At 33.9% G+C, this 144,179-nt stretch overlaps 3 protein-coding genes, 1 long non-coding RNA gene and 1 pseudogene across 5 annotated transcripts; 3 read left to right on the forward strand and 2 right to left on the reverse strand.

Annotated features, from left to right (window-relative positions):
- The first annotated feature begins 34,761 nt into the window (after positions 1-34,761).
- On the forward strand, positions 34,762-53,349 carry LOC145242209 (uncharacterized). Of its 2 annotated transcripts, none has more exons than XM_080105205.1 (3): positions 34,762-34,860; positions 40,626-40,683; positions 51,007-53,349. In XM_080105205.1, the coding sequence occupies exon 3, from the start codon at positions 51,066-51,068 to the stop codon at positions 53,229-53,231; it is 2,166 nt and encodes a 721-aa protein (XP_079961331.1). In that variant the 5' UTR covers positions 34,762-34,860; positions 40,626-40,683; positions 51,007-51,065; the 3' UTR covers positions 53,232-53,349. The 2 variants fall into 2 exon arrangements, with proteins under 2 accessions (XP_079961331.1, XP_079961332.1); XM_080105206.1 differs by having other exon boundaries at positions 34,786-34,860; positions 40,629-40,683.
- A 1,435-nt stretch (positions 53,350-54,784) lies between these two features.
- LOC145243102 (5S ribosomal RNA) lies at positions 54,785-54,905 on the forward strand (annotated as a pseudogene).
- A 10,610-nt stretch (positions 54,906-65,515) lies between these two features.
- LOC145242220 (uncharacterized) lies at positions 65,516-85,352 on the reverse strand. Its single transcript, XR_013862670.1, has 2 exons — positions 85,220-85,352; positions 65,516-69,233 (listed from the first exon to the last, which is right to left on the reverse strand). It is a non-coding gene; the product is annotated as an uncharacterized LOC145242220 (long non-coding RNA).
- Positions 85,353-85,501: 149 nt separating this feature from the next.
- On the forward strand, positions 85,502-105,033 carry LOC145242214 (uncharacterized). The gene is made up of 2 exons (XM_080105213.1): positions 85,502-85,626; positions 95,880-105,033. The coding sequence occupies exon 2, from the start codon at positions 95,965-95,967 to the stop codon at positions 96,916-96,918; it is 954 nt and encodes a 317-aa protein (XP_079961339.1). The 5' UTR covers positions 85,502-85,626; positions 95,880-95,964; the 3' UTR covers positions 96,919-105,033.
- Positions 88,142-88,537, reverse strand: LOC145242780 (general transcription factor II-I repeat domain-containing protein 2-like). The gene has a single exon (XM_080105916.1). The coding sequence runs from the start codon at positions 88,535-88,537 to the stop codon at positions 88,142-88,144; it is 396 nt and encodes a 131-aa protein (XP_079962042.1).
- Positions 105,034-144,179: the final 39,146 nt, after the last annotated feature.

Genomic DNA, 144,179 nt, shown 5'->3' on the forward strand with positions numbered 1-144,179 from the left:
AAGAAAGTTGAAAAAAAAAAAAAAAACTCCTCCAAAAACAATAGAAATGTTTTTTGTTTTTTTCAAATCTAAATCTTATGTCTCCAGATTGAGAAAGTATACATTTACATATGTTGCAAATGAATCTCGATAGTCTACTTCCAGCTCATTTTTAGTTGTCCTCTTCTTTTTCCATTAGAGCTTGCCAAACTTTCACGAGAAACTCTCGTCTAGCTGAAAACACGATTAATAATTTCACCCACTCTTTATCTGTGCCTAAACCTAAACATAGATTCCATGAACAAAGCTTTCTTCTTAGAACTGCACACCTGTGGATATCTCTTCTGTTTGCCTGCTTTCCTGCTGACTACAATATGGTCGTCTTCAAGTCCAACGTAAACAAGTTCTTAATGAGCTGTTCCCCTTAAGTAATCCAATTTACCAAATTTCCACTACTAATAATTACTACAATGTTATCCCATTGACTACTGTACAGTCTTTAACCCTTATCCTCGAGTGGCCTTTGGGCTTTGATGACTTCTATGTAAAAAAAGGAAAAAAAAAAAAGAGGTCTATTGGAGAACTTGGATGGCAATTCTGTCTGGGGCCAATCTAAGGGTATGTCTGAACCAGCCTAGACATTGTAGATTATTGACGGTACTACCTGTTGGTTAGAGTAGTCTCTGACTTCTTGGTTGGTAGTTCGATCATTCAGTTTAATCCTTCTAAGTTACTTGGAATCAAATGCATCTGATTTCTTCTCCTGGCTGATTTTCAGATGCCAAGTTTCACTTCCATATGGCAATGTGGACAAGACGTTGCTGTTATAAAATCTTAGTTTAGATCTAACGGTGAATTTGTTATCGTTCTTTATTATCGTGTTTTTTATAAGAAGAGAATAAAACTAAATATATGGATATCTATGTACTTCATCAAGAAATCAAATGCTGACCTCATGAAGGGCTCCCTTAATATCTGAGAACTAACGGAGTTAAAATGAAAAAAAAAAAGTTCTTCTGCTTTTGAAATAAGTTTTTTTTTTTGTTTTTTTATTCCAGTTAATTCTTATGTTTCAAACTTTTGTTTTATCTTAATAACATTTCGGCCATCACACTCTCTGGCCTTCTTCAGTTCAGTGCAAAATAAAAAAAGGCTGTTTCCTCATGATATCTGCAGTTGGCACATCTCTCAGAGCTCTAGTTTGAAAATAAATATCCAAAAAGATCACAGAAAATAGAATTTGAATGCTTACTAGACACTGTCCTTGTGTGTCTAAGTTCTATCTGTACAGGGGTTTATCAGGACCACCTGGCATGAGGATACTTTTTCCTACAAGTAAACCTAATTAAATATTTAAAATCACATAGTATTCACAGCTTAAATAAAATCTCTGTATGGCTAACCCACACTGGGTTTTATGAGAAATGGTGAACTTTCTCCAAGTGATACATCTCAAGTAACAGCATGAAGCTGGATACTCCACCAGACTAGATGAATTCTTGTCCTGGAATCCAGTAAGACCAAGAGACCACAAGGAAGATATACTATAACATATTTAAATGCTCAATTGGATAATTATGTTCCAACTTCTTTATTAACCCAGCATTTAATGGGTGAAGGAGAACTTTAATGCAATCTTCAAATATCTATGTATTTCATATAGAGATCAAGCGTTAGCTGCAGGAAAGGGGGGCAGTTGGTTTCTGAGCACTTTGATGCGAGTAAAATGAAGTAAAAGAGAGAAAATCTAGTTCCGCCTTTGAAACAATAGAAATTGTTTCTTTTTTTTTTTTTTTCATATTTATATATAGATGTCTCAAACCTGAGAAAACATACAGTTTTACATATGGATGAGAAAGTTTTCACAAAGCGCCATCTTGAAACTGCATAAAGTGCGAGAGAGATCCAAACAATTGCATTAAACTTGATTTCTGAGAGTCAACTGAGTTAAAATAGGTAAAAAGAAAACACAAAAATTCTTCTGCTTTCAGAACTATAAGACTTTTTGGTTAAATATACTTATTTCTTTTTGACATCCACTTCCTGTTTAGCAGAAGTTTTGTCAAATCTTGTTGGTGTGTACTGAGGAAATGTCCCTTCTAAATAATACTTACGTAATTCCAATTTAATTTTAAAACTCTACATAAAAAAAACTAGTCTTTACTTTTAAATTCTTCTTTTTTGGAATGATCTTCTATATATATAAAAGCGAAAATGTATGTTCGCTTTTTGTGTATGTCCAAGAAAGGCTTTTTTCAGAGAAGCGGTCGGTCGCCTAACAACTTTTTAAAAACTTTTTATATCACATGTAAATCGTAATATCTCCAGAGTTAACAATGGAGCTCGCCTGTCTATTTAATTTGCTCGACTTCGGGAAGATAAATATTCAACAATTTTCGCTCGCCGCATGTAGGTTAGGCCTTTTCCTATAATGTTTCCCCCTACCCCCAACGTCTTGGGGCAAAAAAAAAAAAAGCATTCCCGCTCTAAATGAAATGCTACCCCGCAGTCAAAAGTTGACCTCATTAAGTCATTAAAACGTGCACCTGCCAATTTAAGTAATTAAATAAATTCAAACGCGTTTCTGTCAGTATGTCGCGGTGGCGCAATGGTTAACGTCACATGTTTTTGTTTTTCACACTTTAATTTCCAACTTTGCCTCAAGGGTTCGGGTTCGATCCTCATACTTACCTACCAAAACTTTTTTTTATTTTAACCCCCCCCCCCCAGGAGTTTTGATTTACCCAAAACCACACGCACATCCAAACACCCGGGCAACGCCGGGTACCCCTTGCTAGTCTATATTATAAATCTCACCTGTCTGCTTAAATGTATGTTTGTATGTCTGCCTAAAACTTTCGACAAAGGTGACGGATTTTCACAAGATCAGTATTGTTTTGAAGCTTGACCCTTCGGACGACTAATATTAAAAAATTGGCTGAAAACATTAATTCTTTCACCCTCAACTGGGCACTTTTCTACAAAGAGAGGTCACTTTTTTCACCAATACTTTTGAAAGTCATCCCCTCTTTTCGATTGATTAGCCTTAATTTAAACCTTCGCCACTTCCAGTTTGGTGATGGATGCAACAGCAAAGACGTCACTTTTTTTTTTTTTTCACATTCTTTTCCTCCTTTGCGGTGCGAATTCAAGCCTGCCTGCCTACAACCACTTTTTCTTTTTACTCAACACACATCTCCAAACACCTGGGCAATGCCGGGCACCCAGGCTCGTATTTTTAATAAAATGTTATAACCAAAATATATTTTTGTAGTTTCGATTTTGACAATTATTTATTTAGAATTATTTTCTATATATATAAAAGCGAAAATGTGTGTATGTATGTATGTGTATTTGTATGTCTCGCAAAAACTTTCGACAGGGGTCACGGATTTTTGCCAAATCGGTATCATTTTAAAGTTCCAACCTTCGCCCGACAAATATCAAAAAATTGTCTAAAAACATTAATTTCTTCACCCTAAAATCATCAGTTTTTTACAGGGAGGGGTCAGCAAAAGCCGTCCTCTCATGACAAGTTCGCTTCTATGCATGCATCATACGATGTCGGAACACGATTTACTTTAAATATTTGAAAAAGCGACACAATTTCCTCAACGTCATCTTAGCTCAGTTGCTTAGAGCGCGGCCTCATTATCTAAAGGTTTTGGGTTTGAATTGTGGTGTTTTTTTTTGTTTTTTTTTTCGATTTTTTAAATTCTAATATTGAAGCACGGTTATTTAAGCCATTTTTCACATGTTTTTTTTGGGGGGTGTTATTTTTCAAATTTTTTAACGTTTGTTTTTCTGTTTCACGTTTTCTTTTTTTGTTTTTCCGATTTTTACATTTAACATTGTTCGTTTTTTTTACTTCGCTTATTCTTATGTTTTGATTAACACCCTCCACCCCCGCCCAAGCACACACACCTCTAAACACCCGGGCAACGCCGGGTAACCCCCCCGCTAGTATATATATAAAAAATATATTTTAAAAGTTTGCAAAAAAAAGTCTTTACATTTAATAGTTTTTTTTTAATATCTTGTGATAAAAATATATTTTTTAATTAGTTTTTTAGCATTAAAATATATGTATTAATTTAAAAGAAGCATTTAAAGACTATTTTTTATGCAGAGTTTTAAAATTAAACTGGAATTACTATAAATCAGGAGAGACTTTTCCTCGGTATATACTGGCAAGACTTACAGAAGTAAAAAAGAAATTAGTCTGTTTTACATAAACTTTTTATATATTATTTTTTTTTTTTTAATCCTTTGAAATGAGGTTTCATAATTTGTGTATTCTTTTTTTTCTTTTTCTTTTTTTTTTTTTGGAACTGTTATCCTCATCTTTATGGTTGTTGTTGTTTAATCACATTTCGGCCAATTCATCTTGTGTCCTTCTTCAGGTGGTTAACTGCAACGTGATAGGAATACTGAATCTTTTAACTGTATCCCCAGTAATTACTGCCTTCCATAGTTGTTGTTGTCTTATCACATTTTGGCCAACTAATCCTCTGGCCTGCTTTGGGTAGGATTGAAACTGCTATCTTCAGAACGCTCACGTGGAACCATAGAGATTCAACACTTCTATCCACTGCACCATAGGTCTCAAAATGGATACAAGTATTGTTCTTTGGCATTTGGGCTAGGAGCAAAGTGTAGTATCTGTTCTGACACTACACTTCACCTTTTCTGACCTCAATCAGTGGAGGAGAAATCCTTCTAGATTGAGACAATTTTTATTTTTGTTCCTATCCAGAATGCCCGTTTTTGGGAAGCTGAATTTTCCCCACATTAAAAACCAACCTTGTGTCTAACTCTGCCCTTGTGGGGCGGCAAGTAAATAGGAACAATAATTATGAAGATGTGGATTGCAGTCTGAAAAAAAAAAAATTTTTTAAATTAATGCAAAATCTTTTTCTTTTTTTTTTTTTTAGATCTAATTCTTATGTTTCAAACTGCTGTTCTCTTTCATATTATTTGGATTCTTCAGATTGCTGTTCTCATTTTGACAACGTTTCGGTCGATAAAACCTTCGACCTTCTTCAGGTGTATCTTGTCAGACTCGGGAATGTTTCTGTCAAACTCAGAAATTTCGACGGAATTTCGACTGGAACCCTTTATTTACTTCACGGGGGGTACACTCAAGATGAGAACAGTAGTCCAATACATCCAAATAATGCAAACAACCAATCCTCATCTCAAAAATTCAGAAAATGTTGTTCTCATTTTAATTATTCTCATCTTCATAACATTTTAGCCATTACACTCTCCAGCTTTCTTCGGTTCAATGCGAAATAGTGAGGGGGCCATTTCCGTGTGACACCTGCAGTTGGCACGTCACAAAATTCCAGTTTAAACAGTTGAATACAAAGACATCACAGAATTTGAACGCTTACCAAACACCATCCTCCATTGTCTTAAAATCTTTCTTGGTGCAGAGGTATGTAGAATCTCTGACATCATCATACTTCTCCATACAAGTAAACTCTAATCAAATATTCAAAACAACATAGTATTAGGAGCCCAAATAAAATCATCTCGGTATAGCTACACATATGAGGGATAGTGCACGGTTTCCGCAAGTAACGGAACCAAGCTGGATACTCCACCAGACCAGATGAATTCTTGTCCTGGAATCTGGCAAAACCAAGAAAAAAATCATTAGGGAAGGGAAAATTAATATTCTTTATTAACTTCAAATTCCTAGAGGTAGAGGAGAATGCTAAATAAACACATGGATATCTATGTATTTCATAAATAAATCAAGTGTTAACCCCAAGAAGGGTGATCGTGATTTCTGAGAACTCTACATAACAGTAATACCTCATCTTAGAATTATTGCAAATTTTGATCTACTTGTTTGCTTGTTTTTTATTCAATACTAGCGAGGGGTACCCGGCGATGCCCGGGTGTTTTGAGGTGTGTGTGGTTTTGGGTAAATCAAAACTCCGGGGGTGGGGTGGGGGTTAAAATAAAAAAAAGTTTTGGTAGGTAAGTATGAGGATCGAACCCGAACCCGAACCCTTGAGGCAAAGTTTGAAATTAAAGTGTGAAAAAAAAAAACGTGCGACGTTAACCACTGTGCCACCATGACATACAATGGAGACACGTTTGAATTTATTTATTTAAGTATTAAAAGCTGCAATAAAAGTTAACTCTGCTGCTTCTATTTGACCTAATTAATGAGGTCAAATAGGAGTAACGCAGTTAACTTTTGCTAACCCAAATTTGACTGTTTTTTTTTTTCCCCAACAGATGTTGGGGAGGGGGAACCCAGCTCCCCATTGTCCAGATTGAATAGCTATTGTCTGATATAAGAGGAGTTTGTCCCCACATTGATCAAAGCTGATCGCTTCTGGACGTTTCCCGGCGCGATGCCGAGAACCGCACGGTTTGAATTTAGTTTCACTTTATTTATACTAAAAAGCAGAACAAACAGGGGACAGAGCGAAATAGCGCGAATCTCATAAAAGTCGACGTAAATAAATGTAAAGGCGATCCGCGTTCCCAAATCATAGATATTATTATCTAGGGGCCATATAAACAGTTCTGAGCGATCGTAACGACCCCGGAAGCGTGTGCAAAAGAAGCCTTTGCGAGACATAAACGAAATGGTCACACATTTTGCCTTTTATATATATAAATAGATGTTTTATTTAAACTATAAACATATTTTGAATAAATCTGATGTAGCAGAAATAAACTGGCATTCTTATATCATCACAATCATTACCATCATCATGATCACCACCACCACCATCATCATCATCAGTTTAATACCTGTTTTTCATGTAAACATTTTAGAAATTGACTTTAAAACTATCTCTAGTCAGGTGTTCATTCCTCGTTCTCTCTTTCCGGTGATTCCGATTGAACCGAAGGAGGGATGCTTTCTCAATCAGAATTCCTGGGTCTTCGAACAGACTTACAAGTGAGGTAATAAATGCACCAACAACACAACGATTTAAGATGAATTTGGACAAGTAATTCATTAAACCCATGTTCTAACAGATAAAATAAAAAGCGACATAAAAACAAACAAATATTGTGCATTCAGGCTTCTTCTCCATATCCAACACATGATACCTGGAGAGAGTTTCAAGATTGGCTACTCGAATGATGCAAGGTTTATCAGATCTGCCCGATGAAAGCCGACTCAAAAAGCTTAACATTTTCTCCCTTGAGTGCCAACAATTACACAATGATCCAATTTTTGGTCTACAATCTCCTCAACGGGCAATATTATATAACTCAGGACCTATTATTCGCTCCTGTGCCAGAAAGAGGTCTATGCAAACACTGCAGGAATCTGTTTCACTGTTGATTTCGATTGAACCAAAGGGGGGACATTTTCTCAATCAGAATCTCTTACAAGTGCGGTAATAAATGTACCAACAAAACAACAATTCAAGATTAATTTGGATTTAAGTGTTGAACTAATGCATTCTCTTCTGTGTAAATTTCTACCTCCCTTTTTCCTACATGACAATTTTAACATGATTGTTTTATTTTTTTGCCAAATAAATTGAATTGAAAAAAGTCAATCCTCCCATGTTTTCCTTGGCTTTTCCTCATGAACTAAACCTGCTAATTCAACTGTTCTACAAATCCAAGAAATCTCATCTATTCTTTCAACAAAGCCATATCATCGCTGTATCCTTTTCTACACACACCTCCTTATAATGTCAGATTTAATCTTCCTCTGACATCATCAGAACAAAACCCGTCTTTACGACTCACATTACACATCTGTCATATCATTTTGCTCCGTGTAACACATTTTCTCAACCTGCACTGGCCATATTTTATTTCCATACACCATCACACTGCGTACACATACTTTGGTCAACAGCAATTACTCTTATCATACAGATTTTTTTTTGTTGTTGTTTGTTTTCATGGGATTCCAGCCGATTCATTCTACAGCATTCTCTTGATAAAATTATATCAGACGGATTTTAAAGGTTACTCCTAAATAGCATTTTAGCTGATAAATAAAACTTTCAAACTATCGAATTTTCACTTTCTACTGTTGTACCATGTTAATAATATAGTTCACTTCAATACATCCTGCTCAGAAAATCTATATTAGGAATGATCTTTAGCGAATGTCCCAAAAGTCAAAAAAAAAAAAAAATGCGCAAGGGCAATAACTCATATTTTTAAGTGAAGAGTTATCTGCCTTTACAACTAATTTTTTTTTATATATAATTTTTGGAAATGAGTCCGATAACACATCGATTACATCATTTTGCTACCCGCAACGCTTTTCCTCAATACTCACTGGGCAGATTTTATTTCTGTAAGCCATCATACTGCGTACACATGCCTGATAGACTTTTCGGGTTTGTATTACTGTACACATAGATTCGAAAAAGTTGTCAAAAACAAATATATAACAAATAAATGTTATCAAAGGCAAGATAAGTTACTTTTCTGCCAAACTGGATATATTTTTTGTGTTTTTATTCAATGTAACATGTTTATTCAGCTCGAAAAACATACAGTGTTTACCGATGTATTCGAAAATTCAAGATGGTGTCTCACAACCTCTTTAACACCGTAAGTTTGGAAAAAGGTGTTATAAATAAAAAACTATACAAAATACTATTAAAAACCCGCCGAATATATGTCAATCTATGTCACGGTAACATATATTGAGCGAGTTTTTAACAGTATTTTATCCGGTTTTTTATTTATAACATCTTACCGCGTTAAAGAGAGAATCAGACGCCATCTTGAATGTTCCAATACATCGGTAAACACTGTATGGTTTTCGAGCGGAATAAACATGTTAGATTGAATAAAAACACGAAAAATATATCCAGTTTGGTAGAAAGTAACTTATCTTGCCTTTGATAACGTTTATTTGTTATATATTTGTTTTGTTTTTTGACAACTTTTTCGAATCTATGTTTACAGTAATACAAACCCGACTTTTCTTTTGCTCAACAGTGGTAACACTCTTTTGATTAATAATGGCAAAACTTCATTTAACTTTTCATTTATTTATTTATTTATTTGCGGACTATTATCCTCATCTTTATAATTGTTGTTTCACGACGTTTCAACCAACTATTTCTCTGGCCTTTGGTCAACTGCTACAGGATAGGAATGCTGAATCTCTTAACTGTATCTTCAGTAATTACTGCCTTCCATAGTTGTTGTCGTCTCACAACATTTTGGCCAACTAATCCTCTTGTTGGCTTTGGGTAGGATTGAAACCGCTATCTTTAGACAATGCTCACCTGGATTCAACGTTTTTACCCATTGTGCCATAGGCCCCAAAAGGCGATCAAGGTTGGATTTTTTGGTCTTATAAAACCAAGTTTTTTTGTTATTTGCTCTTTCATTATCGGGTTCATACCAAATGGAATTCTTTGAGATAAGTAATTTGTATACATTTTTTTCTCCTGTTATAGTCAACTACCTGACAAAGGCCAGAGGAATAGTTGGTCAAAACGTCGTAAAACAACAATTATAAAGATGAGGATAATAGTCCACAAATAAATAAATAAAATATACAAAATACTCATCTCAAAGAATCCCTATAATAAAATAATATCATTGAACTTATTCTATCCACTCCTAATTCTTGTAATCGCATTAGCGCCTGCTTCTACCCGTGCTCAACTGGTATCATGAAGGTAGCAAAATTTTTAAACAATCTCAACTTTGCCATCCAAATATATTTTCTCCACATCTGAGTACTCTTCATTATATTCTTCTTGCACGTAAACTAGTCATCATCTCTCAACCTATCATTAGCACTTGCGTATCCAATGCTTGCAAGTATTAAAAAAAAAATAATAATAATAATTAAGTTGTCTCTGACTCCCATTTCTACAAACTGAACATTATATTGTTTTAAAACATAAGATATGAAAATAATTTATTTTAAAAACATCAACTCTCTAGTTAACTTGACTTTTAATTTGAATATATTAAATGTATTAACCTTTTATTGCAATAACACTAGCACCTGCTCCTCCCTGTGCTCCAATATGATTCTTATCAGTGTCAACCCTAACTTCTTTGAAAATTATTTCAATCACTTTGAGGGCATGTTATATAAAAAAGAAAAAGAGGGCTGAATAAAACCTGATGAAGGTAAGTTAATTTGAGATTCAATTTAATAATTATACATGCATATGGTTGTAGGGAACTCGCTTTAGGATCTTCTGTGGATACAATCACTCAGATGCTGACATTTAGTTTTTAAGAGAGTTTGTTGTTCAGAAAGAAACAGTAATAGAAAAGAACAGAGAGAGAAACCCTGGTTTAAGAGTGGCAGAGTACTTATGCAGAATAAGGACCTTGCTATCATCGGAATTTTCTGGACAGTTTATGTAAAATGCTGAAAGATGCCAAACAAAAGTTTGAGATTTTTTTTTTTTTTTTTCGCACACATGCTGGCTAATTTTTTTCAATAAAAAATATATTTCTGCTATTACGAAGATAATTTAATGAAAAATGAAAATAGTATTCATTTTGTTGTTACAAATAAAATACAAATAATTGTTATACAATTTTTATGAAGTCCTAAGAAAATTTAAATTCAAATCAAGAAAAAAAAAAAAAAGTTCATTATAAGCTAAGTTTCATGAATAATTATTTAAAAAAAAAAATCTGATGGCAAACAAAAATTTTTTTGACATATTTTATATGATTTTTGTTTCTATGATTTTTTTTTGGGTTCAAATCAAAATAAATATTTATTATTTTTATAATAAACCAAAAAATAGCATATAAATGTTTTCTTAAATGATATTGGCTGCTGTGATTTCATTGTCTTAGCATTTTATCACTTTTCAGCCTTTTGTATAAACTGCTTGGGAAATTATGATGACAGTATTGTCCTTATTCTGCATAAGTACTGTTATATTATCAAATACAAGATTTTCATCGAGCTTATAATAACAACATAAACAAAGCACAATATACATCAGCAGGAGCCAAGTACCAGCAGCAGCAGCCAATGATACCAATAACAGTGACACAGTAAAAATGGCACCGATCTGTGTTTCACTTCGATATTCAATCAACTGCTAATGATGCATTAAGTTGTTAGAAACTGTTTTTCATACCCATCCTTCCACTACGATATACAGTTCATTATAGCAAAGAATTATCGTGCAAAGCATATTGCCCAAGAAAATAGCTACTCTAAGAGAGAGGAGGTCAGAAAAATTAGAGAGATCAGGTACGGAAATATGTGATAAAATATCTTTAACAGGACTACAAGTGACAAACTTAATCTAATTTCTCTCACACTTGTTTGAAATGCAAACAAAACAAACATGGAGTCAGGAAAACCAACATTACTTACAGCAAGATTAACCGTACCCACAAGACACATCCAGTGGTAAGGTCCCCTATTGTTTATACCTGAGAATATGCTCTCAGCTATATCTGCTGCATTCACTATTAAAAAAAGCCTTGCATCATCAGCTGTCAGTAGCAGTTGGTGATGGAGATTGTTCAATGTCTCGCATGGATATTACTCTCTTTTTCCTAACAAAAGTAGCAGCTAACACGAACATTTTCGCCCTTTTCTTCTCTGACAGTGGCGTCAACAACTAATGTGAAAGCCTTCGCCCACTCTTTTTCATTGCAGCAGAAGCCGTTCACTCAATGTCAGCAATAAAACATATCAATGACAGGATTTTGCAATTTTTCTTCTCGGAACTTTTTCATCAACAAAAGAGACAGTTCTAATTAATTTCAATCTACTTCCAGGACTTTGCTGTTTTTCTTCTCAGAACTTTTTTTTTTATCAACAAGGAACAGTTCTAATTAATTACAATCTAAACTTCTTGGGACTTTTTCATCAACAAGAGGATTTTTCATTTCATCACGTTTCATCAATAAACATTTAATTTAATATTCTGTCTGTCTTTCTTGCTACCATACGCTATTTTTATTATTGTGACGGTTGTTATCGGGTATTGAGATACAGTACCTTATAACACACAAATAGAACACTGGTGTCATACGTAAATATAACAACAACGACTAAAATTGCTAGAAGCCATACTTATCAAAAAACTACAGCCCTTTTTTAACTGGATCTCATTTAACACCGGGACAAATATACTAACAGTATTTAATAACTAACAAGAAACTAAATAAACTATAAAATAAGAAAATTAAAATAAAAATAATTCGCTCCTAACCATCCTGTACCCACCTTTTTAACCAATAAAATATATTTAAAAAATCTATAAATACACCAAGCCTCAAAGGAAAAGAAAGAGAAAACGATGACAACAACAATCGCTCCTGATGATAATCAGATGCACCAACAGAAAGCGATTGAGTAGAATATGGCTGAACAACAACTTTTGGGCGCCATTTTATACAACATGCCGACTGAAATAAAAAAGACCGCTCAGCGAATCAAAAAGATATCCAGAAAAATCAGAAAAAAGAATAACTTTGTCATGTTCAATCAGACGTGCTTGAAATATAAAATCTGGTGTCATTCGTATTCACAATTGGTATCGAAAGTCACAATATTACAGTACCATGACAGATTACTTGCATATATATGCATGCAAGAGAAAGGCAAACAGATTGATAGGCAAATAATCTGTCTTGTTATAGCAAACTGCAATGGAGACAGCATCTTGGATGCATGCCCTTTAATTGAAGGGTCAACAGAGAGACGGAATTATCTCTTTTCGATTGTCACATGATTTTGCAAACTTTTGTTTTACTGAGGCCACCTCTGATCTCTAAGTGTGACATTTTGTATTTAAATAACAGCTTTCATTGTGACATTGGATCGTCTTTTTCTCATACTCACAAATTTTTGGACCACCGATTCTACAGCCTTCTGGAATGCTGAGATGCGCCATTTGCATCTTTGTTAAGTATTTTAAAGTATTTATTTGTTTCTATTCTGTTTTCAACCAACCTATTCTACAATCTTCTGTAATTCTAAATCATTCGCATTGTAACACTTGTCTGGACAATGCTTATCACATAGTTTTATTGTTTTCATGGGATTTCAGATAATCCGTTCTACAGCATTCTATTGATAAAGTTACGTCAAACAGATTTTAATGGTTAGGCCTAAAATAGCATTCGTTGACAAATAAAACTTTATTTTAGATCAATGAATTTTCAATTTCTATTGTTATACCGTGTTAATAATATATTTTTTTTCAATGCATCCTGCTCAGAAAATCTATCTTTAGCTAATATCCGAAAAAAAAAAAAAAAAAAAAAAAAAATTTAAAAGTGAGCAAGGGCAATAACTCATTAAGTTAAGAGTTGTCTACCTTTACAACTTTTTTTTTTGTTTTGTAATTTTTTAAATGAGTTTGATAACACCGTGCAACAAATTTTACGTTAAAAAAAGTACATGCCACATAAGACCTGTTTCAGTGTAAGAAAAATATCCTGATACTAAATTTGACCTTCATTTCTTTAGATTAAGCACAGTTTTCATGCACTATAAATCATATATATTATTCCTTAATTGGAATTTATTTTTTTTTTTTTTTTTTTTTTAGATCAGCATTAGCATTATATATTTTAATTTATGTTTATTTCGGACTATTATTCTCATCTTTATTAGTTGTTGTTTTTTTGGGGGGGGGGTTACGACGTTTCGGCCAACTATTCCTTTGGCCTTCGTCAGGTGGTAACCGCGACGGATAGGTACTTCGAATCTCCTAACTGCATTCTCAGCAATCACTGCCATCCGTAGTTGTTGTCGTCTCACCACGTTTTGGCCAAGTAAACGTCTGGTACGCTTTGGGTAGGATTAAAACCGCTATCTTCAGACAATGGCCATCAACCGATAAAGATGAAAAACAACAACTAATAAAGATGAGAATAATAGTCCGAAATAAAAATAAATTAATACACTATAAATCATATTTTATTATTATTGATTATGAATGGAAAACATGGAATTGTCAGTTAAAAACAATATTTGTCATTTTAATTCTTTTGTGTGTAGTGTCACCCTCCATTTTCCTTTAAAATATTTCTCCATTATTAAAATATCTTACATTTAATAAAATAAAAAATAAAATAAAATAAAAACAAATTAATACACTATAAATCATATTTTATTATTATTGGTTATGAATGGAAAATATTGAATTGTCAGTTAAAAACAATATTTGTTATTTTAATTCTTTTGTGTGTAGTAGTGTCACCCTCCATTTTCCTTTAAAATATTTCTCCATTATTAAAATATTTCTCCATTATTAAAATATCCTGATGGAAAATCTCGCCAAGTGCATCACTCACATCACTAAGATTCTCCACAAAATTCTCGAAAATGACAATTTTAAAAAAATAAAACTGTACCTAATTCAACAAAAAGAAACTCAGAAATGGATTTTTCATGTTAATTGTACATATAAAAATGGCCACAGATGTCCTGTACACTTTTGAGTGTTATTCAGTGTAATTTGTATTATTTGAACTACTGTATTTTGGCCGATGTAACCTGTGCTGCAACAGATAAATGTACGAAGTAATGTTCAGTACTAAGTAACAGTCATCTCGAGGTTGAAGGTTCAATCGTCAGTATTAGAGATTCTAAAGAATAGAATTTATTTATAAAAATTAATTGAAACTTTTTACGAAGTCATGGCTGACAAAATGAAAACAAGTTATCCCATCAATTAAAAGAAGAGTTCTGTTCGAAATTTCGTACAGGTTCCCTGAGTTCAACAAGCGGTGCCAAAAGAAAGTCCAAAGTTTCATTTACTGAAATGTCAGAATAACATTTGGATAGTTTTGTAGTTTCTATAAAATTTTGGACAATTCAACCTTCTTCATAAGAGTCTAACAGTTGAGTATTTTTTTTTTTTTTTTACACATCTAACTATAACAGGAAATAGCAATCATACACCCAGGATGAGTATGACTAAGAGAGTAATTTGCATGCTAACACTTGTTTTGCACTATTCACTCTGTTCTCTACTGTTGAATCTACTCTTATTTAATCAGAAGAGCTCAGGAGACTCCACAATCCCCACATTACGAGCCACTCATAATAAAGTGCATTTCTTAATTAAAGGACATGCGTCACTTTCTACATTCGGTCCCATGGCATCCTTCCAGACTGAGGATGATTTGCAAGCTGCAATTGAAAGTTGTTAAGGCATACAATTTAGTTATGAAAATTCGTTAACTCAACCAACTTTAATAATGAAGAACAGATACAACTCATCCCCTCCTCGGGATGGTAAAAAGAGAGAACTTGAATACCTACTAGACACTATCCTCGAGTGTCTAAGGTCTTTCTGTGCAGGAGTTTGTCAGGACAACCTTGCATGAGGATATTTTTCCCTACAACTAAATCCTGACTAAATATTCAAAATCGCATTTCACATTTGCAGGCCAAATAAGATTTCTTCTGTATGGCTAGCCCACACTGACTTTTACGAGGAATGGTGCATCTTCTCCAAGTGATGTTATCTCAAGTAACAGCATGAAGCTGGGTACTCCACCAAACTAGATAAATTATTGTCTTGGAATCCAGTAAGACCAAGAGACTACAAGAAAGATATACTATAGCATATTTGAATGGTCAATTAGGAAGAGGAAAATATTGTCAACTTTTTTAATAACTCAGTGTTTGAGAGGTAAAGAACACTAATGGAATCTTCGAATATTTATGTATCTCATAGAGACCAAGTATTAACTGCATGAATGGGATCCCTTGATTTCTGAGAACTTCATTCAACTCAAGTAAAATGAAACAAAAAAGTAAAAAAATACTTCTGCCTGTGGTCTTAGGTGTAAATAAAGTGAAGAAACAAAAATGTATCTCTTTATGGATTTTTCTTGGATTAAAAAAGGCTACAAAAAATAATAGAAAAAAAATAGCAACGCTGGCAATTCCTAGTGATAAGTATGCATAGAAAAGGGCAATAACTCTTACTTTATTAATTTTTGATGATTTCTTTTACAGCTTTTCATTAAAGCATTAGAGCAAACACTGGTTATCCATGTCATCACTTTAATGAATACAATTACATTTGTCAATAAAGATAAATGTTGCTGTTACTACATCACTTTTCCTTGGCTTTTTCACTAGGAGCAAAGTGTAGTGTCTGGTATCTGATACTACACTTCAGCTTTTTTTTTTCTGGGTCAGTGTAGAAGTCCTTCTAGACTAAGGCAATTTAAATTTTTCTCCGAATCCAGAGTTCTCCTTTTTAAGATAGCTGGAATTTTCTCACATTAAAAACCGACTTTATGTTTCACTCTGCCCTCGTGGGGAGGCATGTAAATATGAACCATTACAAAGGAATGGCCCTTTTAGAAGTTGGAGTGATGAAAGGTTTGTTGTATAGCCATTATGTAGTAGAGTCGCTGCATTTGTATCCATCCTTCTTGCCTTGTTTGATTAGAAGAAAAGGGTCAACATTTTTCAGTTATAAAGACAAACTTCTCTACGAGTTAAAACAACTTTTATTCATTAACATAAAACATAGTCCGGAAAAAATTATAGAAAACAAGAATATATGACAGGTTGGTTCGGTTGATATGTATGTCCTATTGAAATGGAATTGAGTTCAGGTTTGGGTCTTGCATCTCATTCGAATACAGGATGAGAAACAAGTCAAGTAATATAAAGTTTCTCAATGCTGCACTTGATGTCTCGCTGTTTTCAGCAATATTTCTGTTCATAAACTGTTCATAAATGAGGTGAAATGATTTGGACAGAGGTGGAAAAAAGTTGTGCATGTGCTGTATATGAATATACTTGTGTTATCGAACCAAATCACATAGTAATAACTCCGCGAGTGATGACATGCAAGGGCAAAAGAAAATACTTCCTAATTGCATAGTTGTTACGACACTAATTTATTTTCGTTATGTTTCAATCAGATGTTTCATCCAACTGTGGATTGGACACGTTTTTATGAGTTTTTTTATGGCCTTCTTTTGTACTTACCCAGTATTGTTGCTCGGTCATTCATTTACTTGCATATGGTTTAGCTTTTATTTTTTTAACCCGTCCTTCGGACTGCAAACAAAGCAATAAGTATTTGGTATTCTTTGTATATGTGGCAGTAGTAAAGCAAGATGTGATTTACACAAGTGACAGTGCTTATGTCTATTCTGTCACGTGACAGAATTAGGATAATAAATAGAAAAGAAAAAACTTTCGTTTGTAAATGGCTAATTGATATGCATATAGCATTGATTTGCTTATGAGGGGGAGTGGTTGTAATAAAAAGGATGCATTGGAGAGCACTGGGGTTGAGATTTTGACAGCTGAGAGAGAGAAAGAGAACGGCCGTTGAAAATTACAGTTGAAGTTGTGAGAAATAATTTTAACAATTGTTGTTTTTTACACAAGCTGTTTTAGCTTTTTACTTTACTGAGCCATCAGAGTGGTACTTTTGTCAGTTGATTGGCTTTGTTGCGTTAAAAAGAAAAAAACATTAAAACGAATTTATTAGAACTCATAAAAACCAAAGGAGCTCATCCAACATACCTACTTCATGCTACACATCGGTTGAACATTAAGCAAATCGCACACATCTATCATCAGAGTAAACACCTTAGCATAAAATACATGTTACACTTTGCCAAATGAAAGGACCAAACTGTGTCAAAAGCTGATGTACAAATGGCAGTTAAAACATGTAAGGAGTGCCAATCAATCAATTCGGCAGATGCAGAACACTGGTGCAAGAGGAGGTTTGATGTAAGGGGCAATTGGAACAGGCTGGGTGTGGATGTCACTCATTACAGCAATGACCACTATCACACCAACTCCATTGAGATACTGTTGGGGGGGATCTCCGTCACATATGCTAGCTTCATTGCAGTCTCAAGCCCTTTCCCAGTGAACAACAACAATTCCTGCAAGACTGGATGTGTGGCTCTGATTATGATGTGCCTATGAACTAGGATGAAATGGTTTGGTTGAAGGAAGACAGAAGTGTGAAAACCATTTTAGTTAGAAAACAATGTTTCATACTCGAGTTGATTTACTGGTATGATGTAGCACCAAAAGACAGTGTTCCAACATGCCATCAAACGAAATGTACATCTACGATGTTTGCAAGGTATTGACTCTGTGGCCAGCCCTAATCTGCAAGGCGGTCCTCGATATGACCTTAAACTATATCCGATGGTGATGCCCCAGCTTGCGGGCTTTGGGGAGTGTGGAGTCACCCCTTAATTGCCATTGCTCCCAGGTCCTCTCTGACCCAGAGTGGTAGTACCTGTTAGGGTCCCAACTATGGGTTAAATAGAAACCGACTTGAAAAAAAAAATATATTCTATTAAAAATTTTTCTTCAAAATAACTGGATTTGGCATTAAATAACCTGAAAAGTGTTGATATGCTGTAAAACAAAAACAACCAACTAACCTGCAATGCGGTACTAAGTGGAAGATGCTGTTTGGCCAGAATTTTATTTAGTAGCATGCATACAAGCAAGTGCAGAATAGGATGTGTGACTGGAATCAATAGACTACACTAAGTGATAGTTGATGGAATCCCTTATCATGTAAAGATTTTCACTCTTATCTAGGAGCACATATACCATTCAATACAACGAGTGACTCATCAAAAGAAATTGAACAACCAAGGTAATTTTAATAGATGATACTTTTGATATTAGTAGTTTGGAAACTAACGACAATGATGATAGACCTCCTGACAATGACAAAGACAACAGTCTTGGTTGTAATTTTCCCATGGAGGAAATTGCTACTCCTTCACTCTGCAGAAGCACCCAGAAAAAGAACCCTGCACCCAGCTACACTATTTGTGATGACAGCATCAGAGGGGAATGTGGCAAAGGTAATGCTAGACATAACTTACACAAGCGACAGCATCTATGTCTATCCTGTTAGATGATGGGATCAGGAAAGAAAAAAGAAAAGAAAAATTTTGGTTTGTAGATGGCTCATTAATATACATATGGCATTACTTTACATGTGAGGGGAGTAGCAGCTATAAAAAGGACAAATTGGAGAGCACAAGAGTTGAGTTTTTAAGAGCCAAGAGAAAAAACAGACGTTGAAAATTTTAGTTGAACTTAACAGGAGTTCTAACAGTTTTTTTTTTGTTTTTTTTACACACTTAAAACTCACTCCTGAAATATTTCTCCCATTTTGTGTCTCCTTCACCAGACGATTGTGAGAGTATGGTGTACAGTATTTTTCTCCATATATAATGTGTGATATCCTGCATTTGGACAGAGTTCAAAGACTGGCTACTGGAATCTTAAGTAGGATGACCCCCCCCCCGTGTACTTGAGGTATTGTGGTGAATGAGAACTTTAGCTAAGATCAAGCATAGACTAGAAAAAGTACAGTGACGAGGATGACCATAGACACTCCCTCCTCTCCTATTTTTGAGTGGCCTTGTGCCTAATTTTTTGTTTATTACTGTTTTGTTGTTTACTTTTCAGAGTAATATATATATATATATATATATATATATATATATATATATATATATTTGATAATGTTTGTATAAATAAATTAAATATACCTGCTCTGTTTACTCATTGAGCACTGTTTGGTAGACACATGTTGTTTCATTGGATGTACTTCTAGGAAACTAAACTCTACTGCCATAATATATATATATATATATCTCACTTAAACACTGACTACTCAAATAGTACAGGGTCCTATAAAAGCTGATTCAAGAAACTTAAACTTTTTCTTCCTCAAGCAGCGATGATTACACGGTGATCTCATTTTGGCCTACAATCTTTTCAGTGGTTATAATGACATAAGTCAGGACCTATTATTAACTTCTGCATCAGAAAGAGATTTACACAAGCACCACAAGAAACTATTTCATTGCCAATTTCAATTAAACTGGAGGAGGGCTGCTTTTTCAATTAAGATCCCTGGTCCTTGGAATAGGCTTCGAAGTGATGCAATATATGCAACAACAACACAACAATTGAAGGTAAATTCGAACAGGTGATGGTCTACTACATCTCCTTCTGTGTAAATTACTACCATGGAATCTGAAGCATGATTGTTTTATTTTTTTTTTTTTTGCCAAATTAATTGGATTGAAAAACAAAACAATAATCAGCTTTAACTAAAATGTAATTGGCTGTTTTCCGATTAAACCTAAATGAATGAAATAAACAATAATTTAAAATGAGGCCAAACATAAAAATGCTATTACACTCTCTGTATCAAGTAAACTTATTTTATTCCATTTGAAAGAACATATTCAGATTATGATGCAATTTCAATTAAAAAAGGTGTTGCCAAGATATCCATTCAAAATCCGGTAATTTTTTTTCAGTTATATTAAAGCGATTAGCTCCCCAAAATGACTACCAAATTTTATTGATTAATTTTGTTTGATTTTGCAAGTGAGTATAGAGCTAAGTAATTCACCATATTAATTGATTTTTGTGGATTTATTTCTTTTAAATTAAAAGAAGTGATAAATGTACCAACAATGCAACAATTAAAGGTGAATTTGGACAGATGCTACTGTATCCTTCTCTGAGTAAATTTCTACCACAAAAAGTAAAACAAGCTTGCCATGTCCCTACATGGCAAGCTTGTTTTACTTTTTATATTGATTTTCCAAAATGTTTTTTTTTTTTCAATCCAAGGGAAGTAACTCTGTATTTTGCTTGCTGACACCCAATAGACCCAATTCCCTGTTGTCATTATTGTGACCGCTGTCCAAGTATACCTTCCGTGATCAGATGACATGATGCATGGTATTTCCCAGGGATAAAAAAGAAGCAATAAGGTCCATGGATAGCGTCGATCATGTGATCTCTGGCACACAGTACTACAACGAGATGTGTTCTCAAACTGTCCAGGATGATTAAAATGTAGCATTTACTCTTTCAGACTGAAATTGTAATGAGATTGACATAAATAATCTCAACTGACCTTTTTCCACACTTATCGTTTCTGGATTTGTTCTCTATTCACCAAAATCGTTAGGTCAAATTTGTGTATGGAATACTTGTAGGCCATATCCATTGCTGCAAAAATAAAAATTAAATCACACAGTTTCTGAATTCGAGAGTCATTTTCTGCAAGACCAAGAAGCAGACAATAGTTACACTGGGAACCTGTCTCTCGTGTTCAGTATTGCCAGCCAGTAGTAAATCATCTTACGTCAACTTGACTCTATTATTACAAAACAACCTTTGTTATCCTTACAATTGATCCTTTCTACTATTACCATGAACTGCAAATAACTTGCATTGTCCCCATCACACATCTCAAGGAATTGCTGTCTTAACCTGGCAACCTATGAGGTTTTACAGTTTTTTGGGTTTTTTTTAATTTTGTTATGGGAATTTTGATTTCTATGATGTTGCAGACATATTTTTTATGGACATAACAACAAAGTTAACAATAAGAATCAACTCAGAAACGTATGTACACTTTCAAGACTTAGTTCAGACTGTTTGTAAGTAGGAAGGAGAAAAAGGGACTCACTGTAAGCTGGTTAGTATAGTGGTCGGAAGTTGCAGTATGAGGGAATGGTATGAGGGGGAGATAACACTTATCTTACAATATTTAGAATTTGTCACTATTTACAATGTGATTGAGAAGTTTTTCTTTCTTTATGAGAATAGTACATTTACCTGGAATTAACTTTAGTCCGAACTTTAGAAGAGTGGAAAAAAGTTGCTTCAATGTGGGTATGTACCCTTCAAATGTTTAGGCGTGGACTAGGTTGTTATCAATACATGAGGATATGTTGACACAGGATGTAATGGTGGCTTGAGCTTTGACTATGTAGAGAGAGAAGAGTTGTCTGGCAGATATAACATCAAAGACATCCTGCCCTTTCTATATGAATGTAGTTTTCTGACAATTATATTTGTCAATGACTATTTGCCACTGTGGGGATCAAGGAATATGGAATATTTGTTTCTTTTGCCAATTCTGTGGAACAAGTAGTCATTGGTATGGAATAGGGAGCAATATCAATACGAACCTTGTTGGAGGGTTTTTTGAAATTGACAACTACCCAAACTATTCTGTTCTTGCAGATAACAAATACAAGGTTATATAGTATTTAATTATTGGAATTCTTACAAGATGAGTAATTTGCATATTTTTATTTATTTATTTACGGACTATTATCTTCATCTTTTATAGTTGTTTAATGATGTTTCAGCCAACTATTCCTCTGGCCTACAACAACAACTATGGAATGCAGTAATTACTGAAGATATAGTTGAAGATTCAGCATTCCTATCCCGTCGCGGTTAAAGGCCAGAGGAATAGTTGGCTGAAATGTCATTAAACAACAACTATAAACAATGAGGATAAGTTTGCAAATAAATAAATACAAGGTTATAAACACACTTGCTGCCAACTACAAGTATACTTGTACACTTGGCAATGAAAATGAATTGCGTAGATTTATAGCTGACAGTGAATGTGTTAATGCAGTTGGGGTGGTCACTATGATCTTCCTTTGGATCATGTATATTGATAATGGCCTCGAAAGTCTGGACAATTGAATGTCGTATATCTACTCCTGTTAAATATAAGAAAAGCAGAAGGGCAACTATGACAAATGCAAAAACTGTCGCACTGTAAAAAACGATAAGTGTGGAAAAAGGTCAGTTGAGATTACTTATGTCAATCTCATTACAATTTCAGACTCAAAGAGTAAACGCTACATTTTAATCATCCTGGACAGTTTTAGAACACATCTCATTGTAGTACTGTGTGCCAGAGATCACATGATCGACGCTATCCATGGACCTTATTGCTTCTTTTTTATCCCTGGGAAATACCATGCATCATGTCATCTAATCACGGAATTCATTTCATGGGGAAATATAGAGAATTGTCTGTTAACTAACATCAATCATGCAGGAATTATGCTCTACATTGCGACCTCAAAGCTTCGTCAACATCATTGAGTGATGACACAGCACAAAAAAAAATATCATCTACATACAGTATGAAGACAGACATTGTGAATGGCCTAATATCTTTGAATTCACCGTTTCTTCAAGAGATGCTACCATAAACAGTGCTATTAGGGTGTCATCATATACATAATCACAACATCAGTTTAATCAAACGAGCTGACTCAGAAATCTTGGAGACTTAGAATAGACACATCACATCCCCACAGCTTATGGCTTGCAGATGATTGCTCTATTGAGACAAGTCCACCAATACATCATATTAATCAAAAATGAAGCTAACCACATCCTATTTTAAAAATTAGACAAACATGTAAACAAGAACAGAAAACGAGTCAGCGATGAGGTGCTAATCCACTGTCCTCATTGCTCTCACCTGCAATGGAGTGGTACTTTTAAAGTTGTCAAAACCAACAATATGGTATTATGTTTCTGGATTTTGGAGATGAGGTTATTTGTATTATTTGGATTCATTGGACTACTGTTCTCATCTCGAGTGTTATTTTCACGTTTTGGTATATGTAATCTCCAACTTTCTTCAGGTCTATCTTGTCGATTTTGGGAATGTTTCTGTCAAACTCGGGAATTACATGTGGTGCAGTGGTTAAGGTACTTGTAAAAATCAATTGAGAAAGTAATATTTTCCTGAAGGTTGAAGGTTCAATTTTCAGTGTGTGCAACCAAAAAATACAATTACAAATTACTTAGGACCTCGGTCTAGTCATGGTGGATCGAATGAGAGCATGCTAACCTTGTGAAATAAATAAAGAGTTCTGTTCAAAATTTCTATCCAAATTCCTGAGTTCGACAAAAACATTCTCGAGTTTGACAAGATACACCTGAAAGTTAGAGGTTACATTGACCGAAACACAGTAAAAGTAGCACTCAAAATGGTAAAAATCCAATAATACAACAACATGATGATCCAAAGAAAAAAATTTAAACAGTAAGAATCAATGAATTCACCAGGTACATATTAATTGGCTTATACTGTGACTAAAACCCCTGAAATTCTGTCTTCTACCTTGCCAAACTCATTAAATAATCCAGTCCATGAGGTTAGATGCATGCATGATTCAAGGACCATGATTCCCCTTACACATGCTATGTAAGACAATTTGAATCAAAATGAAATCTGGGGCAGTTGTCACAATTTTTAGATCTCTTTTTTTTTTCTTTTCTTTTTTTTTTGTGAATGTCCAACGTTCTTTCTCTGTTATTATAATGATGATTGACATCCGTGATTTATCGTTAACAGTTCCAAACTGATCAAAAGTGGAATTTGGCACACAGAACTTTTCTCATCACCATGGTCGCATTAGAGGTGCATACTCAAACGTGTTACCACAAAATTGTGAGCGGAATATTCACAGCCATTGCTCACTTTTGCTAAAATAGAAATCAAAGGGCCATTCTTTCTACCTATCTCTTTGAAGTCAGATGTCTACAACTTTGTCGACATGCTGTTTTTCTCTCCTGAGCTGCTCTCTCTCTCTCTCCTGAGCTAGAACCAAAATTTTGTTGATGTAGCAATCTGAATTGATTTTAACCTCCTGTTCTTTGAAAATCAGAGGAGACTTTTTTTTGTTTTGGAGATGGTGGTCCACACCATGACAGAAAACGGTTTTTGATGGTGGTAAACTGTTCTCACAGAATCTTTAATGTCTGCTGAAGACTTTGCATAAACTCTATCATTCTGATTTTGAACTGAGCTTCAGTTGTAAAGAGTTTTTCGTCTGAAAAGAAAAATGACCTCTTACATTGCCATGCCTATCTTCAATTCCCTGAGAACGATCTGTGCTCTTTCAAGTCTCTTTTGCTTTTGGAGAGGTGTGAGGAACTGCTGTTTTCTCATATTGTAGGGAGACAATTGAAGATCATTTTTTAAGATGGTTCTCATTGAACTGTAGCTCACACTCATGTCTTTAGCCATTTTTCTGATGGATCTCTTTTGGTTTCTCCTCACCCTCTCTCAGACAGCCTTAACAACTTTCTTTGTTTGAGCAGTGCAAGTTCTTCCCCTCCTAGGACGATCCTCAGATATACCCAGTTCTTTAAATCAATTCACAACATGGTACATGGCCGATTTGGCAATTTTTAAGACCTTAATAATCTCAGAGTTAGTTGGATGGCTTTTGATGGAGTTGAATGATGGCTTCTCACTAGCGAAACAAAAAACACCCGTCTAGCTAAATCCACTGTCAAAAGTTTCCCCCACTCTTTATCTGTGCCTAAATCAAAATGCAGATTCCATGAGCAAAGCTTCTTTCTTAGAACTGCACGCCTGTGGAACTCTGTTCCGTCTGCCTGCTTCCCACCGGACCACAACTTGGATGTGTTCAAGTCCAACGTTAACAAATTCCTAATGAACCACCCCCGTAAGTAAACACTTAATCAAATCTCCACACTAAGGTAATGTACTTGCAATAAACCTTATCCCTGAGTGGCTTCCGGGCCTTGATAAGTGTTGATCACTGTGTAAAAAAAAAAAAGAAGATCATTTTAAACATTGCAATTGATGTTTTTTTAAAATATACTTACAGAAAAATGAAAAGATAAAAAGTTTAGCCAAATGTTTGACATATATTCAATGACATTTTAAGTTACATTCAATATGTTTAATCATAAATTAAAAAAAACAAAGTCCAAGAAATTTCTGTTCACCTTGTTGGTTGGTTGGTTGGTTGTTTTTGTTTTACGGCATATCAACCCTTTTTGGGTTATTTAATGCCGAATCCAAAGATTTTGAAGAAAATTTTTTTAATAGAATATATTTGCTGTTTTCACATCGGTTTCTATTTAACCCATAGTTGGGACCCTAACAGGTACTACCACTCCGGGTCAGAGTGGACCTGGGAGCAATGGCAATTAAAAGGTGGCTCCACACTCCCCAAAGCCCACAAGCTGGGGCCTCACCACTGGATATAGTTTAGGGTCATATCCAGGACCCCCATTGAGGGACTTTTACCCTCTGCAGGGGGGCAGTCGGCATATTCTAATGCCCCACCGACAGGGCCGCTCACCTTGTATATGAATAAAGAACTTCTTTTATTTGTTATTGAAAATGTTATAGTTTGAGACACTTGTGTTCAGTGTTGATCATCAGAAACCATCCAGTGGGGAAGTCATCTTGTGTGTGTGTGTTTTTTTTATGAAAATTACTCCAGACAAGGCATGAAGCCACTTGATGCAAGGAGCTAAAAAAACAAAAATTATTACTTCAAGGTTAAAAACTTGCCAATGATAAGTGTTTAGAAGGAATAGATTCTGACCCAGAAAACAGCAATTCTTTTCCCTTTAACAGAAGCATTTCTCATGGAATGTGAGGACTAAAAGACAAAATAAGGAAAGCCAGAGTTATGTGACTGCCGAAAGTGAACCCAATATCCACTTAATTACATTGTTACCCTCATATCCAATCTTTTCGACAAGTCTGTCCTTTTAAGCAATGTGTTAACAGTTATATCTCATATGATTATCGAATTTCTTGATGGAGGCTTCTTTTCTAAGGCAATTGCCCTTGACATATCAAAGGCATTTGATAGGGTGTAGCATAAAGGTCTACTCCACAAAATCTCCAGCTACGGTATAGCTGAAAACGTCATTTCAATTATTAAATCATTTCTCTCTGATAGGTTCATAAGCAAAAATCTGAAGCTTACAGAATTAATGCTGGAGTCAGGGATCGATCCTGGGCCCAACTCTCTTTCTGATCTACATCAATGATCTCTCAAATCACATTCTAAGATCATTTGTAGACATTTATAGCAACACTTCAAATGACCAAGTTCTCTCTGATTCTCTCTCCTCTGATCTTGAATTTGTGGTGCAATGGGGAAAGAGGTAGCTGGTTAATTTTAATGCATCTAAGACCAAACTTCTATCTTTACATCATCAACGCTCTGAGCCCCTTTTGGCATCAACTGAAATGAATGGATCTCATCTTGAGGAGGCTCCATGTTTTGACAAACGTCTGGGCCTGACCTTTACTCCTGATCTGAGATGGAACGTTCATCAAATCCGTTGCCAGGGCTGCTGGGAAAATGGTGGGATCATTCTACCATTTTAGTAGATATCTCACTGCTGATGCAAATCTCTACATGTATAAGAGCCAAGTGCATTCAAGGATGGAGTACTGTTGCCACATTTGGGCAGGAGCCGCTAGAAGCAGCTTATCCTGCCTTGACAGAGTTCAAAATAGATTTCTTAGCATAGTGGTAGATGCCCTTTTCTTTTCTCTGGAACCTTTTTCCCACAGGAGAGACGTTGCAAGCCTGTCTCTGCTTTATCGTTATTTTCATGGTAAGTGTTCGTCTGAGCTCCAATCTGTGGTCCCTCTGGCCTGACTTTCACAAAAACCACTCGGCTAGCCAAAACCACTGTCAATAATTTCCCACACTCTTTATCTGTATCTAAACCTAAACATAGATTCCATGAATAAAGCTTTTTTCTGCACACCTGTGGAACTCTGTTCCGGTTTCCTGTATTCCAACTGACTACAATATGGAACGTGAACAAATTCTTGATGAGCCATCTCCTTAAGTAATCCAATTTACCAAATTTCTAACGATGACTTACGCGTTCCTCTTGACCACTGTATACTCATTAACCCTTATCCTCGAGTGGCTTCCGGGTCTTGATAAGTAGTGACTCCTTTGTAAAAAAAAAAAAAAGACTATATTGTGAATAACTTGCTCCGTCTCTGTCAAATGTTTGCTCACCACTAATGGCCATTGATCACATTTCAATCACACATGATACTAGATTGAGGAACTATTTATCCTAACGAACCCACATCACAAATCATGAAAAAAAACATCCATATATAATTGTATCTGTTTATAATCAGTACACATTGTCCGGTTTTTGTCCAGAATTTCCCCATATTAACAAATAAAATAAAGAAAACATGCATAATGCACATATCCGGGATGAAGCGAAAATACCATAATCCTAAAAACATATAAATTGATCAACTAGTTTTATTTTTTATGAAGAAAATCATTTTTAACTGATTAATGGGATTTCGTAAGACATTACAACAGTAAATATGAATTATTGTTGATTTATCTCCCTTTAATTTTTTTTTTTTCAAAATGAAGGGTGGGACATTCACTCTTCGGATACTTATAAAATTTGATTTTCTTATTTAAAAATAAAACTACTCGATCAAGTTACGAGATTTTGGGATACGGGTACGTACATCATACATACTTTTCTTTCTTTTTTTTTAAATTAAGGTGGAATTCTAGATAAGAACCAATTTAAATCTAGATTTGGGTTTGTACACATAGATTCGAAAAAGTTGTCAAAAAACAAATATATAACAAATAAATGGGGTTTGTATTACTGTACACATAGATTCGAAAAAGTTGTCAAAAAAACAAATATATAACAAATAAATGTTATCAAAGGCAAGATAAGTTACTTTTCTACCAAACTGGATACATTTTTTCGTGTTTTTATTCAATGTAACATGTTTATTCAGCTCGAAAAACATACAGTGTTTACCAATGTATTGGAAAATTCAAAATGGCGCCCGACACTCTCTTTAACATCCTAAGTTTGGGAAAAGGTGTTATGAATAATAAACTAGACAAAATACTATTAAAAAAACACCGAAAACAAATAAATGTTAGCAAAGGCAAGATAAGTTACTTTTCTACCAAACTGGATATAATTTTCGTGTTTTTATTCAATGTAACATGTTTATTTAGCTCGAAAAACATGCAGAATTCCAAATGGCGGCCGACTCTCTCTTAAACACGGTAAGTTCGGGAAAAGGTGTTATAAATAATAAACTAGACAAAATACTGTTAGAAATTCGCTCAATATATATTACCGTAACATAGGTTGACATATATTCGGTGTTTTTTTTAATAATATTCTGTCTAGCTTATTATTTATAACACCTTTTCTCGAACTTACCGTGTTTAAGAGAGAGTCGGCCGCCATTTTGAATTGTCCAATACATCGGTAAACACTGCATGTTTTTTTGAGCTGAATAAATATGTTACATTACCTATTTACTACCTAATTGGATATATTTTTTGTGTTTTTATTCAATGTAACATGTTTATTCAGCTCGAAAAACATGCAGTGTTTACCGATGTATTGGAAAATTCCAAATGGCGCCCGACTCTATCTTTAACACGGTAAGTTTGGGAAAAGGTGTTATAAATAATAAGCTAGACAGAATATTATTAAAACCCACCGAATATATGTCAACTTATGTCACGGTAACATATATTGAGCGAATTTCTAACAGTATTTTGTCTAGTTTATTATATATAACACCTTTTCCCGAACTTACCATGTTAAAGAGAGAGTCGGGCGCCATTTTGAATTTTCCATTACATCGGTAAACACTGTATGCTTTTCGAGTTGAATAAACATGTTACATTGAATAAAAACACAAAAATTATATCCAGTTTGGTAGAAAAGTAACTTATCTTGCCTTTGATAACATTTATTTGTTATATATTTGTTTTGTGACAACTTTTTCGAATCTATGTGTACAGTAATACAAACCCAAACATTTATATATTTTCCGTATCGATATTTTATCCATATATATATATATATGTATATATATATATATATATACTCCCATGAAGATGTTGGGTCAAAAGATACAAAAATTTTCCAGCTACCCAAACCTTCGAAATTACATACGTGTGTGTGACTACTGCCGGTCTTAATATAACGTTTCTAGGTACACAGCCGCAAGGTAAAATAGTACCTTTAAATAATAATAATAATAATATTTTTTTCTTTTTTTTTTTTTTTCCTCTATGTGTCACCAAAAAACTGATGTCACACCAAATAAGCGAGGAGAGTCAAGGAGGATGGAAAGAGGGAGAAAGCACTGACCAGACCTGCTGGATGAGTGCAAAGAGGACTGAGGCCTTGGGAAGGCTTTTTTTCCACCCAAATTCCAGTGAAGACTAATGGTCGCCACCAACGAAAAATCAATGGTAAGAGGCTGTTACGATAACACAAATTCATCTGCAATGGTGGTTATTGAAATAGGTGAAGGGTACTGAAAATCTGAGGAGACTTGTTGTCACTCAGACTTCAGAGAATGCCACAAGTTTTTCTCAAAGATAAACTTTTGATGATGGCCTGTGTGACTACTCATAGTGAGTAAATAATAATAATAATAATAATAATAATAGTAGTAGTAGCAATATGAGAACTCCTTATGAGTACAAATAATAATCTGGGAGTACTTGCCACCTAGACTGCAGGGAATACCACCGGTTGTTGTCAGTGATTAATCTTTGATAATAGTCTGTGTGAGAACTCCTCGTGAGTACAAATAATAATATTAATAATAATGATGACGGTGATGATGCATTGCTCATGTAGGCCTGATACCACACAAATGATTGTCTAAGGTTTCCTTGTACAGTTTGTCAGAACAACCTGGCATGAGGATGCTTTTTACTACAAATAAACCATGACTAAATATTCAAAATAATATAGTATTCACAGCACGAATATAATCTCTTTGGTATGGCTACCCTTCACTGGCTTTTATGAGGAATGGCGCACCTTCTTCAAGTGATGTTATCTCAAGTAACAGCACGATGCTGGATACTCCATCAAACTAGATGAATTCTTGACCTGGAATCTAGTAAGACCAAGAGACCGCAAGATGACATAGTATAATATATTTAAATGGTCGATTGGGGAGAAGAAAATTGTTTCCAACTTTTTTATTAAATCAGTATTTGAGATGTAAAAGAGAACTTTAATGGAATATTCGAATATCTATGTGTTTTCATATAGAGTTCAAGTGTTAGCCCCCTAGGAAGGGGTTCCCTTGATTTTTGAGAACTTCGACTGAAGGAAAATGAAACAAGAGAAAAACGCACACGGCACCAATCGAAACTAACACATGTTATCAATTTCTTCAGAGAGACGAACATCTTTCTTTCGTTTGTGAACTCTGTAAATTATTCTTTATGAAAACTTATTTTGTACTAACGTGGGGGAGGGGGTTGCTCGGTCGTAAAATACACTTAAATATGATATTTTAATTTGTCCAGATTTCATATATATATATATATATATATATATATATATATATATATATATATATATATTATAGTCATGAAGTAAACCCTGGCTAGATATTCAGCATCACATTGTACATGCAAACCAAATAAGATCTCCTTTTTATTTTTCTTCCTTTGAAGATTGTAATGCTGGGTATGGGGCAGCCAAACCAGCTGCCAACATTGCCCCGCTTTTTTATTGAAATCAACTGAGAGCTCTTTTTAGTATCCTCGCTGTTCCCTTAAGTGCAATTGTCTGAATCTCTTTTGCACTTGGTTCACCAGGAATATTAGTTAGGTAGGACTTCAGGTTCTTCTTCATAAGTCCTGTGGCACCTATGATAACTGGTATGATCGATATCCCCTTTAGGTTCCAGTTTCTTTTTTCTTTTTTTTTTTTTCTTTTTTTTTTTTTTTTTTTTCATTTTTCTTAAACTTTTTCTTCTAGGGGATGGGACATCCAACCAGATGTCTGACATTTACCCCTATTTTAGTGAGTCCAACCAAGAGATCTTTTCAGGATTCTAGCCGTCCCTTTCAGTGCAATCGTTTGTATTTCACTTGCACTTGGTTCACCGGGTATGCTTGCTATGTACTTTTTAAAGTTCTTTTTCATAAGCCCAGTTGCTCCTATGATGACTAGTATAATTGAAACGTCTTTTAATTTCCAATTTCGTTTCATATCATACATAAGTCCTTGATACTTTGTTATCTTTTCCCTCTCAACTCTGTTAAGCCCTGTATCATTGGGTACACTGACCTCTATTACGGTCGCTTTTTTGTTTGCTCAGTCCCAAATCACTATATCTGGTTTAACAGCTGCGTTTTCAAGATATGTAGCAGTAGGGATTATGTAGTCATAGTGAATAGTGTAATTGTCATTCCCAACTGTTCGTTCGGATATATGTTCCCAGGAGTTTTTACTACACTGAATGTTGAGTTTCTTACATATCTTCCAGTGAAGGTATTTGCAAACTCCGTTATGGCGATCTGTATAATAACCGTCTCCAAGTAGGACTTTGCAACCAGAAATCAGGTGGCCCACACTCTCAACCTCAGTGCTGCAGAACCTGCATTTATTATTGTTGCTTAGACCACACATCTTTTTGAAGGCGTTTGTCATGAGGCCCTGGTCTTGTGCAGCCAATATCAACCTCTCTTGGTCGTAATGGAGGGATCCTCTTTTGAGCCAGTCCAGGGAACCATCCCTATCAATATATTTCTTCAGTATGGGTAACCATATGGGTAATGTATGTCAAATTGCAACACGAAGCTGGATACTCTACCAGACTAGATGAATTCTTGTTTTGAAATCCAGAAATGTGTTCTTTAACATATTTAAATGGTCGATTGGGAAGAAGAAAATTATATTCCCAATTCTTTACTAACTCAGTATTTGAGATGTAAGGGAGAATGTTAATGGAATATTCAAATATCTATGTGTTTTAATATAGAGATTAAGTGTTAGGCCCCTAGGAAGGGGTTCCCTTGATTTTTGATACTTTCACCTGTAGTAAAATCAATTAAATTTATTTAGGGCTCAACAGGTAACATATTAAGAGTCGTTTCTAGTGAAAAGATTTCTCTAAATAAACTGGTCAAATAGGGATAATTAAGTATTATCTGTAAAACAGGCTGGGCATGGTTCAATTTTATCATGCAAAACCAAATACATTATTAGAATAGTACAGGGAATGAGAATATTCGACAAAACCAACAGACAATCATTTTTTTATATGCAGAATACCATTTGTAAAGTTTTACTCCACTTCTCAGAGAACTCTTGCAAAAATAGGCAGGATTTATATGATTGGCTAGTCAAATTAAATTATAAATCGGAGACAAATTCTGAAATACAAAAGATCTTTTGAAAATGGATGGGGATTGTAAACAGGAAACCCATTTACAGGCTGGAGTAAATAAAACACAGCCATTTTGTACTGTTTTGTTGCTTGCTGCTGATATGAAAGTTTGATGGGATCTGATTGATTGATTCAAGTGACCATATGTGTAGAAAGAAATAAACGGTGAGTTTCTGTCACACAAGTTAAGTGCCAAGTTATTAACAGGGTTGGCATGACAAACCTATATCGAATTTCAAACTGAACCTTTTATTTAATTAACGGGTGTAGATTGTTCTGATTCTGTCAGCTTTTAAAGCCACCAGAGTCTAGGACATGATTGAGGTAGCTCGTTTTCTATTGGCTGATGTATGGTCTAGTGCAGTTGGTCCACCCTCCTAGGCTTTGCCTTCTTACCCTTTGAGAATGGACTAGTTTATTGCTAGTCCTCAGAGGAAGACCTAACAGTAAATGCTGACAGGGTTCCCAGACATTTTTTGTAGGCTAAAGGACTCTTTCTATTGTGTGCTGGCTTTTCAAACCCCACTTTCTTGACCTTGTGTCACATCTTCTCACAGTGGGAAGGAGATAAATGCCATGATCGATTGCAGCTGTTGATTTTGTTATTTTTAGCTATTATCGCCTGCAGTAAGGATCAAATCTTCAACTCTCCTGAAGACTGTCATTTAAAAATTATTGTTTTATTGCCTTTATTCGTTGCGTCACATATTATGCTTCCAAGTTTGGAAAGATGCACCTGAAAATGATCAGAGGTTGTATCAATTTAAACGTTATGAAAATAACAAACCAAATGAGAATCGTGGTTTAAATAATTGGTGCTTGTTAACATTGAATCAACAGATTGATTTTTTTTTTTTTTTAATATATGATTTTAAGCAAAAACAACAGTACTCACTTAATTGTCATGTCGAAAATAGCAATATATCCAAAAATTATGAAAATTCGAGTAGAACAATTGCTATTGTGTTTTTAGTTAAAAAAAAAGTCTATCGCTATAGGTTACAAATGTTGGAAACCATTTAAGTGGCTAAAAGATAGATAAGTATTCCCTGTATTTGCAATCTTCAAGGTGTTCACATATAAGGAAAATGCAATTTCCCCCAATTATCCATAAAAGTTACTTTTAACTATAAATCATTGATGAAAGTGCGCTGAAGGGCCACCCGAAGACTTACCTTTAAGAAGTTGATTAAGGGGAGGTTGAAAATCAGAAAATGCTTTTAGGAATAAACACTCCCAACCTCCCCATGTTAAGAACGGCTTTCAGACTAATCCATCCTCCCCCATATTAAGAACAGTTTTCAGAATAAACACCTTGTGGAGGTTGGAAAACCAGTGCATATTGACCAAATAATTTTTACTCGATGCATGTTCGTAATTTTTGGATATATTACTATTTTCGACATGACAATTAAGTAAGTACTGTTGTTTTTGCTTAAAAACACATATTAAAAAAAAAATCGATCTATCAACTCTATGTTAACAAACACCAAATAATCCAAATAATGCATACCTTTTTAACCAAATTTCTTATTAAATTTGATTTTGAAAGTTTAATTTGATCATTACGGCATTTTTGGTTATTTAATTATTAATTGAACCAAATTGTTATATAATTTTAAAGATAATGATACTCTTTATATATTTTTATTTATTTTTCTTCCCAACAAGTTTGCTCACACGCAATCGCCTAAAAAGTAAAATCTCGTGTTCCTTTTTTTTTTTTTTTTTTTTTTTCTTTTTCTTTTTTAATTTTTTTTTTTTTTTTTTAATTAGTGTGGGTAGGAGCTGAATGTATTGAATACCACAAGACAAGAAATAATAATGAAAGTGAAGGGATTTCTAGTCAATGCTTAATACTTAGCTTGTGTAAAATAATTTTTTTTTTTTTTTTTTAATTGTGCCAATTCGCTATTTTTAGACATTCAGTGAACTTTTAAATTTTTTTTTTTTTTGTTCTCTAATTGTTCACACCGAACGTTTGTTCAGAGGGAACTATTTTCGTCTGACACCGGCCTCCTGTTGGCCAGACGACGACACAAAAAGACAGGGATTTTTGTTGGTAAGTGACATTGTATTATCTGTTTATTTAATAAAAAATTCTTTGTTTCATGCTATTTAATCTATTAATTTAAATCTCCATTTATTTTTTAATATGAAAAACGAAAAAATTGTTTTTTTTTTTTCTATTTTAACTGTTCGATATATTTCTGGCCCCCTTTTTTTCTTTTTTTTTTTTTCGTTTTATTTGTTTTTCTTACCCGGTAAAAAAAAAAAAAAAGTTGTGTAAGCTTTTAAACTCACCATACATTTTTCAACATACGATTTATTCCCATAAAATTATGTTTTCTCTCTCGTTATTTCAAAAAAAAAAAATTAAAATTTCGAAAAAGAAAGATGGAGGCGGAGTTATAAATTTAAATTTATACACTGATTTGTTTTTGGGTTTGTTTGTTTTTTCCGGTATATTAAAATACAAGAGATTTCCAAATTTTCACTTTTTGTAATTATTTTATGATTTATTTTTGAATAAATAATGTGATTAGTTTGTATTGTTTTTAAGACGTTGAAAAATTCTCAAATTAAAAATTAACTGCTCTTGCCGAACTGGGCTTGGGCTTACAATTAGCTACCTTTACTGAAGCGGCGGTACGTCTTTACAATAACCCCGCCATTGAAAATGAGTCTTATATGCTAAAAATGTCCCAAATATTTTATTTTTTTTATTGTTGTTGTCTCACAATTAATACTTCACATGATGGCAAGCTTTTAAAAATCACCGAATAATTCAGTATGCTTTATTTTTATTTATTTATTTTAAGCTGCATTTACTAAAGTATTTACGGGTGTCGTTATTTTTGTTTGTTTATTAAAACTACGACAGCACAAAACGCTCACTTTTACGTTAGCGAAGCAAAGCACCGAAATAAAGGTTTACGAAGCATAAAGCGTTAAAAATAAATAATGTGCCTTTTGTGCTGCCGTAGTTTCAACAAGACGGCGACATGTGTAATGTGTAATTTTTGCATGTAACACGCTGTACTCGCCCGGAGTTGTCCGGAAATTACTTTCATTTTTGTTTCGATACCTTCCTCCCCTCCATTTGAAACCAAATTATGATTTAGGTACTTTAGTTTACTGACCGTTCCGAAATAAGGTTATTATTTAGAAACCCATTCTTAGCACGAAGTAAGGGGGTGGGGACTTTAACTATTTTGTACTTTCACCTAAAAATTTAATAAACAAAGATATAAAAATTGAGGGTTTGCATTACTGTACACATAGATTCGAGAAAGTTGTCAAAAAACAAATATATAACAAATAAATGTTAAAGGCAAGATAAGTTACTTTTCTATGTAACTGGATAGTTTTTTAGTGTTTTTATTGAATGTAACATATTTATTCACCTCGAAAAACAGTGTTTACTGATGTATTGGAAAATTTAAAATGGCGGCCGACTCTGACACGGTAAGTTTGGGAAAAGGAGTTGTAAGTAAAAAAAATTAGACAAAATACTGTTAGAAACTCGCTCAATATATGTTGCCGTGGCATAGGTTTACATATATTCGGTGTGTTTTTAACAGTATTTTGCATATTTATTTTTTATTTTAACTCCTTTTCGCAAAGTTACTGTGTCAAAGAGAGAGTCGGGCGCCATTTTAAATTTTCCAATACATCGGTAAACACGGTTTTACGGTATTTTTGTTTATTAAATTATTAGGTACAGAATATGTGAAGAAAGTTGCTCATCCCTCCCGTCTATTCTAAATAACTTTATTTAGAAAAACTAGGGTTTGTATTACTGTACACAGATTCGAAAAAGTTGTCAAAAAACAAATATAGAACAAATAAATGTTATCAAAGGCAAGAAAAGTTACTTTTCTACGTAACTGGATATATTTTTTGTGTTTTTATTCAATGTAACATGTTTATTCAGCTCGAAAAACATGCAGCGTTAGCAGTGTCAGAAATTTCGTGAAAATAGTGAATAATTCCACCCCATCTTTCCAAGCTTATAACTCCTCGAAAAATGTAATTCAAGCCCTATTTTTTTTTTTCAATTAAAGGAGCAAGGACCAAGGTTTTATTAAAAAAAAAAACAAAAAAAAAAAACAATGTGTTTTTTTTTTAAAAAAAAAAAAAGGTTTTAAACTTCGGACTTTACAGGTAAATTTCTAAAAAAGCGATTTTTTTTTTTTTTTTTGTTTTAAATTTGAATATATTATTTATTGACCTTTTCTCTTCAATTTGTGATATATAAAACTCCCCGACATAAATTAATTATTTACTGGGTGACACTTGGGGGGGGGGGGGCGTGAATTAAAAAAAAAAACGTTTGTCTAAAATATTATATTCGGTTTATTGGAAAGAACATAAAATTTCACATTGACCCTGAAAATATCGTAAAAATAGAATCAATAGAAAAATTTTGATAGATTTTTAAAGTTTAAAAATTGAAAAATATTGAGTTCGGAAAATTCATTACTGTTTTAAAAAAAAAAAAAAAAATATTTCTATTACTTTTAAAACAACTGTAATAGTTTATTTTGGAAGTATAATCCATAAAGAAAATAAATAACCCACTTTTAACAGAGAAATTACGAGATTTTTATATTGTATTCGCAGTTTCGTGTTAGGGGTGTCAAAAATTGCAGCGTTTACCGATGTATTGGAAAACTCAAAATGGCGCCAGACTGTCTCTTTAACACGGTAAGTTTGGGAAAAGATGTTATAAATTATAAACTAGACAAAATACTATTAAAAATCAACCGAATATATGTCAACTTATGTCATGGTAACATATATTGAGCGAATTTCTAACAGTATTTTATCTAGTTTATTATTTATAATAACTTTTCCAAAACTTACCCTCTCCGAGAGAGAGTTGGCCGCCATTTTGAATTTTCCAATACATCGGTAAACACTGCATGTTTTTCGAGCTGAATAAACATGTTACACTGAATAAAAACACAAAAAATATATCCAGTTAGGTAGAAAAGTAACTTATCTTACCTTTGATAACATTTATTTGTTATATATTTGTTTTTTGACAACTTTTTCGAATCTATGTGTACAGTAATACAAATCCAAAAACTATTCTTAACATGAGGATGATGGGACAACCGGAAGTGAAGTGGAAACAGTAATCGTAAAGATAACTTAAATTATTATTCTAATATTAATGTTTTGATGGCCGTCATTTTAAAGTTAACAATTCACTAAAAATTCTATTTAGAATCATCAAATTGTTATAAAATTATAACTTATCGCTGCTAAGATAACGTTTTAATCTCTCTCTAGAAAATTAGGTACTTATGCACTTATTGTAATCGTTCAATTCAATTTTTACGATATTTTTGTTTATGTAATTGTTAGATGAAAGTACAGAATATTTACAGAATACCCTCTCCTCTCAATGTTAAGAATGGATTTTTAAATAATAACGTTATTTCAGTGTGGTGGTTTGTCTTACTATACACATAGATTCGAAAAAGTCAAACAAATATATAACAAATGTTATCAAAGGGAATATAAGTTACTTTTCTACATAACTGGATATGTTTTTAGTGTTTTTATTTAACTTAAAATGCTTATTCGGTTGGAAAAACATGCAGTGATTTTACAACTTTTGTTGTTACTGTAACATATATTGGGTGGGTTTCTAACAGTATTTTGTATAATTTTTTTAGTTTATACTCATTATTCCAAACCTCACATATTTAACAGTCAGATCGCCGCCATTTGTCTTTTTTCATGTATATCGTATGATTTTCGAACCAATTAAACATTTTAAAAATAAGTAAAAACACTTAAAACTTTTCCAGATAGGTAGAAGAGCAACTTATCTTGCCTCATATATTTACATTTTTTATTTTTCTGACCACTTTTTTTGTACATCTGTAGATTTTAATACAAACCCAATCTGTCAATACATGCTGTTAAGCCACGTTCTTTTCAACAGTTTAAAGGCGTTCAAATTCGTTTCAAATTTAAAAGAATGAAGTAATCTGATCTTAAAAAGAAAAAGTTAACAAAAGTATAGGCTCAATCCTTACTCTAGGCGATAATGACTAAAAATAACATAAAAATTAACACTTCTACTCTGTCCTGGTTGACGGAATGAAAACAATCTACTCCCATGGAGTAAAGAAAAAAGGGTTCAGTTCGAAATTCCGTCTACGTTCCCAAGACCTGAAGAAGATTGGAAGTTATATTTACAAAGTTTGGGCTAATGTAATTAATAGCGTGAGACTTGTAGTTCAAAGAATATAAAAATCAATTCTCATCTCAAAAATCTGAAACTTTTTTTTTTTTTTTTGAGAATTTTGTTCTTAATTGATTATAGTAAACTGAAAAAAGGGAAAGGAATTTCCTGCAGATCTTAATTTTTGAGGTAAAGGGAAAACATGTCCTTTGGGACTATTTTTAAGTGATTAATGGAAATTTGTTAGCATTACAACATGAATCTTGCAAGTATGAATTATTGTTGAGTTATCTCCCTTCTTGAGATAGTTTTCAAAATGGCAGGCAAGACACTCTTGTTATTTATAAAATTTTGATTTTCTTAAAAAAATAAAACTACTTGATCAATTTACATACTTTTTGGAATATGTTAAATATATATAATGTGTCAATGTACAGATTTTTACATAAGCAATTTTACATTTAATTTATTCATACCATTATTATTGTGAGGTTTGCGTTCATGTTTAACATTTATAATAAGGAACGTTTAATTCATTCATACCAGTAATATCAGAATAATAACTGTCTAGGCCAAGAAGATCAAACTAATAACAAGTTTTACCAAAAAAAGAAACAATTTTTTTGTAAACATGATTAACCTTTGCATTTCAAGAGAAATATTATTAGTAAATTATAGAAATAAATGAAACAAACAACCATGGAACTTCCATAGTTTCCTAACGTCGAATGTTATCACGCTTTAGATTTTTTTTTTTTTTTTTTTTTTTTTTTTTTAAGATAAGGATTGATAATTTGGATTATTCAGACTACTGTTCTCCTCTTGCATATTCTTTTCGCAATTTTTCTGTCAATGTAACCTCGGACCTTCAGGTGCATCTTGTTAAACTGTGAAATCTAATGTAAGGCACAAAAGATATAGACGATAAGTAATAATCAGTTCTAATTGGATAATCTTCTGAAAGTTGAAGATTCACTCTTCAATGTGTGAGCAATACTAAAAAAAAAATTGAGTTACTCAAAACTTATACCTGATCATGACTGATCAAACACGTTACCAATGAACCGGTAATACTTTTTGTGGTGTTAGCTTTGGTCGAATTATTTCAGCTTCTTCTAAAGGAGGAAGTTTACATGGAATATGAAATTCACAAGCAGTTCCCAGCCACACATTTATCCTGGTCATAAAAAGATGGCATATAATTCCTAATATTTCCAAATGGTTACCCATCTTGTACTGACCAGGTTCAACGTCGCTTAACTTTGGTGATTTAATGAGAACCAATTTGTCAGTACAATTGTGTCATGCATAAGTTAAGTTAGCCTCATGGATTAAATAAAGGGTTCCATTCCAAATTCCATTCAGATGCTCAGTTCGACAGGATGCATCTGAAGAATGTCAGAGGTTACATTGACTGAAATGTTGTGTGAATAACATCCAGGATGAGAGCAGTGGTCTGAATAATACAAAGTTGATGGTTTTTATGCTTGTTCAGTCGACATAAAATTAAGAAACAAGTGCATAAATTTAATTTGATCAAAAATTTATGCAAACAAACTGAACTTGTTGATTTCTATGTTTGGTATAAATTTCTTTTTTCATCTTATTTCATGTTCCATAAGAAGTGTCCATATTCTGTTGAATGAAAAAATTGGAGTTCAGTCGAAGAACACCTCCTGGGTAAGTTTGTAACATTTTAACGTTGAACAAATGTTCGTACATCATGGTTTACGCAAACATGTGGGGTGCACTCATGCATTTTCGTCAGTGAGTGATCAAGTAGCCAGATATATCAATTAAAGTCTTTTGTATACATACGTGCATGATTGTCTTCATTCTCTGATCGCGGCTTTTCCATGTGTGGACTGTGATCTCCTTGTTGACGAATCTACTCATGCATGGAAACACAGTGGGGATTTATTGAGATTTCAAAGGTTTTGTTAGTGTTTGTTTAGAGGTGAGGATTATTTCCTTCTTACTTGTTCTTCTACTTGGGAATTGAGACGCAGATGGCAGCACCAAGATGAAATTCACTTAGATTCCTTCTCTGTTGTCAAACACATTTGTGCAGTCTCCCTGCTGAACAAAAACTTATGTTTGACTATATAGTGATTTTTCACAATGGTCAACATGTGTTAAGGCCTGAAACTGCACCGTTATCCATTTATACTGGGATTCGGCATCCCCAGGAACTCAAAAGAGGTAAAAAAAAATGACACTTTTTGCCCCATAGCATTTGATCCATCCATTAGATTTTCCTGAAACTTGGCCAAAATGTGGAGGCCATTGTTCTTAATATAAATTCAGTATAGGTGACCCTGGCAAAATTCTGGTTTGCCATCCCTCTGGGACTTTCAAGGCTAAAAAAAAAATGCCTTTTTGGAGCTCTTTTTTCATATTACTCGGGAACTTCATATGTATACTTATATAGTAGTTTTCCATGGTGCTGAATTCAAATATACATGTCTTAAGGCATGAAACTGCATCGTTTGTCCGTTTCACCGAGATTCTGCGTTTTTTTTTTTGTTTTTTGTTTTTTTTAGCTTCAATCGCTGATTTTTATCCACTTTCTAGAATGTTCTTATTTCTAAATGAAATTTAAAAATAACTAAATCTTTGATTAAATTTTTAGCCTTTTATATTTAATTGTCTCAAATGATTCCTATTTATTTATTTGACTTTTTAAAAAATATTTTTAACAATAATGTTATTTTTTAAATCTAAATAAATTGGTTTATTTCTATATTTATTTTTATTACATAATTATATACTTATCGTCCTTTAATGTTTATTCTTATTTAATGTCTTAATTTACCTTTTTATTTCTATATAAAAAAGTAAAGGTTTGTTTTACTGTACACACAGATTCGAAAAAGTTGTCACAAAACAAATATAGAACAACTAAATGTTATCAAAGGCAAGATAAGTTACTTTTCTACCCAACTGGATATGTTTTTAGTGTTTTTATTTAATATAACATGTTTATTCAGCTCGAAAAACATAGTGTTTATCAATGTATTGGAAAAATTAAAAATGGCGCCCGACTCTCTCTTTGACACGGTAAGTTTAAGAAAATGAGTTATAAATAAAAAAAAAGAACTAGACAAAATACTGTTAAAAACCTGCCGAATATGTCAGCCTATGTCACGGTGACATATATTGAGCAAGTTTCTAACAGTATTTTGCATAGTTTTTTTATTTTAATTCCTTTTTCCAAACTTACCAAACAAGAGAAAGTCGGACACCATTTTTAATTTTCCTATACATCGGTAAACACTGTATGCTTTTTGAGCTGAATAAACATGTTACAGTAAATAAAAACACTAAAAACATATCCAGTTTGGTAGAAAAATAACTTCTCTTGCCTTTCATAACATTTATTTGTTCTATAATTGTTTTGTGACAACTTTTTCGAGTCTGTGTACAGTAAAACAAACCCAAGGGGGAGTTTGTTGTTTAATTTTTGGTAATTGGGTGAAGTTCAAATAAGTAGGTACCACAGACAAGCATCGTTCTGACATTCGGGAAATTTAGGTTAACAACCGGTGAAGCTAAATAAATTTCTTCATTTTACTTAAAAACAAAATGTAAGCATAAACAAAATATTTTAGAAAATAATTTCTTGATTTTAAATAAAAATTGATTGTAAAGATTTTTTTTTTTTTTTTTTTTTTTAATAATTATTGAAAAATATTGCAGTGTTTACATAGCTGGTTCTTTGGGATAATAGGGGCGCTTGATACCTCTCTTGCAAAACGAAAAAAGCTTTAGTGTTTTTACTATTTTAAAGCACTTTTTTTTTAGTTTGAAACACAAGTAGTGGCTAGTTAACTTAAACAAAAGGACGCATGGCAGAAATTCTTCAGGGTTTAAATGTATTGTAATGCTTTTATTGGTGTCGAAAAATGTTTTTCAGCCCCCATATTACTTCCTATTTACTTGCCTCCCCACGGGAGCAGAATTAGACACAAGGTCGGTTTTTAAAGCATTTATTACTAAAAAACGAAATGGTGAAATATAAAAACAAGTTAAGCTAAAAGTAAAAAAAAACAAAACTTTTTTTTTTAAATTCCAAGAATTAAAGAAAGAAAAAAATTCAAAGAAATTTCGAACATTTATTACCAACAAAATTTTTTAAACAGCAAAGTTCAAATGTTTGTTTGCATAAAGCAGTTCAACAAATGTTTTTTTTTTTTAAATAAAGAAATATTTTTGTAAATAAAACAATTCGGAGAGGTTAATTTATTTTCTATATCCATCATTCAAAGGGTCAATAATGGTAGAAGCACCGGTGTCACATTTCACGTGACCTAACTGTTCAGATTTTTCAGAATGAGGCTCGTCTGCTGGACCTACTTATCTCAGCTGCACCAATTTGACTTTGCTTGCTTTATTTTTTTTAAATATAAAGGTTGGCAAGACAGTTTTCATTCATGTACTAATGGAAGAGTGTCGATAAAAAAAAAAAAACTTGCCAAAAGATAAGCGCCCTTTTTTTTTTTTTTTAGTTACCAATTTGAAAAAACACTGGTTTTTAACATGATTTACTTGCAATGAGAGCATTGTAAAATCTTTTTTCTTTAAGAGTTAAGTATTCATCAACTTTTTCATGGACTTGATGTAGTTAGGCTGTTTTATACATAAATAAACTTCGCTTACAAATGAAAACAATGTTACCTCGCGGCCCCTAAAGTTTCAGTGCAAATGCAAACATAACTAATTATGGGCCTCAAAGTTTTGAAACAGACAGACATCGCCTATGTATGTTATGGAATAAGAAAACTCATTAAGATAAATAAAGATTACCTTTAAAGTAGTTAATAAAATTCTTGTGCATCATATTAAATGTTATGAAAAGTTCTATGACGTTTTGGTATTTCTACACTTTATCGCCGAAACTGGAGATGCCATTTTATTTCACGCACCTGTCATTGAAATCCAAAGAAGAAATCAGTATTTTAAACTATGACTGAAGCATGAAATAAACAACAAAATTAAACTAGATGATGATTTTTTGGTTTCATTTAAATTAATTTGTTGTTGACCCTTCAAAGTTGCTTTAGTTAAAAAAAAAAAAAATGTTTTGTTAAAATTTAATTGTTCGGAAAAAAAACCCATTTTATAAAAATCCAATGTTGCTTTCATTACAAAATTGTTTTATTAAAATTATATTTTCTTACATAAACTTTTCAATAAATGTTTTTACAATCATATTTTGATAAATTTTTATACAGTAAATGTTTTGGTTTTCAAATGGCGCTCACCCAGTTTAAACAATTATGAATGTTCTTTTCATTTTCTGTTTTTAATGAAATATATATATATATATATATATATACACGTTTCATGAAAAACTTTCCGTTTTCATTAATTAAATCGAAACATTTCCAATTAAACAATTACGGATATATGTTCTCTTTCACTTTATTTACTTTTTTTCATAGTTTTTTTCCGGAAGTAATTAATATCTAGTTTAATGTTTTTGTTATTTATTTCTAACCTCGGTCATAGTTTAAAATACTGATTTCTCCCTTCAATTTCAACGACCGGTGCGTGAAATAAAATGGAGTCTCCAGTTTCGGCGATAAAGTTTAGACGTACCGACGTTTTTATCATAAATTTTTGAGAGCATTAATCTCACTTCAAACAAACAGTTCAACTTAAAAATATAAGAGAATTGTACTGAAAGAATCATAAATCTAAAGTATTTTTTAACGATGCGATTCCGATTTCCCCCAAAATACACGATTCTTACGATTTCCAATTCCGATTAATTGTCTCACCACTACTTGTTACGCCATAACTTTTGCTCCATCCATTAGATTTTTCTGAAACTTGGCGAAAATGTGAAGGCAACGTTGGCCCTTCACACTTCTCACATTCATCATTTCTTCACTATTTTTTGCGGCGTTATTTCACATGCAGCACCAGAGGGGGACCATGCACACATGGCTTGTTTATTTTTGAAATTGCAACTTTATAACATTTAAAAATCGATAGAACATCAACTCTATAATAATATATACAAAATCTGCAATAATTATAATATATTTAAGCGTACTTAACAACCTGGCTACATCAGGCATCCTTGCTAGCTTAGATAAATACTTTTGCAGTTTTAACAAGAGTTACAATAATATTAGAGCATCTCCATTTACGCCATGAATACCAACATCAATATATTACATATGAATGGGTCCCCTGTGGAGTTTCCACAGGTCCCGCTAATTATTATTTGCATCTTTTTTTTACAGCAAAGCAAATCAATTTAATAACCCAGCAAATTTATAATTAAAATAAAATTTAAACATTCATAGAAGGAAGGCACATAATAGTTAACCAAGCCCAACGCCCTCCCCGTGTTAAATGGTTTTCTAAATGGTAACATTATTATTTAGAAATGCGTTCGTAACGGGGGAGGGGGGCATTGTTAATATTTTGTTCTTGCATCGTTTTCTCATTTTACCTACCAATCGACGACTATTTTCAACTGTTTATAAAAACTTTCAAGTAGCATGTTGTATACTAACGACGAACTGATAGTATTTGGCTTGGTTTAAAATCAAAATAAACCATTTGTCTTTCAATTTGCAATACATTACAAGGAAAACATTTGAGAAAAAATATACCCGGAAAATTTCCTGGGATTTATGTAATAATTTGAAAATTTATTGGAAAAAAAGCCAAAAAAAAAAAAAAAAAGCCAAAAAAACAAATATCTAATTAAATATTTATAAATATTAAAAGAATTGGAATCGGGAATTTAAAACAGAATCGGGGGAAAATTTAGGAATCATCCCATCACTAATAGAAATTTACATAATTTATCTTGGTAACTCAATTAACAATTGATAGTTATGAATTCAAAGCTCGTTGGATGTTGTGAAATTAAACCAGAAGTCAACCTTATTGATAGCATTAAGTAGGATTGCCCATAGAGTAAATGTGGTATTGTGGTGACTGGAACTAGTTTAGAAAATAGATAAAAAGGGTGACACACAACCCCCATCCCATCACACCCACTTCACTTTGGACCTTGTACTACATCTTTTACATAATTTTAAAAATATTTTTAAAAATTTTAAATAAATAAATCAGCCATGCTGCTAGGAACAAAATATGTCTATCCGGACACTGTCCTGGTCGGTGGAGGAGAAATCCTTCTAGATTGAGGTGATTTTAAGTTTTGTTCCAATTCAGTGCCCTTTTTGAGGAACTGAATTTTCCCCATATCAAAAATCAACCTTGTGTCTAACTTTACCCTAGTGGGGAGGAAATAGGAACTACGACAGTGTATACAGAATTCAACCAAGTGAAAAATGTTTATAAATGTAGTAATATCATAATTAAATAAACAACAGGTAATATAAATCATCATCATATTCGGTTTAACATCTGTCCAACACATATTGGCATGTGTTGGACAGCTTTTAGTAATTCCCTTCCAAACTAACCCATTTTTAGCTAGGTCTTTGTTCATCCTTTTTCCTCTTGGATCCAACCTTATCACTTCCTCCTGTTTTCCTTGGCCTTTTGCTAATCGATCTTGCTATCTCAATTCGTTTATTAATCCAAAAACTCTCATTCATTACTTCATTCGAAATCTGTTCTACACGCATTTTTCTATATTGTCCAGATTGAATCTTCCTCTGATGTCATCAGAACTAAGCTTGCCTTTAACATTTTTGTTACACATCCATCATATCATTGTTCTCATATAATTTCACTCCATGTAACGCATGTCCGGCACAGATTTCACTTCCATACATTATCACACTTTGTACACATGCCTGATAAACTTTTCTCTTGGCCGACAGTAGTAACTTTTCTAATTGTCCTGTTGCTGCCAGATCACAGATCAGAATACTGGCTTTCTGACTTAAAATGAACCAAACATTAGTGTTTATTGTCTCCCCCCCCCCATTCTTTTTGCAAAACTCGGACATGCTCTGCCAAGTCAAATTCAAAAACGTCCCTTCCAAAAGCACAGCCAGGGCTGCAAATAGTTTTTTCTATATCCTCACAAATATTTGATAAGTTTATTAAAAAAAAAAAAAAAAAAAAAAGTTCTTATTCAGAATTCCCCTATATTAACAAACAAAAACAGAAAAATCTATATAATGTATGCACACATGACAAAACAAAAATATCATATACCAAAAATCATGTAACTTGATCAAGTAGTTTTTTTTTAATAAAAAAATTAGGGAATGACCACCTTGTTCAGTATTTTGAAAACGATCTAAAAATAACAAAGGGAGGTAACTCAACATTGTAAGATTTAAGTTGTAATGCCTATGAATTAATCGCTTTATGAAAATCAAATTACGTAATTTTTGGAATATGATATTTTGTAATGTAATGTGGGGGAATTCTTGACAAACACAAAAAATGGGTAATGCCAGCAATAGTGTGTTTATTAACTTATATGATTTAAAGTCTTTATCCCATGAGTATTGCATGATCAAATATTAAATTGTCAATTTTCCCAAGAAGCTGCTAAGAAATAATCTTTTCCAGATGTCATTCAACTTTTCAAGAAGCCGAATAATTCTTGAGAGAAACATGTCTGAATATTTTAGAGCTAATTTCTGTAAGTCCGAGACTAACCACATCGATTTGTCTCATTACTCTGTGAAACATTTGCTGTGAAACATTTGCTGATATCAAGTTTGCTATTAATGATCTTCAGTATGGTGCATCACATGCCCCCTCGACGTACATACTCCTGACAAGCAGCAAAATTCTACCCCTTCACTGTTGAGCTGCCTAGATGCTGGAAAACCTTCTACTCTTTCCTCGGAATGCTAGACTTTGGAATTCCCTCCCTGTTTCCTGCGTCCCTGACTGTATTAATATGCAGAAGTTTAAATGTAATGCGAACAGTCATGTTGTGGCTCAACTTCCATTATAATCTCCTGTAGACCTGCTTCCAGTTAGTAACCTCCTTATATTTTAAGTGGACATGCGGCTAGTTTGGGGGTGAAAAAGAGTTTAAAAAAATACTAAATAAATACCTTAAAGACAAAATTGTTAGCTTCGTCGCAGCAGACAAAATGTTCATCAGTCTCAATGATGACGTTTTTGAAGAGATTGAAGGTTTCAAATACCTTAGTACCATCATCATGGCCACGGTTTAAGGTCAAGCTGATATCAAAGCGTGAATCAACCTAGCATGTCATGCTGCCTGATGACTCAATTCCTGGCTCTGCCCAAGATCTAAGAAAAATCGCAACACAACAGTAAAGATCTACCAAAGATTTCTGTGAACGGTCTTCCTTTATGGCAGCGAATCCTGGGCAATGAGAGTGGAACATATTAAGCGATTTCAAATTACCACTGTATCCTCCGTTTCCAGTGACAGTACTTTGTCTCAAATAACTTGTAACTACACCTTTTACACCTCAAATTAAAAAAGCACAACTTCAAATTAAAAAACACAACTTCAAATTAAAAAAACTAAACTTCAAATTAAAAAAACTAAACTTCAAATTAAAAAAACTAAACTTCAAATTAAAAAAACTAAACTTCAAATTAAAAAACATAACTTCAAATTAAAAAAAGACAACACCAAATTAAATAAACCCAAGTTCAATTTAAAAGCACGTGACATTATGTTAGAATTATTCATACTCAAACTTTGTAAGGTAATTTGCATAACATCACTTATGCAAATTACCCACTATTACTTGTAGTTGCTCGCAACAATAAAAAAAGAAAAGTTTCTAACAATTAACATTACAATAATTTAAAATATGGAAAATAACAATGGATCTCCGGTAGTTGTGCGATCAAGTAGAGGAGTCAAGAGAGGCACAGTACGTGGTCAGTACAAACGCAATCGAAATTCTCCTAAGCGTCGGATTCTGGAAGCCGCTCGAAATAGCAGGGACTGGACAACTGTCGCAGAGAACTGTGGGATAAATAGGATCACCGCGTACGCCTGGGTGAATAAACAGGCCAAGGGGCAAGACGTGGAGGATAAGCCGCGGGGTGGAAGGCGACATGGGAAAGTGAATCCGGACATGGTCAACAACATGCTTGATATAATCGGAGAAGATCCTACCATCACTCTCAAGGAGTTGGCCTTGAAGATTTCGGAGATGCATGGAATCAACCCCCCAATCAGCATTACTACCATAAATAACCATCTCGATGGTAGACTCTTCACTGTAAAACGGGTTCACAAGCAAGCCGAGAATGTCAACACTCCGGAGAATAAGGTAAAACGTCGTATCTATGTAGAAAGGGTTATGGCCGCATTGGGAGCTGGTAAACATGTGGTGTATTTGGATGAGTCAAACGTGAACTTATTTTGTACTCGGACCGTTGGACGATCCGCGAGGGGCCAGAGAGTGGTGCTACATGTTCCAGGCTCGAAAGGTCCAAATATTCACATGGTTGCTGGTATTAGTCAACAGGGACTCATCAACTTCACCCGCAGGCGTGGCGCCTACAAGCACCCGGATGTCAACCAATGGGTTGCAGAACTACTCAATTCTGTCTTCGCAATGGGATATGATGCCGGACAGGTAGCCTTGGTAATTGACAACGCCCCGTGCCATTCCCGAGTGGAACAACTACACGACCAGGCAGCTTTTGCAGAAGTGGAGTTTATTCGCTTGCCTCCATACAGCCCGGCTCTCAACCCCATCGAAATGGCCTGGTCAGCCATCAAAGCCGTCATCAAGAGGGATCTACCGAGCGTTATACATGTGCCACAACCGGAAGATATCACAAAAGTGGAGCACCGTCTTCGTCTTGTGGAGACCGCCATCGACCGAGCCTACCAAGTGGTAACTCCTGCCATGTCTCAGGCATTCTGTAATCGGGTTCAACGCCATCACGCTAGATGTCTCAGGGAAGAGGACCTCCCTGTTGGAGAATAAATGGTTTATCTATCATGTAATAAAATTTTAATTTAATTTGAACTTGGATTTTTTTAATTTGAAGTTGTGTATTTTAATTTGAAGTTTAGTTTTTTTAATTTGAAGTTGTGTTTTTTAATTTGAAGTTGTGTTTTTTTAATTTGAACTTTAGTTTTTTTAATTTGAGGTGTAAAAGATGTAGTTTTCACTGCAAAATTAATTCCATCCAACAAATCATCCTCACGAGATGTCTGCACTGGCCGTAGTCATACTCATCACTATTCACCAAAATATTTATCAAGCAATTGGCCCAGCTTATCAACAGTTAAAGCTGATGTAGAATCCAACCTGGACACCTATTGGAACAGCAAGTGTCTAGGGATGATTCAATTCATTTTAAAGGCCAGGCTTGATTGGCTTTTGTGAAGAACATAGTGGTTAGGATGGATAGAGCCAACTTAAATGTGAGTAAATGTAGTTTTAAACATGAGTACTTAATGTCACCTGTTGACCAAAATAATGCTGCCTTTACTGCTCGTCGTATGGAGTGTGGATGATTGCAGTTTTCTTGAAGGTATTGCTCCATCACTGATGGTTGATGCTTAATGTAAATCATTTGTTCTACAGAATAATTAGAGGCTGCACTCGGAACTTGAATGCCTATTAGGCGTTATCCTCAAATGTCAGTGGTCTCTTTGTACAAAACTTCTGAAACATGAAACCTACTTATCTGAGCACTCTGGTTAATATGGTTTCAGAGTATATCTTGTTATGGGGTTCATCTCGAAAACCCTTATAAGAGTTTGTGACTTTTTTTATTCGAGGGATATCTGGTATAGATGCTGACTCCATTGTATTATTGTACCATCTTTGCACAGAACAGATACTTATTTTGATCCTCATCTGAAGGACAAGAAAGTGTATGAAAGTTTGAGTTTCGTTTTCGACATTACAGCAGCATCAGATGTAATTCATTTTTTTTTTTTTTTTTTTTTTTTTGCATTGCATCTTCAGCTCTCAGACTATCTAATCTTTTAAATAAAAGGTGATAACATGTATACAGACATGAAATTGACTTGGTCTATTCTCATATAGATTGTAAAGTTTGCATAATTTGTTTGTCTTTTAATTCCAGAGTCCTGTGTGGATGACGTGTTTCCTGGAACGTTACAGTAAATGGTCACTTGAATAAAAATGGATTCTCAACTCGATGATCAGAGATTGCACTGTGACGATTGCAACGAATCATTCTCTGAGCATTCTCTTTTTATTCTGCATCTGCTGAAACATGAATCCAAGACAACCTCAGACGACGAAATATCCGAGGACGGGTCCTCTTCTCAAGAAGACTCTGAAAGTGAAGAAGATGTACTCCACACATGTGATCAGTGCGGCCAATCCTTTGAGCATGTTTCGGCTTTAAAAATCCACCTTAAGACGCATACTAAGAAGTTGTCCACTCCTTGTGGACATTGCGGGAAAAGATTTTACGACCCGCTTACCTTGAAACGGCATATCGGGATGCACACAAGAAAACATTTTCCGTGTGAACAATGTGGGAAGACGTATGCCAACAAAAGTATCTTGCAGATTCATTTGAGGACTCACACAGGGGAAAGGCCATTTCCGTGTCAGGTCTGCGGAAAAGCTTTCACACAAGTGTCAGGCTTAAAGTGTCACATGAGACAGCATACCGGAGAACGTCCCTTTGAATGCAAAGAATGCGGGAGAGACTTTGTTCAGATGGCAAACTTGAACAGCCACATGAGAGTACATACTGGCGAGATAATAATTCAGTGTTCCGTATGTGGAGCCGCTTTTGTCAGCAACGCGGAACTAAGACAGCATGCAAAAATGCATCAACCAAAAAAGCCTTTCAAATGTGCCGACTGCGATAAATCATATGAGACAAGTGCTAAGTTGAAACGGCATGTTAAATCCCACACACGAGAAAGAAATTTCCAATGTGAGATATGTCCCAAGAGTTTTGTTCGACAAGACTTTTTTAACAATCACATCAAAAAACATGCGAAAGAAAAACCTGCTGCCCAGAGGAGTGTCTTAAGAGGTAAGTCAATCTCGCATATCAAGACTGAAAATGTGCATCACTGTAAAACATGTGATTTGTCTTTCTCTCAAGCGAGTGAACTACAAAATCACGTTGCAAAAAAGCATGTAGAAAGACCCCATCACTGTGATGTGTGCGGAAAGGCTTTTATCCGACGCCAACATTTAAAAACTCATATGAAGACACATGACAAGAAACCTTTCACATCTAAGATACGTGCAAAAGCTTTTTTGGAAAAACCTCCCAAGATTCCCAGACGAACTGGCACGCCAAAAAAGCGGTACGACTGTAAAGAGTGTGATTTGTCATTTTCTCATCCAAAGGAGTTAAAAAATCACGATAAAACTCACATCAGAAAGCGTCCCTTTCATTGTGACATATGTGGAAGTGATTTTGTTCTATCTCGTCACTTGAAAAATCATTTAAAGGCGCATAAAGAGACGCATTCCGCCTACAATGTGCGTGGAAAGTCTTCTCCGGAAAAATCTGCTCTTGAGATTCGGAAACCGGTTAACACAATGGAAAAGAGTCACGTTTGTAAGCTGTGTGGGAAAGCTTTCTTCCAAAAGCTGGCCTTAATTTTCCACACGAAAACGCACAAAGTGGAAACCGCTTTTTGCTGCGAGATTTGTGGAAAAGTGTTTCCCTTATCGTCTACGTTAAGAATCCACCTAAAGGCACATGCGGTATATAAGCGTTTTCCATGCAAAACCTGCCGAAAAACTTTCTCCCTGAAATCTAAATTACAACTTCATATGAGAATTCATGTGGATGACAACAATAAATCATTGTTCAAGTGTAACCAGTGTGGAAAGTGTTTCTCGAAGAATAAGGGCTTAAAAATGCACATGCGATTCCACACGACTGATGGAAAGCGTTTAAAATGTAAAAAATGTGATGAATCGTTTTCTTTCAAGTCAGCCTTAGAAATCCATATGATAAGACATTCGCGCTTTTTCTGTGAGACTTGTAATAGCTCTTTTAACACTTACACTCAACTAGAAAAGCATGCGAGGACTCACACCAAGACGTTATCAACCCGCCCAAAGCGCAACCATACTTACATGCACCCTTCAAAAAGACACGAACTCGCGCATAGCGCAAATTCATCATCCCCTTGCATAGCATGCGACAAAGCTGCATTTATCAACAAGCGAAAAAAACGTAAGCTTCACATAAGAAGGTCTGGAGAGATATCACTTTATTGTGACGTGTGCGGCAAAGGTTTCATTTACAAAGGAAATTTTCAAAAGCATGTGAAAAAGCATAAAGAGAAAAATTGTAAACGTTAAAGGCATTTCCATTTGTTTTTCTAGGACATTCTGCAGAAATTTGTTTTTGATTCTTTCATTAAAAATGTCTGAATTAAAACTTTGGGTTTTGAAGCAGTCCCAAAGGTGGGATTATTGATATCCTTTTTTCTTTTTTTTTTTAAAGATTGTAAAAATTTTATTATTATTATTTAAACTTTGTACCAAAAGATCAGAATAGTATATTGCATTACTATCGAATGTTGGTCAAAGCAAAGTATATTTGTATATTATATATATGTATGCTTGCATCTACATATATGCATATGTAAATTTGTAAGTAAGTGTGTCTGTGTTTGTTTATATATATATATATATATATATATATATATATACATACATACAAAAGGGAAAAAGGTGTTTGGTTTACATTATTAATGTGAGGTTTAAGTCTTTGTAGTCTCCTTGAATCTAACATATAAATAAATAGACAACCCCATAAAAATAATCTATACATGTTGAAGGCTTCTACTTTCTTCTCATGGCTAGCACTCTAAGCTGTGTAAAGGAGCAGTAAAATATTTTAAATATCAATATTTCATACTAATTCACATATTTGTGCTTCGGATATAAATATACCTATCATATATCACCATTTAAGTATGACACCAGCCAAAGTAGCATTAGAATTCTCAGTTTCAGAGGAGCCATATTATATGTTAATATGAAAGTTGACTTAATCAGCATCGAATTGCTGCAAGCCTTGTAATTACACTTTCCACTGCTGACTGAATGATTGTCTAATTCATAAAGGAAGTGGGGGTGCGGGGAGGCATTGTAGTCAATATTATCTTGCCTAAGTCCATGTCCTGACGACAATCTCCATTATTAATGATAAGGGTGTCTATTTACTTCTTTCATCTCTCTCTCTCTCTCTCTCTCTCTCTCTCTCTCTCTCTATATATATATATATATATATATATATATATATATATATATATGATGTTCTTTAATATAAATAAAATGTTTTCCGTTTTTGTGAATATAGTGATCAATATGATAGAGCATCAAAATAATTTTAGAAAAAAAATTAATTTATTTTAATGTTGACCTGCAACAGTTTTGTATTGACACTATCCTCTGAGATTGAAATGGTTAAATGATATAAAAATTTTAATTATTGTCAGTAACTTGATGATGTATGAAAACGTGTGCATTTGCATGCTTTCCTCTTTTACAATAATATAGATGTCTTCAATGACTTCTAGAGATGAAGAGGAGCATCATCGTTTTATCTCTCTGCACAGAATATCTTCAGTTTGTGGATTTAAAATCATTCTTTTCATTCATCAATTTCAATCCTCCCTCTCTCTCTCTCTCTCTCTCTCTCTCTCTCTCTCTCTCTCTCTCTTCGTCATTCAACTGATATGTCATTGATCTCATCAAGCCTTATCCCTGAGTGAAGCCTTGATACATAGTGACTCATTGGGAGTAAATACTCTTTCGTGTGTGTGTGTGTGTAATATATATATATATATATATATTATGTATATATATATATATATATATATATATATATATATATATATATATATATATATAGTATAATCACATTGATGACACACCGGTTCCCGTTAGATCACCAAAGTTAAGCAACATTGAGCCTGGTTAGTACTAAAATGGGTAACCATTTGGGAATTCTAGGTACTCTATGTGCTCTCCACTTAGCATTGCTTCCAGTCATCTTGGACTTCTTGCCATTGGACCTTGGCAGTGTCGATTCAGGAGAAGTATGGTTAGGGATTGTTCAACCTTTGCCTCACAATTACATGCGTAGCTATCCTTACAAGGTGCATCCATTGTCTTTTTGAGACTGAACGAAGGCAATGATGTGTGTGTATGTATGAAATCAAAATGTTGCCCCTTTACAGATAGATAGTAAAAATTTCTTTATTTATACAAACATTAGCTACATATGTGCATACATGTTTCAGCTGCGATATGTATATATACTGATGAGTCACTAATCAAGTGTAGAAGCCACTTGGTAAGTGTTAATAAGATAAATGGAATAAGGAGTATTATAAGAGGATTGAAATTGATGATTTGAAAGGAACAAATTTTGATTACTTATGGGTCATGAGTTTTTTTTTTTTTTTTTTTTGTATTATTTTCATGACTTTCGACTTGTCTGTTGCCATTTTGCTGGTGCTATGGTCAGATCATCATCAGCTGATACCCTTCATATCTCTGGTGCTTTGAACCATTTATATCAATGTGGGACACACTTTGAAATGTTTTGAATGACTGGCAGAGTGGCAATACCATTTGAGACATTGTTGTGCAATATACTTCCTCCAGGTGACCTGTACCATCTTAGATTATAAGATCAGTTATGCCTAGTTCAACTCCAAGTGATCACTTATCTAGTATATAAAGAATTTCCAATGTGGAATGCAATTAGGATTTAAGCTCACAAATCAAAATCTGCTTCTGCCAAGCCAATTTTCATTTGTTACTTTTGCACTGTGTTATTGACAATATATAAATGTTAACTATAATTTATTTTCAAAATTATTCTTAGACAACTACTAATAAGAAACCTGTTTAAATAATTGCCTAAAACTTTTTAAAAAAATCAACAAGGGGATAACTCCTTTTAAATTGAATATAAGTTGTCTGTTTCTGAATTTTTTAGATCAGGATTGATTATTCGGATTATTTGGACTACTATTCTCATCTGGAGCATTATTTTCACAATGTTTCGGTCGATGTAACCTCTGACCATCTTCAGGTTTATCTTGTCAAACTCAGGAATCTGCATGAAATTTCGAGTGTAACTCTTTATTTAATCCAGGGGGGGGTATGTTCTGTTAGCCATGACTGAATGGCATTACTTAGAACTTCTACCCAGAACTATGGCTGAGAGAATGAGAGCATGCTACCTCCATGAATTGGAAATTCTGTACAGATTCCAGAGTTTAACAAGATACGTCTAAAGAAGGCCAGAGGTTACATTGACCGAAACGTGAAAATGACAGTCGAGATAAAAACAATAGTCTGAAGAATCCAAATAATAGAAATTTATCTTAAGTTTAAAAATGTGCAAATAAATATTAAAAATGAAAATTACTGCATCCTGGGCAACACCAGATAGGTAGAGTTAATTCCCTAATGTTATTGGTTTGGAACCCCAATTAACTCTCATCTATGAGTAAAATAACAACTTGTGTTCTCTTAAATGTACACAATGAATTGTTTACAATAAGTATTGTGATTCTGCATTAAATAACCTATTCACAAACACCAAGAAAGGGGTTGATATGTCATGAAAACATGCCAATCAAATTTGGGTTTTGCTCACTTTTTGTGACCTGCCTAATCAGAATGTGCAAGTACACGATCACAGACTACATCTTGCTGCTGGATGGTCCCTGCTAAACGCCATTTTCATTATGAACCTGCCTGACTCTCATCCACCAGCTGAAACCTTTCAGTGCTTCTATATTGAATGAATGAAATTTGAAAATCACAATCTTGCATTTCAAGTAAAATAAATGGTACCTATGTAATTATTGTGTCGTAAATAGTAACGTACCCAAAAAGTATGGAAAATGATGAGATAGAAAAATAGTTATTTATAAAAAACAGTTTTTGATAAAATTTATGTAGGAAATAAAACTTATCCGACATTTTTAATTATGTTTGTCACGTGACGTAAACAACAGAACTTAATTATCTCCCCTGTCAACTTCTCTTTTTTTTTTTTTTTTTTTTTTTTTGTTTAGTAAATGTAATAATAGTGATTTTGCTTCCTTTTACAAATTTCTTTTTTTTTCATTAATTATTAGTTTGCTACCTTATTGTTTTTCGTAATTTTTGGATATGTTACTATTTGCGCTATGACAATTGTGTAGGCACCATTTGTTTTACTTGAAATTAAATATTTCGATTCATTCACTCAGTATAGAAACACCAACCTTTCACATTAGTGGATATAGCCACAAGGTAGCAGGTTTTAAATCTGTTTTATTCAGCTTGGATTACTCGCCTAATTTGATAACCACTATTTATTTTTCTTATAATGCCTGCTATTTCCAAAGCTGGCACTTAGGCAATTAATTACCAGGCTCAAAATTGTTAAATTTTAGTAATTGAAAATGGTTGATAGCCCTATAGTTTTGTTTGTTTTCTGTACATAATACATCCAAACCCTTCAACCCATGTGTAAATAAAAGAATTTTTGAAGTTGTTTAATGAATGTTTTTGTATCTTTGATGTCATGTGAAAATATGGTGGTGGGAGGCTTCAAATTCTACTGATGTTTGTTATTTTTTTAGTTTTATTTATTTATTTATTTTTCTTTTACTCTTTTTCATCCCAAACGAGGTATAGCGTCACTTGGCCATAAGGGGATACTATTTAAGATTGTGATTAGGCAGCACATGTCTGTTCTTATTACATATTGATTTGAAAAGTTATCAGAATAACACAATTTCAACAGAAACTTGCATTAAATACAACCAATTGCTTGAATCTATGTAAATTGAGAAAAACATCTCCGAATTTCTACATTTTTATTTCTTCGATGTAATTTTCATGAATTCAGGCTGTGGGTTTAATATTATCCATTATATGTGCGTGTATTTTGAGAATTTAAATCAATTTCAATCATGTACAAAATAAAGAACATACACAAAGTTGTAGTTGTTTACAGCTGTCCCATGGCAGTGTTTATTTTTAAATCATTTTGATGTGTAATTAATTTTCATGATAAATGGTTTTTGCCAAGGTGTTTGATAATGGATCTCTTCTTGTGATTTTCATTTTGTTTCTGGTGGAATTTGTAACTTTTTGAATATTGATTGTTTTTTGTAAGGCATCTACAAGAATTTTATTACAAAAACTTTGTTCTGAAGAGTCTTGTTTTCTTTTTTTTTTTTTATATATATATATATATATATATATATATTATGGTTTATTGGATGACTTAAAATATGACTTGAAATGGCTGTACATAATATCTTAGACATGTTCTTTATTTGGGAAATTAATTAAAAAATACTTTAAATCGTAAAAATCTATAAACACACACACACACACAGCTCTATTTCAAGGAATATTGAGCTACTAGTATTTACAAGTTGATTTATCTTCATAGCTAAATCCTTGTGGCTTTTCTATTCGATATAATTTGAAGTTATATTTATGCGTGTGTGTGTGTTTGCATATATATATGTATGATCTCTATATGAGGATAAACAATATCTCATAAAATTAAATGCATGGAGACAATGTATGAAAGACAGAAAGGAAAAACAATTGAACACAGGAAGATATAAAAATCAAACAAGACATTTCAATTTTTTCTGAGGATGGTCATTGATCTAAATGAAACTGGTCAGATCACTTGTTGGATTTTTTCTTTCTTCCTGTGTTTAATTCATTTTTCTTTTCATACATTATGTATGTATTATATATATATGAAATTCATTTTTTGATTTTGTAATTTAAAATCTTGATTAAAAAAAATTATGAATTTTACATTAGATGAATTACAAATAAAAAACACCTTCATGGAAAGAAAAGCATGCAAATTATAGATAATGTAATAATTAATTTTAATATTTTAAATGGTCTTTCATGTTTGACTCAAAAATGTATGAATATGAATCTTAACTTGGTAAAAACATTGAGTTCTTATTTTTGAATTAAAAGTTACTCCATATTAAAGCATTAACCTGAATGTCAAAGAGAAAGAGGATTGCTGGCTAAAGAAATCATTTGCATTTAGCAAGAATAACAAAGGGGTGTGTGATGTATGTTGAAATAACCGTAGCAGTAGAGGTTCCCTTTGTCATTCAGGAGAATGATTTCATCCGGACTGACTCCTAAAATATGAAATAAACCTTTTGCCAAATTAAAAATGTTAATAACTTTCGTAATTATTCAATTTTTATATGATAAGAAAAATTCATTTTTCATAAATAACGGCCAAAATATTAGAATTAAGAATTAAATAATTTGCCTGCTTTTGTTTTCTAAAGCTATTTGTTTTTTATATGTCAGATAGGTAGCCTTGTTAAAAATGCACTCATTCATATATATAATATATATATATATATATATATATATATATATATATATATATATATATATATATATATATCCAGAAAGTTTAAATAAGTCATTGGTACCATCAGTCTCAAACTTCATAATAGGGAACCGTTTTAGATCGGCTGAATAGAGCTTGATATATCATCAGGTTTGAAACCAATGACTTATCTAAATTTTCTGAAAATAAAGTTATAAATATTATCCTCTTATTTTGAAATTTTTTTCATTATAACAGAGCACTCTGTGGGAATTTTTTTTCCCAAAAATATAACCAATATATACATAATAATAAACAGGGATTCTTATTGAATATAATGTATATACTTTTGAAATGGTTTCTTATATATAAATAAGGAAAAGTTTAAGTTAAAGAATAAAAAATAATTTCAGATATTCCCAGGAAATAATATAAAATTTATTTTTAATAATTAAAATCTTGGAAATTTACCAGGATATATTTAAATACTGAAGCAAAAAAAAAAAAAAACTCAGTGATTCAATGAATTTGTTAAATAGCTTTCATATTATAATTTTGTAAATTATAAAATTTATGACATAATTAATGACAAGCTCTGAGAATCAACATGCTTTTCCATATGTACACATCTATAGTGGGGCAGATTGCTGAAACAATCTTTCACTTGGTGATACAAGCACCAAAATTGAAATTTGTCAGGTTTGCTTCTTCAGCCATCTTGAAAACTGTCATCCATCTTGAATTTCTGATGGCTAACATTCTTTTCTTAAAATGTATGTTCTGAACGTCATTTGTGCCAGTTTTGGTGCTTGTATCAGTGAATGATTCTTATGGAATATTTAGATAACCTGCCCCACTAGGATTTCAAAAAGTCAATTTATTATCATTATGCTGATGATAAAAATCATGTTTTTGCAATCTTTACTTTGGTGTAATAGGGATAATAAATAATTTTTATGTTTTTTTTTCTTTCTTTTACTTTCTTTTTACGTTTTCAGTGTTTTTTGTTCATTTTTTCTCTTGCTTTTTTATTTTCAGTTCGTTTGTGATTACGATTATTTTTTTTTACTTTACATTTATTTGTATTCATATTTTTTATTTAGTTTTAGTTCAATCAATACGCTAGGTAATGTTGACTTAATTTACATGTGTTCTGCATCATTGTTTTGTTGAAAAATTTTATTTTTTTTTACAGCTATATGTAAAGCAGATATTATAGCACATCTTTCGTAAAATCAAATCATTTTTATTTATTTTTTTCATGGTTCCCTTTCTTGAATCTGGTCTTCAGCCAACTATCCCCCACAAAACGATCTCACAGCGTAATACACCCACCACCAAATTTTAACTGTTGGAACCACATATTCACACAATGTTTGTACTATGAAGGAATTATTTAATAACGTAATGGTAAAACTTCTATTTTCAAGACTAAGGATATACCCTAAATTCTAATATCTATGACTACACTGGTCTTTTGATTAAATGAAATGCAGACTATTAATTCACAAAATATACATACAAAAGAAGTTGATTTGCAAATGATCTAAATACAAAATAAAATCTGTTAAATGCTTGAAAATATAGAACCTCACACTTAAAACACTTTTACCAAAATAAAGCTGCCATTAAATAATCCAAAACAAAAAATGCATTCATCATTCAAGCTTTCTTGCATACATCCTCGTCTTTACTTCTGACAAGTTAAAATTTGAATTCCTTATTCTACAACACTTTTTACATTCTTTTGAATATCCAATTCTTTTTCTGTTTTTTTTTTTTTTTCTGCTTACTCAACTCGCATAACAGGTTTCCTGATAGTTATGATTGCCTGACCAAATCCAAGTCCTTTTTTTTTTTTTCATGGTTGAGAGGAATTAAGTTCTGCTGTCAACTGTATCAGTGTTTTCTTCAGCAGCAATTGTCAATGTTGGTGTATGGTTCTGTTAATATTTATATCTGTTTTTAAACTACCTTTCATAAGAAATAAAATTGTAAAAGCTGAAATATGTTAGCAATTACACTGTAACTCGAGGTGTGTCATGACTTAAAATACAAAGATTTTGTTTGTTTGTTTTTTTCTGCAAAGTGGCTACAAATATGGGTGTCCAGAACGTCACTGAAAAGTTTTGAACTTAAATGGATTTTTTATTTTTGATATCTTTCTGTAATTTTAACACAATCTAAGACATTGGTAAATTGAAACAAAAAAAATTTTTTTAAATATAAAATTCAAAAATCTTTATTTATGAAAAATGTCTTGTAAATGTTGCCAATTTTCAGCTTCACATATCTGTACTCTTTCCAAAACATAATTCATGACAGACTGCAGAATCTCTGGATTTTGATTTTAAACCCCTTATTTTGTTCTTGATGTTTTCCTTCAATTCTTGCAGGGTTTGAAGTTTGACGTTTTCAGGTCTCCCAGCTCACAGAACGAAATAAGGGAGTTAAATCGCAATCCAGAGATTCTGTAATCTGTCATGAATAAAGTTTTGGAAAGAGCACAATGTGCAAAGCTGAAAATGGGCAACATTTAGAAGACATTAAGATTGTTTGAATTTTGCATTTTATTAAATTTCCCAATATCTGAGTCGGATTGTGCTAAAATTGCTGAAAGATATCATCAAAGATAAAGAATCTATTTAAGTTGAAAACTCTTTAGTGACTTTTTGGACATCCTACATGTGTGCAAGCAAAATATATATAAAACTATGATAAAAGAAACCTATCTTAACCATTAAGAAAAAAGATTAATTACTTTTTATAAAGCTCTATCTGAAAAGATATCAAGCCCTCTGTGTGTGTTTAAGACCTGCTGTCTTGATTCAGCTTTATTCTGATTTCAAAAAGTATATTTGATCTTATTGTTATACATCTTCCATATATAAACTCAATGTTTCTGTGTTCCCTATAGAAAAAAAAGGGTTAGCGAATCTACATAAAATCTAAAAATGTATTATGTAAAAGTTTACTAGGGAAGACACCGGAAGTGTTCCCAAATCTCTAAATACACCCCTAAGAGATCTACAAGGATATAACTCCTTTAAAACTTCAAATATATTTTGGGGTTTTACTATTTAAGTACGACAAATTAAGGCACAATAACTTCTGCTGATTTTGTATTCATTCAACTTAGGCATGAAAATTTTTTTTATAGCTAACAATAAAAGTGATTATAAATATGTATGTGCTCTTTCTCTAAGTAACTCATGAGGACAGAACCCGTTAAACCTTCAAATAAGTATATCTGACTTCATTGAAATGTAAACCAGATATATAAGATACTAATTCATAGATTTCCAGCATTTCAGCTTATGACTATATTAGAGTGTGAAACGGAAGGAGGAGAATAGTAAAAGCAAAAAAGTAATATGCTTTTATGAGCATGATGAAAAAGTATATAGTAGTGAACTTTGTTCATTCCCGAGCAACATCGAGTCATCCTGCTGTTATTATAAAAATAAAATCATGGATCAGAATTATATCCTACTGCGATGTAATGTTAGTTTTAAAGCAAAAAAAACAAAAAAAACTTATGTTTCTGAAAAAAATTAAGAGCCTACTTGTACAAATTCAATTTACCACGTAAATATTCCGTCTTTAGAGACAGTTTGTAGACTGAAGAGGGGATATTTATTGAAGTTTTTTTTTTTTTTTTGTCAAGTTAACATTAAATCATAGCATGATCTGATTTTGATTTGTGATTTTATTTATAGATTTATTGCAATTTTCCTTTGGAAATTCTACAAAGAATTCATCTGGACTATATAAAAGAATTGGTTTTATATTATCACGCGCGCACACACAGACACACATATCAGTTGTGATTGGACCAACTGACCTAATGAAAATAAAATCTGAAGAAATACTTGAAAACAATCCCTGGAAGATCAAGCTGGCATGGAATACAGATAGCAGCCATAAAGGGAACAGCGTATATCCTTAAAAGGATCCTTGGATATAAATTCAAATCCTAATGAAATCAAGTGTTAACTCCAGGACGAAGCCCCTTGATCTCTTAAAACGAACCAAAGTAAAATATATATATATATATATATATAGTCATCCATATACAGTACTGTTTCGCTGTTTCACAGCTCATCAGTGCGGCTAGAACGACAACTATCTCAAGCCAGGATTGAAACCCGACCGCCTGTACAACAGTCAAGGCTGTATATATATATATATTTTTTTTTTTTTTTTTTTTTTTTTTTTTGTGGAAATATTCTTTATTCACTTATATTTCCTTTTTATATATACCAATCTTTATTTAAAAAGCTCAATGTAATTACAGAGCATATAATGAATGAATAACAAAAGTTTATATTCCAAATTTCATGAAGTTGACCGTCTTACAATTTATTCCTTTAATTCAGTTGACATTTACAATTCTTGACAGTATCTGTTCCGTAGCACAAAATCAATCACTTAATTATATCAATCAATGAATCTATTTTGCTCTTCGCTCATCAGATGAAATAGCAACAGTCAATCCACCAAAAGGAAATAAAATGCGTTTGAGCATGATTAAAGAAATCCGAAAATTGGAAGAGAAACTACAATTACCTTATTTGCTTACATTACGCCATTTTGAACTTGTATATATATGCTAGAAGGCTGCCTGGCATTGCCTGGTTGTAAGATACACTTAAATATGATAATTTAATGTATGCAGATTTAGTATTTATTATTATAGAGCCAATTCTCTATTGATTATCATATTGTACCTAATATAGAGTAGTGCCACCTTCTGGCGTGACCCAGTCGTAAAATGTTTTTTTAATTCATGCAGATTTCGTATTTATCATAGAGCTAATACTCCATTGATTATTATATTGTACCCAATATATAATAGGGATTTCAAAAGTTAAAAAAATGACTTGGGTACCATCAGCTAGATTCAAAACCGAAACATATAGCATTTCAGCCATAGTTGTTAAGTTCGAAAGTTTGTTAGAATGACGTCATGACGTTAAAATTTGAGACTGACAAATTCAGAGTTGTAGTATAATACAAGATTCAAGCAAGCAAGGACGGTACACAGAGTTTTATAATTATTAAGATATGTTATATAATGACATGATATCAAAGTAAATCTTTAACAAAGCCAAAAACCTATCAATATAAAAGCTCAACACTATTAAGAGGAGCAAACAATATATATATTATTTATTTCTCTGTGGGCTTTAGATTCTTTGAAAAATTAAACCCTTATTGAAACTTATTTGAATGTTCTATTAACACATCGATTTTTATAACGCACAAATATTGATTTATATATGCATATAAGATATATTTAGAAGATATGAAATACAAGACACTAGCTCATTTTTCTAGCTTAATGTCGCTTCAGAGAAATGGCAAACCTACTGGAATGAACACCCTAACAATAAACTTCACGAAATCATGCCAAAAATAAAAAAAACAAGAACAAAATATGAAACTAAACAGAAAAGAAAAGTCAAACTAACAAGAATAAAAATAGGCCATACTCACTTAACCCAATCATATCTCTTAAAAAAGAAAGCCAACCCATCTGTATACCTTGTCAAACACCACTCACTATCAAACACATATTAATTGAATGAATCGATTCTACAAAGAAAACAATATTAAAGAGTTATTTGATAAAAACAATCCCCACACCATACTCCAATCTTAAAAAAATTTAAAAAGAACCCTTTATATAACGATCCTGGATATAACCTAAAACTATATCCAATGGTGAGGCCCCACCTTGCGGGCCTTGAGGAGTGTGGAGCCACCCTTTTATTGCCATTGCTCCCAGGTCCACTCTGACCCGGAGTGGTAGTACCTGTTAGTGTCCTAACTATGGGTTAAATAGAATCTGACTTTAAAAAAAAAAATACTCCATTAAAAATCGTTCCTCAAAATAATTAGATTCAGCATTAAATAACCTGAAAAAGGTTGATATGCCATAAAACAAAAACAACCAACTTAATGTTGCTTCACAAATTTGCCTACTTGAAATACATGAAACCAAAATGTTAAATATTAAACATTTCATAAGTTTGTTGTCAATGTTCACATTTATTCATATAAAGAGGTTAACATCTTGGTAATTTCAATACAAATCTATTTATCTTTTCAATAAGAGCACCAAGAAATGCAGAAAAAGCAAACCAATTTGCCTGTCAACCTCTACCTTTTCTGAACTCTTATGCCTGATATATCTTCTTTCTATTTATTTTAATTTTCATGGGAGGTGATTTAAATCGGCAATTATTTGGAGAAAGGTTTAATAATGTATCTTTTGTTGTTGTTTTTTTTTTTAATTAAATCATATTAATTTATTGTATTATTAAAAACACTATTGTGTGTGTGTGTGTATATATATATGGAAAAAGTAGAGCAATAAATTTCTAAATCTATAACACTAAACATTAATTTATTATGTATTGTTTAAGAAATAGCTTTGAATGTGCCTAATTTGCATAACTATGTCTTTGGAGCATTTGTTTCTAGCATAGGAGTAAAATGCCATCCAGGTAGTTGTCACACAACTTTGATTTTAAATACCTTTTAGTATTAGAAGTATAGTCTCCTTGCTTTAAAGGTATACGAAATTTGAATTGTTAAAAAAAGCTGTTAGAAAATCATACAATGCATTTTTTTTTAAAATTTAATTTTCAACCATATACATCATCAGAATTAAAGATAAGAGATATTGTATACTTTTTGCTGTTGTTTAAACCACCATTTTTTTTTTTTTTTTTTTTTTTTTTTTTTTTTTAAATGCTTTCAGTCTGTGTAGATGTTAAAACAGATTCAGGATGAAAACTTACTTAATCAAGAATTTGCGTGTGAATTACAAATGGAGTTTCTTTTTTTGTTTTAGAAGCACGGTTTATATACAGAAAATTTGAATAAAAACAAAGCAATATTTTTAAAACAAGAACACTATTTGTAATTCACTTGGCACAGGCACACGTGAGTTCTTGAACTGTCATCCTAAATGCATTTCAACATCACACAGATTGACCCCCCCCCAATATGATTTTAAAAAGGGGGAGGGTGGTATGATGCTATATCTTTTATTTTTAATTTTGAGAAGGGCATAGTCAAAAATTGAAAAAGTAAAGGAAAAAGAATGGAAGTATATTTTATTTTGGGAAACGTGTTTTACGAATGTATGTTAAGTTGACGGGTCAGATGTGGGCCTTGTGTTGTTTACTACTGGTCAAACTGTTCACCAGATTTTAATTATTATTGAACTCTACTAATGTATTGAGCACTGTTGACATAAACACTGGAAAATCCTTTAAAAAATTATTTTGATATACATATATATATATATATATATATATATATATATATATATATATATATGGAATGGCGTACAATGTTAGCCTAGGAAATTAATTTAAAATGTGGAAATATAGTGTAAAGCTTCCTTTAACATATTTCTCGTTGTGGTAATGGTTGATTTAAATTTGGTAGAATGTGTAATATCAGATAGAATAAAACGGATGCACAGAAACCTGCCAAACTTTTATATACAAAATATATATCACTTGTTATATCTGAAAAAGAATAATGTGTACATAAAATTGATATAAAACTGAATAATTTCTAATACAAAACTGGTATTTTTGATGTTTTCTTTATTTTTTTTGTTCACAAGAATTGATGAGAAAAATGTAACTGTTGAGTTGCCTTTTTTCTTTCTAAAATGTTTGTTTAAATGAAGACTTGCTGCTGCCTACATGTATGGGGGGGGGGAAACGGATCTATGAAAACAATGCGGTCCTTGTTCGTTTTTTTTTATATTTTGTCTTTATTATTTGGAAGATCCGATTTTTTCTATTTACAAGAGAAAAAAAAATGCACAAGATAGTGGGAAATAAGGAACAGGTGGTGTGGTCAACAATCTTAGGAATATTTACAATAGAAAATATAGACATAAGGGGAAGAAATAACAAAGTTATTTGGCCTTTGGGTCGAGATCAAAGTGTAGTGTTTTAAAAATTGGGCGTTACTAGGACGTCCCCCAATATGAAAGGGTGAATGCGGTATTATGGTGAAAGAAGATACTAGCTGGGAGAAACTTTTGACTTTGTTTAGTTCTGGAGTGACAAGGATGACCAACGACCCCCAAAATCCCCCCTTTTGAGTTGGCCATGTGCCTAAGTTTTTTGTTCATCGTTAATTTTGACTGTATTTTTTAACATGAATAAAAGATTTAATATCTCAAAGTGTAGTATCTGTTCCGGCAGATACTGCAAGCTATGACTAGCTATGACTAGATGTGGGGGCAACCCCACATGTCTGACCTTTAACCAGCTCCCATTTCCCACCTCTCGGGAGCTGGTCCCCTTTTTCCCTTCCCCCTCCCTTCACTCCTCACATTAAAAATCGGCCTTGTGCCTAATTTGCTCGGTGGGGGAGCAAATAAATACCATCTGTTCTTCAGATCTACACTTCAATTTCTTGTTCTCTGTCAGTGGAGGAGAAATCCTTCACGACTGAAACAATTTTTATTTTTGTTCCTTTTCGCCACATTAAAAAACGACCCTGGTGTCTAACTCTGTCCCGTGGGGAGGCATTGTAAATAGGAACAAAGGTTACTGGGTCAGCGTTTTTATTATTATTTATAAGAGATGTTGAGTAAAAACCAGGGAGATGGGAAATGCAACAATTCTTTGTAAGCTGGTTTAATGGGTCCAAAAAAGGTCCGCAAATGATGTTGCAGAATATTTAGTACTTGTTAATCGATTTTTTTTTTATGTCATTTTAAGCAAAAAAAAAATATTACATACTTAATTGTCATGCTGAAAATAGTAATATATCCAAGAATTACAAAAAATCATTGAATAAAATAATTATTTCTAGTTAAAAGTAATTTTTATGGAAAATTAAGTAAAATCGCATTTTTCTTGGACGTTATAAAGTAGGAAGTAGAAGGCTATACACAGGGGACATAACTCCGAAACGAATATTTTAGATTACTTATGCATGGCTGTAATATTTGTTGTCTATAGCGATAGACTTTTTTTTTTTTATTAAAAGAATAGCAATTGTTCTACTCTGTGAATTTTCGTAATTTCTGGATGTATTACTATTTTCGACATGACCATTAAGAACGTAATATTGTTTTTGCTTAAAACAATATATTAAAAAAAAAAAAAAAAGTGATTCGGCGACTATAGTTTAACAAGCACTAAATATTCAATAATTTATGGTGAAGATGTGTACGTTCACTGCACAGGCTGTGACTGTACATCCGTTATGCTGGTTCAGTCATTGCTCGATACTGACACCAGTTACTGTGTTACTTGTTTAGTCTTAGTGCTACAACAAAAGAATTCTCTCTATATATATAAAATCATAACTCCAGTTTAAAACAAGTAACAACAGTTTTTAGATATCCATCCTTTTCGCCTTGCAAGGGATAAAGATGAGTTACTATAGTTTGGTTATAAGGATAACACTACAGACATGGTTGAGAAAGTTACAGGGTGACACAAACAAAAAAAAGGGTCATCATCAAAAATCGAATAACTTGCTAAATTTTATTTAGATCGACACAAAACTTCAGCTACAGTAGGTCAAACCTATGTAGCAGACAACTCCAAAGTTTCAAGTTTGTACTACAAAAACTCTTTGTTTCACTAACGCTCAAAAAATGTGCTTCAAATAAGATGAGTTTCTTACTGCAGCAACGTTGTGTGGCATCTTTGCTGACTTCGGTCATCCACAATGTGATTGTCGGTTAGTGTCTTTCTTTATCTTTGAGATTATGCACAATTGCACGGGTTCTGAATTTGTTGTCATGACATCTAAAACGTTCTTTGAATCGCAATTGAGTTGCGTAGATAGACTTCAGCCAAAAATATGCGTCAACTATAAATGCCTTTTCCTTACTAGTCCATAACATCTCAAAGGTCAAATTTGGTGGAGTCTTAGATTATTAATCCTTGGTAAATCTGAAAAATAAAAAGAATCAATTAATTATTTCAAAAGTTATTCGGGTGATGATCGTTTCTTTTGTGTCACCCTGACACAAAAGAAATAGACAAGAATACAAAAATGTTTTGTCAGTAGACATTAAGTCTATCATCCCATCTATCCTCGCCGTGACTAATGGCACAAAGAAAATATGATGCCTTGGCATGTTTACATATTTTTTTTTTCATTGACTGTAGGTAAAACAGTTTGTGTGGAAGTACATCCGATGCATAAGTGTTCTGACCAGACCACGTATCAATTACTCTGCAATTGTGAACACGAAAAATAGATTGAAATGATATAACTGCTATATTACTTCCTACTTAGGCTTATAGCCAATAAATACATGAAATGCTTATATTACGTGGTCGTAGTATAACAGCTTATAACTAACGTTAGGACAATAAAATATTATTTTCGTTGTTTTCACTCTAGAGTATATATTCGACACAGTTAATCAACTGAGAAGCCCACCACTCTATATAAAAACATACCATATCAATGGATATATACTCCAGAGTCAAAATAATGAAAGGAATATTCAGTTGTCCTAGCCCTACTTATAACTAATGGTGATTCTGTCTTGTATTTGTATTTCTCTAACTGCTACAATACCAACATTTTTTTTTTGCAACCCCCCCCTCACTTCTTCCTTTTGATTACTTTTCTTCCTTTTCTATCTCTCTCATATCTTATGTTTTCAAGTATAAATAAATATTCAACAAGAATAATTCGTTTCTTATTAAATCTTTTGAATAATAAAAGACGAAATATAAAATCTCACCAAGTGAGTTAATTTGATTTCATTTTGTTGTTAGTTAAAGAGAAATAGACAACTTGATGGTGGCTTCCGGTTATGAATTTGGAAAATGAAATAAGCACTGTTTATTAGAAAATGATGCTTTATGATTCATTTTCGTCTGCTTGGTTTGACAAATTTTAATTTTACTTTTTCGGACTCCTATGAATCAGCCATTGAGAAAATTTGCAAAGAATTAATTCCAGCGTTAGAACTTTGCTTCAGAAACATATCGTTAAGAAAACTAACTCTTGAAATAGCTGAAAATATGTAGACTATAAAATGGATGGGAAAGTTTTATCTGTAATTTGAAAATTACAAAATATTCAATTACAAAAAAAAAAAAAAAAAAGTTTAATTCTATTTTTATGTGTTAATAAAAATAAAAAAAAATAACCTAAAATAACAGTTTTCTGGTTACACTTCTTTTTTATTTATTTATTTATTTTATTTATTTATTTATTTATTTTTTTTTTCAAATTCAAAACCAGAAGCTGCCATCAATTAGCCTATTTCAATTTTCCTTATATCTGTTTTTTTTTTGTTTTTTTTTTTCTCCATTTTATTCAAATGTGTGTTTTTTTTGTTGTTTTTTTCTACATTCACACAAATATAGAGAAAAGGAATCAATGCAAAAGTGGATGACCATCAACTACATTTTTGGTCAACTAATATTTATTCACGTGTATTAAAAAAGAAAAAAAAGAAAATTATTAAAGTAAAAAAAAAAACATTTTTGATCACATATAACGGTGGTAGTGGAGGTCATTTGAATGGGTGCAAAGAAAGTAAATAAGGGCTATTTAGTTCTCTCCCACTGCAAGACCTGTGACACTAGATTAGGATTGAGAAGTCAGCATCCTCAAAGAGGGGCGCTCTGACATGCAAAAACTGCTTGGGCAGTCCAGTCGGCATTCCCTGGTAAGGGCGCCTCAGATAATTAGCAATAAACTAACCCTTTCTCAAAGCCTGGAAGGGTGGAGCTCCTAGAACTGTATAGAACCAGCATTACACTGCAATCAACAGGGACCAGATCATTATAAGAATGATATAATCTGTTGATTTGGAGTCCGGGAATAAAAATCCCTAAGAAAGTAAATAGGGATTATAAATGAAGTTGTAAATAACACATTTAGATAAGATTAATTAAAAATGGTGACCGTCTTGGTCCCATAAGGTAGAAGGTACACACAAGGGAGGATGTGTCCCCCGCCCCTATCATCCCATTGTCAAATTGGTAGAAGAGCTGTGCCCAACCGAGGAAATTTTTTTACAATTGGCCACTAGCATCTCTTTTTTATTTTTTTAGTTTATTTTATTTATAACTTAAAATTTTTTTTTTAGTTTATTTTATTTATAATTTAAAAATGTTTTCATTTTATTTTATTTATAACTTAAAAATTTTTTTTAGTTTATTTTATTTATAACTTAAAAAATTTTTTATTTTATTTTATTTATAACTTAAAATTTTTTTATTTTATTTTATTTATAACTTAAAAAAATTTTTTAGTTTATTTTATTTATAACTTAAAAAAAATTTTTATTTTATTTTATTTATAACTTAAAAATTTTTTTTAGTTTATTTTATTTATAACTTAAAAATTTTTTTTAGTTTATTCTATTTATAACTTAAAAAATTTTTTTAGTTTATTTTATTTATAACTTAAATATTTTTTTTAGTTTATTCTATTTATAACTTAAAAAATTTTTTTAGTTTATTTTATTTATAACTTAAAAAATTTTTTTTAGTTTATTTTATTTATAACTTAAAAATTTTTTTTAGTTTATTTTATTTATAACTTAAAAACTTCCATGTTTAAAAATAATGTGTCCTCTATAGTATCAGACCTGACGTGATGGAATGGTTAATTGTAGGTATAGTCAGCTTCATACCCTCCAAAATATTCCAACAAAAACTTAACAGCCAGCCATGGTTCTTTCCAGAATGTGTTGCTGCCATTGCACACAGAAATTACTTTTTCTATTGCTTCCAGCATAATAGATGTATTGAGACTAAAGCCACTTTCAAGACTGCCAGCAACCACTGTAAAAGAGTAATAAAGAACGCGAGAAAGTTGTATGCTCAGTCCGTCAAGTTCAAAGTAGCTGAGCAACGGCTTTGTTCCCACCAGTTTTGGCAAATAGGTTCCTGAACAGAAGCGTGTGCTCTATCCCAACCATCATCAATGGACCTGAGGTAATCTCGTCAGCATCAGACAAAGCCAGACTCTTTGTCAAGAACTTTGCAGCTAATTCTACGTTATGGGACCAAGGCTGTCATCAAACCCCTTATTTCCGCTTGTATCAGAAAAGAAGCTATGCGACATACAAATATCTGTGCATGATATTGCCAAGCTAATCAAGAACCTTGATTCCAGTAAAGCAACTGGCCATGACGGCATTCCATTTATAATGTTGAAAAAGCTTCAACCATAACTTGCCCCCATACTTACAAAACTGTTTAAGCATTGTCTTAAGGAGAATTGCTTCCCAACACCCTGGAAAACCTCATCAGTATGCCCTGTATTTAAGAATTCAGGTGATCAGTCATCTTCCTCTCAGTACAGACTAATTAGTCTCCTGTGTGTCATGAGTAAGTTGCTGGAATCTGTATTAAATAGAGAAGTAATCAACCATCTCAGCAAAAATAACCTTCTTAGTGACATGCAATATGGTTTCTGTTCTGCTAGATCTACAGCAGATGTGCTAACAGTTAATGAATCTCTTGACAGAGGCTTCCATTCTAGGGCAATTGCTCTTGACATATCAAAGGCTTTTGATAGGGTATGGCATAAAAGTCTACTTCATAAGATATCCAGTTACAGTATAACTGAAAATGTTTTTTCAATTATTAAATCATTTCTCTTTGATAGATTCATAAGAGTAGTGGTTGATGGGCAGAAATCAGAAGCTCATACTATTAATGCTGGAGTCTCTCAGGGGTCCATCCTGGGCCCAACTCCTCCTGATCTACATCAATGATCTTCCAAATAACATCCTAAGATCATTTATTGACATCTATGCTGACGACGCTACCATCTATGGCAACACATCAAAGGCTGTAAATGACCAAGTTCTTTCTGAGTCTTTCTTCTCTGATCTTGAGCACATGGTACAATGGGGAAAGTGGTGGCTGGTTACTTTTAATGCACCAAGCTCCTATCTTTTCATCATCAACGCTCTGATCCCTATCTGGCATCAATTAAAATGAATGGCTCTCGTCTTGGGGAGGCTCCATGTTTTGACAAACATCTTGGCTTGACTTTTACTCCTGATCTGAAATGGAGCACATACATCAAATCCCTAGCCAAGGTCACTGGAAAAATGGTAGGATTCTACTACCGCTCCAGTAGATATCTCACTCCTGATGCAATTCTCTACCTATATAAAAGCCAGTCCAATGATGGAGTACTGTTGTCACATCTGGGCAGGAGCTACTAGAAGCAGCTTATCCTGCCTTGACAGAGTTCAAAACAGACTTTGTAGCTTAGTGGGGGATGCCCTTTTCTCTTCCCTGCAACCTCTTTCCCACAGAAGAGACGTTGCAAGCCTGTCTCTGTTTTATCGTTATTTCCATTGCAAGTGCTCGTCTGAGCTCCAATCTATAGTCCCCCACTCGCCAAACTTTCACAAAAAACATTCATCTAGCCAAACCACTATCAATAATTTTCCCCACTCTTTATCTGTGCCTAAACCTAAATGTACATTCCATGAACAAAGCTTCTTTCTTAGAATTGCACACCTGTGAAACTCTCTTCCGTTTGCCTGCTTTCCAGCTGACTACAATTTGATTGTCTTCAAGTCCAATTTGCAGAGTTCCCACTACTTATGATTACTATGCTATAATTCCACTGACTACTGTGCACCCATTAACCCTTATCCTCGAGTGACCTCCGGGCCTTGATAAGTGGTGATTCCTATGTTTAAACAAAACAGGCAGTAAGATGCCACATTTCAGCAATAGGGCAGAGGTTCAAGTTTAATTGCTAGTGCAGGAACTATTAGGTTGGCGACTCTTTTTTTGAACTATTGTTCAAAAAAGAAACTAGTTGCAGATGCACCAATGAGATGTGGCAGCAATACTCCATGCATGGCCAAAGAGTGGCTTTGTAGAGGTATAGGATACTCCCAGGTGTGAGTAACCTTTCAGCACAATAAAGAAAGCCCACCTTCTTCAGCACAGCCTTGGCAATGTATTTGTTCCAATTCATGTCGCCTGTAAATGTTAAGCCTAGGAGTTTGAACGAAGTATTTGAATGTAGAATGTTGCTTATTTTAGTGTAGGAGAAATGATCAAAGTTCTCAACTATAAGCATGTGTAAACTGAACATGAACAGTTATATACAAAAAAAAAAAAAAAAAAAAAAAGAAAGCTAGTAAACTGAGTAAAAAAATAAGATGCATGAATGAAATGAATCTCTGATGGATTTTAAGTTTTCAGCATGACTGTGGGAAATTATACACTGATGAAGCCTCTTCATAAATATTTGTGATACTTTATCTATCATAGAAATGTATGTTCCCAATATGAGTAAAAACGATGTTCTATTGATTAACTAACCTAGGTGCCTGGCGTTGTCTGGATGTTTGGAGGTGTGTGTTTAAAAAAAAAAAAAAAAAAGGTAGTAGGCAGGCAGGCTCGAACCTGTACTGCGAAGGAGGAAAAGAACGTAAAAAAAAAAAGTAATGTCTTTGCTATTGCGCCCATCGACAAACCGGAAGTGATGTAGGTTTAAATTAAGGCTAGACAATCGAAAAGAGGGGATGACTTTTGAAAATAATGTCGAAAAAAGCGACTCCTCCCTGTAGAAAAGTGCCCAGTTGAGGCTGAAGGAATTAATGTTTTGGGCCAATTCTTCGATATTTGTCGTCCGAAGGGTCGAGCTTCAAAATGATACCGATCTTGTGAAAATCCGTCACCTCTGTCGAAAGTTTTAGGCAGACATGCAAACATATATAACGTACATATATACATTCAAACAGACAAGTGAGATTTATATTGTAGATAGTTTATAGAAGCTCTAGCAATATACTATTGAGCTACTACATGAACCTTTGTGTTAACATATAAAATATAGATGTGTATCTATGAATATTGCAATAAATGAGTTGAAAAAACAGTAATGAATGAATATAAGAAGTCTTAATATGCCTGGAGAACATTTATTCTGCCAGGATTTACACAGAATTGAATCTCTGTATGGACTATGGTCGCCTAGTAGAAAAATAAATAAAGGGGAAGTAATTCACTTTTGGACGTGCATAAAAAGATTGAAGAGTTCAATTTTGCTTTTCATCACATTTTCCACCACTCAGGAAAGTTCAAGCTCGAATGTTTGTCTTGAGAGGGAGGGTTCCATGCACTCAGAGGTAGGTGGCTCTGCTTAAACTGAAAAAATAAAAAGAGAAAAAAACAAAAGTTCAACGCTAATAGTTTTCAGCTAAATACTGAGCATTTGAACAGATTCTCATAGAGCATCAGGGATTCAGCAGATCAGCATCTTTTGCAAATTTTCTCTGGCAATGATCTGAATTTGGGGGTGTTGGGAAGAGTAGGAATCGAATTATTAGTAGTGGCAGAGTAAGAGGAAATGTTTGATTAAAGAGCAACATTCACTATTAATTTTTTTTTTTTTACATAGGCATAACCACTTATCAAAGCCAGAGACCACTCGAGAATAAGGGTTAAGAGTGTACAGTAGTCAATTTGACAATATAATAATCGTTAGTAATGGAAATTCAGTAAATTTTTTAACTTAAGTGGAACGGCTCATCAAGAACTTGTTTACATTGGACTTGAAGACAACCATATTGTAGTCAGCTGGAAAGCAGGAAAATAGAAGACAATTCCACAAGCGTGCAGGTCTAAGAAAGAAGCTTTGTTCATGGAATCTACGTTTAGATTTAGGCACAGAGTGTGGGAATTATTGATAGTGTTTTCAGCTAGACGAGTGTTTCTTGTGAAAGTTTGGCGAGGGGGGACCAAAGATTGAGGCTCAGTCGAGCACTTGCCATGAAAATAACGATAAAGCAGAGACAAACTCACATCTCTTCTGTGCGATAGAGGTTGTAGGGAAGAGAAAAGGACATCTCCTACGAGTCTACGAAGTCTATTTTGAACTCAAGGCAGGACAAGTCCTTTCTAGCAGCTCCTGCCCAGATGTGGCAACAGTACTCTATCCTTGAACGTACTTGGCTCTTATATAGATAGAGAATTGCATCAGCAGTGAGATATCTTCTGGAGCGGTAGAAGGATCCCACCATTTTTCCAGTGGCCTTGGCAACAGATTTGATGTATGTGTTGCATTTCAGATCAGGAGTAAAGGTCAAGCCCAGAAGCTTGTCAAAACATGAGACCTCACCAAGACGAGAGCCATTCATTTCAATTGAAGCCAGATGGGGATCAGAACGTTGATGATGAAAAGATAGAAGCTTGGTTTTATATGCATTAAAAGTAACCAACCACTCCTTTCCCCGTTGTACCACGTGCCCAAGATCAGAGGAGAGAGAATCAGAGAGAACTTGGTCGGTTACAGTCTTAGATGTGCTACCATAGCTGGTTCTATCATATAGTGGAGATATGTCATCTCATCCATTATTAAAATGTACATTCCTATAGTTGGGGTTGACTTCAGGAACGTCAATGATCTTGACTAAGGGCTCATATTTCCTTCTGCATACATGACGATAACGTGATAACTGGCAATCTCATTTACTAAGTCTCTCATTTGAAGAAAAATATCCAGAGGAGTTAATCAGTTTATCAGTAGTGAATAATCCAAAAGTTTCTACATTGTGCTTTTCAGAAGATACTTCATCTTGGCATGCCATAAGGATTGAAAAAGCTCTTTAGTACCTTCCTCTAGTAAATGGGAAATTTCTGATTGAATAAATTTAGCATCAGGTAGGTTAAATATTTATTTTCAATAATAAATACAATTTTTATTAAAATATTTGGCATGAGGCTGAAAAGGATAGAGGGTGGTGGAGATGACAAACTAATGTTAACTATGTTAACCTAGCTAGTTCCCACATTCATTCTTCTCTCACCAAAATACCACATTTACATTATACATGCTTCTTCAGTCAACATGAAAAAGCGTGCCATGGCCTACCTACTTAAAGCACATATTTTTGACAATATGCAATGGGGGGGGGGGATAAAAATTTTATATACAAGAAAAACATAAAATACACAATGAAAAAATAGTGTTTAGTATCCCCTCTCCCCATTACTTAACTATGGCAGATACACTGATTTGCCAATCGAAAGAGTGATGCAGGCCCAAGTGCTTTATTAACTTGCATCTTTTATGAACATTGAGAAAAGTGACTTACATCTCTGGCCAGTCAAGTGATCTATCCACTTAATTGAGGACGGCATAGGAAATTAAAAATCTAAAATTGGGATGTAAAAAAGAAAAAGAATGAATGAGGAATGGGGAGAGACAAACTAAAAATGGGACCTAATTATATCATTCTACAAATAGTGAGAGATGAAAGGGGTTCTTCAAAAAATATTCTCAAAAATTTCGAAAGGTGACCCACATTTCTGGCAAATCAAGTGATCTGTTACCTCATTGAGGGAAGGGTAGGAAATACCTAAAATTGGGATGTGAACAAAAAAGAAGAAGAAAAGGAAAAGAGGAATGGGGAGGGGCAAACTAAGAATGGGACCTTGTTATATAATTCTACAAACAAGTTCTTGATGAACCGTTCCCCTTAAGTAATCCAATTTATCAAATTTCCACTACTAACGATTAATACGATATTATCCCATTGACTATTGTACACTCTTATCCTCGAGTGGCCTCTGGTCCTTGATAAGTGGTTACTCCTATGTATATATGTATATATATATATATATATATATATATATAAGAAAAAAAAAACAGTGAGAGATGAAAGGGGTCCGCTAAAAGGGATTTTTGCATAAGATAGCTGACATAGAAATTTATGCCCAAGAATGATTTCATAGCATAGGTTAGCCATGATCTATAGTTTAAGTTATACAACACAATATCAAAGAGCAGTTGACGAATGAGAATTGTCAACCATTATAATTCTCTCAGAACTTAGCATAAGTGTTAATCCCAACACCTTAACCTCTGTACAAATGAATGAAATTGTTTTTAGCTTCCTGTATCAATGAGCATCTCTATAGGCTCACTGATTTTCTCTCACAAAAGAACGAGATAGACTAAACAAAGAAGTTGCTTCTCTGGTGCCAATTCAACATAAATACGCCTGATAATCAGCAAAATCTCACCCCTTTGCTGTAGAGATCCCTAGATGTTGGAAGACTTTCTTAGATATGCAAAAAAAAAAAAAGAAAGAAAGAAAAAAAATTTGACAGAACTCCTTCTCCCCAATACCGCAATGCGTACCAACACCTCTTAACTTAAGCCGTAATTCACAACACTAACTCTCAACGTCTACACCCTCTCTTTCCCTATTTTTCTTGGACGTCAAGAACTCGACTCCTTGTTTTCTCCAATTCATTCCTCATATACAAATTAATGCTACATTTACATTAAGAATCCATTTACAGACGTAAGTTTTTCTTTTCTCCTTTTCCCTTCCCTACTCTCGTCACCTGACAGGGCTAACAGATGTACTGCCACTTGTGTAAGTAGTATCTTACATTACATTTCTTCTTCAACAGCTTCTTTCCTCCTTGCTATCTGTTTCCCTGGCTGTACCAACATGCTGAAATTTAAATGTAATGTGAACAACTCCCTACTGAGATTTCCCCTATGAATATGGCTCCCTAATTCGCAGTAACCCTTTATGTGTCATTGGCAATATGCCACGTTTGGGGTGGCTCGAAAAAAAATAAAATAAAAAAAAAATAAAATAAAATAAAGAAAGAAAGAAAGAAAATAAAATAAAGAAAAAAAAAAGTAATTCTTTTCTCTTTCCTTCCTGGCATTAAGTTGGACTTTGGCGAACCCAGTGTAACAAACATGAGAGAGAGAGAGAGAGAGAGAGAGAGAGATAATGTGTGTGTGTGTGTGTGTATATATATATATATATATATATATATATATATATATATATATAAATAAATGTTTAGAGGTACAGAATTTGTATATAGTTTTAAATAAAGTACTAGGCGGAAGTTTCTCGAGAGCTCTTTCGGCTATCATCTCGTCAGGAGTAAATCGATAGCAATCTAAATAATATTGTAACGAAAATAAAGAGTTCTATTGGGGAACTTATTAAATGTGCCAAACGTACGGGGACATTAATTAAATTTATTTATGTTTAAAAACGATTAAAATGTTGGCACAACGAGGGAGAAAAAAAAAAAAAAAAAAAGCGGGAGAAAAAATTCAAAGTTCCCCAAAGAGAAACAATGCGTTTGATGTTTCTTTTTGCCGGCACAAAGAAGGTTGACGCACCGCGATAGAGGCGGCCTTCAAAATCTTTAAATGGTTTTTGGAGTCCGCTCTATGTAGCACCTCGAACCAATCTATTTTATATCTATCGGCACAGCACAGGTTGTCAACCAAATGCTGGCCAATAGCAGAGTCCAAGGCTGCAGAAGGAGGGAGACCACCAGACCCCATCCTCCCTTGTCTGATCTGAATTTTCGTTACAATATTATTTAGATTGTTATCGATTTACTCCTGACGAGATGATAACCGAAAGAGCTCTCGAGAAACTTCCACCTAGTACTTTATTTAAAACTATATATATATATATATATATATATATATATATATATATATATTCTTTTTCCTTTTCCTTTCTTTCTCTTTTCCTTTTATTTTCCTTTTTATCTTTTTCACTTTTCTTTATTATTTTCAATTTTCCTCTTATCTTTTTCTTTTCTTCTTTTTATTGTAACCAGTTCAGTAGTTTCCGAGTTTTAATCGGAAATACAGAAATACAACTTGGCTTTAAGGGTGTATTTATTACTCTGCCACCACGAGAAATGTGACACTAAGATCGGAAAATATTAGAGGAGGGAGCAGCACTGCAGCAGCAGCACTCTGAAGTCTGACTCTGCAAAAGATTCCTGTGCCCAGCAGATACATCTCAGGCAGTTATGAATAAACTAACCTCTTTTTAAAGAGAAACAGCAAAGCCTGGGAGGGTGGACCTCCTAGAACTACACAGAACCAGCATTACACTGCAAATCAACAGGGAACAGGTCATTACAGGAATGGTCTTTTCTCTGTTTATTTGGGGGGGTCGATGATGTGAGAAAATAAAAATAAAAATAAAGATAAAAAAAGAAGATTGCTTACTTGGTGGCGCCGGCCTCGAGGGCGGAATTCTAATCTGAGTGGTTGAGAGGACGAGTCTCTTATAGACTTGGAGGAGTAGGGGGAGGCACAATTCTTCTGTTATAAAAGAATTGTGTCTCTGACTAGTACCAGTTGTTAATGACTTACTGGTGAACGGTTGGCACAACTTAGTTACTCGCTGCTCGCCGTACTACAATACTTGTTACTCGACCCAGTAGGGGGGGGGTCGCATAGGGCATCCTTTGCAACCCCTCGGAGCTTACGCTATCACCGGGTAATCTACTTTACCCTCTAAATAGTTTTTTTTCCACATCTTGCAAAGGATTTTCTGCTTACTCTTTCGTTGATTAACTACTGTCATGAACGTCACGAAAGAGCAGCTCCTACGCAGAAGGAAGTCATTGACTCAGAAGATTCAGGGACGACTGAAGATGTGCTGTGATGGAGTTAGGCCATCGGCGTACTCATTCTTAAGGATGGAGATTCGACAATTCATTGTCGAGTGAGAGACTTGTATCACACAGCTGGAGTTAGGCTCCTTTGATGAGAGTACACCTGCCGAGATTGAGGGTGCTTGGCTGCCTCAACTGAAGGATTATTATGAAGACTTGGGCGATTTAGATCAAGCATACCGACAGCCAGAGCCCAGCCCTTACTCAGAATCTGCCTTTGAGTTCTCAAGGGCTTCTGCAACTACCGGGAGAGGTTCTTCCTTCATTGTTAAACCCCCACGTATACAGATCACAGGGCCTACATTTAGCGGACAGGAAATGGAGTCCGACCGCATGAGTTTCAGAAACTTCTTGACTAGGTTTGAGAACTGGAATCTCTATTGCGTGTCTTTCAGGATGCAAAATATGCTTTGGCTGGCCAGTTTGAGACCGGAAGGGATTTAATACCGATCAAGGGAATAATTGGGTTAGACCTGATTGAACACCTGGACTCATTGAAGCTGATCCCGTGTTTGAATGGATGGGCCTTTGCAACCCCGCCTGGATTGGTCCCGTTCGGAGCAGTGGACTCTTTTTTCTTGGAAGATAAGCCCCTCTCTGAGGTTACTCACCTCTCGTTTGATTCGGTGATGGAACATACCCCCCAGGTCGATGCATCACATTTATGTTTTGTCCTTGAAACACAATCAACATACCTGGATCCCATGGCGGAGTGCTTTCCTGACAGTATGGTGCAAAGAGGACTAGAACAAATGTTTACATTGGAATCTCTGGGGCTTCCCAGTCAGGAGGACTTTTCTGATTACGATAAAGTGCAGATGAAGCGATTTGAGGAAACAGTAGAGCTTTGGGATGGAAGCTATTATGTGGAGCTCCCCTGGCATCACGATAGATTAGCCAGAGTCCCCTCTAATCATGCAACTTCCTTGCATGTTTTAGACTGGGTGGCAGCAAAATTGACTAAAAGAAAAATATATGATGAATATTTGGAGGTGTTTCGTCAGCAACAGGAGGACGGTATAATTGAAGAGATTTTTGTCTCCCCTCAGGAGTTCGACAAATATGTGTGGATACCACATAGACCAGTTTTCAAGTCGGACCCTACGGCAACTACCAGGATCAGACCAGTGTTCAACTGTAGTTTGAAGACAGGAGATGGATTATCGCTGAACAAAGCAGCATATTCTGGCATTAACTTAACAGGGGACATCTTAAAGTTGTTGTTGGCCTTTAGAGCCAACAATTATGTGCTACTAGCAGACATTCGCCGAGCATTCCTAATGATTCGGCTTAAGCTGGAGGCGGATAGGAACCGGTTTTGCTTTTTTCTTAAGCAAGGAGATTGTTTGCGCTGCTTCCGCTATACCACCTTGATATTCGGATTTACCTCAAGCCCATTTGTGTTGGGGTGTATCTTAAAATTGCATGCGGCAAAATACCCTCAGGATGCTTGCCGCATGCAATTTTGGAGGACCGGTTTTATGTGGATAACCTTGTGGCATCCGTGGCAGGCGCAAGTGAGCTTACTACATGTATTCCCTTGTTAGAGAGCGTTTGCTGGAAGGGGGCTTTGTTATCCAGTCATGCAACTCAAACAGTCAGGCGCTCCGCACTAGGATGAAGGAGGATGGTACTCTAAGTATCCATGAAGAGGAGTGGGAGAGAGTACTGGGCTACCGATACTCCTCACATTCGGTAAAGTGCAATCCTGACGTGACAACTAAGAGAGGTGTTCTTTCCGAGTCAGCTAAGGTCTTCGATCCATTGTCCCTATGTCTCCCGGTTACTATCCGCAGTAGAGTGCTAATCAGGTCCATGTGGAAGAATGGTGCAGGTTGGGATGATCCACTCCAGCCGGCAATCTTGAGCGATTGGAGAGAACTAGCCAGGGACCTTTCAGGATTGAGTGACTTCCGTTTTTTGCGCAAGGCGCTTATGGCAGGGCTGCCTGGAGATATGTACCTGTTTTGCGACGCGTCCAAGGAAGCATATGGGTTTGCCGTGTATATCGTGCAAAATGGTCGGTCATCCTTATTATTTGCGAAAGCGAAGGTGGCACCTATGAAGGACAAGACTTTGCCTGTGTTGGAACTAATGGCCGTTTTCCTTGCCTTCAAGTGTCTCCCCACAATCCTAGACAATTGTGAAGGATTTGTCCCCGAGAATTTGTGTATAGCCACGGATGCACAGGTGGTCTTGTCCTGGATTTTATCTCAAAACATGGCTAGCAAAAATGTTTTTGCAAAAAATAGACTTAAAGACATTCTGCAGATGAAAGTGGAGTTGGAGTCTCGCTATGGCTTGAAGACTCTCTTCAGATATGTTGATAGTACACTCAACCCGGCGGATTTGTTAACAAGAGAATTAACATTGAGAAAGTTTCAATCTAAGATGGAATTTTGGTGTTCAGGCCCTTCCTGGCTATGCGAAGGAATATCTCAATGGCCAGGACAGGATATGCCCTGTTTGAGTGAGATATGCCAGCAAATGACCCGCAGTTCAGCGAATTGTTCTTTGATCCATGATCAAGAGTACACTTCCGCCATACCTTTTCAGAGGTTTTCCTCATTCTCTGGTTTACTGACTGTTACTGCCTTGGTGTTTAAGTTCCTAGCCATCTGATTTAATCGACAATGGGACTACAACTCTAAGACAGCGATCTACCTTATGAAGACAGTGCAACGGCAAGAATTTCCCGGGGAAGTGGAGTACCTAAAGGAGCCGAGTGGTAAACCCATGCCAGTTAGGGTTCGTGCTCTGGATCTTTTTCTGGATCCTGACGGCTTGATTCGATCTCGGGGAAGAATCAACCAATCTTCCCACTTTGGTTATGAAGTTAAAAACCCCATTCTGATAGGGAAACATCATCCTGTTACCAGACTCATCACTTTAGATTGTCATGAAAGGTGTTGCCACCTTGGAACTGGGTGAACTCTAGCGGAGTTGAGGCGAAGCGGTTATTGGGTCCCGCAGGGTCAACAAGCTGTGAATAAGGTACTGGCTGTTTGTGCCAGATGTAAACGTTATAATTCAACGCCAGTGACGCCGAATGCTGCTGCTGCCATGCCGTCGCACCGTACCGATTTCAGAGTCCCCTATCAACACACTGGGATTGATTTTACTGGCCATCTTTGGGTGAGTGATGGGAAACGAGATACGAAAATGTACTTGCTCCTGTTCACTTGCTTGAATATCAGAGCAATACACATTGAAGTAGTTCCCGACAGGAGCGTACCCTCTTTCTTCCAGGCACTGGTTCAATTTACTAACCGATATGGCGTTCCCGAAACCCTTTATAGTGACAACGTGAAAACGTTTATAGGGAGTGGAAAGATTTTCGACCGTGTCTCTCTTTTTACGGACTATCAAAGAAAATACAGTCCTTGTAAGTTAAAACTTAAAACCATTCCCTTGTTCTCTCCTTGGTATGGAGGAACATGGGAGCGATATATCAAGACCATGAAGAACTGCCTATTTAAGATTCTTGGCAGGGGTAGATTGGATTACTTTACCCTTCTGACAGTGTTATCGGATATTCAGAGGTCTTACTTACCAGGTGTCAGCCGACAAAAATGCTACTCCAATTACCCCCAATATGTTCCTTAAGCCCAATCAGAGCCTCGGGCTATTGATACGACTGGATAGAGAGGATAGAACAACCTTGTTGCCTCCCAGCAGGGAGAGGCTAATTCAAACCTTGGAACTTAGGGACTAATGTCTGACAGATTTCCACAAACTATGGTATGAGGAGTACCTGCTAGAGCTGGGAAGGAAGATTCCTGGTCGATCCCGACTCAGTACAAGAACCCGCCTCCAGAAGGATGATGTTGTGCTGATTAAGAGTCCTTTGAAACCCAGACCGTTTTGGGTCTTAGGAACTATTACTTAACTGATTCCAGGCCATGATGGTGTCGTTAGAGCAGCACGCGTTCAAAAAGGGGGAGGGCTTGGAGGAAGTACATTCCCTGAAACATCTGTACCCCTTAGAGCTTTCTAGGACTCCTGAAGGACCTCCTGTTGCGGAGGGAGGGGAGACGTTGGGTTCACCCCCTAGTGTTGAGGAGCAGGTCTGGTTGTGTCCCCTGTGCAGCTCTCCGCAGCAGAATCAGAATATGATCGGGTGTGACTCGTGCGACGATTGGTACCATTTCCGATGTGTCGGTATTGACTCAGAACCTCCCAACAGGCAAAAGTGGTATTGCCCAGAATGCGCGCCCCTGAAAAAACGACGGGGTAGACCTAGCCTGCTGCCTGCTTGATTAATATCTGGACTGATCGACTACTGCTATATTGTACTAACAATTGTTTTGATTAAGTATTTTGGTGGTCTGTCATTTTGATGTAACTTTTTTCTTTTTCTTTTCTCTCTTCTACCTTTTGTTTTGTTTTTTTTCTCTCGTTTTTGTCGGGAGTGTGTGAGAAAATAAAAATAAAAATAAAAAAAGAAGATTGCTTACTTGGCGGCGGAATTCTAATCTGAGTGGTTGAGAGGACGAGTCTCTTATAGACTTGGAGGAGTAGGGGGAGGCACAAAAAAATCGTGTCTCTGACTAGTACCAGTTCTGTTAATGACTTACTGGTGAACAGTTGGTACAACTTAGTTACTCGCTGCTCGCCGTACTACAATACTTGTTATTCGACCCAGTAGGGGTAGGGGGTCGCATAGGGCATCCTTTGCAACCCCTCGGAGCTTACGCTATCACCGGGTAATCTACTTTACCCTCTAAATAGTTTTTTTTTCCACATCGATAAAGAGTATTTTATTTACAAGGGATTTTCTTTCCTTAACACCATGTACTTCCGGTGTCCCAATTAGTGTTACTATAGCGAACTCGAAGAAAAATACAGAACGTGATTATTTCAGGTAAAATAAAAAAAAAATTGCATTTTCTTAAATTTTTTTTCTTTTTTTAAGTTGAGTAAAATCTTTTTTTTTTTTTTTTTTTTTTAACTCATTATATTTTCGCTGTGTCTTCGACGTCCTCAGACATTCTTTGTCTTCATTTTTTTGTTTGTTTGCTTTTTATTTTTCTCTCTGAAGTGTACGAAATAACTGAAAAAAAAAAAACTATATTATAGTTTAAAATACAGTGTTTAAGAATTGACCCCCCCCCCGAAAAATTCTGGTTTTTATCTCTAAAATTTCGTCGCACGATATACGTTGTTTTGCTCTAAATAAAAATGAACAAAGTTTCGCACCAATTTTCGGCTTTGTTCAGCCATTCTTTACGCTATGGGAAAAATTGTCTTTTTTTTTTTTTTTTTTTTTTTTTTTTTTTTTTTAATAATTTAATTTTGTGGGTGGATACTCTTAATGGTATTAGCGGAGAATAACATCATCACCCTCTGCATTTTACGAACGCGCTAAAACATTCTTAACATGAGAAAGGGTGGGCTTTGTTAACTATTCTGTGCTTTCATTTGACAGTTTAAAGAAAAGATACCGTAAAAATTAACTTTAACTTGAAAATACTACCTAAATAAACTGCGGAAGTACCAAAACTTTGGTAATGTACTTTTTTTTTTTTTTTTTTTTTTGTTTTTTTGTTTTCCGGCGATTACTTGTGAACATTCTGAAAAACTTAGTACTAATGCAGTTTAGCAAGCACTACCAAGCAAATTAATTATTTTCATTTTAGGAGAGTTTCGTTAAGTGAACAAAGTCCCTTCCCGCCCCTTTCCATGTTTAGGATGGCTTCCTATATTTGCTGAACAAGTGTCAAAAACAAAAATGGAAATCATTATTGGCAGATATGTATTTTAGTGCCCCCCCCATAGATTGGGGATTTCCAAAAGCGCAAAAATTTTACCCACCGTTTGAACGGTGTTATAACAAATTGATTTTCTCTCTCTTTCTCTCTCTCTCTCTCTCTCTTTGTAAAGAGAATAGCACTTAGCAGTTGTTTAATAGGAAGGGTTTTCCCAAAATTGATCGAAGCTAATTGCTTTCAAGACATTCCTGGTAGGAAAGCCAGGCAGCCTACTTCGCTTTGATTAGTTTCGCTTTATTTATACGAAAAAGACGAACAAACCCGCAAAAGGATGAAATAGATAGAAGTCAAGCAAAATAAATGTGGAGACGATGTGCGTTCACAAATCGTAGATATTATGATCTAGGGCAGGCATGTCAAACTCAGAGCCCGTCAGGGCCACAAGAATCAGTTGTGTTCGCACCCCTACAATATTAATCAAAGTCGTTAAATAAAAATCATTGGTGAATATGTTTCTTTTACCAGTAATTTAGAAACATGCAATAGTTTGGTCATATTCAAGAATGCAAGTTAAAAGTACTTGTAGTTTAACAAAAGAAGGAAATTAGCATGACTTATAAATCTGTTCTTTATTTCGATATAACGAAAATTTAAAAAGCACCAACAAGTATTTGAATGCAACAAATGCAATGCATATAAATTATAATAATTCAAAATGAACATTCATGATCAAGTACTCAAACATGTTTCGTGTTTTGTCCTGAGTTATTCTTGACAAGCTTTGATATGTCTGGCTGAAGTTTCTGTGTATTTCTGAGCTTTACAAGACAAGATAGGTGTTTGTCAGTCAACCTAGTTCTCTGAGAAGTCTTTATTAATTTCATGAAGGAAAATAATTGCTCGCATAAATAGGTAGAACCAAACATTGCCACAATCCGTGTGACAAACTTTCTGAAATGTATAAACCTTTTCGGAAGGTATGAAAAGAAATCAGGTATTCCCACTTCAAAATATTTTGCTCTGAGTAAAAAATCTGACTGCATTTCTAACAGTTCCATTGGTAGGCTTTCGGCTGCCTTAGTAACATCAAAAGTAAACGGCGCTGTGAATAATGCAAACTCTTGTTCAAAATATGAGAAATCATGAAATCTTTTTTGAAATCCTTTGACAATGATTTCAGCTGACTGTCATACTTAGCAAAACTTAGTGCTGACTTTGTACTATTTTTTAGCTCTTTGCACATAAGGAAATGAATTAAATTTTCATTTGGCACTTTTGACTTCCATGATCTCAACTTTGTAATGAAGCATTCAACGTCATCATACAACTGAGTGATGAGATTGTTTTTATCTTGTAATTTCAAATTGAGATCGTTTAATTGTGCTGTAATGTCCACGGCAAAAGCCAGATCCTGGAGCCAATTTTCATCTTTCATTTTATCAGTGTTTCCACCTTTCATCTCCAAAAAAGTGATTATTTCTTGTCTTAACAAATAAGATCTTTTCAATACTTTGTGACATGACAACCAGTGTACATCTGTGTAGAATGGAACATTGGTGAACTGATTATCCATATCTTCTAACAACTGGTTGAATTGACGGTAATTGAAAGAACGACTTCTGATATAGTTCACTGTCTTTATGACTATACTAAGCACATGATCCAATTTTAAAATCTTTGAACACAAATTTTGTTGATGAATAATTCAGTGGAAATGCGTAAATGACAAATCCGGATGTAAATGCAGCAACACCATTGTCTGCCAACCATATTCGCTGCACCGTCTGTAGACAACCATACAAGCTTGCTCAAATCTAAATCATATTCATGCAGAACCCGTTCAACATTCTCAAAGATGCCCTGGCTTATTGTAGTGTCATGCATAGGGATTAGTTCAATCAGTTCTTCAGAAATGTTGAATTTATTGTGACAGGCCTTGATGAAGACCACAAACTGTGCTATCCCAGTGATATCGACAGTCTCATCAATTGGAATTGAAAACTGTTCAAATCTTAATGATTCAGCTTTCAACTGTTGCTTCAAATCACTTGACATTTCATCCATCCTTTCAGCAACAGTGTTCCTGGTGAGGGAAATATTTTTGAACAAGTGTGCTTTTTCCTGACACACAACTTCGGCCGTTTTTATTTTTATTATTTTTTTACAAGTAAGTCACTACTTATCAAGACCCGGAAGCCACTCGGGGATAAGGGTTATTGCGTGTACAGTAATCAATGGGATAATATTGTAGTAATCGCTAGTAATGGAGATCTGATAAAGTGTCTTACTTAAGGGGGTGGTTTATCAGGAATTTGTTTATGTTGGACTTGAAGACATCCAAGTTGTAGTCAGGTGGGAAACAGGCAAACGGAAGAGAGTTCCACAGGCGTGCACTTCTAAGAAAGAAGCTTTGTTTATGGAATTTACGCTTTGATTTAGGCACAGATAAAGAGTGGGGAAAATTACTGACAGTGGTTTCAGCTAGACGGGTGTTTTTCGTGAAAAATTGGTGAATGGGGGTACTGAAGCTCAGACGAGCACTTCCCATGGAAATAACGATAGAACAACGACAGACTTACAATGTCCCTTCTGTGGGAGAGGGGTTGCAGGGAAGAGAAAAGGGCATTCCTCACTAGGCTACAAAGTCTATTTTGTACTCTGTCAAGGCAGGATAGGCTGTTTTAACAGCTCTTGCCCACATATGGCAGCAGTACTCTATCCTTGGATGGACTTGGCTTTTATACAGATAGAGAATTGCATCAGCAGTGAGATATCTATTGGAGTGGTAGAAGGACCCCACCATTTTACCAGCAACCTTGGCAACAGATTTGATGTACGTGTTCCATTTCAGATCAAGAGTAAAGGTCAATCCCAGAAACTTGTCAAAACATGGAGCCTCCTCCAAGACAAGAGCCATCCATTTCAATTGATGCCAGATGGGAATCAGAGCGTTGATGATGTAAAGATAGAAGCTTGGTTTTGGATGCACTAAAAGTAACCAGCCACCTCTTCCCCCATTGTTCACACGCTCAAGATCAGAGGATAGAGAATCAGAGAGAACTTTGTCATTTACAGCCTTTGATGTGTTGCCATAAATGGTTGTGTAATCAGCATAGATGTCAACAAATGATTTAAGTGTTTTGGGAGATCATTGATGTAGATCAAGAAGAGAGTTGGGCCCAGGTTGGACCCTTGAGGGACACCAGCATTAATACTGTGGGCTTCTGATTTCTGCCTATCAACCAATACTCTTATGAGCCTATCAGAGAGAAATGATTTAATAATTGAGAAAACATTGAGAAATCTTGTGAAGTAGACCTTTATGCTATACCTTATCAAAGGCCTTTGATATATCAAGAGCAATTGCCCTAGAAAGGAAACCTTTGTCTGCTGTAGATCTAGCAGAACAGAAACCATATTGCATGTCACTAAGAAGGTTATTTCTGCTGAGTTAGTTGACTACTTCTTTATTTAATATGGATTCCAACAACTTACTCATGACACACAGGAGACTTATTGGTCTGTACTGAGAGGGAGATGACTTGTCACCTGAATTCTTAAATATAGGGCATACTGATGAGGTTTTCCAGGGTGTTGGGAAGCAATTCTCCTTAAGACAATGCTTAAACAGTTTTGTAAGTATGGGGGCAAGTTCTGGTTGAAGCTTTTTCAACATTATAATTGGAATGCCGTCAGGGCCAGTTGCTTTACTGGAATCAAGGTTCTTGATTAGCTTGGCAACATCACACACAGATATTTGTATGTTGCATAGCTACTCTCCATTTTTAAAAAAAAAAAAAAGGAAAGGTTAAAAATAAAAAGGTCAGAGATGAAGAGGTTAGAAAAAAAAAATTGAAAAAAAGGCATTGTTACACAAAATCTCCTTTGGTGTAGGATTTCCCATGCATCGCTATCAATCGACTGAGTTCATAGCTTGCAGTAACGGAAGCAACATTTACTTTCTGATTTTTTGTTGCTGTATCGAGTTAACCATCAATTCTTTGAGAATTGAAACATGCATGGGATCTTCATATTTATTATAAGACAGATGATTCGTTTCATAATGTTTTTGCAGGTTATATGCCTTCGGTGTAGAAATATGATTATTGCAAATTAAACAATGTATATTTCCATTCACTTCTGTGCAAAAATACTGTAGTTCCCATTTTTCTTGAAACACTCTCCCTTCTTCATTTATCTTTCTTTTTTTCTTAGTCGCAGAATCACTAGCCATTTTAAAAACAATGTGCAATCTGGAAAATTAAAAAGTCAAAATAAAATCAAACACAACGAAAAATATTTATAGAATATAAATAAAAGCAGTTATCACAAAGTGACCTGACCCCAGTATTACCCGATTCATATTTTTAGTTATAAAAGTCAATTTTAATAAAAAGTACACAATAGTAAAAAGCAATATAGGGCCAACACGGCAGGAAACATAAAAGCAGATAAAATAAATACAGAATAAGAGGTGTGTTCGAAAAATAGTTAAAATTTCCTATCCTTGCTTTGGGAAAGTTATTCTTTACATTGAAACCATCAATCAAAGGCTTAGAATGTCACGGGCACGATATTTTTTTGATTTATCACTTTATGAAGACAATTTGCTTATTGATAGGTTTATTGATAATAGAAGAAGGTAAAAACTAAAAAAGAAAAAAAAAGAGAAATACAGTGACAGTGTGAGAAGAGGATGAGAGAGAAGCAAGAAATGCTTAAAAGTCCAAGACAATGAAAATGTGAGTCCAAATAATGATGTGAAGAAATTGTAAGTCAATAAATTCTGTAAAAAAAAAAAAAAAAAAAAAAAAAAAAAGTATTTGTTTCTTTGAGGGCCACTGAAGCTAATTCACCGGTGATAAAGCAAAAAGCTTGTCCCTTCGAAAAATTAAATATTTTGCTGGTTGTGGGTTTTGTAAAAGTACGTTTTGTCAGTTTTCACGGGTGCGAGTCGAAAAAAGATAAAACAAATCTAACAAAACCAATGTAATTAAATAACTTTTAAGAAGAAAAAAAAAGAAATTTAAAAATAAAACAAAACAATTAAAACTAAAACAAATGTAACGAATTAAAAATATAAAAACAATTAGAATTTTAAAAGAAAAAATAATATTGTGGATAGAATTGCTTTCTTTACTGTCATTGTTGTTATTTCTCCAATTAATGCCTAAAATATTTATTAATGAAAGATAAAATAATTTCAAGCAGAAACCATTTATAATTTTAATTGCAACAAAACTTAATTTTACAAAACCCACAACCAGCAGTTTAAATTTTTCAAAGGGACAAGTTTTTGTCTTATCACCGGTAATTTAGCTTTAGTGGGCCCTCAGAGAAACAAAAAAAGAAAGACCGACTTAGTGTCGGTGCAGAACGTCGAGGTGGAAGTGAAAAAAAGATAAGCTACCACTGGGACAGCATGTTGGCGTGTAGGAGAAAAGGAAGTGAATGACACTGCTGGAAGTTGGTGTAGGGCTAAGAAAGGTACCCTGCATAAGAAAGGGAAGTAATGAGAAGTCGTGACAGTTTGTGACGTTGTAAGCTTTCGATATATGGGCTCAGTATCAAAAAAGACTTTCCTAAAGCGAGGACAGGTAAGAAATTTTAACTACTTTTCGAACTCTCCTCTTATTTTGATCTTTTCATTTTTCTCCTTATTCTTTCCAAGTTGCTTAAAATTGTCTGTGGGGCCGCAATTCTGCTTCTTGCGGGCAGCATGTTTGATATGCCTGATCTAGGGAGTATATAAAAAGTTGTAAAAGATAGTAACCCTCTCGAGACCCCCCCTCCCAAAAAAAGCCTTTCTTGGACATACCAAAACGCATGCGCCACTTTTGCCTTTTATATTATACTAGCGGAGGGTACCCGGCATGGCCCAGGTGTTTGTAGGTATGTGTGTTGGGGGGGGGGGGGTGATCAAAACAACCCCGTTTAAAAAAAAAAAAAAAAAAAAAAAAAAAAAAAACGTTGGCTGGGTGTTTGGAGGTGTAAAAGAAAAAATAAGTTTTAGTAGGAAAGTAGGCTTGAACCCCAAACCTTTGACTTGGACTTGACTGCAAATATTTCAAAGTGTAGTACCTGTTTTCACCATATTAGTGACATAACACATTTTATTCTTGATACAAATATTGCATATGTATTAGAAAATGGGACAATGCAAAATTACAACTGTAACAGAATGTCAATTTGTTAAAAGCTGTTTATAAAATAAATACTCGAATTATAGTTGTTTCTCGATTACTATATATATGATGTTACAAAAATATTATGATTTCAAGCAATCTATAAATCAAATAAAATAAAAATCTTTTTACAGACATGCAGGTGTTTACGTGCTGGTCTTTTATTTTTAGGCGCGTTTCATGTGTGGTTGGCGATCGTCTGTTTTATTAAGATGATTAAAACTTCTCAGAAAAACTACTCAACTAGCTACAACCACTATAAACGATTTCCCCCACTCTCTATCTATGCCTAAATCTAAACACAGATTCCATGAACAAAGCTTCTTTCCTAGAGCTGCCTGCCTGTGGAACACTGTTCAACTAACCTGCTTCCCGACTAATTACAATATGGTAGCCTTCAAGTCAAGTGTAAACAAGTTCTTGTTGAGCCATCCCTTTCCCTTAAATAATCCAAATTTTAACCAATCTACTCCATTAACGATACTAAATTACCACCTCACATTTATTAACCCTTATCCTCGAGTGGCATTCAGGCCTTGATAAGTGGTGATTCCCTTGTAAAAAAAAAAAATGATACAAAGAAGCTGTTCACTGAGTTCTTCAAGGTTTTATTGGAGAGAATTGACTTAGAGAGAGAAACTAAAATAACTAATAATTATGTCCTTAACTTACTAACTTACAAAATGAGCGATGCTGACAACAGCTGCATCGAGGCATATTTCCACGTAGATTATTCTTTTTACATTATTTGTACTTATCTCATACTTCCTACGGAGAGACTGAACTGAAAACTTTGTTTCTCTTGCTCATAAGCATGATGTCATTATATTGACTGTGTTTTGCCTACATAGTTTGACCTCTTGCCCCTGCCTTGACTTCTATTTTTCGTTCAACGCTAAGAACGGTCTGGTTTTACAGATCTGGGTTATCCTGACATGCACTAAGTGTGAATGTCGTCAAAATTCACACTAGTTAACTTAATCGCTATTTTCTGGCATAGATTCCCCACTATGTAACATTATGTTGTCTCATAGAATTAAATAAACGCAACCTGTTTTGATGTTAATATAGTTAGGATATATGGAAAAATAAACTTTTGCATTTATTCATTTTGATATATTTTATAAATGTTATATATAAATACGAAATCGATTTAATATTTCAATTCGATTTTATATCCTAAACATTTGGTGTGATTTGATTTTTTTCATATAACCAGAAGAATTCTCAGCATGGGTAAAATGAATTCTCCAAACAAAAGTTTTGTACTGGTTTTATGAGTCCCTCCCCCTCTTTTTTCTTTCTTTTCTCCTCCCCCTCTTTTTTCTTTCTTTTCTCCTCCCCCTCTTTTTTCTTTCTTTTCTCCTCCCCCTCTTTTTTCTTTCTTTTCTCCTCCCCCTCTTTTTTCTTTCTTTTCTCCTCCCCCTCTTTTTTCTTTCTTTTCTCCTCCCCTCTTTTTTCTTTCTTTTCTCCTCCCCCTCTTTTTTCTTTCTTTTCTCCTCCCCCTCTTTTTTCTTTCTTTTCTCCTCCCCCTCTTTTTTCTTTCTTTTCTCCTCCCCCTCTTTTTTCTTTCTTTTCTCCTCCCCCTCTTTTTTCTTTCTTTTCTCCTCCCCCTCTTTTTTCTTTCTTTTCTCCTCCCCCTCTTTTTTCTTTCTTTTCTCCTCCCCCTCTTTTTTCTTTCTTTTCTCCTCCCCCTCTTTTTTCTTTCTTTTCTCCTCCCCCTCTTTTTTCTTTCTTTTCTCCTCCCCCTCTTTTTTCTTTCTTTTCTCCTCCCCCTCTTTTTTCTTTCTTTTCTCCTCCCCTCTTTTTTCTTTCTTTTCTCCTCCCCCTCTTTTTTCTTTCTTTTCTCCTCCCCCTCTTTTTTCTTTCTTTTCTCCTCCCCCTCTTTTTTCTTTCTTTTCTCCTCCCCCTCTTTTTTCTTTCTTTTCTCCTCCCCCTCTTTTTTCTTTCTTTTCTCCTCCCCCTCTTTTTTCTTTCTTTTCTCCTCCCCCTCTTTTTTCTTTCTTTTCTCCTCCCCCTCTTTTTTCTTTCTTTTCTCCTCCCCCTCTTTTTTCTTTCTTTTCTCCTCCCCCTCTTTTTTCTTTCTTTTCTCCTCCCCCTCTTTTTTCTTTCTTTTCTCCTCCCCCTCTTTTTTCTTTCTTTTCTCCTCCCCCTCTTTTTTCTTTCTTTTCTCCTCCCCTCTTTTTTCTTTCTTTTCTCCTCCCCTCTTTTTTCTTTCTTTTCTCCTCCCCTCTTTTTTCTTTCTTTTCTCCTCCCCCTCTTTTTTCTTTCTTTTCTCCTCCCCCTCTTTTTTCTTTCTTTTCTCCTCCCCCTCTTTTTTCTTTCTTTTCTCCTCCCCCTCTTTTTTCTTTCTTTTCTCCTCCCCCTCTTTTTTCTTTCTTTTCTCCTCCCCCTCTTTTTTCTTTCTTTTCTCCTCCCCCTCTTTTTTCTTTCTTTTCTCCTCCCCCTCTTTTTTCTTTCTTTTCTCCTCCCCCTCTTTTTTCTTTCTTTTCTCCTCCCCCTCTTTTTTCTTTCTTTTCTCCTCCCCCTCTTTTTTCTTTCTTTTCTCCTCCCCTCTTTTTTCTTTCTTTTCTCCTCCCCTCTTTTTTCTTTCTTTTCTCCTCCCCCTCTTTTTTCTTTCTTTTCTCCTCCCCCTCTTTTTTCTTTCTTTTCTCCTCCCCCTCTTTTTTCTTTCTTTTCTCCTCCCCCTCTTTTTTCTTTCTTTTCTCCTCCCCCTCTTTTTTCTTTCTTTTCTCCTCCCCCTCTTTTTTCTTTCTTTTCTCCTCCCCCTCTTTTTTCTTTCTTTTCTCCTCCCCCTCTTTTTTCTTTCTTTTCTCCTCCCCCTCTTTTTTCTTTCTTTTCTCCTCCCCCTCTTTTTTCTTTCTTTTCTCCTCCCCCTCTTTTTTCTTTCTTTTCTCCTCCCCCTCTTTTTTCTTTCTTTTCTCCTCCCCCTCTTTTTTCTTTCTTTTCTCCTCCCCCTCTTTTTTCTTTCTTTTCTCCTCCCCCTCTTTTTTCTTTCTTTTCTCCTCCCCTCTTTTTTCTTTCTTTTCTCCTCCCCTCTTTTTTCTTTCTTTTCTCCTCCCCTCTTTTTCCTTTCTTTTCTCCACCCCTCTTTTTTCTTTCTTTTCTCCACCCCTCTTCTTTCTTTCTTTTCTCTCCATTGCGTTTTTTCTCTCTCTCTCCTTTTCCTACATTACTCTTTTTTTTTTATTCATCTTAACGATTTAAAAATTTTTTTGCAGGTGAACATTGTCACAGTATTTTAAGTTGACTGCACAACTGGGAAACTTAGTTTGAAGGAATTGAAAACTACCGTCATCAGCAAAAATGGAAATTCCATTTGAATTTTCTGGGGGAATTTTTAACGAAAACCCACTAATCACAATGGATTTTACTAACTTCAACAATCACCAGATAGACTACTTGGATGAAATAAAGGACACACCTATACAGATGGACCTTTACCCGCAAGAAGCATGTGAGAACACTTTTACTGAATTCACCCGATTACAAAGCCATTTGAACATCCAAACCGGAAACACGATTTTTCAATGTAGCGTCTGCAGAAAGGTCTTCAACAATGATGACCTCTTGAAATATCACATCGCGACGCACACAAGTAAAACGTGTGAACTGTGTAACACGACTTTCTACAGTAATTCCGATTTGAAGCGACACATGAAGTCACACAGTGTTGAGATGCCATATCAATGTGACATTTGCGATGAATCGTTTGCGCATACCTCCGATCTGAAACGACACGTCAAAACCCACGATGAGGGGACGTTGTACACCTGCTCCATATGCAGTGAGGATTTCCCGAGCAAGGTTGACTTAAAGAAGCACCGGAAAGTGCACAAACACAATAAATATCAGTGTCACACGTGCGATAAATTTTTCTCACTGAAGAGTCTTTTAAAAACGCATATGAAGACACATGCGGCAGAAACGCGCTTTCAATGTGAAATGTGCGACAAGACATTTTCCCTGAAACACTTGCTTGTCGGCCACGTAAGATCGCATATGGGCGAGATCCCGTACCAGTGCGAAATCTGCAGTAAGTCTTTCTCTCTTCAGAGTAACTTGAAAGCTCACGTTCGGACTCACACAGGCGAGACTCCTTTCAAGTGCCAGGTGTGTCAAAGGTCATTCTCTCGTAACGAGCATCTGAAACGGCACATGAGGACCCACACTGGCGAGAAACCCTATCACTGCAATGTTTGTGATAAATTTTTCTCGCAAGACGTCAATTTGAAAAAACATATAAAGAGTCATTATTGATGGATAATTTTTTTTTTTTTTACCAGACATTTTTGAGGTACCGACAGCTTTAAAAAAAACAATTAAGAAATATATCATAAGATGGAAGTTGCACCATTCTTTGTATAAAAATAGTGTTCATCCTGAACGCATTTTAATTGTGCATTGAATATGCTGTTTCTTTTGAATCTTAGGTTAGGATTTACTGTTCTCATATCACGTTGGCATGGAAACCCCTGTATAGAGAGACTGAAGGCCTTTTTAGGATCGCATCTAATACACATTCAAACTCATTCTGTTTTTTTTTTTTTTTTTTTTTTTTTTTTTTTTTTTATATCTTTGGTGGTCATGAAACATCCTACAGGATGTCAAATATTCACCCGCTGATATAATTTGGATTCTTCAGCCTTCTGTTCTTATCTCCAGTGTTATTTTCACAATCTTTTGGTCGATGTTACCTCCAACCTTCTTTAGGTGTATCATGTTGAACTCTGGAATCTTTCTGTCGAATTCAGAAATCTGCACAGAATTTTGAACGAAACCCTTTATTCAATTGATCGGGGTAGCATGTTCTCATTTCATCAGCCATGACTGGGTAGAAGTCCTAAGTAATTTACAGTTGTATTTTATTTTGTATTTTGAGTGTCGCCCGCATTGAAGATTGGACCTTCAACCTCCAGAGGAGTGTAAATACAACTGAAATTAACCTAAAAGTACTCTATCCATATGTTAACGGTCCTTGCGGATGCTAAATACAATTACAAATTACTTAGGACTTCTACCCAGTCATGACTGATAAAACCTAGTGTTAAATAGTATTCCGGGCAACGCCAGAATTGTTGCTGGTTGTGCACACACGCATATGGAGCTGGATGCACACACATAAATATTGTGGAAATCTTCAAACTAATAAATGTCATCATAAGTCATAACAGTCGAAAGAAGTGTGCAGAAGCTTTGAAATCAACATTCTTCAACTGACAAGTTTCGGAAACAGTCATATTGAAATTTGGCCTTGGATGAATTTAATCGGCCCAGTGGAATGCAGCATGGAAAAATGAAATTCCTGTCTGAAGTTTTTGTAAATAAAAACAAATGCCAGCCAAGGAAAAAAAGGCTGTTAGAGAGAAGGGTACGGAGACGACCAGTTGTCATTTTGTGTCACCCACAACACTCCACCACGTTCCATCTCTCTTTTCTATAGCACATTGAGAAAGAATTGAACAGAAAATAAATTGTCATTCCTTTTTATAAACTTACGTCAAGTGTTTTTTTGTGAAACTAATTGTCTTGAATACATTCGTCAAGAACTTGAAACTCTATTTAACAGATTAAATAGACAACACGGTTAAAAACTAAAAAACTACAGCATAACATAACAGTTGACACACAAAGAATGCAAACATGCTACCCCTGTGGATTAAATAAAGGATTCCTTTTGAAATTCTGTGCAGATTCCTAAGTTTGACAAGATACATCTGAAGGTCAGAAGTTGCATCGACTGAAATATTTTGAGAAAGATGTTTACTGAAACAGACTAAATGGAGTTGAGGTACCCGAGAATGGGCAATGACCAAAGGGGGCACATTTTACCATGACATCACTTTTTTTTTTTTTTTTTTTTTTTCACTTCTGGTTTAACGATATGGCATATGTATCTAAAAAAAAAAAAAGGGTTTTAAAAAGGGTTTTATTTGCAAAGTGTTTTACTATTTAAGATATATAGTTTTCTTTGCTAGCGCGTTTTTTTATACACACATTTTTAATTAAAAATATAAAACGGTTCTAGTTAGAAAAAAAATCACTGTTGCTTGTGCAGTTTAGTGGGTTTTCAAACAAATGTATTTCATGTAAAAACACGATTACATATGTGTTATCTCAAAATTATTATAAATTCCAAAAACATGATTCAGTAGAAGATTTACTAGATTTTTTTTTTGCAGAAAATTTTGTCAATCATGGATTTCAAGGAAAGCAACAGAGCGAAGTCAGTTTGTCATACAGAATTCATCGCACAACTCTTCTGCATTAAAACATACAATAAAACTCAATAATTTTATAAATTCTATTTTTACTTGTAACTATTTTTCTTCTGGATCATTTTTCGAATTTATATTAATTTCGACACTACATGCAAGTACATAACAACACTATTATGTGAAATGCATTTGTTTTGAAAATCCAGTATACTGCACAGGCACTAAATGAATCTCGTCACACAAATTAAACTTTTGATTACAGTTAAAATTACATGCATTAAAAAGTAAATAAAAAGGGCAATAAGTAATCAAAAATGAGGAAAATATCCAACGTCAAATAGCATTTCAGGAATGTAAGAACAAACATTTAATAATAGTTAAAATGATGCGACAAATAATTCATAAAATGACCTTTCCTAAAACCAACTTATATAACGGGGGAAGGGATAAAGAGATAGAAAGTTTTAAGTTATATATATATATATATATATATTTTGTTTCTATGGCCCAGGGCAATGCTAGATAGCCTCTGCTAGTTTATTATAAGTAATAAAACCAGAATAAGTCAAAAGTATAAAAAAAAATCAGTGTTAAGACAGAAGATATCCATTAGATTTTTACTCATTCTGGGGTGCTTCAAATCTATTTGATCCATTGAAACAAATGGAATCTTACTGATTTTTTTTTCTTATTTTACTTCAGTCAAAGTTCTCAGAAATCAAGGGGCCCACGACCTGGGTCTAACACTTGAACTCTATATGAGATACATAGATATTCGAATGTTCCATTCAAGTTTTTTATTTCTCAAACACTGAGTTAGTAAAATCACTTGAAGAAGGTGCACTATTCCTCGTAAAAGCTAATGTAGGTTAGCCATAGTGAGGAGATCTTATTTGGGCTGTGAATACGAAATGTGATTTTGAATATTTGGTCATGGTTTACTTTTAGGGAAAAAAGTATCCACATGCCAGGTTGTCCTGACAAAGCCCTGTACAGCTAGACCTTAGACACTCAAGTTCTCTGTGTTCATCTGCAAAAGAAAACCATATTTCTCTGAGTGTAAGTATAAAATATTAACATCCCTATGAAGGTTGGCTTGACAAGAGTATTTATCGACTACGTAATCTAGTGAAGGAGGTGATGATGATGGTGGTGGTGGTGGGGGTTCTCTACAGCTCTTTTCACAGAAGAAACCTTCCTTATCTCTCTTTACTGTATCATTATTTTCATAGTAGGTGCTTTACAGAACTCCAATCTCTAGTTCCTCTCTATAAAACATTTACAGCAAGAACTTGTCAAGCTACATCCACAGCAAAAAAATTTTCCTTTCTCTCTTAGCTTTGATAAGCCCCTATAACTAACTTTCATCCCAGACCTGAAATGGCAGACTTACATCAAATCTGTTGCTAAAGTTGCTGAAAAATAAATATTGTTGGATTATTGTATAACCTTGCTCCTGATGCAATCCTCTGTGTGCCTTTTTTATTTTTAAAGGAGTCATATATCCGTCCCAAGATGAAGTACTGTTGCCATATCTGAGGAGGTGCTTTCTTTGACTGTTCTTCTTTTTTGTCTTGACAGAATACAAAATTGACTTCACAATCTAGTGGGAGATGATCTCTTTCTCCCTACAACCACTTTTTTCACAGAAGAGATCTTGCTAGTCTCTTTCTACTCTATTGCTATTTTTATAGGTTTTTGCCTGAACTCCAGTCTCTGGTTCCTTCCTGTAAAACATTTGCAGCAACAACTCGTCCACCTACAAGTACAGAAAAGAACTTTAATTTCACTCATTTTATAAAACCAAATGGAATTTCTATGAACAAAGTTTCTCTCCTAGAACTTCATGTCCAGGGGACAAAATACTATGAGCTGCTTCTCAACTGACTACAATACAATTGTATTCAAGTCCAATGTTAACAAATACATCTCAAGCCGTCCTCTTAAATAATCAAATTCGTCCATTGTTTTTTAATCCTCTCTTAATGCTGTTCATCATCTGATAAGCAATCTCTTCAGCTTTAATCCTCTGAACCTTGAGAAGCAGTGACCCCTTAGTAAAAAAAGGTTTAAAAATCTTAAACAAAAAAAAACATTATAGTTTGGTCCTTACTCAATCACGAATGAAGGCAGTGGGGTGGGGGCTCAAGTGACAAGCAATAAAGTAATAGACCGATTCTTTCTCATTTTTGAAAAGGGGTAATGCCTGGCTGACTGGCTGGTTTCCTGGGGCAAAATACAAACATTTTTTGATTCAGACTTGCCTCGTCTAGCATAATGACCATTCGATATTTTTCATATCAAACACATTGTAATATTATTGCTATTTTTATTGCTGTGCCTTCCAAATCAAACAGACAACGAAAAATCAAAAATCATATCAGTATTGAAATGTGATATCCATAACTCCATTTTTTTTTTTTTTTTTTTTTTTTGTATCAATTATCAAAAAAAAATTTTTTTAAATTTCATTTTTGTTTATCCAGCATATTTCTCAAAGCATTTCATTGTTGCATTACTTTCTAGATGGTGCTAGCTGATTTGGCGTCCCCGATAAAACATGTTCCAACAGATATTTTAACTGAAGGAATTTATCACATATTTAATTATGAATAACCTATTTTTTTTAATTTGGAATAAAAAATTTTTTTGACACAACCAAAATAAGGACAATATTTGCATGACAATACTTAATCTTGCAAATGTTATCAAAGAAGATTTATGGGTTCTTATCCAAAATTCCCCCAATATTAAAAAACAGGAAAAGACCACCTGTATGATATACATACCCGTGATGAATTGAAAATATCATATTCCAAAAATCAGGTAAATTGATCAAGTAGTTTTAGTTTTTGGGCCTCCTAACAAAAGGAAGGATTGGACCTAGTAATTCACTTCGGTTCATTTGTTTGTTAGCACTTTTCTCAATAACCACGCCTGTTATTAATTTGAAATTTTGCACAAACATTAGTCATGGTGAAAGTAAATTTTTCACTCGTGGTTGGGACCCCGTATACTCGGCTTGTTATAAAATATCATTTTAAATGATTAATGGGAATTTGTAGGCATTACAACATAAATCTAGTAAGTATGAATTATTGTTATCTCTCTTTATTTTTCAAAATGGCAGGCGAATCAGTAACTCCTTGGTTCCTTATAAAATTTTAGTTTCTTGTTTAAAAATAAAACTTCATCAATTTACGTGACCTTTTGAGTTATAAGTTTGTTTTGTCGTGAGTAAGTACATCATACAGATTTTTCTTTATTTCTTGTTTTTTAATATGGAAGAATTCTGGACAAGAATCTGGGGTTCAGTTGTGTCTTGCATTGCTTTGACTTGAGTCTTCCATCAATTGATAGTGAAACAAATTATACTTTATCTGATGACTGATTGTCAAATGTGGCACACCAGACCCGCATATCATCCATGGTACTCAACCAAAAATATTGCTCATAGAATGTAGTGACTAAAGGACAAAATAAGGGAAACAAGGTTTTCAGAAAGTAAACCAAAGATCCACTTTCTGCTCTCTCATTTGGTATCTTTAGCCCTGTGTGCTGAATTTCTAGTGTTTGTATGAAATGAAAGGTATCGCTTGAAATTCGCAATAATGTATGCATGCTTTTGCACATTTAATTGAACACTTTTTTTCTTATGAAACAAAATTAAGAAATATAAACATACAGAAAAATATGTGACCTCTTGAGTCATCTGTTGAGCTCAGATCACATTGCATCAGGAAAAAGTGAGTTTTCAAAGCCAGTTCAATATCTATTCCAATACTAAAGAACAGTTGTCTGTGTTTGTACGTTTGTGTGTTCAGCTAAAAGCAAAAAACTATAAAACAAACACCTACAAAGTATATTCTTGATCTGTGTTACTCTATTTAAAATTTCGAAAAATTTATTCATTCTCTGGGAGCCAATTGGGCCAGGTTTCAGCAGAGATGGTCGGATTTTAACTTATATACTAATTTGGAAAGCAAATGCTAACTTGTTCCTTGAGGAATCTAGCTAGAGAGGAATGGGCTGGATGGAGGAGAAAGAGATTTGTGAGGAGAAGGAGTAAAACAGAGGACAGAGCTAGAGAAGAAATAGAAATTTTAATATAAATATGTTGCACTTTTACACCGAGCGACACTGGGAAACTCTGCTAGTAAAAAAAATAAATAAATAAAAGACAAAATCAGTTGTTTTCTGCTTAGTATATCTCTCCTTTTCTTCCTTTTCTTTCTCAGCTGTGGATAAAATAGTTTTACCGCTTCACATCAACTGGAATGAAGAGATAACTAACATTTATTTGTCTTTTAAATTAAAAAAAAAAAACCTAAGGATTAACGATGATGCAGACATCTGCTTAATGTCTGTTCTACATGCTGGCATGTGTTGAGTGGCTTTTAGAAATCGACTTCTAAATTAACCTATCTCTGGTCAGGTCTTTATTTATCCCTGTTTCACTCAAATATATACTTATCACATCTTTAGGCTTCCCCTGTGACTGACTCTTCTACCTCATCTATGCACCAAAGCAGTCTTATCCAGTCTTTCAGTGTTACCAAACCAACAAAGTCTCCTGTTCTGAACTGATCTCCCTGTATTGTCTAGATTAAATCTTCCTTTGAAGTCATCAGTTCTAAGCCTGTCTTTAAGATTCTAATTGCATATCCATCATATCATTCTCACATCGTAATGTCATCATATTCGGTTTCACAATCTGTCTGACACACTGGCATGTGTTAAACAGCTTTTTTAGAAATTTACTTCCAAACTAACCTATTTTATCCATCTCTTCCTTTATAAGTCACTGTGCTATTCTCTGTACAGGTCCCTTTTTCTGATGCTCATTGGCCAACAAATTCTGAGAATTTTCTGAAAGCAAGTATCGAGAAATATCTAGATCTTCGGTTTTTTGTCCAGAATCCCCTACCCCATATAAAAACAAAAATAAAGAAAAATCTATATAATGTACATAGCCATAACAAATTGAAAATATCAAATTCCAAAAATCATCTAAATTGATCAAGTAGTTTTATTTTTATGAAGAAAATTTTTAAGTGATTAATGTGAACTCGTAGGCATTACAACAAATCTTGCTAGGGAATCAAATTTTATGAATAACCGCAGAGTGGCCATCTAATACACCATTTTGAAAACAATCTTTAAAAAAATAAAGGGAGATAATTCAACAATAAATCAGAACTTGAGATTTATGAATTCGTATTAATCACTTAGAAATGATTTTCTGTTTAAAATTAAACCAATTTATCAATTTACGTGATTTTTGGAATATGATATTTACGTTTCATCACGGATACACACAGCATAGAGATTTGCCTTTATTTTTGTTTTTTAATATAGGGGAACTTCTGGACAAGAACCGCATCTGCCTCATAGCAGAGGCAGTTGTCCTCCATGTCGCTGATTGAGATTGTCGGACTGACTTCCTCATCTTGGTTGTTATCGTCACAACGTTTCGGCCGTTTTGCCCTCCGGCCTTCATCAGGTGTTTTGTATCGAACTGGGGAACCGTTTGTTAGGAGTCTCAAACCCAACCCTTTATTATTATTACGGGGGTACCGTGTTCGGACTCCAGCTAGGCTCTGGGACATAGTTGCTGATTCTCTGTTTTGAATGTTACTTTTTCACTGCCTTCATTCAGGATTGAACTCAGCACCTTTAGGTAACTGTAAACTTTGATACAACATCTAGGACCATATGTCACTAGGACAATTCTTAGTTGGATTTTGTTAATGTTAAACCTATGTTGTTATTCAAGGTTTTCTCTCTCAATCAGAGGTGTCCAGATTGCATTCAGCTCTATGCTTGGTTTGCTCAGTAGGTTGTTGTTTGATACAAAACACCTGATGAAGGCCGGAGGGCAAAACGTCCGAAACGTTGTGACGATAACAACCAAGATGAGGAAGTCAGTCCAACAATCTCAATCAATGAAAACATCTCATCTCAAAAATACAGACGATTACTCCATGTCGCTGTTCAATAAAACAGAACTCATTTCCACCATCACATTGAAGATCTTAATCTGGACATTTGTCGACAAATCTGAAGCTTACCAGACAATTTTTAACTGCTGATTTTAAAATAATATATTTTTGTCAAAAGAAAAAAAAAATATTTTGAATAAAACTGAAAATTTGTACTTTTTTTGTTTTTGTTTTTTTGTTCTTTTCCAGAATATCTTTATTGTATTGGAATATTGACAGCAAAATTTTTAATTCTCTCACTGATTATTTTGAAGTTTTATCCATTTTATTATATCCAGATGGTAATCACAATTTCTCCTAACAAAATGTCTGACCAAAGAGGAGAACTACACTAAATTTCAGTTTTCACGAAAAATTAGTTCAATAAGTGTGAAAAAAAAAGTTGTCAGAATTCCTTAACATTTTCTTGAGAAAATCGTCATCCACCATTCTCCCATCCTTTTATTACCACAGTCGCTTGTCTTTTACTTTTCTGATTTATGTTCAGTGCCATCAACAGACAGATAAATGTCCTAATTTATCCAAAGTCAAAAACATGATGTGTCACGGGATAACTCTGGAACTGTGCTCTCTTGCTTCCATCTTAAAGTATTGCACTCCTTTCAGACCTCAAGGCTCAACCCTAACGCTTCATCATTTAAGCATTTTTTGCCCTTGCTTGCTAAACTGAATGATTCTAACTTCATTCAAATTTCATCTACTGACATTATGTCCTCATTGACATATATGTCATCAACGTAAACTGAAGTAAATTTCATTGTGGACTCATCTTGCATCAAAAGTTTTAATGATATGTCATTATTAAGGGTGCTACATTTAGGCCAAAACCGAAGCATGTCAGACAATATCTTTTTCCTTTGATCATTACTATGTGAAATGGTCATAACTCTTGGACCTATACCTGTAAGTAGGCTCTCTTCAAATCTAACAGTGCTACATTAATCCTTTTTGGCACTGCTCCTGCAGTTTAGTGGCACACACGTCAGCATTTGCAGTGTAAGCATCAACATGTTGATTTAATTCTCACTAATCAATTACAGATCACACTTTGTCTTTCACAGGTTGCTCAATAGCCATGGCAGTCTCAAATGTTCCTGAGGATATGGTATTAACCAACTGTTATCAATCCAAATCTAAGTTCCTCTTCGTATGCAATTCGATTCTTAGAAACTGTAGACACTGTCTGGAATTGTATTTCACAGCTGATTTGGTGCTTCGCTCGTGAACCACTTTCACTTAGAAAAAGCTGCAAAGTAGCAATACACATGAAAAAATTGAAATAGCTTGAAATATTTCAATATTGGTATGCATAGAAAGAGCTTGATGAGCTAAGAAAGAATCTTTTTAAATTTTAAAAATCTGATTAAAATTAAGGAAGTTATGGCTATTTTTGTGCCTCACACGTTTGGATATTTTTCCCTCTTTAAGACCATATGCGTTTCGTCACATTTTTTACACTACTTTTTCAGTAAAAATGTCATATCTTTGTTAAAACACAAGACTAAAAAATGAAATTTACTGTATAAGTGTATTTTTGTACAAGGAATCAGAATATGCAACTGAAAATCTCCCAAAGTTTATGGTTTCCAAATAATCTGCAGTAAATGTGCATAAATATGCAGCAATTCCTTAAAAATGCCATGTATCCATAAACAGAAAAGAAGTTGGAGAACTCAAAGTTGAATTGTAATGTGCTTTATGTACAAAAAACTTAAATCTAAACATAAGACCATTTAAAAATGAATATATTGCAATATTTCTTTGGTATTATTGTAGATTAACACCTTCTGTTTAACCCCACTCAACTCCTTCTGACCACCCCTCCAAAATGTGATTCTACCTTTTTAGAAAATTATGTATAAAATGCCATGAAAAACATTAATGAAAGATAAACAAATTATTTTAGAATTCAATGTAAAATAATTTCCTAATATAGGTCATTCTAGCATTTTAGGGCAGTTAACTGTTTTTGTTTTTTTTTAAGATGATTATGTGTAGTTTTAAGAGGGTTTCTATGCAATGAGAATATAGGGAGGGTTGCCATTCGGACTTTGAATTAATTGTAGGGGCTAAGGAAAATTATGTGTGAACATACTGAAAACTTGACAGAGACAAAGCTAACAAAAATAATATTAGAGGGGAGAGCGGTTAGTTTCACAAAAATTTAATGTAAAATAATTCACCATTTCCTGGCCATTCTAGCATTTTAGGACAGTTAACCAATTTATTTTCATGTGTATTTTTCTTTAAGGAAGGATCTATTTTTTGTTTGTTTGTTTGTTTTAGATGCTTGTATGTGGCTTACAAAAGTATTTTATTTGGGGGGGGGGCTTGCCACTCGAACTTAGTGTTATTGTTAGGGTTAAAGAGTGTTTTAGGAATACGAACCGTTACTTCATTTTTGTTTTGTTGTCCTAACTGCAAAATGCCGTTTCCATTTCAAATAAATATTTTACAGAAAGATATATACATACATATATATGTGTGTGTGTGTATTCGACAGGTAAATAAGTCAGAAAATGTTATATTTAGTTTTAATTTAATAAGAAACTGCGTTGCGAAATTTCAAAGAAAATTCCATAAATTTGTTGATTTCTATTTTCGAGGTTGAAGGTGTTAATTCCATAGGCCGTTTATACTACGCTGGAGCAGGTTGTAAAAATATCTTTCGCTTAATAAGTAGAAAAAAAAAATAACGAAATAAAAAGCTTCCTAATTGTAGTTTGATGTGTTTTCTTTTAAAATTTCAAGAATATTGATATAGATTTTGAGGGGATGTATTACTATACACATAGATTCGAAAAAGTTGTCAAAAAACAAATATATAACAAATAAATGTTATCAAAAGCAAGTTACTTTTCTACATAATTGGATAATTTTTTAGTGTTTTTATTTAATGTAACATGTTATTCAGCTTGAAAACAGTGTTTACCGATGTTTTGGAAAATTTAAAATGGCGCCCGACTCTTGAAACGGTAAGTTTATGGAAAAGAGTTAAAAATAAAAAAGTAGACAAAATACTGCTAGAAACTCGCTCAATATATGTTACCGTGACATGTGACATAGGCTGACATATATTCGGTGAGTTTTTAACAGTATTTTGTATAGTTTTTTTTATTTTTAACTCCTTTTCTCAAACTTACCGTGTCAAAGAGAGTCAGGCCGGGCGCCATTTTTAATTTTCCAATACATCGGTAAACACTGTACGTTTTTCGAGCTGAATAAACATGTTACATTAAATAAAAACACTAGAAAATTATCCAGTTAGGTAGAAAAGTAACTTATCTTGCCTTTGATAACATTTATTTGTTATATATTTGTTTTTTGACAACTTTTTCGAATCTATGTATAAACGAGATTTTGATACTTATTTTGATTTTGAAAAAAAACATTTGTGGCTATTCGCAGTAAAACATTGTTTTAATTCGCTGTTCAAAACTAATTTAAAGAATAAAAGTGCATGCAATCTACAAAAGTTTATTTTGTTTTTTTAACCATGTTTTTAAATTTGACGAGAAATGTGAGAAATTGCAACAGATTCAATGAATGTCCGCGTATTCAATCACCGTGAGCGGATATTTTGTCAACACGGTTTTTTAACAAATAAGAAATAATATTTTTATTATGTTTTAAATAACTTTAATAGTTTATTTTGGAAGTATATTCCATAAATAAAATAAAAAACCCACTTTAAAAACAGAAATTACGATTTTTTTATATTTTATTCGCAGTTTTGTCTTAGGGGTGTCAAATTTGCAATGGCGATTTTCCCAAAGATTCTGACACTGCTACAGATTCATAATGCCGAATTGGTTGGGATTGTTGTTATTATACATTCTGAAAACCGAATAGTTCTAAACTAATGTTATTCTGATAACAAAATAGCTCTAATTAAACATATAAGAACATTTATATTCATATTTTCATGTTTTTCTTAATTCGTTCTTGAATAAAAATTAAAGAACGCGTGTTGTTTATACACTGTGCTGTGCTATGGCTGATTCTACAGGCTGGAGCTGCTGCTGCTGCTGCTAGTAATACTAACTTCATTTGACCAAATTCGAAAAATAGAAACAATTTTTTTTTCGGGTAGGTCCTTTTAAATTATCAATTACCGCGGTCCTACTCAACATAAAATAATACTTTTAATTGATAAAGATAGTAAAAAGATTGATTTACTTACTACTGGGTGTCCGAAGAATTTTTTTTTCAAAATGTTTGATACTAGTCGTATTAAAGTCTTATTTTTAACACAACAAAAAAAGAAATGGTCAAAAATATTTCGGACACTTGACAGTATTAAGATTAACACCTCTACTGATTGGTTCCCAAATTTCATGACGAAATTCTTCATACAATCACGGTACGGACCTTTAGAAAACAGGGGGGGTCATTACAAAATCTTACCGAAAACGCCATTTTATGACGTTCACATTTTTATCACTTTATTTGCTTAACACTCTTAAAATATATAATGTACATTCATATTTATTAATTCATTTGAAAGTATATTCATTTCCGAACAAAACAGTAGTAATTTGAAGACTTGAAGTGCTTTGGTTTAAAAAATATGGCTATTTTAGTAGAACTACCTTGAAATCTGTGATTATCCAAAGCGTTTTTTCGTCCGTGTGTATTACTATGCAAAGACCTCTTTCTCTCTCTACAAAGTGTTACATCTCCAACCATTGTGATCACAACCCCTAAAGTTATTGCATCAATTCCAATCAATAGGTCATAGCCAAAGGGTTTTTCTTGCATCACCAGTACATCAAATTCAGCTGTGTCACCTGTGTACAAATCATTACAGTCCCAAAGGCATCAATGGTAATAACATTCACTCGTTGCTTCCTCCACATATATGGCTGTGATTTGCGCTAACTGCTGACCAAGAACATCCTGTGTCTACAAGTGCTGAACACTGCACATGCTCAATTTATACAGCAACGGCAGGCAATTCTGCATTCATTGTTTACCAAGGATGGCAACAATACCTTGTCCTTGAATTCATTTCCCAAACAGTTGCGAGATATACAACCTAACTCCCTACAGCAATAACATCATAGTGTTCTCATGGATAAACGTTCCTCATACCACTTTAACTCCAACACTCCTGATTAAGACCCCCCACATATATGGTATATAGGACTCTTACACTCATCACTAATCCACATTGCCATCATAATGTCCAGATACTGCATGATTAATGCTTGCTGCTGTGGTTCTGGTTCCTTAAGAATGTTTCGAGCTTGTGCCAATAACTCATCAGTTAATTCATGATGACACTTGCAAAAGCGTACTAGTACCCTCAGGTAAGACTACCAAAAAGACACATCTTAATATTCTGTTGTTCACACTGTGAAATGATACTGACTATTTTTGTAAATTAGCTAATTAAAGGTTGACCATTTCTCTGGGGTGAAGTCACCGACCAATAAACTGCTATCATGCAATAAAAGGATCTGTACCAATTTCATCTAAGTCTGGCTCATTCCTGAGTTGCTGTGCAGGCTCCTCCAGTTAACCTGAACAGGATTACCATTGCTGGCTCTCTTATTTTGCACAATTTAAAAATACACTCAGCCTTCTCAACCCATTCAACGGCAAATGGTCCATCAAACTCTAGTATTAAGTGGATGTTAAATCTGTCCATTTAAGAAACTACATTTTTTTTTAGAGTCACTGCTTATCAAGGCCCAAAGGCTGCTTGAAGATAAGCGTTACATGTAAAAATAAAATAAAAGAAAGACGAAATAGCTTGCAATGGGGGGAATAAACGTTGTTAAAACTCCTCATTAACGCTGCAACTCCTCTTAAACCATAATTCACAACACCAACTCTCAACGCCTCTGCTCTCTTTCAACTATCAGAAAATTAACTCCCTGTCCTCTCCAATTTATCCTTCTTATAGCTACTATTCCCCTCATGAAAAAAATTAATGTTATAGTAAAAATATCCATCTACAAACATCAGATTTTCTTTCCTTCTTTTTCCTTTGCCAATCCTGTTACTAAACAGGCCAAACAGAATGGCTGCTACTCATGTAAGTACTATATTCTATTACATTCAAACTTTTCTTTCAAATCTTTCTTTATCTCATACACACACACACACACACACATATATATATGGGTATGATATAATCAATAGAGAATGGGCTCTATAATAATAAATGCAAAATTTACATAAATTTGAGCATATTTTACGATCGGACAATACCAGATGGTGTGCTAGTATGATGAAAATTTCATCAAAATAGAAAATATTTGAAGTTTTAAAGGTTTGGCTCCGATATCTTCCTTAGGAGAGTGGTTAAAGATTAGATACTACTTTGATTGAGTCCCTGGGAAAACTTTACATATAAATATTTTTTTTAGATTTTACCCCCTCCCCCACCAAAAAAACGTTTCAACTGCTATTTCAAACTTAAGCATTACACACCTGCAAAAATGTTCTTTCAGTAGTCTGAATGATCCAAATTATCAACCCTCATCTTTAAAATTCAGAAAGAAAAAAGTTTTTGTTTTCCTTTTATTAATATTTTATTAATAGAAAAAAAAAATATGGATTCATCTAAGTTTTATCATGTGTGCAATGTAGCAATTTTTCCTGTGATTTTAACACCTTTAAACTGTCATTTCAAAAGTAATTTTTAAGCTAGAATTAAAGTTTATATACAAAATTGAGTATTTGTGTCAAACCAAAAATAATTTGAATGTGATTTGGAAACCTTTAAATACCAAAGAAAAGATTTTGCTTTATTTTGTTGAAATATTAAATTGTTAATTAAATTAGAAAAAAAATAAAAATGAGGGTCAGATTTGAAACTAAAAGTTTCTTCGGTTCATATTTTTCTGGTCAACACTAAAGTTCCTGCAAGAAAAAAAGGTGATAGTCGAAGTAGGTCTTAATAACATTAGAGATAGTGATGGTGTTTAGTGTTTGTCCTTCACTTATGTCTTGGGCAATATGGAATTTTTTCACATGTTCCTATTCTGAATTTGTGACCATGGGCCGACATCAGCAGACTATTTCTCTTGCATCAAATAGTCACAAAACATTGTTTTAAGTTTAATTTAGACTGTTTCAAATTGATATAAATGATTGTGCAAATTAAAATAAATTTTTCTTACTTGATGGTTTTCAGTAATCAAATTAAAAAATCATTTTTATGGTATTCAATTTCCGCTTAAAAAATATTCCAGCAAATTGGAATAAATTTGAATAATACAATTTCCCACAAAAAAGATTTGTGGGAAAAAAAAAAAAAAAGGTTGCAGGAGAGGTAGTTTATTAATGGTGGTCCATGGCCACAGATTTGGAATAGAAGCATGTGAATAAGATTTAATATCACTGGAGCTTGTCTTGGCATTAATTGTAACACAAACTTTCTTAATATATTTATAAGAACATGAACATTAAATGAAAGAAAAGCAAAACCTTTTTTTTTTTTATAAACAAAGAACAATATTTATTTAAGCACCATTGGGAGTAGCTTGATATAAGTTAAGGCAATGTCAAAGTGAAGAAAAGAATTAAGTTTGTGAGTTCCTGAAAGTCTGAGATTTTTAAAATTATTTTTTTCACCCCAAACAAAGAATACAGCCACTTAAAACGTAAGCAGTTACTATTCAGGATCATGTCTAATAGGGAACTGCGAAGACTCGAACAGAGAAATGTCTATTCAGAGGACATTTAAACTTCAGCATATTAGTACAGTCAGAGAAACAGGACAGGAAGAGAATTACAAAGTCTTGCAACCCGAAGGAATAAACTATTAGAGCAAAAGGTTTTCCGGCATCTAAAGAACTCAACAGTGAAGAGGTGGGATTTTTCTGCTTGTCGAGTTAGTCTAAGAAGTACAAGTTCTATGACTTCATTGGAGCACATTCCATTATAGTATTTGTAAAATAGGCACAGTGATACGACATTGTAGTGATGGGACAGAGGTTGGAGCTTGGCCAACAGTTCAGGACATTTTAGATTTGATACAATTTTTTTTACCCTGTCTAAGAGTGAGAGATTAGTAGTAGATGCACCAGTCCAGATGTGGCAACAATACGATAAGATATAGGATGCTCTCTGGTGGGAGTAATTTTCTAGCACAATAGAGAGAGCCCACTTTCTTTGCAGCCGCCTTGGCAATGTCTTCAATGTGTTTGTTCTAATTCATGTTGCCTATGAATGTAAGGCCGAGGAGTTTGAAAGATATGCTCTCATCTAAGGTATTATTTGTAATGGCAATTGTTGATTGAGAAGATTTATTTGTAGTTGTTAAAGAAAAGAAGCTTAGTCTTAATAGCATTGAATATTACCAACCATTTACGACTTCATTCAACAAAAAAAAACAAACAAAAAAAAAAACTGAAGATCATATATTCAAGTGGAAGATAACCAGTGCTTGAATATCCAGTGGACAAAGGCAGAAGAAGAGGAGGAGGAACGTACTTTGTTGGTTTCAGGAAACTCTCTCTGAGACTGCTGTCTGTGATTCCCAAAGGGCTTAAGTAGTCTTTCAAGAAACGATTGAAATTAATATGCTTTGAAATCTGATTGATCCCAACATGACCAAATCACCTAATGAGGGTTGCTCCCCAACAATGAAATGAACATCAGTGTCAATCTCTTCAAGATGGCTGCCAATCTGATAATTTACATACAAAATGATGATGAATGAGCTTTGAAAGCGTATGACCAAATCACAATGAAATGAATCTTAGACAGATTTAGCAGTGATAAATACTATCTTTTCAATCTGATAAAGGAGCAGTGGGAGTACTCTTTCTTTAGAGGAAGAATGCCATCTACTTTCCCGTATCAATCTACTTTCTCGTAGTATCAATATGAAAACAAATGAAATGTAAATACGGATGAGATATTTTCATGATTGACATTTAGTCAAAGTATATTTTTGTTGGGATAAAAACTTATACATCAAACATTTTTATCCCAAATGGACCACTTAACTGGGTGAATCAGAAGAACGGGTGACTGTTAATCAGAAGAACACGCGTCGAACATTGTCATTTTGCATATTTCGTCAGGGTTTATTTGTAGGGTGAACATTCTCATGTCAAGTTGGCCTGAAAAACCCTGTACAAAGAGATTGAAAACATTTGAAGATGAGATTTAGTACACATTTAAACACTTTTGCTGGGATGGGGTATCCTACTGGATGCAAAACATTCACTCGCCATATAAGAGACTCCAACTGACAGATCTTTTTAAGGATACTGATCGCCCCTTTTTATTTTTTTAATTGTCGTATTTTGTTCTACTGGGGATAGGGCATCCTATGATCAGATACAGCCTCGGTAGACACTGGTTTCACCTGCTATCTCAAATTCCAACTGAGATTTTTTAAAGATTCTAACCATTCCTCCTTTTTTTTTTTTATTCAATATTCACCCCAAACAAGGCACAGTGCCACGTTGAAGTAGGGGGCTACTACCGGGGACATGTTGCAGGGATATTATGAAGGGAGATGAGTAGCAAGATGTCTGTTCACATTAGACTTGAACTTCTGCATATCAGTACAGTTGGGAAAGCAGAATCCCAGAAGGGAGTTACAAAGCCTAGCAGTTCTGGGGAAGAAACTATTGGAGTAGAATGCTTTCTTACACCTTGGGGTCTCTACTGTGAAGGGGTGGGATTTAGTTGTTTGTCGGGGGTATTCACATCGAGGGGGTACAAGTGCTTGTAGTTTGTCAGAGCATTCACTGTTAAAGTACTTGTCGCACAGATAGAGGGATGCAATATTTCCTCGATGGGACAAAGGCCGAAGCTTAGATGACAGTTCAGGACCTATCAGGTTGGCGACTTTCTTTGGAACCCTGTCAAGGAGTTAGAAACAAGTAGCAGATGCACCAGCCCAAATGTGACAACAGTATACATGAGCGACAACAGTATACATGAGCGAATCGTGGCCTTATAGAGGTACAGGATATTTTCAGGCGTAGGTAGTTTTCTAGCACGGTAGAGAGAGCCCACCTTCTTTGCAGCAGCCTTGGCAATGCTCTCAATGTATCTATTCCAGTTCATGTTCCCTGTAAACGTTAGGCTGAGGAGTTTAAAGGAAGTACTTTTGGGTAATGTGTTTTTGGTCATTGCTATTGGTGGTAGTGAAGGCTAATGGGGTGATAATTTAATGAGTCAGTTCTTTCGCCAGAATTCTTAAAAACTGGTACCACAGAAGCAGTTTTCCAGCAGTCAGGAAAGCAAGATCCGTTAAGGCATTTGTTGTAAAGTTTGGAGAGAACTGGAGCAACCTCAGCAGAGCATTTTTTTAATAGCACAGCCGGGATGAGATTGGGTCCACATGCTTTTGAAGTGTCTAGGTTTTTTATGATACCATGTACCTTGGAGGGAGTGATTGTCAAGTCATCTAGTGTGGCGTTTGTCCGCAAAGGAAAGTCAGGGAGGGAATGTTGTGCTGGGTCCAATGTGGAGTTTGAGGCAAACCGACTGGCAAACAAGTTAGCCTTCTCGGTTGCTGTGCAAATAACCTCATGCTCGTTTGATAGTGGGGGAATCGTTGACTGCCCATTATTTACTACACTGTTGTAGATTTTCCAAAAATCACGAGTTCCTAATTTCTGTCCTTCGATGTATTTTCTGGTGGTTTCAGTGTATTCTGTTTTAGCTGTCGTTATTTCTCTCTTACAATTACTTCTAGCTTCTATATACTTCTGTCTGTTTTAAATGTCGGTTGAATCTGCGGTACGCAAGCTGCCTTTGAGCAATGGCAGCTGCATAAGTAGAAGTAAACCATTGGGGAGAGTGGGGCTTGCTATAGAATTTCCGTGTGGGAACATGTGTTTCAATTGCAGTTTTGAATCATTCAGTGGTCTCATTTGCACACTGTTCTGCTGGAAGAGAAAAGATATTTCCCCATGGAGCATCTCTGAGTTCCCTGATAGCTTCCTAGTCAGCCTTTTTGTAATACCTCATTGTTTTGAATAGTGACTCTTCAGTTTTGGGTCGAGAATTTAGGGCGATTTCAACCATTATCAACACATGATCAGCGTTTCCGAGTGGGCTGTGGACATTCGTTATACAATCATCGGCAACTGTGGTCAGAAATAGATCTAGAAGTGAGGCATTCTGATATTGCTGGTCTGGGAAACGTGTCGGAAATGTAACTGTCTGTGATAGGGAATGAGATATAGAGAAGCTATGTGTTGTGCTACCAGCTACGTTTGTGTAAGTAGAGACATTGAAGTCACCAAATACATGTACTTGTGCTCTAGTATTGTGGGAGAATGTTATATCTATGCTGTCAGAGACTTTTTTTTATTATTATAGTCCTGGGTTGAGGGAGAGCAGTCGAGAAAATACAAGTAGCTAATATTATGTTGCATGTTTAGTCTGAAGCACATAAAGGCCTGGTCGTCTGATTCTAGTTTTGTTTCTCCAGTCAGGAGGAGGGTGTTACGAATATAGACTCCAAACCTGTGCATATGTCTGTCTAAGTCCTTACGGCATAAAGGGAAATAACCAGGCATGTTAAAGTGGTTAGAAGGAATTTAAAGTGCATTTGTTTGTATCTCTCTTGCACTTGGTTCACCAGATATATTTGTCAGGCAGTTGTTTAAATTTTTTTTTTTCATAAATCCAGTTGCTCCTATAATTACTGGAATGATAGAAATCTTCCTATGATTCCAATTTCTTTTCATGTCGTACACAAGACCTTGGTATTTCGTTATGTTTCTCTCTCAGCTCTGTTTAACATAGCATCATCCTAACACTAATAGGACACTAACTTCTACTATGGTTGCTCCTTTCTCCTTTCTCTCCAATATCACAATGCCAAGTTTAATAGCTTCATTTTCTAGGCATGGAGCTATAGAGAATGCATGGTCATAGTGGACGGTGTACAACTTATTTCCAACTGTTCTTTCTGGTATATGTTACCAGGATTTGCTGATGCATTCAATATTCAACTTTTTACAGATCGTCCAGTGGAGATATTTACACACTCCATTGTGTCGTATCGTATAGCAGCCATCTCCCAGCAGAACTTTACAGCTGGATGTCACGTGGCACACATACTACTTCTGTTTGGCAGAACCTGCACTTGCTATCATTGCTGAGTCCACACATGGTTTGTTTTTAACTTCTGCTAAGGTCATTTTTTCCAGCATGAGCTCGCATGTGTCTTTTCAGGCTAGAGCTTTGAGAAAAGCTTTTTTTTCCACATATTTTACAATGAAGTTGAGTTTTTTCCTTTGTTGTCGTATGCATTTTCATATGAGAATGTAAACTCCCTTTCAATCTTTTACCACAGAGTTTGCACTGAAAAGCTGGCTCTGTGTTGTGGATGGGCATATGCATTTTCAGGTGAGTGTACATCAGGAAAGATTTCCCACATACGCCGCAGTGCCAAGATTGTTCCTTTGTGTGCAACTTCTGATGTTCATGCAAGAATTCCTTCTTAGCGAAACCATTGCCGCAGTATTTACAGTGGTGTAAAACTTGTTGAGCATGTTTTTTCATATGTTTGTTTAAGCATAGGCTGTTGTAAAACACACACCTGCATATATCACAACGGTACGTAGTTGCCTTTGAATTTATTTTCGTGCAAGAAGTTAAATCCTTTGAATGAGATGTCTCATTGTGGTCAGGTGCATGCATCTCTAAATGACTGTTTACAGGAGCAGATTGGCCAGTATGGGTTCGTCGATGGTTTTTCAAATCGCCACTTCTAGAAAACTGTCTTCCACATATTTTGCAGTAATATGGAGTTTTCTTAGTGTACTTTTTAACAGAAGAAGTTGTTAAATCCTCTCCGCCAGAAAGATCTGTTCCGTGCACTCCATGTGTAAGAGATGGCTCGTGTAGAACTTTGTTAGCATGTGTTCGTAGATGTTCCTTCAGTAGATAACTTTTGTCAAATGGTTCTCTACAAGTTTTGCATGTATATATCATGATTGCAGGTATTAAACATTTTTGTTTAAATTGCTTTTTGGGGCGGGAGGAACGATTTTCTTTTTTTTGAACTTTTGCAGGCTGTAAAAAAAAAAAAAAAGTTATTAAAACAAAAGTCTTGGTTTAAAAAAAAAATCTGATTTTCCATTATAATTGTTTCCATGTTTCTTAAAACAAAAAATTTATTTTTAATATAATTTTCTTGAAAAACAAAAAAAAAGAAAATTAAAATATTTGATATAATAAAACTTACAATAAATCTTATTTTCTTGTTAAAATTTTGTTTTCAGCATTTTTAATTTATCATCTGGCAGTGTTCATGTTGGCTTTTTCTGGATGTTTTTCTGACAGCTTACCATAAACTTAGGTTAGGTTCTGTATCAATACTCAAATTTCTAAATTATTGCTGTCTGTCTCTTTTTAGCGAGTTAAAAATTGAACAAATTCACCCAAGTTAAAATATATCAATAACAATATCATGCTTGACCTGTTTAAAATTACTTTGGAATTTTCTCCCTTATATTTTTTTTTCTTTGGATACCGTATTTGAACGTTGGTGTTTGTGTTGATTGATGATCTTTTAAACCAACGGATTTCAAGGGAAAACATAACGCATTTACGTGTCATGTCAAAATTATGAAAAATGATCTAGAACATGTGTTACATATGTTTTTAACTAAAAATGTTCTGATGTACCTATTTACTATGCCTCCCCACGGGACAGAGTTAGACACCAGGGTCGTTTTTTAATGTGGAGAAAAGGTACAAAAATAAAAATTGTCTCAGTCGTGAAGGATTTCTCCTCCACCGAAAGAGAACAAGAAATAGAAGTGCAGCATCTGAAGAACAGATACTACACTTTGATTTTGTCCCGAAGGCCAAAATGTTCTGATGTAATCTAATTAAAAATGTTGGACCCTTCCTTTAAGTCAATTAAAGTCAAGGGAGATAAATCTGTTTGTCATTCTGAATTGGTCACAACTCTTCTTGGCCCAAAGGCCTAGAAGAAAGTGTAGTATCTGTTCTGATGCTACATCACAATTTTTTGTTCTCGGTTAGTGGAGGAGAAATCCTTCATGACTGAGGCAATTTTTATTTTTGTTCCTTCCCCAACATTAAAAACCCGACGTTGGTGTCTAATTCTGCCCTAGTGAGGAGGCAAGTAAATAGGAACTCTTTCTCATTAAGACATGATAAAACTCGATTATTCAATAAATTCTATTTTTACTTGTAATTATTTTTTACCGGATAATTTTTCAAATTTGTACTCATTTGAGTTGACACACAAGTACATAATAATGTTTTCACCTGAAATGTGTTGATGTAAAAGGTCACGAATCTACAGAAGCACCTGAACATTTTAGCAATTCTATAAAATTGTTTTAGGATGTTTGATGATAGAAAAATTATTTCTCACGAGAAGGTGCTATTCAAGAGAATTTATAATTTTTTTTAAAAAAGTAAATGCTATTCATTATTGAAAATAGATAAAAATCAGGAGATGGTGCATTAATACCAAGAAAAGGATGGGAAAAATATGTACAAGAAATAACTTTTACCAAATGCAAGAAAATTTAATCTATCGACTTGCATAGCTTTTCAGGAGTTAAAGTGGTATGAGGAACGTTTATCCATGAAAACACTTATTGAACTGTACTATTTACAACTTTAATTAAAGTTTTACAATTTCTTTTTTTTATTGAAATTGTTAGGTGAAAGTACAGAATAGTTACAAAACACCTTCCTCTCCCCATGTAAAGTATGGCTTTCTAAATAATATCATTTCAGCGCAGTTTAATAAATACACAAGCACCATTTTTTTTTTAGTGTTTGTTTTTAAAATTTCTGAAAAAAAAAAAGATGGCATCATATTTTAGTGAATGTGAAGATCCACATAGTTGTGCCACCTGGAATCTGCTTTTATTTTATTTTAATTTTACAAGCCTTCTAGAAAACAATAGAAAATCTTAAAAAAATTAAAAACTGAAAAATTATGTAAATCACATTTAATTTGATCACATTTGGTAAAAGTTGTTAGTTGTAAATTTTTGTTCACCTTTTTTTTTTTTTTAACAATTGCCTAAATTTATTTGAAAGAAGTTAAGCTTCTTGTTTAACAGTACATGGTTTCCCCAAAATAAAAAGAATTTTTATATTGCATTAAAGACTTTCAAATTTTTTTAATAAAAATAACGGTGTTTCTTCGAAATAAAAACGAAAATCGAAATATAGAATTTCAATTAATACCAATGGTATCTTTATTCTCATGTCGAAATTAGTAAAATAAACCAATAATTATGAAAAACGATAAAGTAGAAAATTAATTATTAATGAAAATAGTTTTTGAAGAAATTTGCAAGTTATACTTAAATAATTAACAGAATAGACAGGGGAGGTAACTGCAATTTGTCTCGTTACATTTCCCTAAAAATAATGGCGATTAATTGATTCTGAAATCATGAAAGTACATGTCTTATGTAATAATGCAGTCATATGTGACATGACAATTAAGTAGATAACAGTAGTTTTTAATGGAAAATCAATTTTGTAGCTGTTGATTTTTATTCTTATTCTGAAGAAGCACCAAAATAAGTTATTGTAGATGAATAGTCTTTGCTAAATCCTCTCCACTGATATAAAATTTTTGGTAAATTTTTACTTTCTTGTCACCTTAACATTCACCTTTAAAATGATGACTTTTGTAGGTTTTAGGGTATGCTGAAAACGGATATCGCATATAAATTTTATGCAGACAAGTAGTTTTCTGGATATTAAGACATTTTTTTTCCAATGTATTACTTAATAAATGTCAATGGTGTCTGCCATTCTTAACATGAGAAGGATGGGTGTTTTGTAACATGCATGCACATTGAAAAAAAAAACAAAAACAAAAAAAAAACATGGCCACCAGTGAGATTACATTGGATAATAACGGCCTTAATATCCAGAAAACTACTTGTCTGTGCCAAATTTAAACATGATGCTACCAGATCAGGCTGTCTGAAGATATTGGCTTCCCGAGACGAAATGCATCTAACATTGATGCCTTTTGTTTTTTTACTTCCTTTTGCAAAACTTAATTATGTTCTGCAAAACCAAAAACAACAATCCACCCTTTCCCCCTTTTTCTTTTTCCCATTTCCCCTTTCTTTTTTTTTTTTATCTCTCTCACTTTCTGACTGGTTTCCTGACTTAAAATGTACCAAACATTAATATTGTAACCCTTTTCCCTCTCCCATTGCAAAACTCCTTCATGTTCTGCAGTGCAGGGGTGGGGGAGAAGCGATAACATCCACTACAAAACAACCAAACCAAACCAAACACTACAAACTAGCAATTGAAGATACAAAAGGCTTGAAAATAAAATCTTCTACTAAATAACTGGATGCAACATGAATATTATTTCCAAAATAACTGGATTCAGCAGTAAATAACTCCTTCATGTTCTGCAGTGCAGGGGTGGGGGAGAAACGATAACATCCACTACAAAACAACCAAACCAAACCAAACACTACAAACTAGCAATTGAAGATACAAAAGGCTTGAAAATAAAACCTTCTACAAAATAACTGGATGCAACATGAATATTATTTCCAAAATAACTGGATTCAGCAGTAAATAACCTGAAAAGGGTTGATATGCCGTAAAACAAAATAAAATTAAAAAAAAACAAATTTGAATGTGATATTTGTTTTCAGCATACCTGAAAACCTATAAAAGTCATCATTTTAACGGTGAATGCCAAGATGAAAAGAAAGTAAAAGTTTTTGGTTTTTTTTTAGGTGAGTACATATGAACACCCTGAAAGTAAAAACCTTCCATGTTTAAGCTTTCTATTCCTAAAAAAAAAAATGTGTGTGTGTGTGTGTGTGTATATATATATATATATTAGAGTGTGGAGTCAGTATTGCGTATAAATTTAACATAAAATGAAACCTCTCATACCCAGACCATTCTAGTGTTTTAAGGATGTTAACATATAGGTGGACATTTAGAAAATTGCTTCACTTCCCCCGCCCTAAATTTCACAATTTACACTTATTTTCTTTTTTGCATTAATCTCATTGATTACAAATTTAACTTTCAGATTAAAAAAAAAAAAAAAAAAAAATTTTATGACTTATCATCGGGGATCAGTTTTCAATTATACTAAATAGAACACTCACTTTGTGGCCATTCTCTCATCCCATCTAAAAAGGGTTAGGGTACATTTTTACTTTTTTTCCAACTCGATAACGACGTTTACAGGTTTTCGAGTATGCTAAAAATGAATATCACAGTAATATCCTATTTTAGCGTCAGAAAAAAATTCAATGCAAACAAAAAATTGAATACAAAGTTTGCATATAAAAAACACTGTTTTCGGGTAATGAGTAAAAACATCTAACAATTTAATGGGTTTAACTTTTAATTGTGTTTAGTTTAAAACACAATTAAAAGTTAAACCCATTAAATTGTTAGATGTTTTTACTCATTACCCGAAAACAGTGTTTTTTATATGCAAACTTTGTATTCAATTTTAATTGTGTTTAGTTTAACTTTTAATTGTTTAGTTTCAATTAAGTAACTTGGTTTAAATACGTTATTTTAAACAATTATAGTCATATTTTTTTTCCAATGCTAAAATAGAACATTATGACATTTATAATTGGGGCAGGCAAGTAGTTTTTTAAGTTCACAAAAAATAATTTCCCTTCGTAACCCCTTTTTTTAGATGGGAATATTCTCCAGTCACATGAGCGATGGTCACAGATTAGGTATTCAGTTTAGTAGAATGTTATGATTGAAAACTGATCATTGACGATAAAAGTAAAAAAAATATCTTTTTCAATCTGAAAAAAATGTTTGTAATCAATGAGATTAACGTGAAAGAAAAAAAAATGTAAACTGTGGAATTTAGAGGTGGGAGGGGGCAATTTCCTAAACGCCTGCCGCCAAAAATAATATATCCCAAAAATTACAAAATATCAAATTTTCGTAATTTTTGGATATATTACCATTTCCGACATGACAATTAGGCGCTTATTTGGAATTTATCTTTAAGGAAGATAACTTGCATTTACTAAAGAAATAACGTTATTTAGTTGCAGATAATTTAGAGCCAATTTAGGACGCTAAAATATATATATAATAAAATGATATACATAAATTGGTACTTGTACAGTTTAATGAAGACATTAAAAAAATGAAAATATCAAAAAAAAAAAAAAAAAAGGTAAATATAGGGATATGCTACAACAGAACACCGATCACTCTAACTTGTTTTTTAGGGATAATCAAGGTCGCTGACAACGAATCTGATAATCAAACCCGGCACAAATTTACCATTTGCATGGTATTAACCCCTGAACCCACAAACTACTTTCCGACATTTTACAGCTTCCGTTTACGCTATGCATTACAAAAACATAAGCACCAAACATTTTTATGTTTTTCATTCTTTTTTTGCAGGAGGGGGATTCAATTATAGAACTTGTGTGGCTTAACAGGGGCTTCTGCAGTTTAATTAACCATTTTTCCGTAAGTAACGCGCTGACATTTACCGATAAGAACACCATTTAACAGTTTTCGGAGATTTTACTGTTTACATTGGGGGCAGGGGGTGGTGTTGGGGCGCGCGATGATTGTTAAGGTAGTATGTAAAAATTCACCAAAAATAACATTAATAAGAAATCCATTCGGTTAAATTCAAGCTACGTCTCCTGACATTTTAACACTATTGTAAAAAAGCTGTCTGCTAACCGTTGAAGACTCTTAATAATCCCTTCTGTTTTTATTAAACTTTTCCATTATCAAATTCAAATATCCAAATATACAACAAGTAAATGTTAATAAAGGCAACATAAGTTGGTCTTCTACTTCCATAGATAAGTTTTGTTTTAACGGAACTTTAAACGTTTATTCGGTTTGAAAAACAAGCAACGTCGAGTAGCTAAATTTTTTTAAACATAATATTGAATTTATGTCCAATTTTATTTACAACTTTGAGGTAAGTGAAATAAATAACAGGATTTTAAATATATATATATATATATATATATATATATATTATATTTCATATTATAAGCTCTATTTTCTTTTTGGTTTTATTGAGCTTTTACATCTGGCTGAGTTTATTTTACTTGTAAATATCAACTCTTTAATATTTATAATATATTTTAAGTTTACCATTTTGATTACCTTGGTAAACTTATTGTAATTTTTATTATATATATATATATATATATATGTATATATATATATAAATTACTATTTTTTTAATTATTTGATCTTTTCAGCTTTAAAAAATGTTGAAACTTTTATCGACCCACATTTATTTTTAGTTTTCGGACCATGAAATATGAGGAGGGGGTAGAACACCTAAAGAATATATTTTCTCTAATACATTTAATGAAACCTACTTTTATTGTGTGGGAAATATGAGAAGGGAAATATGACTATTTGATTTTTACTAGATTTTTAAAACATGGGTGTGTGAACGGCTAAGTGTATCAGAATTTTTTGGGAATTTTTGACACCCCTAACCATGGCCTACTATACATTATTATAGTAGGCCATGCCTTAACAAAAAACTGCAAATAAAGTATAAAAAACTTGTAATTTCTCTTTTTAAAGTCAGTTGTTTATTTTCTTTATGGAATATACTTCCAAAATATACTATTAAAGTTGTTTAAGAAATAATAGAAATATTATCTTTTATTTAAAAAAAAAAAACAGTACCTGCGCGTGTTCATGCAGCCATTTTTTTATGTAATGAAATCAATTGAATTTTACGAGTTAAATTTTTTTCAATTTTTAAACTTTAAAAATCTATCAAAATTTTTCTATTGGTTCAATTTTTAAGATATTTTCAGATTCAATGTGAAATTTTATGCTCTTTCCAATAAACTGAATATAATATTCTAGACAAGCGTTTTTTGTTTTTGTTTTTTTTTTAAATTCAACTCCCCCATTTTGAAATGTCTATTAAAATTAAAATAATTAATTTTCTCACCTCAAATTTATATATCACAAATTGAAGATAAAAGATTAATAAATAAAATAAGCTAATTTAAAGCAAAAAAGAACAGTTATTTGCAAATTTACCTGTAAAATCCAGTTAAAAACCTTTTTTTTTTTTAACACCAAATTGATTTTTTTTTTTTTTTTTAAGTGAAACCATATAATCTTGTTCAGAAAATTTCGTAGAATTACATTTTTTTTCTATTTTATTCAATGTTATTTTTGTGTTTTTTAGATATTTTAAAAAACAAAAATTTCACTCCATAAAGAAGAAATAAAATATATTAAATCAAAAACTCATGTATTTCTTTAAGAGAATTTAAAAAAAAAAAAAAAATCACTGTTCTGATTTTTTTTTATCAGCAAAAACTGATAAGTGAAATGGGATTATTTTTCAACTACAGTGGCTCATATTTACAAACTTTTATTTACAGCCAGCAATGGAAACAGAGATTAATTCTGGCGCTTAAGGCCACCGAAATTCTCAACTTGAAGAAAAGCCGGCGTTTGTCTCTCTTTATTCTAGGGTCGTGGTATTTTTTAATACCCGCTTAAAAAAGTATTTAATTTAAAAAGGACACGGAATATAAAATATAAATATGGATAAATTCTTAACAATCAAGAATGGAAGCACCCATTGATTAGTATTTTTCATTGAATAGTATTTTTTTATAGGTAAATTATTTTTTGGAATTTATATATATTTTTATATTCAAAGTAAATTAAAATTTGTTGATTTTCTTAAAATCTTTTTTAAATAAAACCAATTAAAAAAAACAAATGTTGCATAATTTGCTTTTAAACCTGTTATTTTTTTTAAATTTGGTCTTTGCTCCTTTAATTGAAAAAAAAAATTAGGGTTTGAATTACATTTTTCAACTAGTTATAAGCTTTGAAAGATAAGAGGTCGAGTTATTCAATTTTTTATCAAAAATTTTTAATGGTCTTTTCTCACACTGCTAGTGAACTGCACACGTGCCCCAACACCACCCCCGCTCTCCTTGCCTTCTCCCCCAATGTAAACAGTAAAATCTCTGAAAAATCTTAAATGGTGTTCTAATCGGTAAATGTTGATGCGTTACTTACGGAAAAATGGTTAATTAAACTGCAGAGGCACCTGTTAAGCCACACAAGTTCTATAATTGAATCTCCCTCCGGCAAAAAAAGAATGAAAAACATAAAAATGTTTGGTGCTTATGTTTTTGTAATGCGTAGCATAAATGGAAGCTGTAAAATGTCAGAAAGTAGTTCATGGATTCAGGGGTTAATACCATGCAAACGGTAAATTTGCGCCGGGTTTGATTATCAGATTCATTGTCAGCAACCTCGATTACCCCTAAAAAAAAAAAAAAAATTAGAGTGGTCGGTGTTCTGTTGTAGCGTATCCCTATATTTACCCTAACTTTAATTTTAAAATTTCGATATCGACGTTTACCTAATTTTTAGGTATAGGAAAAATAAACGAATAAGAATAGGGGGACCTAGTTTTGAAAGCCGATGTATCATAATTTTTGTAGGTTTCCGAATACTTTTTGATTGTATTTGAAAGATTAAGGACTAAACTTAATTTCCCAAAGAAAAATAAATATTTGTACATGTGAAAAAAAAAAAAAAAGTTATGAAAAATGTTTTCACGGCGAGCTAACCAATTCAGCTAAATTTTGAAGTTAAATAAATTCATTGTAAAAATCCTTTTAGAGATAAATATTAGTTTTCTGGGTCTATTTCAAAGATAATTAGTAAAGTAAAATCCTAAGATATTGAATTTAAAAAAAAAAAAAAAAAAACTCTTTGCTTGCACAAAAATAGCTGAATTAGACCCAATACCGAGTGTTTTTGCCGTTCACAAAATCACAACAAACAATACTTTTGGAAATATGGAATATACGGAGGCCCAAAATCTGACACAGTCGAAAAGCTGTCTGAGAATGACGTCATGTAATTAAAAGGAAGGAGGGGTTCTGGGTTTCTTTTCTCCCCCCCCTAGACGCGCATCCGTACATTTCTATTGTAAATGTTTGTATAAATTTTATAATTTTTTAATTTATTTTTCTATTTAATATTTAATATTTCTATTTATTTTCCCATATAAATTTTTTTTTTTTTTTTAATTATTGTTCGAGATTATATAAAAATTATGTTACGCCGAAAGTTTCACATTCTTGCGAGCAAGGAAATTATTAAAATCTTGCAAATAAAAATTATGCGAAACCTGTATTTTTTTAAAAAAAAAAAAAGTAGAAATATTTTTGCTATTATAATTAAAAAAAATTTTTTTTATTGTGAAAATATTAAATAAACAATGCTTAATTCAATGATGATATCGGTAGTTCGAGAAATTCATTTTTCTTCGAGTTATATCGAATTCATTAATACGGACTTTAGGGGCTTTTTTCGTAATGTTCCTATAAAAGATTTTTTTTATTTTTATTGTTACAAATTACGATGCTTTATTTATATAAAAAAAAAGCAAAAATAAATTCTTGCATTTTTTTCATTACTACTGAAAACCATAACTTTAGTAAAGGTATTTTTTGTTTAAACAAAATAATACATTTCCACTAAGATTTAAATAAAAATAATTAGTTCATTCTGCGATCATTACTATTGATAAATACTGAAAATTTCATTAAAATTGGATAATTTCCTGATTTTTTGGTGAATTTTTAAGTAAAGGGAGGGGTCAAAATGTTTATACATTTTGAGCATCGGCATTCATTTTGCACGTACCTACAATGTTTACTATGAAAGTTGTATTTTTATACGTTATTATTTATATAACTTGCCAACACCTGATGTATGGAAAACATATCTCGGTACTTGTACAGTTTAATTAAGACATTAAAAAAATGAAAATATCGAAAAAAAAAAAAAAAAAGGTTATATTGTACGTATCCGTTATGGAATGAAGTTCTCCGGAAAAAAAAAATTCACTTAATTTCATCAAGTAGTTTTTTTTTTTTTTTTTTTTTTTTTTTTTACCACGAAAAACAATTTGTTATGATACCGAGCAAAAGGTTCGATTTTTAGGAAGAAAAGTTAGTATTTAAGCTGGGAAGGGAGTGTCGGTGCTTTACATGGAGTTATCTCCCGTGGCGCGTTCTAAAATTCAAACAAAAATTTTAAAAATATCCAAGATATCTGCCTTCAACGCGCTCTCATAAAAACGTGTTTTTCCGGTGTAAAAAAAAAACAAACAAACAAAAAAAAAAAAAACAAGAAACTACTCGATCAAATTAAAGTGAATTTTTTTTTTCGGAGATCTTCAGTTCAAAACGGATACGTACAATATAACCTTTTTTCGATATTTTCATTTTTTTAATGTCTTGATTAAACTGTACAAATACCCATATCTCATTATAAAAGTTATTTTTGTTTGATAAAAAAAAAAAAAAAAAACAGTTCATAAATAAAAATTAAAAAAAAGTCCATTTAGTTCAAATAAAGACTTTGAATAAAACTTATTTGCATAAAAAAGGTACAGTTGTGATCATCCGTAGCTAAAAATTTGTCCGACGTCACTTCCGCCAGATGTCTTTGTAAACACAGGGAAGCGGAATCGTGATACATTTTATCTTAACACAAGCAGGGCGGGGCGGGGGGCATTTGTCAATTAGTCTGTAATTATTGTTCGATCATAAATACTTACTGAACTCGTCTCCTTTCTAGATACCAACGTTAGCGAATCATCGGAAGAGGCTAGTGTGTTTGGGCGCGGATAATCGCTTTTATTTTAAAAACTTGTAAACGAGAAAGAAACCTAAAAAAAAAATAATAAAGAAAATGTGGCACATTCACCGGCGGTGAAATAGTGAAATAGTCCCCTATTGAATATGGCCCGATACATTTTCTCTTTTAATTTTATTTCTCTACTTGCTTATGGTACGGTGCTGACTGCTGAAATAACGTTATTTCGATAGCCATTCTAAACATGGGGAGAGTTTTGTAACTATTCTGTGCTTCCATCTAACAATTTAATTAAAAAGATATCGTGAAACCTCAGTTTAACCTGAAAAAATCTATTTTAAGATAGCGCGGTACCAAAAATACATAAGCAACTTATTTCCATTCTAAAGAGATGAAAAGATAGGTACGGGCATATGGGGGGGGGGGACCTAGTTTTGAAAGCTGATTTATCATAATTTTTTTTGTAGGTTTCCGACTACCTTTTGATTGTATTTGAAAGATTAGAGACTAAAGTTAATTTCATAAAGGAAAAAATATTTGTACACGTGAAAAAAAAAGTTATGAAAAATGTTTTCACGGCAAGGTAACCAATTCAGCTAAATTTTGAAGTTGAATAAATTTGTAGAGGTCTAGGGTATAGAAAGAAATGCGTGTTCCTCTCGCATTCGGGTGTCACCAATTTGTTGAAGTGGTGCAAATTAGGGAAAATGAATTGAAGTGAGAAAGAAACGAACGTGTTAAATTGAATTAAACGAACTAGGATTTATTTCGTGAAGAAACAAGTGAAAGAAAAGGGTACTACACGTGTTTAGTTTGGCGTGCGTCTCTTGCTGTTTACTGGTGAGAAGGAAAGTCTATTGTCGTAGAGAGAGAAAGAGAGAAAGTCAATCCAGTTTGGTGTGCGTCTCTCGCTGTTAGCTGGTGAGGAGGAAAGTCTATTGTAGTATAGTTCTGGAGTGACAAGGATGACCAGCGACCCCCCTCGCCCCACTTTTTCCCCCTTTTGAGTTTGCCTTGGGCCTAAGTTTTTTGTTCACATTGAATTACATTGTATTTTTAGCCTGAATAAAAGATTTAATACCTATATATTTAAATACTTGTAGGGGGTGCTCAGTTTCTAATCCAAATCGATCACCCATTTTACAACCACTCAATGTTTTGGGGCCAAATTTCGCAAATTTAACCTTTTTTGTTAGCAGTTTGCCCTTTTTTTATTTTGCTTTTGTAGAGGACTAGGATATATAAATCCTAATCCCGTTACAAAAGAAAATAATGAAACGAATGGAATTGAAGGAAACAAAAACTCAATTGATGGATAAGATAAACGTCGTTTATTTACTGTTGAAAGAATGAATGTTTTAGATATAACATGTGTTCATGTCCGTGCGGGTGTAACCATCGTTTTTTGCGGGACTGGTGGTGTAGAAAGAAAAGGAAATGTGTGTTCATCTCACTATCGTTTGTTCGCGTGTGGGAAGAGAAGTGAGTAATATAGTAGAAATGAGAATGATAGTCCAGCGTGTAGACAAAGACAAAGGAAAAGATAGAGGGTTGACATCAGTTATCAGTCAGCTACGCAAAGGTATTCTCAGGGACAAGTTGTATATATATATAGAGAGAGAGAAAGAGTGAGAATGCCAGTCCAGGTTATGGAGATAGAAAACGTATAAAGTGTACGTACTATTTGTTAGCTTTTTGTCCCACATAGTAGCAAGTGGCGTGAGGTACGCATGTGCGCATGCCGAAAAGGCACGCTGTCGGTCCGTAGACTGCACAGCTTGAAAGCTGGTTCGAAAAGGAAGAAGCCGCTTATTGCTCTTTCTTTTATAGATGTTTCCGGTGGTCTTTTGTGCATGTGTAGATTTCCTTTGAAAGGGAAGTGTCGTCGTCCATCTGTGCGTACATGTGCATACGTTAGCGTGTGTGTGTGTATACACGTGAATGTGAGTGTATGTACGCGAACATGAATACATGTACATGTGTGGACGTGCACGCATATGTTTGTGTGTGCATATGTATATGACAAGTAATATGGCTTGAAATGTGAACGTGTGTTTTTGTGTGAGACTAGAAAAGGCTCGCGCAATACTCCCCTTCCTTGGAAAAAAAAAATATATGCAGTGTATATATATTTATATATATATATATATATATATATATATATATATATATATATTTTTTGTAAGTAATGTTTTCGGCAATTGACTTTACATCCTGTTTTTTGCTGTTGGTGTGGTTGCTTAAAAAAAACCGTCAAAAACAGAGTGTGTTCGTAAAAAAAAGTATTTACTTACGTGCAGAAAGGCGTTTACTCTTTTTTTAGGGTGATATTTGTTTGGTTGTTTTTTGTGTGCTGACATGTGCAACGAGTTGCTTGGACAGTGAAGTGAATTGTTCGTTTGGAAGGAAAATTTTTTTTTGTGTTGATGGTGTCTTCGCAAGTGATTCTATGGTAGTGTGTACATTGTCTGTACGGGCACTTGTTGTGCATTTGTGAATGTGGTTGCCGGCTGTCAACGAAACTTCCAAGTTGTGAGTTTATCAGTGTGCGTGGTGCATCTCAACTCGTATTGTTGATTCAACTTCTGCCTATGTGTTGATAGGGATGTCCTGTAATTGTTTCTTTGTTGTTGCGTCTGCTGTGCGGGAGGGAATGTGTATAGGCCTATGTGATTTTGCTCCTCGCGTTTGTTGCACGGTAATGTCAGGAAACCGTGAAAAATGTTTGTCAAGCTCGAATTTAAAAAAAAAAATTCGGTATGAAGTCGACAGCTCCGTGTTTGTTTTCTGCCGACTCTGACGAGGGGTGTCATCATTGTTGTTTGTAGTAGTTATTCCTGTCGGTAGTGGTTCACTTGTTTTTCTTTGTTAAAAGTTCGTTTTTTTCTTTATCAAATAAAATGCACGTCTCACTCAAAACAATTAATTTAAAAAAGGTAGGGTCACCATGCTTGTTCGTTTCACGTCTAGTCGTGGTCGGTGGTTTGTTGTGAACTTGTGGCATAGGAGGAAATGTGTGTTCCTCTCGCGTTCGGGTGTCACCATTTTGTAGCGGTCTAGGGTATAGAAGGAAATGCGTGTTCCTCTCACGTTCGGGTGTCACCAATTTGTGGTGGTGGTGGAAAATAGGGAAAATGAATTGAATTGAGAAAGAGACGAAGTACGTATTAAATTGAATTAAATGAACCAGGATTCAATTCGTGAAGAAATAAATGACAGATAAGGGTACTACACGTGTTTAGTTTGGCGTGCGTCTCTCGTTGTTAGCTGGTGAGAAGAAAGGTCTATACTTTGGCGTGTGTCTCTTGTTGTTAGCTGGTGAGAGGGAAAGTTTATTGTTGTAGAGAGAGAGAGTGTCTGTGTGTGTGTATGAGTGTTTCGTTAAAACTCATCCATTTCATTTTAAAATAACGGGGTCACCATCGTTTGTAGAAAGAATGGGTATAACATGTGTTCATGTCTGCGCAGGTGTAACCATCGTTTGTTGCGGGACTGGTGGTGTAGAAAGAAAAGGAAATGTGTGTTCATCTCACAATCGTTTGTTCGCGCGTGGGAAGAGAAGTTAGTAATATAGTAGAAATGAGAATGATAGTCCAGTGTGTAGACAAAGACAAAGTATAGAGGGTGTACATCAGTTAGCAGTCAGCTACATGAAGGTATTCTCAGGGACAAGTTGTGTATATATATATATATATATATATATATATATATAGAGAGAGAGAGAGAGAGAAAGAGTGAGAATGTCAATCCAGGTTATGGAGATAGAAAGCGTATAAAGTGTACGTACTGTTTGTTAGCTTTTTGTCCCACATAGTAGCAAGTGGTGTGAGGTACGCGCGTGCGCATGCCAAAAAGGCACACTGCCAGTTCTTAGACCGCACAGCTCGAAAGCTGGTCCGAAAAGGAAGAAGCCGCTTATTGCTCTTTCTTTTATAGGTGTTTCCAGTGGTCTTTTGTGCATGTGTGGATTTCCTTTGAAAGGGAAGTGACGGCGTCCATCTGTGCATACGTTAGTGTGTGTGTATACATGTGAATGTGAGTGTATGTATGCGAACATGAATACATGTAAGTGTGTGGACGTACACACGTATGTTTGTGTGCATGTATGTATATGACAAGTAATATGGCTTGAAATGTGAACGCGTGTTTTTGTGTGAGACTAGAAACGGCTCGCGCACTTTCTCCAATTATTTTATATACATACTAGCATTTCAGCCCAGCGTTGTCCAGGTAGTTTGGAGGTGTATGTTGAGGAAAAAAAAAAAGCAGTCAATTTTTTTAACTTTGACCCCTTAACATTTATTGTTTTGGGCTCAAATCAAGCTATTAAGTTAGATCCATGTCCAAGGAACCTATATCTAAAATTTCAAGTGTTTATACCCAAAATTGGCGGAGGAGTTTGGTAGAGTTCTCAAAGGTCAAATCGTTGAACTTTGACCCCTTAACAGCCAAATTCCTGGCCGAAAACCGATCACATAGATTTTTCCAAATCTCAGTACCCTGTATATCAAATTTTGAGTCTGTAGAATTTAAATTGACAGAGTTATTGTGTAGGGAAATGTACACACACAGACAGACATGCAGACAGACAGATACACAGACACGTTCACTTTTATAGATGTATAGATAGATTTATAGTTATCTTCAAGTTTCGTCACCCGACATTTACAATCTAACGGTAATGAATGTGTTCTATCAGCTAAAATCTTACCTTTAAAAAGTTGATTTTTTAGTGGCATTGGGGGTCTGTATTACATATTGTTTTCACTGGTCACCATGTTTGTTTTAGCGCACACATTCTGTAACATTGTGTAGAGAAATGACATTATCGGTAGGAGTAGGGGAGGATAATAAAACAAGAGAAAGACAAAGTTCTTGAATATTATTTTGTCTTCCTCGAGATCTTTGTTTTTCTTTTTTTTAATTATCCATCCCACCAGTGACATCATTTCTCATACATTTACAGGCATCCATGCTTTGTTACAATTCAACAAATTGAATGTGTGTGCAAAGACAAACATGGTGACCAGTGAAAACAGAATAGAGAGCCAGATACCCCTAAAAATCAACTTTTTGAAGGTAAGTCTTTAGTTGGTACTCTAGTGCACATTGATCATTAATTATTACCCTTAAATTGATAAATGAAAAATACTTTATGTAAAAGGGGTGTGCGTGTTCTTGTTGAGTAGTTCCAATATGGGGGATCGATTTATTGTATTAGAACTTGTGCACACATGTAAGTATACCAAACATTTTTCCTATTAATAGACCTGTAGCAGAAACAAATGGGACTTTTTTCTTCCTCGAATCAATGCCTCTCCCCTGTGCTATTCGTCCACATCTTGACCAGTCAGGGGTACGGCGCATTGATACTTCCTATCCCCAAAGGAAATCGGCCAGCATCCGGTTTGAAGAAGAACAACTCATTCTTATGCAGAGAGACTCCAAACGGAACGGACCTCCTTTTTCTTCTCTCTCTCTCCACCTCGGTGTTATCTCTGCGGTATCGACGATTCCACTGGAATAACTACCGCAATAATACCAGGTGTCGGAGTCCAGCTTTCTACAAGGAAAATACCACATTCTCCTCAATAAACCTTTTCTGTGACCTTTTATGAAAAATGAAGGCTCGCCATTCAGAATGCTTGTATATCACGTCGCGGTCACCATTATAGGGTTAGTAATGCTTTTAGGGCACACCCTAATAAAATAAATAATTCGATACAAGCTTCTGAAATGACAAACGCAACAACTTCATAAAATGTAACACAGAAAAGGTTTATTGAGGAGAATGTGGTATTTTCCTTGTAGAAAGCTGGACTCCAGCACTCGGTATTATCGCGGTAGTTATTCCACTGGAATCGTTGATACCGTAGAGATAACACCGAGGTGGAGAGAGAGAGAGAGAAGAAAAGGAGGTCCGTTCTGTTTGGTGTCTCTCTGCATAAGAATGAGTTGCTCTTCTTCAAACCGGATGCTGGCCGATTTCCTTTGGGGATAGGAAGTATCAATGCGCCGTACCCCTGACTGGTCAAGATGTGGCCGAATAGCACAGGGGAGAGGCATTGATTCAAGAAAGAAAAAAGTCACATTTGTTTCTGCTACATACCTCTACAAGAGTGTCCACCGTCTAAAACATGTATGTTTTACACTTTCTTAAAAACTTTTTTCAGCGATTATAAATATCATATTAACAGAAAAAATTTTGGAAAAAATAAATTTAATGACTTTTAAGATGGGGGTTCACTTTCTCGTTATAACGTTCTACTTCATTGCTACCTGACTTACTATCCATTTCTTTACCAGCATGTCACGTGATTAGAACCCCTTCTTAAAAGTCATTCATTTCTTCTTTTTGTTTTTTTTTCAAAATTTTTTCTGTTAATATGATACTAAAGTCTGTAATCTATGATAATCGTCAGAAAAAACTTTAAAAAAAAAAAAGGTGAAAAACGCACATTTTTAGCGGGTGGGCACTCTCATGTAGGTCTGCCATTGTAAGTGTTGGGAGACAAAATTTGAAGATAACCAGAAATATGTACATAAAATAGTCGGAAAAGTGCGAATTCCAAACAAAATTCAAAAAAGGCTAAACTGCTTGAGAAAGCTAAATTTACGAAATTTGGCCTAAAAAATGTTACATGGTTCTAAAATGGGTGCTCGATTTACTAGAATGTTGAATTAGAAACTGAACACCCCTACAAACATTTAAATATTGACGTTTTCATGGGGTTTTTTTTTCACTTAATTTTATCAATTTTTTTTTCTTTTGTTTTTTATAGAGAAAAATCAGATTGTAATAAGATCGATTGTATCCCACAATCTTGCCTATTTCGCAGATGAGGAGGAAGGGATGCCAAGGGAGATAACTCAATCACCGCTTAAAGTTTGTCAAAATTTGACAAGATTATTTTGAAACATGAGCAGAAAAAATACCTAAATAAATATTTTATTTATTTTTTTCACTTATTTTACAAAGTTCCTCTTTCTTTTTTATCCCTTTTTCATTTTGTCCTTTGTTAATCCCTTTTTTATTTAAAGGCACCCCCTCCTCAGCCATGAAATAGGTAAGATGGCTGGGATATGATCAATCTCATTAAAATTTGATTTTCTTCTGTTAAAAAGAAAAACAAAAAAAAACTACTTGATCAAATTAAGTTCAATTTTTTATGAGAACTTAATTCCATAATGGGTACGTACAATATAATTTTTTTTTTCAATATTTTCATTTTTCTTGATTAAACTAAACAAGTACAGACTAGTCTGTATTTGATAATAATCCATTGAAAAAAAAACATGAAAATAAAAAAAATATAGGGGTGAGAGTACTGCACGTACATGTGAACAAAAAAAAAACTAAAAAAAAAAAAAAAAAAAGCCCAGATCCTACTTTTTGGTGGCGATGTATGGAATCACTTTCTTATATAAATTTTTAGCAACCATTATGCCCAGCCAAAACAAATTCCCGGTAGGAAGTTTTCATAATTATCACCGTTTGTAACGCCCACGCATACGAAGAACGCATAAGAACATGACGTTGTGATGTGACCATCGCACGCATAAAACAAAAGGAACTATGTTACATTTCCTCATGTAGAAATACAGTAAACAAGCTGGAACGTTCGAGAAGACCTGTATATAAAGATTTACCTGGTGAAGAATCAGCTTTCCTTCTGACGTAAAACAGCATCACTGAAAATGCTACAAAACCAAACTCCATCATGGAAAATTACCACATATAACAAGGACTCACGTCTTATGATTTTATTTTGAGTTACTGTTCTTACTATATGAATACGCACACACACACACACACACATGATTTATGGACTGTTTTTCTCAGAAAGTAGCCACATTAACTTTAAGCCACGTGTGACATTCTGATCATAAAAAAACAGTAATTTCAAACCTCCTGCTAATCTCACAAAATCTTAATTTCATTAATCCTTCATTATGAACATCCAACACAAAAAAACACTTATGTTGGAACAATTTAAACTAATATTCATAGCACGTAAACAAATGTTGTTTATTTCATGTACTGTTATTTCGTGTTCTTTGTCAAGTGTCCTTATTTTCCAGAGTTTATTTTCATTTTTTTTTACGTAAGGATGTGGATTGGTGAAACCTTTCTATCAAACTTTGTGATCTCGTTAAATTTGCCTTTAATGATCCCATGGATATATTCCTACTTTCGACAGCAATAGATTGCAACACACACAACCACGGTCCCAAAAATTGATAAGACCCTAATTATAAATTGGATATCCTACTGATCTCACATCCTATAAGTGGTGACTCTGCCACGAGTTCCCACAAATTTAACATAAAATAAGTACTCACTTCTTGGCTAGTTAATGATAAATGAAAATACCATTTTTTTTCGAAAATATTTTTAACAAATTTCTGAATTGTACCTGGTTTCAGAAAATAAAAACAAAAAAAAGAAAACCTCGATCTTCACTTTCGGCTAAATCGCTTATTTCTACTTCATTTTAGGGTTAGGCTTATTTCTACTTCATTTTAGGGTTAGGCTTATTTCTACTTCATGTTAGAGTTAGCTTAGATATACATACAGTATGCCTTCCTTTTCCTCCATACTTTCATTTTACTTTCATATTTTTATTTCATTTTACTTTCATATTTTAATTTATCTTGAAAGTAGAAAAACATCACTAGACATTAAACATTTCTATTTTACCACTAACTGTTCCCGCTGCCACCAAAAGTAGAATCTAATTTTTTAAGGGGTAAACTAATGAGGATGATAAAAATTTGTCAAAAATTTTTTTCTTTTCTAATTACCTGTATAATTTTCACATTACTAGCCTATTTCGCTTTTGTGGGCCATTTTTTTTTTTTTATATTGTTTTTTCGGTTGGTCTGTGTTAAAATTAGAGAACTTACCTGTCCTGGGTCTATGATCTTATTCCTGAAATTAAGAGCCAACATTTGTAGATGCTGACCGGATTTCTCATGTTGGTCAATGAAGGAACATCTGCCGGAACACTTAGATCTTACTTCTGAGTGTGGGGTTTGTATTATTATTATTATTGTTTTTTGTTTTTTTGTACACATAAGGAGTTCTTATACAGCACAATCAAATCAAATTATCACACTGGTTCTCGCCAGAACCAAAGTTAGCAATGATGAGTCTGGCCAATACCAGATGGGTGATCATGTGGGAAGGTTAGATGCTGTATGTACCACGCTGAATCATAGAAATTTCCAGGTTGCTGCCTGGGGTGGAGGGGGGTGCATTTAACTCCCAAGGGGAAATACCCCCAAGAATGAAGATGGAAAGCAACAGGAAACTACCATCTTTACTTGATTCTCGAGATTACCATGGATCTACAATTTGGAGAGCCGTGGTACTTCTTCATTATTGTAAAAAGTTGATTTCTATTTAGAAACATCATTATAATACGTTAATCCTTTCGTCAATTTATGCATTCTATGATTCAATAAAACAAATGCTTTCGGCGGCCATTTCTGTTTTGTCACGTGACGTTTGCAGTAAATACATGAGAAATAACTTGCATTTCTATTTCTCGTGAGAACTGTTCCCTTTAATTATTAACTTATACATTATCGTTTTGCATGCAGTTTGGATATTTTCAGTACTGCTACATGGCAAAAGTAATATCCACAGGTATTGAAAACATGTACATAAGAATCGTACATTTTGCCTATTATCTTTTGTTTGTTTTCAGCCACAGCAATGCGTGATCGTGTACAGCTAGTAATATTAATAATTTTCGTTGTTTAGTTGTTAAATATTAGATTGGGTTAATTTCAATTATTGAAGTGGATGTCCCTATACTTCTTTTTTTTTTCTTTTTTTTCTTTTTTTTTTAAATTCATTCTAAACAAGGCATATTGCCACTGAAACTTAAGAGACTATTGTGATTAGGGGCCAGATTTATAAGAAACATCGGGGGAGTTGAGTAGCAATATGTTTGTTTACATTACATTTAAATTTCTGCATGTTTATACAACTGGGATAACAAGGAGCAAGGAGAGAATTCTAAAAGCAAGCGATCCTAGGAAGAAGCTTTCTTTTTTATTACTCTTTTTCACCCCAAACAAGGCATGAGGGGCTACTATTTGGGACTGTGGGAAATTGAGCAGCAAGATATCTGTTCACATTACATTTAAACTTGTGCAGCTTAGTAAAAGTAGGGAATCAGGATACAGAAATCAAATTCTAAAGTCTAGCAGTCTGAGAAAGGAAAGTAGAATAAAAAGTTTTCCCGTATCTGGGGATCTTTATATTGAAGAGATAGGAATTTACAGCTGGTTAGTTTGTCAGAGATATTTACGTTGAAAGAATGCAATATACTTGTTTACTTCTATGGAGTTGTGAAAAAAAAATGAAAGTTGTGTTTTAACGAAGGAAGAAAATATAATATGTACCATACTTTGGGGTAATTGTGCCAACTAAAAAAAAGGGGTCTTTATATACACAAGTAGCCCCCATTGCAGCCAGATGGCTGCATATTGTGAAAGAAAAGCGAGTAAGTAGAGTGTATTTACACAATTTTTATTTACATGAAAGTAACAACAACAGCAAGGAAGTGTTCAACACGAAAGTATTTGAAGTTATAGGATTTCTTTATACACCACGTTCCTCGTTTTTTTACAGTCACTTTTTTTCAGAGCAAAGATCAGATCGTGTAGGTTTCTTATCGGCAATAACACTACATACAGTTGACCATGGGTGAAAGTCGGTTCTTCCAGCCATACACCCATTTGCTCAGCGTCTGGCCTTGATTTTTATTGATTGTCATGGCGAAGGCAGGCCTCACTGGGAATTGGCGATGATTCCACGCGACAAATTTTTCATCTTGGTGATTCATTTGTATTCTTGACATTCCTCCCCTGCAGAAAGTTCTGTCAGACACATATAGACACAGATATATAGGTATATAGATATATAGATCCAGGGATTGAGAACACACTAAAAATGTGACTTTTTTGCCTTTTTGCATTTTTTTGCATATTGTTTTTTTTTTAAAATATTTTCATACACCAAACATATATAAATATCACTAAAACATCCGCTGGGTCATAAGCTTCATTTCGGTACCTAATTTGCCTGGGTGGGTTGTCTGTAGGCAGAGATAAACACACAGACAGACTGTAGGAAAATTTATATATAGATGGTTGCCAAAAATGCATTTTTAGCTAGTTAGCGCGATTACTCCAAAGTATGGTATGCATAGAAATGAAAATAAATAAAACATTAGAATAGAAGGAGCACCAGGTATGAAGTTTTGTAAATGAATTTTGGGAAAAAAACGAAATTTTATAACAAAACATTATTTCACAAGAGATAATAATATAAAAGTTATTTTCAAGGAGCTTTTTATTATTATTATTATTATTATTATTATTATTATTATGATGATGATGATGAACAATTGTGCAAAATTTAAATAAATAAATAAGGTTTTTAATTTATTATTTGATGGTTTTCAGTAATCAAGTAAAAAAAAAAATCCATTTTTGCTTGATATTCAATTTTCATTTAAAAATTATTTCAGCAAATTGTAATAAATTTTAATTATAAAACAATCCCTGAAAAAAAAACCCAAACTTATATGGTATAAAAAAAAGAACAAGAAAAAAAAAGGCAGTTTATTGAAGGTGGCCCGATAGAGGCATGTGAATGAGAAAAATCAATATTGCCAGAACCTGTCTCGGCATGAAAAGAAGATGAACGTTAAACGGAAGAAAAACGAAACCTTTTTTCATAAACAATGAACAGTAATTATTCAAGTTGGGAAAAGTTAAGGTAATGTCAAAGTGAAGAAAAGAATTAAGTAAGAAAGTTTGTGGGTTCCTGAAAGTATACCCGTATTTTGTCTTCAAGTGAAGATAGCCAGTGTTTTAGTGTCTAGTAAACAAAGGTAGAAGAGAGGAAAGGAGACATCCTTCTTTGTTGATCTTAGGAAATACTCTCCTGGACTGTTGTCTGTGATTCCCAAAGGAGCTTAAGTAGTTTTTCAAGGGACGATTGAAATTAATGCACTTTTTGGAAGCTGATTGATCCTACTATGACCAAATCACCTCATTATATGGGTGATTTCTCCTGCAGTGAAATGAATGTCGGTGTTTATGACTGCTGCAGTGCTGCACCTATTTCTTCAAAATGGCCACCAATTTGATAATTGGTTGGGTTTGTAATGTATGCTGAGAAAGGAGCAGTCAGAGTACTCTTCTTTTTTTTTTTTTTTTTTGTTAAGACAAATAATACCACTTATTTTCTCATTGTTTGGATATGAAAAAAAAAATGAAATGTGAATATGGATTCGATATGTTCGTGATTGAAATTTATTCAAAGTACATTTATGTAGAACAAGACATCACGGAGCTGCTTCCTAACTGACTATAACATGGTAGTTTTTAAGTCTAATGTGAATGTTCTTGTTGACCTGTCCTTTTAAATAACTAAGCCCAACAATTATTGGTCACCATGGAGTTGTCTCACCATCTCACACTTATTAATCCTTATTATAGAGTAGTCTTCTGACCTTGAGAAGTGGTGACCCTCCAATACAAAAAAAAAAAAAAAAAAGTTGAGATATTTTCATGAATGAGATTTAATCAAAGTAAATTTTTATTGGGATGAAAATTGTCAGAAGCATGGAAGGTTTTAATGATGAAGCAGAAATGGTAGAGGAGGCTCGTTAGATGCTTTTATGACCGTTTTACCAATCCACAAAAAAGGCAATATTACTTTATAGATTAGTGTGTCCTTTTGGCTTGTGAGGTGCCAGTCTGTCTGTTGAAACAAATTTGCAGCATTATTTCCATTATTTATCTTTTTCGTTAAGTAAACAAGGAAGCCTCTTCCTATGGCTGACACTTCATTTCTGTGAGATACATAGATACTCAAATGTTCATTTAAGTGAAAAAAAAAATTTTTTTATCCCCAATGGATCACTTAACTGGATGAATCAGAGGAAGAGGTTTTGAATATTATGTTATTTTGGTTGACTTGAAAAACCCTGTACAAAGATTTTTTTTAAAAAAAAGTGATATCTCTTATGTTTTTCTTCTTTGAACTTTTGCAGGCTGTAAAAAATAAAAAAAAGGCAGGTGCAATTGGTTTTAAAAAATTATGCTCTGTCAGTTGAGTATATAGCTTTATAGTATTCAAGTATTACCTTAAAAAAAATTATTTTTGTATAACAAATTTTAGATTTGTTTTACAATCCACAGCAATTTGAAAAATGGTCAAAACTTCAATTACATAACAAATAAATATTATCAAAGGCAAGATAAGTTACTTTTCTACATATCTGGAAAAGTTTTTAGTGGTCTTACTTGCTCTAAAAACGTTTATTTGGTTCCAAAAACAAATAGTGTCGAGCATTACGTGAGAACAGGAAAAATGGTTGCAAAATGACACTTAAATAATTAAAGTTTTGAAAATGACTTAAAAATAAAAATAAAACAAAATACTGTTAGAAATCCAATATATGTCACATTAACATATAGTGGGTTAGAGTTTCTAATAGTATTTTGCATATTTTTGTATTTTTAAGTCATTATCAAAACTTTGAATATTTAAGTGTCAATTCATGGTAATTTTTCTTGTTCTCACCTAACGCTCGACACTATATGTTTTTCCAACCAAATAAACGTATTAAGGCGAGTTAAAAACTGAATAAATTCACCCAAGTTAAAATATGTCAATGTCAATATCATACGTGCAGACAATATAAACGCTTTAAAATTACTTGAAGGTTATCTCCCTTATATTTTTCTTTAGAAACAGTATTTCAGCGTTGATGCTTGTGTAGATTGGTAATTTTTTTTAAACCAATGCATTTCAGGGGAAAACATTATTACATACTTACGTGTCATATCGAAATTAGGCTGAGGGGGGGCTTGTTTTATTTCATATCACACATTTACATATTTTGATATCACAAAGTGTTATTTGAAGTTCTTTGCGCATGAGAAAGGTTTGCTTCAGTTCATTTTATCTCACTGGATCTTGGTTTTTGATCGCAAGGTCAACGCTGCTAGTTTGCTCTACGAAATTGCAGGTGTCATCCATCTAGAATATTTTTCATGCATTTCATTACACATTTTAATCGTCCATTTTTCGAGTTTAGATGGGTCAAATAAATTAAATTTTTACTCAAAATGACTTCTTATAATGTTTAAGATAAGAAACATTTTTAATGCCTACATAGATTTATTTTTTTATATCCCACACAAACCCTAATTTAGTGACATTAGCTCACAATATGTTAAAAAGGGGAATTCTCCTTGACTTGTTGTCTCCCAATTTTTCGTCTGCAAAATTTTAATTACATGATTACAGTGTAGCAAGAATAAAATGAACCATTCATGACACTTATGGAATTAGCTGAAAAATAAACCAGTTATTTTTGGAAGAGGGTGTAGAGGTTTGGTTTAATTTTCAATTTTTGAGCGATTATTGACATAAACTGCTACTTTATTGAGACCAGTGTTGCTAGTTTGTAAGAAGGTCATTATTTGCACACGTCGTTGATTTACTGACATCGTATTAGATGACTTGAAAAGAAAGATCAGTTTTCTTCCTTTTTCATTTCTTCCTTTCAGAATCCGTTTGCTTCTTTTTGGTAACATTGTCTTCAGCTTACACGTTAATTTTTTTATAAAGTGATCCACGATTTAAAAAAATTTTTTTTTATATACAAAACTCATAAGAAATTTTATGAGAAATGTGGGTAGTTTGTGGGAATACAAATTTTTTTATTAGTGATGTTATTTGAAGTGTGCGGTCCGTATTCTGTCTAAGCGTCCATCAGATTCCGAATTCATGGTGGATTCACCAATTGTAATCGGTGAATTCATTATACAAAATAATGAACATTTGGTTCGTGTGTGAAGAATATTAGTTTAAATTGTTTCAACATAAGTGTTTTCTTCTGTGAAATGTTCATGAAGGATTAGTGAGAATAGCACGAGGCTTGAGATTACTGATTTTTGTTTGATGCGTGTGTTGCACGCGGGCTTAAAGTCCATGTGGCTATTTTTGAGAAGAACAGTCCATAAATCATAAACCAGTACGTGTGTGCGCGTTCATATCATAAGAACAATAGTTTGAAATAAGATTGTTTAAAAGGAGATTTAAATCCTCACTCGAGGTAGTAAATTTCCACGTTAGGTATCAAAGGTCATGCCTGTAGCGCGTAAAATCATGACGGGGGTTTTAACGTCTCCCACAGACAAAGTTTTCTCAACACGTGTTGAATCGGAGAAATCGAAGAGGAAACTGATTTGATTTTGGCAGGCAAATCTTTATATACAGGCTTTCTCGAATGTTCCAGCCTTGTTTACTGTATTCATACATGAGGAAGTGTAACATAGTTCCTTTTGTTTTATGCATGTGGTGGTCGCATCACGACGTCCTATTCCTATGCTTTCTTCATACGCATTAGTGTTTCAAAGCGGTGATCACTGCGAAATGTTCCTGCCGGGTATTTATTCCAACTGGGCATCATGGTTGCTACAGAAGCAAGATCGAATTCAGGTTTTTTATGTCGCCTCTTGTCCAAGGGAGGTGAGAAAGGGATATGACATATTGTCAACACGATACTTAAACTCTGGCTGTTCATAAATCGTAAGAAAGATTTGAGCAGGAGTACTTTGACTGAACATCAATCACTCTGCAAGTAAG

The sequence above is a fragment of the Euprymna scolopes genome, chromosome 21 (assembly GCF_053919585.1).
Source record: "Euprymna scolopes isolate OS-2025 chromosome 21, ASM5391958v1, whole genome shotgun sequence".
Lineage (NCBI taxonomy): Eukaryota > Metazoa > Mollusca > Cephalopoda > Sepiida > Sepiolidae > Euprymna > Euprymna scolopes.

Excerpts from the sequence above, each read along its gene's own strand:
- LOC145242209 (XM_080105205.1), top strand. The coding sequence starts at position 51,066 with ATGGATTCTCAACTCGATGATCAGAGATTGCACTGTGACGATTGCAAC.
- LOC145242780 (XM_080105916.1), bottom strand. The coding sequence starts at position 88,537 with ATGGATGAAATGTCAAGTGATTTGAAGCAACAGTTGAAAGCTGAATCA.
- LOC145242214 (XM_080105213.1), top strand. The coding sequence starts at position 95,965 with ATGGAAATTCCATTTGAATTTTCTGGGGGAATTTTTAACGAAAACCCA.